Raw genomic sequence first — 133573 nt, 5'->3', positions numbered from 1 at the left:
CCATTTAACCATAGGTAAGATTATCATAAAACTTTTATGACCCTTTATACTTTTCTGTTAAAGAGCAGAACAATGCTCTAAGAAAACTATGTTATGCTTTTTTAAAAATTAAAAAAAATTTTTTTTGTGACAGAGTCTCACTCTGTCGCCCAGGCTGGAGCGCAGTGGCCAGATCTCAGCTCATTGCAAACTCCGCCTCCCAGGTTTACACCATTCTCCTACCTCAGCCTCCCGAGTAGCTGGGACTACAGGCGCCTGCCACCTCACCCGGCTAGGTTTTTTTGTATTTTTTAGTAGAGACAGGGTTTCACCATGTTAGCCAGGATGGTCTCAATCTCCTGACCTGGTGATCTGCCCATCTCGGCCTCCCAAAGTGCTGAGATTACAGGCTTGAGCCACCGCACCTGGCCTATGCTTTTATTCCAAATGTTCAATTTATGGGTAAACTGAATAATATACCCCTTTAATTTTAGCCAATATGTTCACATACAGATTAATCTTTTGCAACCCTTCCACGACTTGCTCAAACCTTCAGCTTTATTTCAACTTAAAACTATCCTTTAACCCTCTAAATGAGGCAAAAAAAAAAAAAAAATCCACATTTCATGCCTTCTTTTTTTTTTTTTTGTTACTTATTTTGTTTTGTTTTACTTTGCTTTTTTGAGGCAGGGTCTTGCTCTGTTGCCCAGGCTGGAGTGCAGTGGCATGATCTCGGCTCACTACAACCTCTGCTTCCCAAGTTCAAGTGATTCTCCTTCCTCAGCTTCCCGAGTAGCTGGAATTAAAGGTGTGCACCACCATACCTGGCTAATTTTTTGTATTTTTAGTAGAGATGAGGTTTTACCATCTGGCCCAGTTGGTCTTGAACTCCTGACCTCAAGTGATCCAACTGCCTTGGCCTCCCAAAAGGCTAGGATTGCAGGCGTGAGCCACTGCACCTGGCTCCGTGCCTTCTTATAATCTTTTACCAAAAGCACATTCTACTTTTCTTATACATCTTGCATGAAAAACTGTTTTCTCCAGTAGTCTCAAGTGAATGTTACACAGTTAACTCTTTTTTATTCTTTTATTTTTGAGACAGAGTCTTGCTCCATCACCCAAGCTGGAGTGCCATGGCATGATCTCAGCTCATTGCAACCTCTGCTTCCCAGGTTCAAGCGATTCTCCTGCCTCAGTCTCCTGAGTAGCTGGGGCTACAGGCTCATGCCACCAGGCCCAGCTAATTTTTGTATTTTTAGTAGAAACTGGGTTTCATCATATTGGCCTACACTGTTAACTCCTAGCAATATTTACTTTTTCTGAAAAACCTGGTAAGAAAACAATTCTAATTATGTACTAGATTTGGCGCCTAGGACACTAAACGGAAGTGCAGATAAGATCGGACTTTTTCCAGCATAGTCAGGGGACATGACTAACTCTGTATGTGCTCAGGCCTTACCTAGAATTTAATGACTTTTTTTCTTTTCTTTTTTTTTTTTTTTTTTTTTGAGACAGAGTCTTACACTGTCACCCAGGTTGGAGTGCAGTAGCACAATCTCAGCTAACTGCAACTGCCGTCTCCAGCACTCAAGTGATTCTCCTGCCTTAGCCTCCCAAGTAGCTGGGATTACAGGTGCCCACCACGACACTCAGCTAATTTTTTGTATTTTTAGAAGAGACAGAGTTTCACTATGTTGGCCAGGCTGGTCTCAAACTCCTGACCTTGTGATCCACCCGCCCCAGCCTCCCAGAGTGCTGGGATTACAGGCATGAGCCACTTCACCCGGCCGAAGTTAATGGCTTTAAAGAAGGCAAGTTGTAAATTCCTTTCACAAATCTTTTCATAGCTTACACAGACCATCTATGACATGCTTGGGCTTTCTGACTTGTCCTAAATATCTGTCTTTTTAAACAACCAGTTATTTTATTTTAGGACAAGAATTTACCATACAAGATCCTTTTTCATACAAAACCTCTTTTCTTGTAACACTCTTTACCAAAAATACCTCTTTACTTTTATAAATTTTGAATTAGACAAAAGTCATTTTCTTTCTGTTAGGAATTTATGGTTTGTTGCTGTGCAAGTCCTGTGAAGTGGGAGCAGATAAGGAGGTTACCTATATATGGTAGAAGTTATCCCCCACTAAAGTAATTGCTCCGTTAGATTTCTTGTTTGGGCTTGTTTGAGTAAGTGTGGGCCATTTTTAAACTCCGAAGGTAGAACTGACAAGGTTAAAGTTATTGGTTAAAGATTTAGGTAGTTTTTCCATGAGACATAGGGCTATTAAAGAGAAAGATGAATTCAGAAGTTGGGTAAATATTAAGTAGGCACCCATCTTGCTCCAAATAAATGTGAATCTTTTCTTTTGGAGGGGATGTGCCATTTGTCCCCGTTACCTGACAGAATTTGGAGAGTTGCTCAGAGAAGGAGGTTAGCATAGAGTAGGAAGCTCTTGAACCCAAAAGAGAAATTTGTAATTTCACTTGCCACCTCTGGGGTTTCCTTTGGCTTTCTCCTATTGATGACGATGTCTGATTTGTTCCTAGAAGTGTTCTTAGAGGAAGGTCATATACTAGTTAAATTCCACCATTTTGCCTCTGGGTGCATGTGGGCACATGCTTGAGCCCACTCACCCAACTCCCAAAGTCTTATTGGGAAGCTGATGATCACCAGTTTCAGGTGTTGCTATCTATCCAGAGACTACCTTTCCCTGGGCTGGCTCTGACCCATTATTATTTTAGAGAGACAGTTAACAACTGCCTGACCAACATCTGATGGTCTCCTGACATTACTGGTTGGTAGAAGCCCTCTCCTGCCCTGTTCATGTCTGACCAATTACCTACTGTAACAACCATAGTTATGAAACAATTGAGAAATAAGACACAGGCTTTAATTACAACTAAAAGAGAGAGAGAGAGAGAGAAATAAAACAAAAGGGTCAGCATATGCAGAGCTAAAGTGCACAGCTGAATTCATGGGCATGGGACCTGTGTGAGTTGCATAGGGCCCTGCACTTGGTTTAATGCTCTGTTGCTGCCATCTTGAAATTCTTCGTAATTTTTATTTTGCACTGGATTCCACAAATTAAGTGCAGACAAAAATGTCACCTGATAAAATGTCATCTTTATTATGGGTATAAGTGATCTGGGAGAAGGTGGTTTGAGTGTGAGGTTAATTTCTGATCTCCAGACTAGACCTTGATGAAGCACATCTAAAAGAAAATTTGAAACCTAGCAAGTGCATATGCTGCTCTCCCACTTGTCCTGGTAGAAAAGAAGTAAGAGACCAGATCCTCCAATCCAGGATCATTGATAGATCATTCTTATCCAGTGGAGGAACATGTCCCACACCAACCAGGCACCCCACCCACCTCTCTGGTGAGAAGAAAGGCACTGGGCAGAGGTCAAGAGTGATTAGGTGAGCCTGAGAAACATGGAAAGAGGGAATTCTCTCTTTTTTTTGGAGACAGTCTCACTATATCACATAGGCTGGAGTGCAGTGATGTGATCTTGGCCCACTGCAACCTCTCCTTCCTGGGTTCAAGCGATTCTCCTGCCTCAGCCTCCCGAGTAGCTGGAATTACAGGCACCCACCACCATGCCCAGCTGCTTTTTGTATTTTTAGTAAAGATAGGGTTTCACTGTTTTGGCCAGGCTGGTCTTGGACTCCTAACCTCAAGTGATCCACCTGCCTTGGCCTCTCATAAAGTGCTGTGTTTACAGGTGTGAGCCACAGTGCCTGGCTGAGTCATTTCTCTTTAACAGGAATCCTTAGTCAAAATTCTTTTGGTTAAAAGTGACAAGTATAAGTAAACTAGCTTAAATGGAACAGAAAGTTTTGGAAAGGTGTGGCAGATACTGTTTTCTATGTAACACCTCTCCCCTCCCCCTTCCCCTCTCCCCTCTTTCCCTGCTGATTTTGTTCAGGGACAGGGAGGAAAGTCACTGATTTCAGAGAAGCAGATGTCCTGCCAGCCCCATGACTCATAATTGGTCTAAGGTAATCATGGAAACCCAATTTTCCTTTGCCAGGCACTTACTCTTCCAACCTCCCTTGCAGGTAATGTAGATAAGTGACACAGTTCTATCCAGTGAGATAAGGAAGTCTGTGGGGTCTCTGAAAATGAGGGATTTTTCTTTAGCAAAAATTGAGCCCTTTTACTCCTGCTCCTTTCCCAATGACTTGATGCTATGAATGGAGGACATGATGTCTGGAACCATGGCAGCTATTTTTAGACCATGAGGCAACAAGCAAAAGAAGGAAGAGTCAACATGCTGAGTGACCAAAAGATGGAAAGAGCCTGGGTCTTTGATGACATAGCTGAGCTGAAGAAACCCTGGCACTACCTAACTCCAGACTTTTTTCTTTGAGATGGGATCTTGCTCTGTTGCCCCGGCTGGAGTGCAGTGGTGCAATCAAGGTGCAATCACAGCTCACCGCAGCCTTGACTTCCTGGGCTCAAGTAATCCTCCTGCCTCAGCCTCCCTTGTAGATGGGACTACAAGTGCCCACCACTGTGCCTGGCTATTACTATTATTATTATTTTTTTGTAGAGACAGGTTCTTTCTATGTTGCCTAGGCTGGTCTTGAACTCCTAGGCTCAAGTAAGCCTCCTGCTTTGGCCTCCCCACATGCTGGGATTACAGGTGTGAGCCACTGTGCCCAGCCCAGACTTCGAAGGAAATAACATATGCTAGTGGTTCAAGTCACTATCATTTAGATTTTCTTATTTCCAGGCAAGTACACCTTAATTCATACAGACTATAACACATTCACTGTGAGTCTCAAGGAACCCAAGGGCAGCTCTTCCTGAAGATCAGGAAGCAGGAACTAGAAAGCAGTCATACCCCTAAGGAATTCCTCTTTACTCCAGCCTCATCTCTGCTTCTGGGAATCTGGATCCTTTGCACTTTCTACAGACCAGTTTTCACCAATCCAAATTCACATGGCAAAGCCCTCCCTATTTACGTTTCCTGCATCCAAGAGACCAAACAACTCAGGCTGCAGCCAGCTTCTCAAGCCTAATTCTAAATTCCACAAAAGAGAATATGCTTGACCCAGTTGTGAGTCATGTATACTCTGTCACAGTTAATGTCATAGGGGTGAACTCACACGCCCAAACATAGCTGCCCGGAGCCCATCCCATGCAGGATATGCATCTGTGTGTAGGAAATTCTCAGAGAAAAGGCACGCATGGTCTAAAACATAACCCTAAAGTGTCTACTATATTTCATGAGGCAGAGAGGAAGGGAGATGAGTCAGGTTAGGAATGCTAGGGAGTGGGTGAGAAGGGGACATTAAGCTTGAGAAGAAGGAACAGATTCTTTTCTCTTTTTTGAGATGGAGTCTTGCCCTGTCATCCAGGCTGGAGTGCAGTGGCATGATCTTGGCTCACTGCAACCTCCACCTCCCTGGCTCAAGCGATTCTCTTGCCTCAGCCTCACAAGTAGCTAGGATTATAGGCGCATGCCACCATGCCCAACTAATTTTTCTGTTTTTAGTAGAGACGGGTTTCATCATGTTGGACAGGCTGGTCTTGAACTCCTAACCTCAAGTGATCCACCTGCCTCGGCCTCCCAAAATGCTGGGATTATAGGCGTAAACCACTGCCCCCGGCAAGAAGAAACCGATTCTAACAGCAGATGGAAAGCTGAGAGAGGTAAGAGGTAGGAAGGAGGTAGCTGAGAAATTCCTCAATTAAGAAGTCAAGATTCTGGCCGGGCACAGAGGCTCATGCCTGTAATTCCAGCACTTTGGGAGGCCGAGGCAGGCGGTTCACAAGGTCAGATCACGAGGTCAGGAGATCGAGACCATCCTGGCTAACATGGTGAAACCCAGTCTCTACAAAAAACACAAAAAATTAGCCAAGCGTGGTGGCAGGCGCCTGTAGTCCCAGCTACTCTAGAAGCTGAGGCAGGAGAAACACTTGAACAGGGAGGCAGAGGTTGCAGTGAGCACAGTGAGCTGAGATGGCGCTACTGCACTCCAGCCTGGGCGACAGAGCAAGACTCCCATCTCAAAAAAAAAAAAAAAGAAAAAAAGAAAAAAAAAAAAAAGAAGTCAAGATTCTGGAGGATGTGGTGGCTCAAGCCTGTAATTCCACCATTTGGGAGGCCAAGGTGGGCAGATTGCTTTGTTCAGGAGTTCGGGACCAGTCTAGGCAACATGGTGAGACCCTGTCTCTACAAAAAATAAAATACAAAAACCATAGCTGCCGGGCACAGTGGCTCATGCCTGAAATCCCAGTGCTTCAGGAGGCAGAGGCAGGTGGATCACCTGTTATGAGTTCGAGACCAGCCTGGCCAACATGATGAAACCCGTCTCTACTAAAACTACAAAATTAGCTGGATGTGATGGTGCACGCCTGTAGTCCCAGATACTTGGGAGGCTGAGACAGGAGAATCGCTTGAACCTGGGGGGTGGAGGCTGCAGTGAGCGGAGACTCCGCCACTGCTCTCCAGCCTGGGCTAGACAGAGCGAGATTACATCTCAAAAACAAAACCGAAAACAGTAGCCATAGGCTGGGCACGTGGCTCACACCTGTAATCCCGGCACTTTGGGAGACTGAGGTGGGTGGATCACTTGAGCTCAGGAGTTTGAGACCAGCCTGGGCAACAGCAGAACCCCATCTCTACAAAAAATACCTAAGTTAGCCGGGTGCAGTGGCACATATTGTGGTCCCAGCTCCCCAGAGGCTGAGGTAGGAGGATTGCTTGAGCCCGGGAAGTGGAGGTTGCAGTGAGCCAAGACCGCACTGAAACTGCCTTTGCAAAATCATGACTGAGACAGTGAAAGAGATCTAGCTTAACCAACTCCACCTTGCTTCTAACATCCAAGCTGTCCTTGTTCATTCGTGGGCAAACTAACTTTGGGAGAAACTTAGTTTATAGTTTAAACAAAGATAATAACAGCCCTTTCCCAAAGCAGACCTCCTTCTTGCCTGGGGACTAGATTGCCCTTTTAGGACTAACATTAGCCACAAGATTAGCCGGGCATGGTTTAGGCTGGGCATGGTGGCTCATGCCTGTAATCCCAGCATTTTGAGAGTCCAAGGTAGATGGATCACCTGCAGTCAGGAGTTCAAGACCAGCCTGGCCAACATGGTGAAACCCGTTTTTACTAAAAATACCAAAAAAAAAAAAAAGTTAGCCAAGAGTGGTGACTCATACCTGTAATACCAGCTACTCGGGAGGGTGAGGCAGGAGAATCGCCTGAACCTAGAAGTCACAGTTTGCAGTGAGCTGAGATGGCAGCACTGCACTCCAGCCTGGGCGACAAAAGCGAAACTCCATCTCAAAAAAAAGACAAATTGTGGTTTAGGAGTCATGCAGCTGAAAGCTACAGGATTCTGACCCTCCCTAAACTGCTCCTAAGATCAGTACTTGAGATATTTTGCAGACCCTGCACTTAATGGATCAGCTGGCACCACCCAGATCAATAAACTGGCTCATCTCATCTTGTGGCCCCCCCACCTAGGAACTGACTCAGTCCAAGAAGACAGCTTCCAGTCCCTATGATTTCATCCCTGACCAGTCAGCACTCCTGGCTCACTGACTTCCCGCTCCAAACCGCCCCCAACACCACCAAGATATCCTTAAAAACTCTGCTCCCCGAATGCTCCAGGAGACTGATTTGAGTAATAATAAAACTCTGGTCTCCTGCACAGCCTGCGCAGCATGAATTACTCTTTCTCTATTGCAATTCCCTTGTCTTGATGAATCCGCTCTGTTGTAGGCAGCGGGCAAGGTAAACCCTTGGACAGTTACAGCAGCACTGCACTCCAACCTGAGTGACAGAGTGAGACCCTGTCTCAAAAAACAAAACAAACTAATAAACAAAACAGTAGCCAGGCGTGGTGGTATGCGCCTGTGCTCCTTGGGAGGCTAAAGTGGGTGGATCGTCTGAGCCCGGGAGTTCTAGGCTGCAGTGAGCCGAGATCGTGCGCCTGCACTCCAGCCTGGCAACAAGAGTGAGGCCCTAACTCATTACAAAAAAAAAAAAAAGAAAAAAAAGTAAAGTCAATCTCCTAAGGCTTTTTCTTGAATGAGGAATGAGGAAGTGGTGAGAAGAGAAATAAGGAAGGAAAGGAGTGGCCCTAGAGAAGAAAAGCTGTCACTGAGGAAACACTGGGCAGGATTAGACCATCCCCCATTCCCTCCTCTCCCCGCCCAAAGAGTGAAAATCAGGCCGTCTGCTTATTTTAGGCTGAAGTCCCAAAGAGAACTGTGTTGGTGTGTGTTCCCGGCAATCGCTGGCCACAATCTTTTTCTCTAGAAAAAGGTCACTGAAACAGATTGGGGTCGGCCTCGATCCTTGTTCCCCACGGGGATCAGAAAACTACTGGAGGCCAGAACGTCGCCCTGAGGATGGCCGGGTTTCCATGCGGCCGACCCGGATAAGGATCGCAGGAGGATCGCAGGGCGCTGAGGGTGTGGGCACGGAGCCATTCCGAGAAGGGCGAGCGGGAGCCGGGGTAAGCACGGGAAGGGCGTGATTTCCACCCTCTTTCCCCGCTCCGCGTGTGCTGGGAAGAGCCAAGGGCAGGGAGGATGCGCTGGTGAGAGGCTAGCCCGAGAAAGTGAAGGATGTGTTTGCAGAAAGCGCCGGAAGGAAGTCGGAAGCAAGATAGCGGGGGCTTTTGAGGAATAGCCGGACAATTCTGGGAACCCAGGAGCTGGGGTCTGTCTGGATCCAGCTTTCCTCCCCCCCGCCCTCCCTCTTTCCCCGAGCTCCTGGGTGGTTCAGGCCGCGGCGCTCGGGGCGGGCATCTTCAGCCACTCCTGCGCCTGAGCCGTCCGCAGCAGAACATCCAGTCCCGGCCCCGCGCACTGGAGGCGCTCAGCAAACGTTTCCATCATGAATAAGCGAGTGAAACTTGGAGCTGACAGGACCCAAGACACAAACAAATGCATTGACGGTCAGGAAGCGGTTGCTCCAGGAAGACAGTAACTTTTACACCTGTTTCACCTCTGCCCCATGAAATGTTACTGATGGAGGCAGGAAAAACGGTTGAACCCCCGGACCGATTGGCAATTTTCCAAAAGTATTTGTAGGAAGGGTACTTTTTGTTTGAATGGAATTTTAAGGCTGGGAGCGGTGGCTCACGCTTGTAATCGCAGCACTTTGGGAGGCCAAGGCAGGAGAATTGCTGGAGCCCGGAGTTGGAGACCAGCCTGGGTGACAAAGGGAGACCTCATCTCTAGAAAAAAAATTAAAAATTAGCCATGTGTGATGGTGTGCACCTGTAGTCCCAGCTACTCGGGAGGCTAAGGCAGGAGGATCACTTGATCCCAGGAACTTGAGGCTATAGTGAGCTGTGATTGTGACACTGCACTCCAGCCTGGACAACAGAGTGAGACCCTGTCTCAAATAAATAAATAAATAAATAAATAAATAAATAAATCTGTGTGTGTGTGTGTGTGTGTGTGTGTGTGTAAGAATGGAATTTTGGGCCCAGTGTGGTGGCTAACGCCTGTAATTCCAACACTTTGGGAGGCCGAGGTGGACAGATCACCTAAGGTCAGGAGTTTGAGACCAGCCTGGCCAACCTGGTGAAACCCCATCTCTACCAAAAATACAAAAATTAGCCAGGCGTGGTGGTGGGTGCCTGTAATCCCAGCTACTCAGGAGGCTGAGGCAGGAGAATCGCTTGAACCCTGGAAACAGTTGCAGCGAGCCGAGATCACACCACTGCACTCCGGCCTGGGCAAAAGAAAAAAAAAAGAACAGAATTTTACCTGTAAGCCTAAACAGATAAAAGAGATGAAAAACAATAAAACTACAAAACCAACAGTTTCCCTCCTGTTCCTCTCTCCATCCCATTCTTACTGATGATCTGGTTTTGAAAAACACTCATCTACTGCCACTCCAGAGTTACTGGCAGAGAACTGAGGCCCAGAGAGGCTAAGTAACTTAGTGTCACACAGCAAAGAAGGAAAGAAAGAGGGGAACAAAAAGAAGACAGGGACTTGAGCAAAAGCCAACCGAAAACTATGACCTGCCAGCCAAATCCTGCTTGCTGCCTGTTTTCATACAGCCTGAGAGCTAAGAATGGTGTTTATACTTTTGAATGGTTAAAGAGAAGTCAAAAGAATAGTAATAGTCCATGAAGTGTGAAAATTATATAAAATTCAAATGTCAGTGTCCAGCAATAAAGTGTCATTGGTACACGACCACGTTCATGCATGAATGGCTGCTTCACACTGCAAAGGCAGAGTTGAGTAGTTACAAGAGAAACTATAAGTGGCCTGCAAAACCCAAAATCTTTACTATCTGGCCCTCTACAGAAAAAGTTTGCTGATTTCTGGTCTGGAGTTCTCAGCAGTTCTTTTGGTTTTAAACCTGGGGTCTGAGTCGGGTATGTGAGGGATGAGTGAGGACAGGAGACAGGACTCTGCAGATACTGGAGTCTTTTGGTTAAAGGCCCAGAAACTGGCAGGTGCGGTGGGATTACACACTTGTAATCCCAGCGCTTTGGGAGGCTGAGGCGGGCGGATCACTTGAGGTCAGGAGTTTGAGACCAGCCTGGCCAAAATGGTGAAACCCCATCTCTATTAAAAATACAAAAATTAGCTGGGTGTGGTGGTGCACACTTGTAATCCGAGCTACTTAGGAGGCTGAGGCGGGAGGATCACTTGAACATGGGAGGCAGAGGTTGCAGTGAGCCACAATTGTGCCACTGCACTCCAGCCTGGGTGACAGAGCGAGACTCTGTCTCAAAAACAAAGGCCCAGGCCGGGTGCGGTGGCTCAAGCCTGGCTAACACGGTGAAACCCCGTCTCTACTAGAAAATACAAAAAAACTAGCCGGGCAAGGTGGCGGGGGCCTGTAGTCCCAGCTACTCGGGAGGCTGAGGCAGGAGAATGGCGTAAACCCGGGAGACGGAGCTTGCAGTGAGCTGAGATCCGGCCACTGCACTCCAGCCTGGGCGACAGAGTGAGACTCCGTCTCAAAAAAACAAACAAACAAACAAACAAAAAAAACAAAGGCCCAGAAACTAAGGAAAAGATCAGGGCCAGCTTTAAGCAGTATAGAAAAAGGGGAGGCCTAATGTAAGGTGTTCTGTGGTAATTACAAAATCAAGAACAAGCCAACTTTCTGAGTCTCTCCTATGTTCTAATCACTGTTCTGGGCATGGTGGGGGATTATAAACAAGTTTCTAGGATGCTACACAAGAGCTTACAATGCTGTACGATACACACACCATCAATTATGAGAACAGTCCAGGAATTATGGTTGACACTGTCAGCTTCTCACAAGCCTCTGATCTTCCTCGTGTTACATGAGCTAACACTGAACACTTACTCTGTGTCAAGCACTATGCTAAGTACGTTTCAAGCACTATTTCCCCTACGGGGTAGATTTTAGTATTATTCTGATTTTTCAGATGAGGAAACTGAGGCTTAGAAAGACTAATGTCACACAGCTAGGAAATGGTTGGAGTCAGGATTCAAACTCCAGTCAGCCTACTTTTAGAATGCGTTTCATATGCAGCACACTGTATTACCAGTGACTATAGCTAGATATATCATAGTGCATGTAATGTCTACAAGAATGATATAGAGAATCATTCAGGGGTCAACCAGGAAAGGGGAAACCACTTTGAGCACTTGAAACAGAGGACATTTAATACAGAGAATTAGTAATAGAAAAGTTGAGAAGGGCCAGGTGTGGTGGCTTATGCCTGTAATCCCAGCACTTTGGGAGGCCGAGGCGGGAGGATCACTTGAGCCCAGGAGTTCAAGACCAGCCTGGGCAACATAGTTAAACTCCATCTGTACAAAAAATACAAAAATTAGCTGGGCATGGTGGTGTGCACCTGTGGTTCCAGCTACTCTTGAGGCTGAGGTGGGCGGATCCCTTGAGCCTGAGAGGTCAAGGCTATAGTGAGCCATGATTGTGCCACTGCACTCCAGCCTGGACAAGAAAGTGAGACTCTGTCTCAAACAAACAAACAAAAAATAAGCTCTCCAGCTCGATAAGTGACACCCATAGCTCAGGCTGTCATAACTCACAGGCTATGTGGATTTTCTACCAAGCACTCACAATGAGTTAAATTATGAATTCAACATCTGTATGATGAAAACATTTCTAAAATTGGCTGGGCGCAGTGGCTCATGCCCGTAATCCCAGCGTTTTGGGAGGCCAAGGCAGGCAGATCACCTGGGGTCAGGAGTTTGAGACCAGCCTGGCCAACATGGTGAAACTCCGTCTCTATTAAAAATACAAAAATTAGCCGGACATGGTGGCAGGCACCTGTAATCCCAGCTACTTGGGAGGCTGAGGCAGGAGAATCCCTTGAACCTGGGAGGTGGAGTTTGCAGCGAGCCGAGATCACAAGATCATGTCATTGCACTCCAGCCTGGGCGACAAGAGTGAGACTCCATCTCAAAAAAAAAAAAAAAAAAAAAAAAAATTCAAGATGGTTATGGCAGAGCATTAAATGAAGTGTGCATGGTCCTTCTGAGTGGGGCGCCTGTATGACTGTATCGGTAACACTCTCGTGAAACTGGCCCTGATAAGAAATTCCTCACATAATTACTTCTGAGAAGTGGCACTGCAGGTTAGGGAAGGGAGAGATAATTTACTTATCACGTATCTCTGGTATGCCTTTTTTGCTATGTACATGTATTACTGCAATAATTTTAAAATATTTCACTCATAGTGGATTTGAGCAGAGATACACATCTATGTTTAAGAGGTAGAATGGCTTCCAGGTTTGCAGTGCTTGACATGGTAGGGGAATCAACGCTATGGACCTTCTTCAAGAAAGAAGTTCATTGGCAAGGGGTTGACTGGCAACAAATGCTTAGAAAAGGAGATACCAAAAAAGCCAACAGTGACAACTCTCATCTGAGCTTTGTCTTGGGGGTGATCTGCCCCATAAACACCAGAATTTTGTCCTGAGAATTTTATGATTTTTACAAGCAGAACTTTTTTTCAAAAATTTACAGAGACTGGCTGGGTGCAGTGGCTCATGCTGTAATCCCAGTACTTTGGGAGGCTGAGGAGGGCGGATCATCTGAGGTCAGGAGTTGGAGATCAGCCTGGCCATCAGGGTGAAACCCCTTTTCTACTAAAAATACAAAACAAACAAACAAACAAACAAAATTAGCTGTATGCAGCGGCACATGCCTATAGTCCCAGCTACTCGGAAGGCTGAGGCTGGAGAATCTCTTGAACCTGGGAGGTGGAGGTTGCAGTGAGCTGAGATCGTGCCACTGCACTCCAGCCTGGGCGACAGAGTGAGACTCCATCGCAAAAAAAAAAAAAAAAAAAAAAAAATTTACAGAGACTGTATATATGTATATGTGTGTATACAGTAGTCCTTCCCATATCTCCTGGGGCTACATTCCAAGACCCCCAGAGGATGCCTCATACTGCTTATTACCAAACTCTATATACACTATGTTTTTTCCTATACATACATAGCTCTGATGATGTTTAATTTTGACATTAGATATAGTGAGAGATTAACAACAATAACTAATAATAAAATAGAACAATTATGACAATATACTATAGTGAATGTGAAGTGAATGTGGTCTCTCTCCATCTCTCTCTCTCATCTCTCTCTCAAAGTATCTTACTATACTGTACCATGAGTAACTGAAACCATGGAAAGCAAAACTGTAAGGGGGGACTACTATATATGTATATAGGTATGAATATATTATGTATCATATTGTATATATAATTTTGTTAGTCTATAATTATTTCATAAGTTTAAATTTACAACACTTACTTCTCAATCAATGAGAACAATTAGATCATGTTAATGAGTAGGGAAAAATGAAACTGGGTTTATTGCAATCTCCTGTCCTGTCAGCTTCAGCATCACCGTTAATAGTTTTGGTTTGCTTGTATACATCTTGGTCAGGATAGGTGAGGTTATGCTGCTATAACAAATGGTCCCAACATTTCAGTGCCATGTAACAACAAAGGTTTATTTCTCACTCATGCCCTGTGTCCATGTGGGGCAGCTGCAGCTCTGCTACAGGTCACCCTCCTGCCAGGGCCTGGCTGTCCTTGCTGTGCCAGAGGGAAGAGAGAACCATGTAAAACCACTGCTGGCTCTTAGAGCTCTGGCTCTAACATTAACACACATCACTCTGCTCACATTTTTTGGCCCAAACAAATCACATGGTCAAAGCCTGATGTCAACAAGCAAGGAAATATGATCCTATTCAAGAAAGCAGATGAGAGGGCTGGGCATGGTGGCTGATGCTTAAATCCCAACACTTTGGGAGGCCAAGGCAGGAGGATCACTTGAGGTCAAGTGTTCGAGACAAGCCTGGCCAACACAGCACAACCCCATCCCTACTAAAAATACAAAAATTGGCTGGGCGTGGTGGGGGCATGCCTGTAGTCCCAACTACTCAGGAGGCTGAGGCAGGAGAATTGCTTGAACTCAGGTGGCAGAGGTTGCAGTGAGTCAAGATTGTGCCACTGCACTATAGCCTAGGCAACACAATAAGACTTCGTATCAAAAAAGAAAGGAGAAGGAAGGAAGGAAGGGAAGGAAGGAAAGAAAGAAAGAAAGAAAAGAATACTCATAAACAACAATAGAGTCCACCACAGCAAAATACCATAGAAATCTGCAGTAAGAGAAAAGCTGTTGGAAATGATAAAAGCTAACCTTGCAATCTTAAGAAGTCTCTATGTAAATGAATTCCCAAGCTCAAAAGGAAAAGGAGAACGTTTGTTTCAAAGTTGAATCCCTAAGCCCTGAGATTCTTACTTATCATAAGTTAGACTACAATCATCCAATCTTAAAATGAGTATTAAAACAACCTGTATTATTTATCACCATGCGATATGATAGGCATTCATTTTTATTGCACAACTGACTCTTAATCTGTGATAAGAGTGGGTCCCTAGATGATACGCCTGAACTTTGATCAGCATTCAATTGAGGGCAGGGTGCATACACTTCACTGTGCACCCACTTGGGTAATTTCATATGAGCAGATGTGCCCAGGCCTGGAATTTTTTAAACAAACCAGAGCTACAGTCTTCCTAATCAGTGACACATTTCCAAGGTGTCCAAATACACTCATAGACATGGCAGACAAATCCATCCCAAGGTCTCTCCAAAGTCTAGCTGCGCTGGTTACCATGTTGTGGTTACAAATAAAAAAGTAGAGGCCGGGTGCGGTGGCTTATACCTGTAATCCCAGCACTTTGGGAGACTGAGACAGGCAGATTGCTGGAGCTCAGGAGTTCAAGACCAGCCTGGGCAACATGGTGAGACACCATCTCTACTAAAAATACAAAAATTAGCTGGGTGTGGTGGCATGCACCTGTAGTCCCAGCTACTCGGAGACTGAGGTGGGAGAATCGCTTGAACCTGGGGGGTGGAGGTTGCAGTGAGCTGAGACTGTACCACTGCACTCCAGCCTGGGTGACAGAGTGAGGCCATGTCTCGAAAGAAATAAAGAGAGAGAGAGAGAAATAAGAAAGAAAGAAAAGAAGAAAGAAAGAAAGAAAGAAAGAGAGAGAGAGAGAAAGAAAGAAAGAAAGAGAGAAAGAAAGAAAGGGAAAGAAAGAAAAGAGGCCGGGCACGGTGGCTCACGCCTGTAATCCCAGCACTTTGGGAGGCCAAGGCGGGCGGATCACGAGGTCAGGAGATTGAGACCATCCTGGCTAACACGGTGAAACCCCGTCTCTACTAAAAATGCAAAAAATTAGTTGGGCATGGTGGAGGACGCTTGTAGTTCCAGTTACTCGGGAGGCTGAGGCAGGAGAAAGGCATGAACCCGGGAGGCGGAGCTTGCAGTGAGCCAAGATTGAACAACTGCACTCCAGGCTGAGTGACAGAGTGAGACTCCGTCTCAAAAAAAAAAGCAAGCAAGCAAGCAAGCAAGCAGGCAGGAAAAGAAAGAAAGAAAGAAAGAAAGAGAAAAAGAAAGGAAGAAAGGAAGAAAGAAAAGAAAAGAGGAAGAAAAAGGGCTTGGGCTTGGAAATCCAAGGGGTCAGGCCAATATTTGGAAATCCGAGATCCGAGAGGTCAAGCCAATTACTTACATGGGTTAGGAGGATGACGAAGAGCAAGTGACCCTCAGACACACAGTCCACAGGCTATAGGGAAGGGAGGACAGTGATCCAGTGATTAACTGAAGCACCTGCCCCACTTCCAAGAGCAGTAACAGTCAAACAAAACACTTTTGTGGGCTGTGTTTGGAGTTATCAGTCTGTAATCTCTGAGATAGTAACGAGGGTAAAATTCTGGAGGAGGGAGAAGTCTCAGATGCAGCAGAGGAAGAGTTCAAAAGGAAGGAATGGGCCAGGTGCAGTGACCCACACCTATAATACCAGCACACTGGGAAGCCGAGGCGGGAGCATCACAGGAGGCCAGGAGTTCTAGACCAGCCTGGGTGACACGATGAAATCTTGTCTCTACTAAAAATACAAAAATTAGCCAGGCGTGGTGTCACATGCCTGTAGTCCCAGCTACTCAGGAGGCTGAGGTGGGAGGATTGCTTGAGCCGAGGAGTTTGAGGGTGCAGTAAGCTAGGATCACACCACTGTACTCCAGCCTGGGTGACAGAGCTAGATCTTGTCTTAAAAAAAAAAAAAGAGTAGGAATGAGTGGGATGAAGTACAGAGAAGTAGAGGAAGGGCTTGTGGACAGCTGCTAGACGCAGGAGGACTTTGGGGGAAAACATGTTGAAACGAAATGCTTAGGATGTTTTGTGGTGTGTAACCTCTTGACTCTTTCATAAAATCTTTGGGAAAATAGGCTTTTGGCACAGAGGCTTTGGGAGTCAGATTTGTGCTTTGTTTGTTGTACATTGTTGTGTTGAGATTGGCTCCAAAAAGGCTCAGTTACATCTGAGTTGTGTTCAAGAATCTCCACCTAATTTAATGTCCCTTCTTCCAAGTCCAGATTACAATCTGGTTTCCCAGAAGGGAAGAGAGTTACAATAAGTGAGCAGTTCAGAGCTTGGGTCTTGGTGGCAGGCAGAACTGAGTTTGAATTCTGGATCTCGACTTATTTGCCTTAAACATTTCTGAACCCCATCTGCAAAGTGGGGAAGAAACGGTACCCACCAAGCCTGGCCAACACAGTGAAACCCTATCTCTACCAAAAAATACAAAAATTTGCTGGGCATGGTGGTGCACACCTGCAGTCCCAGCTACTTGGGAGGCTGAGGTAGGAGAATTGCTTGAACCTGGGAGACGGAGGTTGCAGTGAGCCGAGATTGTGCCACTGCACTCCAGCCTGGGTGACAGAGTGAGACCCTATCTCAAAAATAAATAAATAAACAAATATTAAAAAGAAAAGAAAAGAAAAAAAAGAAACAGTACCCACCACATAGTGTTGTAGAGAGACTTGGATGAGAAAATTAAGATAACAGGCTCAGCCCAGTACCTAGCACATAGTGTGCACTCAATGAAGAGTAACTCTTATTATCACTATATTATATACATTCTTATTCTCATTTGTAATTATAAACCTACGGGAGAGAATATGATCAGTAAACAAAAGCAGCCAATCTTTTTTTTATTTTTTGAGACAAGGTCTCATTCTGTCATCTGGGCCAGAGTGCAGTGGTGCAATCATAGCTCACTGTATCCTGGAGCCCCTGGGCTCAAGTGATCCTCCCAATCCAGTTTCCCAAGTCGCTGGGACTACAGGCACGCACCACCATGCCCAGCCAATTTTTAAATTTTTTGTAGAGTTGGGATCTCACTATGTTGCCCAGGCTGGCCCACCACCGGCCTCAAGCGGTCCTCCTGCCTTGCCCTCCCGAAATGCTGGAATTCCAGGTGTGAGGCACCATGCCTGGCCCATTTATAAAGTTGTATCTCCAGGCCAGACATGGTGCCTCACACCTGTAATCCCAGGACTTTGGGAGGCCAAGGGGGGTGGATCACGAGGACAAGAGATGGAGACCATCCTGGCCAACATAGTGAAACCCCATCTCTACTAAAAATACAAAAATTAGGCCGAGTGCGGTGGCTCACGCTTGTAATCCCAGCACTTTGGGAGGCCAAGGTGGGCGGATCACGAGGTCAGGAGATCGAGACCATCCTGGCTAACATGGTGAAACCCCGTCTCTACTAAAAATACAAAAAAATTAGCCAGGCGTGGTGGTGGGTGCCTGTAGTCCCAGCTCCTCGGGAGGCTGAGGCAGGAGAATAGCGTGAACCCGGGAGGCAGAGCCTGCAGTGAGCTCAGATCGCGCCACTGCACTCCAGCCTGGGCGACAGAGCAAGACTCCGTCTCAAAAAAAAAAAAAACAAAACTTAGCTGGACGTGGTGGCAGACACCTGTGATCCTAGCTGCTCGGAAGGCTGAGGCAGGAGAATCACTTGAACCCAGGAGGCAGAGGTTGCAGTGAGCCGAGACTGTGCCACTGTACTCCAGGCCTGGTGACAGAGCGAGACTACAATCTCGAAAAAAAAAAACAAAAAAAAAGTTGTATCTCATATGAGTAAACCATGTAATTGCTCTCCTGGTTTTTATGCATCAAGCTCTCATGAGTCTAGAAGTGTGTCGCAGTAATCATCGCTTTACCCATGTCTGGCATTTTACTCTCTATTGAGTACTTTACCCTTGATGCTGCCAGCACTCTGTGGAGAAGACGGATTATTCCCATAGCCTGTGAGCAGGAACCGCGCTTTACCCAGGTCTGGCATTTTACTCTCTATTGAGTACTTTACCCTTGATGCTGCCAGCACTCTGTGGAGAAGACGGATTATTCCCATAGCCTGTGAGCAGGAACCGCGCATTATCATTGTTTCCTCAGCCAGTGCTTGTGGAATGAATAAATGAATGTCTGTGAAAGTGAGTTCCCGCTGCCTCCCTGCTGTCCTCTGCTTCGTCCTGAAGGGAAGCCAGCAAATCACCTGAGTGTGGTGATATTTCATTATTACAGGGGGAAACGTGATGCCAACGGATCTCTTAGTTTTGGTAAATATGAGTAAGTAGAAGTTTTGTTCTGGGGAAATGGTGTAAAAAGACTTTCCCATGGGTTAGTAAAGGCCATTTTATAAGTAGAGTTTTTTTTTTTTTTTTTTTGAGACAGAGTCTTGCTCTGTCTCACAGGCTGGAGTGCAGTGGCACGATCTTGGCTCACTGCAACCTCCGACTCCCTGGTCAAGCGATTCTTGTGCCTCAGCCTCCTGAGTAGCTGGGATTACAGGCACCTGCCACCATGCCTGGCTAATTTTTGTATTTTTAGTAGAGATGGGGTTTCACCATGTTGGTCAGGCTGGTCTCAAAGTCCTGATCTCAGGTGATCCACCCACCTTGGCCTCCCAAAGTGCTGGGATTACAGGCGTGAGCCACCGCGCCTGGCCTATATGTAGAGCTTTTATGACTAGTTGCTCTAAGGACCTTAGGAGCCCTCTGGAAGGAAAGGTTCCAATACTCCCTTATCTTTTTCCTCCCCAGCTGAAGCCAGAGTGTTCTGTCAGAATGAATCTGGGTGGCTTTTGACCAAGACCTTGTAGCTACATTGTGATTTCAATCTAGGACTGCTGGAATAAAATTACCTTGAGAGAGAGAAAAAAAGAGAGAGAGAGAGAGACAGATCTTCATTTATGATTCAAATTAAAGTAAAACAAAAAACTAGGCTGGGCACAGTGGCTTATACCTGTAATCCCAGCAGTTTGGGAGGCTGAGGTAGATGGCTCACTTGAGGTCAAGAGTTGGAGACCAGCCCGGCCAATGTGGCAAAACCCGTCTCTACCAAAATACAAAAATTAGCCAGGCCTGGTGATACATGACTGTAGTTCCAGCTACTCGGGAGGCTGAGGCAGGAGAATTGCGTGAACCTGGGAGGCGAAGGTTGCAGTGACCTAAGATCCTGAAACCACACTCCAGCCTGGGCAACAGTGCAAGACTCTGTCTCCAACAACAACAACAACAACAAAAACAACAATGACAACAACAACAACAACAAAAAACCCGTAAAATGACAAACTCATGCACACACATGCTAATCTGCAATGCTATAAACCAAAGCGAAAACACTGGTTATCTTGTAGTGGGAGGGCTGGCCACTTTCACTTTCTACTTTAAACATTTGTGGGATTTTGTTTTGTTTGTTTGTTTTGAGACGGAGCTTCACTCTTGTTGCCCAAGCTGGAGTGCAATGGTGCAATTTCGGTTGACTGCAATCTCCGCCTCCCAGGTTGAAGTGATTCTCCTGCCTCAGCCTCCTGAGTAGCTGGGATTACAGGCATGTGCCACCATGCCCTGCTAATTTTATATTTTTAGTAGAGATGGGGTTTCTCCATGTTGGTCAGGCTGGTCTCAAACTCCTGACCTCAGGTGATCCGCCCGCCTCGACTTCCCAAAGTGCTGGGATTATAAGCGTGAGCCACTGCACCTGGCCTGTGTTTCGATTTTTTAAAAAATATGTTAATTGTTTCTTTATCAAGAGAAACTATTTCCTAGCCCACACATTCATGTTTCTAGTTCAAGAACACAAGTCAGTGACAAACTTCTAGGTAATTCAACCCAAATAAATTATATTTCCAAATCACTTCACACCCTCAAAGATACCAGGCTTCCTCATCTCCTCAAAATCTTTCACTGAACTTACAATTACTGTAGAAATCTGTGTATGACTTTTTTCTTGGTTCAGTCACAGCAAACTTACAGAGAGCTGCAACCCCCACAGATACAATGAGTTCTCAAACAAGATGAAAGCACAGGTGCTTGGCCAGAAGGCCATGCATCTGGGGTTTTGTCAAAGCACGAGAAGCTGTGGTAGTTACTGTCTTTGATAGGTACGCCAGCCTCAACAACAGCGCCTTGATAGGTAAGCCAGCCTCAATAACAACAACGTCCTTCCTGGCTGATGGGAGAATGGACGGCTGTGTTTGCATTTTTTACAAGTAGACCATAGTACTTTCATAATCAGGAAGAGCAAAGAGACCTCATATTTTCACTTTGAAGAAAAGGAAGAAATGGGCTGGGTGCAGTGGCTCATGACTGTAATGTCAGCACTTTGAAGGCTGAGGCAGGTGGATCACCTGAGGTCGGGAGTTCAAGACCAGCTTGGCCAACATGATGAAACCCCATCTCTACCAGAAAAACAAAAATTAGCCAGGCGTGGTGGTGGATGCCTCTAGTCCCAGCTACTCAGGAGGCTGAGGCAGGAGAATTGCCATGCCGAGATCACACCACTGCACTCCAGCCTGGGCGACACAGCAAGACTCCATCTCAAAAATAAATAAATAAATAAATACATACATACATACATACATACATACATTAAAAGAAAAGGAGGAAACAGATGCAACTTAGCAAATGAGCACTCCAGGTGGGCCAAAAAGGAGTTTATTTAATGCGTGTTGCCTAAGTTAAAGGAAAGTGAGTGAAGACAGAAGACAGGAAAGCAGCGACAAAGGAAGTAAGGACGGGGGATGAAGGTAGGCTGCCCCCCAGTGGCAGGAGGAAGGGCAGCAGGGACCAGGGACCTGGGTCAGGAAGGCAGCCCTCTGGGACACGCTGGAGTCCTGAGGGAGCACCTGGGGATGAGCACCACCTCCGATGGTCCTGGCAGGTTTGGGGTGCATGAGGTTAGAGGTGGGGAACGGAGGATCAGCTGTTTTGATAACTGGCCTCAACTTATACCCCGTCCTTACACTGCAAACTGTGCCCACATCTTCTGCCTTCATTTGCTAAGTATATCTGACTGGCTCTGTGCAGGGAAACAAGATTTTTTGCCGTTGGTGGGAGATTTAGAATCAGGGTTCAGACCTAAAGGGCCTGAGAAAGATGGTAGTAGGCAGAGCTAGCCCTTCCTGCCTGCCATTCAGTTCAGGAAATGCGTGGTGGGTCTAGTAAGCTCCAAGCACAGGGCTATGATGCTTCATGCTGGGCATTCAGAGGCAGGAGAACAGGCCTCTCTCTGAAGGGGCTCTCAGTGGGTAGGAAGCAAAGGCGCCTGCTGAAGAGCCCTGGCCCAGGGAGCACATGGGCACCACACAGCTCTTGCTCTCCGGGTCACCTCGGGCCCATGACTTAGCCCCTCTCTTCTCCTTTGCCACGTCTGTGAAACGAGGATGACAGCCGTGCTTGGCGTTGAGGGTTACAGAGACCCCATGAAGTAATCCCTGTGGAGCCTTCAGCTGGCGTTAAGGGCTCAAAAGATGTTAGCGATTGTTTTGCACAAAAGTGCTTCAGGAACCAGCAAGGAGCCGCTGTTAACTCTCACAGAGGCTGGAGCAAGCCACAAGGAAGCTGTGACGTGAGTCTTTATGGAGGAGTCAAGGTTTGTTTGATTGACGGACAAAGGTGGGTGGTTTATTGTCAGCAAAAGAGAGGCACAAGAATTGCTTGAACCCAAGAGGCGGAGGTTACAGTGAGCCAAGATCATGCCATTATACTCCAGCCTGGGTGACATAGCAAGGCTCTGTCTCAAAAAACAAACAAACAAACAAAAAACAAAAACAAAAACAAGAAAGAGGCAGGGAATCCATGGTGTGTTCGCTACGGCAAGCAGTGTGGCAGTTGAGGATGGCAGTGTGTGTGTGTGTAGCAGAGCAGGTGAGAGAGGGGCTGGAGAATTCAAACGTATGTGCGTGCACTTGTATGTAACAGAGATGATGCGTATGTGTGTGTAACAGGTTGTGGAGGGAGGTGTGGGGTGTGTGTGTGTAACAGGTGGTGGAGGGAGGTGTGTGCACGTGTGTATATCTGTGTAACAGGTGGGGGGGAGGAGTGTATGTGTTTAACAGCTGGTGGAGGGAGGGGTGTGTGTGTATGTGTGTGTGTGTGTGTGTGTGTGTGTGTGCTGGAAGCTGGCTCTGAGCTGGAGATATAGACTGGCTTAAACCTGGTAGGGCCTCCTGGCTGACCTTGGGATAACATAAAGCAGGCTGAGGGGCTTGAAGGCATGTGGGAACTCAGGGAGCTTGGGAGATTTCGCTCTTTGCTTTTGAGGTTTCTAAGCCAGGAACAACAGGATCAGATCTGTGTTCTGGAAAGCAGGTTCTGGAAGAGGTGCAGGAGAGTAGCAAAGACCCTCTGGCTGTTGTCTCCCAACTGGTCACTAGAGGGAGGCCTGGGCTCGGAAGTGGCGCCACACTTGCCTATTGTTGAGGGGCTGCTACTGTTGGACTGTGAAGGAGCATGCAGCGCCTCACAGCAGGCTGTGCACACCTGCTAGATTACAGATGAGAGGAGGAAGGAAAGGAACACCCCAATGTACTGTGGAGACCTAGACCTCCATGCGGCATCTCCTTTCCGGGAGTTGAGGCCTCCTCCTTCTCCTGCCCTGCCTCAGTCCCACACCATGAGTATGTACACTCCACAGCCCAGCCTGCAGGGCCAAGCTTTGGCCAGTTCCCACCAAGAGCTGCCCTGGGCTTAGGGGTGTGTACACGGGTAGGAAGGTGAACCTGAGGATGAGGCTGCAGAGGCTGAGAAGCAGGCTTGGGGCCACTCGGGAAGAGGATGTTGGGGTCCTGGGTCCTCAGAGCACAAGGGGGCCAAGGTCTCTGGGCAGGCACTTCCCTTGTGTGGATAGGGAGGGCTAGAGAAAAGGAAAGTGTCTCTCAAGGATGTGCTCTCTTGCTTACACCTCAAGCAAACGAATCTTGTAGTATTTCTGCCTTCATAGGCAACGTCCCACTCAAAGCTGAGCAGTTAGTGGCTTTTCAGTAAGAGCTGTTTGAATGAATGGCTTCTCTTTCTCCAACTCTGGACCGGCTTCTTGTATGAGAGCCCAGTTACTTTTCCTTTATCGAGGTCTCTGTGGTTTTAAGAAAGATGTGCAAGTTCTTTGCTGCTCTCCTGAAGACGGGGAGCCTAATTCCTCTCCTGGGGTGGACTCAGAGACTGGCTTCTAAAAACAAAGCGAAAGTGATGGTGTGCAACTGTAGAAACCAGGTCACAAAAGGCACTGGCACTTCCTCTTCTTTCTCACTTGGATCATTGCTCAGGGAAGACCTCTGCCATGTCATGAGGACACGCAGCAGCTCTGTGGAGATGCCCATGTGTGTGGAACTGAGGCCTTCTGCCCTCAGCCAGGTTGGAAGCCGATGCCCCAGCCGCATCAAGCTTCAGACGACTGTAGCCTGGACCGATGTCCTGCCTGCAACCTCCTGAGCCTCCCTGAGCCTCACCAACCACTCAGGCAAACTGCTCCCGGAGACACTGTGTGAGAACATAAAGATTTACCGTTTTAAGTAAATTTGGCCATATTTCCAGCAATAAACAACTGATACAGGCTTCAAGAGGACACGCTCTTATTTTCTTCCTGGGTTTTGCAGCCAAGAAATAAAACAAGAAGTAAATGTGGAAGGTGAAATGCCACTTTCATTAGTGATAAGAGACCAAATTGCAGGATGTGGCTTAAGTCAATTGAGCCTGACAATCCCAAACCCCAGCATTTAGGTAGACACCCACACAGACCCAAAGAACACTGGGTGGAGCAGAGACCTCCCCTTGCAGAGTAGAAGCATGAAGAAGGGGAAAAAACTTCTACTCAGCAGGTGGAATCATGCCCAACCGAGACAAGAGTATGGATCTGAGCCAAAGATACCCAGGTATTCTTCTCAAAATTAACAGTGCGAACAGGCTGGGTGTGGTGGTTCACACCTGTAATCCCAGCACTTTGGGAGGCTGACGTGGGCAGATTGCTTGAGCCCAGGAGTATGAGACCAGCCTGGGTAACATGATGAAACTCCATCACTACAATAAATAGAAAAATTAACTGGGTGTGGTGGTGCATGCCTGTGGTCCCAGCTACTCGGGAGGCTGAGGTGGGAGCATTGCTTGAGCCCAGGAGGCAGAGGCTGCAGTGAGCCATGATGGTGCTACTGCATTGCAGCCTGGGCAACAAAGCAAGACCCTGTCTCAAACAAACAAACAAACAAAAAATCTTCCTCCCCTCCCCACCAAAAAACCAGTGGGAACAGTCACTGCTCCCCCCACATCCACTGGGGGGGAGGGAACAGTGGGGCAGAGACAGTTCCAGAAGTTCCACTCATTAAGCTTCCTTTGCAGGAAGGAAACATCAGAAATGAGGAAGACAGTTCCCCCGTCATATCTTTCCTTACATCGGTGGTCCTGTCCTCTGCCCGCGACATCTTTCTTCCCTGTGGGATCAGTGCCCAGATGACTTCTGCATCCCCGGTGTTTTTCTGATCGTCTTATTCTTCTACCTGTCCCTACTGTGTCCTGGGAACTCTCTGTGAACTTGGGGCTTTCCATGGTGCTGCATGTAGACGAGGCCCTCACTCAGGACACAGGGAGAATCACGATGCTTCCAACGAACTTGCTATTTTGAGAATAAGGTTTCATTTTCTTTTTTCCTGACCATCTTTGTCCAAGTCTTTGAGGTACTGTTTTGTTAAATCATCCATGCCAATGAAACAAACCAACTTTGCAAGAATATTGTATAAATGTGAATTCTTCACTTAAAAAAAAACCAAATACTTTCTAAGGGAAGATGCTTTCATTTTATGGGTGGGAACATGGTTCTGGAATTTACTTAATGTCCAGTAAGCAGAGGCAGTGAGCCAGCACAAAATGAAAAACCTGCCATCCATTTTGATAGCCTGGTGATAATATACACATCTTCTGCATATGTACAGCTATTTCAAAGGCTGATTACATTTATTTCCTGTAAAATGGAAATCCAGTGAAATAGCTATACTCTCTTCTTCTGCTCTTTAAAATTCATGCTTCTCACACACTGAATCCCTAGTCAATGTTGTCACATCTCCAGCCTTGGATATTCCAATCTTCTCTTCTTCACAGTTGATTTAAAAAACAAAAAGCTTGCTATGAGTTAGTATTCCAGACTGGTAGCCTTTAGGTCATCTTTGATATTTCTGTCTAAATTATGTGTCTACAAAGTCCTCATCATTCTTCCTTCTCTCTCTTAGATTCACTCTTCCACTGATTTTTGTTTCTTCAAATTTACACAAGGAAAACCTGAACACAAAGTACAGAATTGCACAGAGTCAAAAGTGAGAGGTGCTCGCAATGGCGGTTTGTTCCATGGCTACAGATTTTCCCTATTCCAATCCATAGGCCCTTTGGCAACGTACCTGTGCCATGCATGTCACCAAGAGGTACCGTCTGTTTCCTCATCCCTTGAAACCGGGCTAACTTCTGACTTGCCTTGACCAGCAGAGCATGACAGACTATTGTTGAGTCCTAGCGCCTCGGCCTTCAGGACTCTTGCTGCTTCTGCTTTGGTGATCTCAGAAGGAATGCTGTCTTGGGACACCACGGAAGCCACTCTAGCCTCCTGGGTGATGAGAGGCCATGCGGGCACCTGGGGAAGCCCAGCTGGCAGCCAGCACTAGGTGAACGCAGCTGCATCTGTGAGTTCGGGGGAAGCCATTCGAGGAGTGACCAAGCCAACCCACAGAATCAGGAAAAATAACAAGTTATTGTTGTTCTGAGCCTCTAAGTTTGTCATGCAGCAAAGGACAACTGAAATTGTCACCATCACCCATCTCTCGATCCCACTCTTCTTAGACCTTTTTCTTTTTTAAAATTTAATTAATTTTTTTTGAGATAGGGTCTTGCTCTGTTGCCCAGGCTGGAGAGCAGTGGCACGATCATAGTTCACTGTAGCCTCAACCTCCCAGGCTCAAGCAATCCTCCCACCTCAGCCTCCCAAGTAGCTGGGACTACAGGTGTGTGCCACCACACCTGGCTAATTTATTATTATTATTTTTTTTTTGTAGAGACAGGGTCTTGCTATGTTGTCCAGACTGGTCTCAAACTCCTGGGCTCAAGCGATCCTCCCACCTGGGCCTCCCAAAGTGTTGGGATTACAGGTATGAGCCACTCACTGTGTCCAGCCTTCTCAGACCTTTTTCTTCACATTATCAATATCCATGTGTATATACTAAAGTTAAAAAAATCTTGGGAGACCGAGGTGGGAGGATTGCCTGATCTCAGGATTCTGCGACCAGCCTGGGCAATATGGTGAAACCCTGTCTCTAGTAAAATACAAAAAATTAGCCGGGCTAATGGCAGCGTGTGCCTGTAGTCCCAGCTACTTGGGAGGCTGAGGCAGGAGAATTGCTTGAACCCAGGAGGTGGAGGTTACAGTGAGCTGAGATCGTGCCACTGCACTCGAGCCTGGGCGACAGAATGAAACTCCATCTCAGAAAAATAAATAAATAAATAAATAAATAATCAGTGGGGATCACACTTTACATGCTGACATATTTTCACATGATATACATGGATTGCATAATTCTTTTAAACCCCATAGGGTCCATCATTATACAGATGCGCCATACTGTATTTAGTTAGTTCCTGTTAATGGACATTCAGGCAATTTCTATTTTTTCACTACTATAAATAGCGTTGTAATAAACGATCTTGTGCTTTCAAGTCTCTCTGCTCTAATCCATCCTGTTTATCCCTGCCTGGGTTAAGGGAGGGGCAGAAACAGAATATCAGTAGGCTCTTGGGGGCTTCTGGGTAATTACTGCAGGGATTTGATCCTTGTACCTGACCCCTAGAGGCTAACCTCTGCTCTCAAGAAAACAGAGATTTGTGCACCACTGGCCACCATTGCTCCTCTCCCTCGTTACCATCCTCTTGGGCATTATTAAAGGACTGGAGATGACACACAACGATTTATAAAGGAAGACGGAGCTACAGCTGCATGTTATGGATGCTGAAGAAGAACATGGACCCCAGCAGCCTCCGTGGTGTGGGCCTGTTTAAGAGGGTTTGCACTCATGGAGCACTCTAAATTCCCTGGAGTGGCCGGGCCTGGTGGCTCACACCTGTAATCCCAGCACTTTGGAAGGCTGAGGTGGGTGGATCGCCTGAGGTCAGGAGTTCGAGACCAGCCTAGCCAACATGGTGAAACTCCGTCTCTACTAAAAAATACAAAAAAATTAGCCAGCATGGTGGCAGGTGCCTGTAATCCCAGCTACTTGGGAGGCTGAGGCAGGAGAATCGCTTGAACCGGGGAGGCGGAGGTTGTGGTGAGCTGAGATCCCACCATTGCACTCCAGCCTGGGCAACAAGAGCAAAACTCCATCTCAGAAAAACAAAACAAAATGAAACAAAACAAAATTTCCTGGAGCGTTCTGTGCTGTCTGGAAGTGTTTTTGGAATCTACCTGAGTGGCCAAGGTGTTGTAGGAAAGGATATGAGGGAGTGTGGGTGTCTATGATGAGAGGAGGATGCAGGGAATGGGCTTTGCATCTTGCAGAGGGATTTCTGCCAGAGGTGAGTGTGTGCACATCACAGAGGCTGCTGACAGGGTGCTATATGTGCCTGAGTGTGGATGTGACCAAACTCGGGGATACGCTGCTGTTAAATGAAGCGAGGCATTGCCATGGCAACATAGCTCTCTGCTCCCAGCCGGATGCCAAGCCCTTAAATTATATTTTTCTGGCTGAAAGCACCTCAATTGCCTCTGGTCTCCGAAGCAATGGGACCGTGGGGGCACCAGATGCCTCACCCTTGTCTCCAACCTTTCGACAAAGCCCAAGAGGCGATAAGCAGGGGAGATGGCATGGGGGGCACCGGTGAATTTTGTTTGTTGGGGGTGGGGTGGGACCTGAGGGTAGTGTCTGGTGAAGGGGGCTGGAGAGAGCCACCGACACACTCCACTTTTATCATCTCCTGGTCCAGTGACCTAGCACTTCATTCCAGAAGGAAAATGTGTATAATAATGCCATTAGAGTTGCCAGTCCTTTCTTCCACTAATTCCTTCCTTTCCATCCATCCATTTTTTTTTGTTTGGTTTTGAAGAGTTAAGTCCCCTGTATCATCAGGGCCACAGGTAACTGATCTGGGGTAGACAACTGATCCAAAAAATGCCAAGCTGATTTTCTTCCAGCAATCTGGATTTAGGTCATCTATACGCAAGCAACAGGGAAAACTGGGGACTGAAGTTTAGGGGCAGCCCTGTGCAAGTAAAATTAACAAAGAGGGTTGCAATAAGAAGGAAGCAGACAGGCAGAAAAAAACTAAGACCAAGGCCGGGCGCGGTGGCTCAAGCCTGTAATCCCAGCACTTTGGGAGGCCGAGACGGGCGGATCACGAGGTCAGGAGATCAAGACCATCCTGGCTAACCCGGTGAAACCCTGTCTCTACTAAAAATACAAAAAACTAGCTGGGCGAGGTGGCGGGCGCCTGTAGTCCCAGCTACTCGGGAGGCTGAGGCAGGAGAATGGCGTAAACCCGGGAGGTGGAGTTTGCAGTGAGCTAAGATCCGGCCACTGCGCTCCAGCCTGGGCGACAGAGCAAGACTCCGTCTCAAAAAAAAAAAAAAAAAAAAAAAAAAAAAAAAAACTAAGACCGAGAGGGAGGAAGAGTGGGGGAGAGTGGGGGAGAATGGAATATGGCAGCTGCTGTGGGTCCTGATGTTTTTACCAATTCCGGTTCCCAGTGAGGCTTGGCTGCACTTCCTGCCCTTGGTTGTTTTTTGTAATTTAGTGAGTCTGTGTCTTGTAGTGGAATGATCCCTGATTAAGGCATTACGAGTATTTGGGTTAGGTTTGGCTGGTGATGCTAGCAGTGCCTTTCGGAGCCACATTCCCACTCAGGATAAACAGTGAATCCCTAGAAAAAAAGCCTGCTTAGATATGTGCAAATGCTTAAAATGATGCTGTCCCCCTTCTCCAGCCAATTATTTGCAAAGGACTTCTGTGATATATGTCACATTAAGAGTATGACGAAATGTTTTTCATTCAACAATATTTAATTGGGCAGCTACTATGTACCAAGAACAATTTTAAGTGTCGGGGAAATAGCCCAGAACAAGATAGAAAAGAAAAAAGAAAAAAGGAAAAAGCCTGCCTTTCTTTGGAGGACACAAATAATAAAGAGTAAACAAAAGATATAATAGCAGATAGCGCTAAGGGCTATGAACAAAATAAATGATTTTTATCATGTGAGTCATACAGAATCATAAACTATTAAGGCTAAAAAGGTCTTCACAATTTTGCAGATGCTCTTTTTCCCACAAGACCAATGAAACAATAGAGGAGATAATAAACGGCCTTTAGCCAAATAGGAGGGTAGTGAAGCTAAGTCTAGCTCCTTCTTCGTCCGCTTTTATGTCACTTCCTACACGAAGCTTGTCATTGCCAGATCTGGGTTAAATGCCCCTCCCACTGCACCTTGTACTTGGCCCATGGGAGCATACTTTTATGGCAACCCTACTTACGTAGGTGTTTTTTCCACTCATGGAAGGACCCGAGGGCAGAAACAATGCCTGTTACATTCACCTAACACAGTGACTCACTTCGGAGATGCTCAGTAGTTGCTGGATGAATAACAAGGGCTTGATATCTCACTGACAGCAGCAATACTGATGTGTATTTCCCTCCTTTAGGCAATTCTTACACTATGTGACCTTCCAAAGGCAAGAAGAGTTGGTTAATAACACAGACTTAAAAGACAGAGAAAAATCTTCCATAGCCAGAAACGCAGTTTGTTCATGCTTTTCCTGTTGTTGAGCTTGGAGCCCTTCTGCTGAGCACCTGTTAAAAATGAAGATGTAAAGCCTGTAGGTCCAGTATCCAGTGGCTCTCAGGAAGTGCTCGATTATTGTGGATGAGAGCAGACAGAAGCAGACAGCCACTGGTGACCACACTTGTAGGCCTACGCTCACTTTGGGGGATAGGACAATTAATACCTAATAAGAAAAGGGAATACACAGTGTACATCTGCACAAACACCTCTCAGTGTGCCAAAACCAGCAGATTCCACCACTCCTGCCTTGTGCCATCGCCACAGAGAAAACAGAAATAATATACCATAGGGCCCTGTGGATATCAGTGCTATCTGCTCAGCTATGTCCCTAGGAGAATACAGTAATCTTTTTCAGAGGGCTATAGCCCTCACAAGTGGTTCAACCTTAAGGTTGATTGTCTATTGCCTTAGCAACAAAGGCCTCCTATTTTTATTAGGGTTTCTGAGCACAGCAATGTATGTGAATTTAGGATATAGAAAAACAAGGTAAGGGGCTGCTTCTCTTGCCTGGAGAGGTACAGTCAAACATTCTCTGGCCAGTCCATGGTAAATCCAACTCAGAGACCAAAACTAGTGTTTATGATCACAGCCAAAATCAGCTGCTTTTCCCACGATTTAAGCCACTATCAGATCTTATTTATAACAACACAAAAACTTTAAGAGTTTGGAGAAAGATAAATTTCCTCAATTTTTTATTACTGCACATGATTCTTTAAAGTTTGCTACATATAACTTAAATAATTTAAAAATATATAAGTAACATGTGAATAATTCTCATAAAAAAATAAACACCAGGCTGGGCACGGTGGCTCACGCTTGTAATCATAGCACTTTGGGAAGCTGAGACAGGAGGATTGCTTGAGCCCGGGAGTTTGAGACCAGCCTGGGCAATGAGGTGAAACCCCGTCTCTACTAAAAACACAAAAACTGGTTGGGCATGGTAGTGTGCACCTGTAATCCCAGCTACTCGGGAGGCTGAGGCAAGAGAACTGCTGCAGTGAGCCGAGATCATACCACCACTGCATTCCAGCCTGGGCAAAAGAGTGAGACCCTGTCTCATAAATAATAAATAAATGTAAATTTAAAAAATTTTTAAAAATCAAAGGTCAAAAATCACATAGTAGAAAGTAGCTTCTACAATCTTCTAATCTCTCTCCTCCTCACTCTTACCCTTGGACATATCCTTTCCCCCCATGCATTTACAAACATATGTGCATCTATAGATAAGACTTGTTTAGGCCGGGCACGGTGGCTCACGCCTGTAATCCCAGCACTTTGGGAGGCCGAGGCGGGTGGATCACTTGAGGTCAGGAGTTCGAGACCAATCTGGCCAACATGGTGAAACCCTGTCTCTACTAAAAATACAAAAATTAGCTGGGCATGGTGGCTGGTGCCTGTAATCCCAGCTACTTGGGAGGCTGAGGCAGGAGAATCGCTTGAACCTGGGAGGTGGAGGTTGCAGTGAGCCGAGACTGTGCCATTGCACTCCAGCCTGGGTGATATGTGTGAAACTCCATCTCAAAAAAAAAAAAAAGACTTGTTTAGTTTTTACATATTAGTTTATATATATATATTTACATATATAATAGTTTTACATGATTTTACACTGTATTTATAATTTGCAACTTGTTTTTACCAACCAAAATATCCTGGAGTCCTGTTGATGTCTGTCAGTACATTCTTGTGAAGGAATACATATTCATAATATTTCATAGTGCGTATGAACCATAATTTAATATTTTTAGTACTGATTAACATTTGGGTTGTTTCCAGTTTTTCACTGTTATGAACAACACTGTGATAAATATCTTTTTACACATATTGTGTCCATGTATTTCTATAGGGAAGTTACTAAGAAAGTAGGATTGCTAGGTCGAAATTCATGTGAACACTGATAATTAGCCTCCAAAGAGCTTTACTAATTTACATTCCCACGGTAGTACATGAGTGCCCATTTCCACACATCCACACCTACAGTGAATATCCATTCATTCAACATATACTGAGTAACTACTATGTGCCAGAAACTGTACTAGACACCAGGACACGGCTCTCCCTTGTGGCACTTACAGTCTAGTGGAGGGGGACAATAATTATTTATCATTATTTCCTTAAAAGGATTATTTCCTTATTTAGTAAATTATCTAGAATGTTATATCAGAAATGCTATGAAAAAACAGAGTATTTACCATACTCTGTAAAGAAAACTAGGAAATTCGGCAGCGGAATTGAAACTTTCAGTGAGGGTAGTCAAGGAAGGTCTCACCAAGGTGATATTTGAGCAAAGACTGGAAGGCAGTGAGGGTGCAGATCTCTGGGAGAAGAGCATTCCAGGCAAAGGAAAGAGTTCAGTGTGAAGGTCTCAAGGTAGGGATGTGCTTGGCATCTTCAGAAGTGAAACAAGACAGAGTTTCACTCTGTGGCTGAGACAGAGTGGGTGAGAGGACCAAGAGGAAAATGGGGGACCAGATGGGTAGGGGTTTGTAGGCAATTGACAGAACTTTGGCTTGTACTTAGAGTGAGGAGCAATATAAGAGTTTTGAGCACAAGAGTGACATGATCTGTCTCAGGTGTTAATAGCCTCACTCTGGCTGCTATGTTGATGATAAAATATGGGGGAAGAGAGGGGGGCCAAGCATGAAAGGAGGAGCTATTAGGACGCTATTGTAATAACCCAGTTGAGAGATGATAGTGGCTTGGGCCAGGGCAGTAACAGTGAGGTAAACACAAGTGGTTAGACTCTGGATACTTGAAAGGTAGAGCCAACATTTCCTGTGGGATTAGAAGTAGGATGTGAGTGGACCGGGCATGGTGGCTCACACCTGTAATCCCAGCACTTTGGGAGGCCGAGGTAGGTGGGTCACTTGAGATCAGGAGTTCGAGACCAGCCTGGCCATCATGGTGAAACCCCATCTCTACTAAAAATTAGCTTGGTGTGGTGGCACATGCCTGTAATCCAGCTACTTGAGGTGAAGGCAGGAGAACTGCTTGAACTTGGAAGGCAGAGGATGCAGTGACCAGAGATAGCACCACTGCACTCCAGCCTGGGTGACGGAGCGAGAGTCAAAAAAAAAAAAAAAAGAAGTAGAATGTGAGTGAAAGAGAGTCAAGAGATAATGTAATTAATTTTGCCAAATAAATGGGAACAAATGTACATCTATTGCTGTAATTTGCATTTCTATCTGCTAGTGAGGTTAGCATTGTTTTAGATGTTTATTGGCTATTTGTATTGTTTTCTTCAGAAAACTTCCAGTTTTGCTTTGTTCTCCTTTAGTTTTACTAGGTTAACCCTTCATTTCCGGCCGGGCACGGTAGCTCAAGCCTGTAATCCCAGCACTTTGGGAGGCCGAGACGGGCGGATCACAAGGTCAGGAGATTGAGACCATCCTGGTGAATACGGTGAAACCCCGTCTCTACTAAAAAAAATACAAAACATCAGCTGGGCGAGGTGGCAGGCGCCTGTAGTCCCAGTTACTTTGGAGGCTGAGGCAGGAGAATGGCGTAAACCTGGGAGGCGGAGGTTGCAGTGAGCTGAGATCCAGTCCCTGCACTCCAGCCTGGGTGACAGTGAGACTCCGTCTCAAAAAAAAAAAAAAAAAAAACACTTAATTTCCTTACCAAAAATCTTGCTGCCCATAGGGTAACTTTTGTTTGCTGTTTATCCAACCTCTGTGAGATTAACTTCTCATTTTAGAAATACAGCATTGCAGAGGTGGTAGGTAACAAGAATTACTTGGCGAGCTCCTTATAGATGAGATAACTGGGGTTCAAAAAGTTTCACTGAGGCTCAGCTGAAGATTTAGTTAAGGTCACAAAGCTAAGTGTTGGAATTTTTACTGGAATTAGCTTTTCTGGTAACCACTCAATGTTACTTTCCATCTACTGTACCATCTTAATCAGAAGTCTTTTTTTTTAAGATGGAGTTTCACTCTTGTTGCCCAGGCTGGAGTGCAGTGGCCCGATCTTGGCTCACTGCAACCTCCGCCTCCCGGGTTCAAGCGATTCTCCTGCCTCAGCCTCCTGAATAACTGGGATTACAGGCACCAGCCACCATGCCTGGCTAATTTTTGTATTTTCAGTAGAGACGGGGTTTCACCATCTTGGCCACACTGGTCTTGAACTCCTGACCTCGTGATCCACCCGCTTCGAACTCCCAAAGTGCTGAGATTACAGCATGAGCCACTGCACCCGGCCAGAAATCTGTATCACCAATAAAATTAGAGCCAACAAACCCATCTCCAGGAGGGCTCAAATTTGTATAGGTAGCTGATCAAAAGGAAAATCAGTAGAAATTTACCATTCAGGCTAAGGCATTAGATTTGCATCGTTTCTACTGTGACCTTGAAAACAGGAGAAAACGGGTGAGGTGTCTTTCCGTCTAGGTCCTCCTGTCAATCATGTTGAGATCAAGTCACCCCAAGGGCTCCCTTCTGCCTCATTACCATTCTAATCTGCCTTATTGGATCCACCTAGGGTAGGCTCTTTTTTTTTTTTTTACTCTAATAAATAAAGATTTTACATTAAGGAAAAGAGAAATGGGGTAAGACCAGCTTATCTTAGTGACCAAAGAACTGAGAAACACTGGAAAGCCAAGTCTCGTTGAGTCTGTCCTGTTCAGCAGGACATCTATGTCTGAGGCCCTGGCACCCTTCTAGGAAAAACCAGACATGGGGTGCAAAAAATAGGCAACAGGCAAGAGGCTCTACCGAAATAGTAAGTAGAGAGTAGTGAGTGGATCTACCTTAACCAGACATATTTTAAAATAAGAGGAAGTGCAGAGAAACTTCTTCTTCCAGCCTGGCCAACATGGTGAAATCCCATCTCTACTAGAATACAAAATAATTAGCCAGGCATCATGGCACATGCCTGTAGTCCCAGCTACTCAGGAGGCTGAGGCAGGAGAATCACTTGAACCCGGGAAGCGGAGGTTGCAGTGAGCCAAGATCGCGCCACTGCACTCCAGTCTGGACGACAAGAGCGACACTTCGTCTCAAAAAAAAAAAAAAAAAAAAGTTTTTTTTTTTTTTTTTTGGCTGGATGCAGTGGCTCACACCTGTAATCCCAGCACTTTGAGAGGCCGACATGGGCGGATCACAAGGTCAGGAGTTTAAGACTAGCCTGGTCAACATGGTGAAACCCTGTCTCTACTAAAAATACAAAAATTAGCCAGGTGTGGTGGCGGGTGCCTGTAATCCCAGCTACTTGGGAGGCTGAGGCAGGAGAATCGCTTGAACCTGGGAGGTGGAGGATGCAGTGAGCTGAGATTGTGCCATTGCACTTCAGCCTGGGCGACAAGAGCAAAAGTCTTGTCTCAAAAACAAAACATGTTTTTTTGTTTTTTTTTTGAGACGTAGCCTCACTCTGTCACCCAAGCTGGAGTGGAGTGCAGTGGCATGGTCTCTGCTCACTGCAACCTCCACCTCCCAGGTTCAAGCAATTCTCCTGCCTCAGCCTCCCGAGTACCTGGGATTACAGGCACGTCCCATGATGCCTGGCTAATTATTTTGTATTCTAGTAGAGATGGGGTTTCACCATGTTGGCCAGGCTGGTCTTGAACTCCTGAGCTCAGACAATCCGCCTGCCTCGGCCTCCTAAAGTGCTAGGATTATAGGCACGAGCCACTGTGCCCAGCCTTAAAAAAATGTTTTAAAAAGATTTTTAATGTCAAAAATATCAGACAAGCTGGGCACGGTGGCTCATGCCTGTAATTGCAGAGCTTTGGGAGGCTCAGGCAGGTGGATCACTTGAGCTCAGGAGTTCAAGACCAGCCTGGGAAACATGGTGAAATCCTGTCGTTACAAAAAAAATCAGAAAAGTTAGCCAGGCAGGCCCTGGTGGTGCCGGTAGTCCCAGCTACTTGGGAGGCTGAGGTGGGAGGGTTGTTTGAGCCCAGGAGATTGAGGCTGCAGTGAGCCGTCGTTGTACACTGCACTCCAGCCTGGGCAACAGAGTCAGAGCCTGTCTCAAAAAAACAAAACAAAAAAATCAAATAACTCTGGTGCCCAGTAGATGGGGTGGGGGAGGGGGGCATGCAGAAAGAGAAACAAAAATTAAAAATCAGAAATATAGAAAAGCACAAATAAGTATCAACTGTAATTCACCATCATTCACGTTTTGGTATTCATATGATTCCAGTTTATTTATTTATTTATTTATTTTTTGAGACAGAGTCTTGCTCTGTCGCCCAGGCTGGAGTGCAGTGGCGAGATCTTTGCTCACTGCAAGCTCTGCCTCCCGGGTTCACGCCAGTCTCCTGCCTCAGCCTCCTGAGTAGCTGGGACTACAGGCACCCGCCACCTCGCCTGGCTAATTTTTGTATTTTTAGTAGAGACAGGGTTTTACCGTGTTAGCCAGGATGGTCTCGATCTCCTGACCTTGTGATCCGCCCGCCTCGGCCTCCCAAAGTCCTGGGATTACAGGCGTGAGCCACCGGACTTGGCAATTCCAGGTTAAAAAAAAATGTAAACATTTCACCCGAGAGGTCTGAGCAAAAAATACAAAATAAAAATGTCAACATTCTATACAAAATTAGGTTACTAAGGACAGTTTTATAATTGGATTTCTCACCTAAATACAGTATAAACATTTCCCCTTATCTCTATTCTAACTAAAACATGGCCTTTAAAGGCTACATAGGGTTACGGCATATCCAGTATACAAGCTCCACAAAGGCAAGTACTTGTGCAGCTAAAGAACAGTGCTTAGTAGCCATGTGCTGAAAAAGTACATGAATTTAACTAACTCCCTGTTGCTGGATATTGAGCACATTTCAAATTTTCTCTATTATAAATATTCTCACACAAAAATATTTCTGGACAGCTCTGATTACTTTCCACAGACTCAATTCCTAGAAGTGAAATTTACTGTGACAAAGGGTATACATTTGAAAACACTATTAGGATGACCACATAAATTATCATTGAACGAGAGACCACTTCTGAGTGGAAAATGAGATCCAGGACTACCCTGGTCAAAGTAGGAAAAAAAGTCACACATTAATTACATGATGCCAAGTTGTGCCTTAGGGGCTATAGCAATTTACATCCCTACTAACAGAGTATTAGAGAACCAGTTTCTCAGGGCCTAAAATCTGTGACTTTACTTTTTTTTTTTTGAGATGGAGTTTTGCTCGTTGCACAGGCTGGAGTGCAATGTCGTGACTTGGCTCACTGCAACCTCCACCTCTCAGGTTCAAGTGATTCTCCTGCCTCAGCCTCCCAAGTAGCAGGGACTACAGGTGCCCGCCACCACGTCCAGCTAATTATAATTATACATTTTTTTTTTTTTTTTTGAGATGGAGTCTTGCTGTTGTCACCCAGGCTAAAGTGCAATGGCAGAATCTCAGTTCACTGCAACCTCTGCCTCCCAGTTTCAAGCGATTCTCCTGCACCAGCCTCCTGAGTAACTGGAATTGCAGGTGCCGGCCACCATGCCTGGCTAATTTTTGTATTTTTGGTAGAGATGGTGTTTCACCATGTTGGCCAGGCTGGTCTCAAACTCCTGACCTCAAGTGATCCGCCAACCTCGGCCTCCCAAAGTGCTGGGATTACAGGTGCGAGCCACCACGCCCGGCCAATTTTGTATTTTTAGTAGAGACTGAGTTTTGCCGTGTTGGTGAGATCAGTCTCGAACTCATGACCTCAGGTGATCCACCCGCCTTGGCCTCCTAAAGTGCTCGGATTACAGGCATGAGTCACAGCGCCCAGCTCTGTTTTTAGAGGCAGGTTTTTGCTGTTGCCCAGGCTGGAGTGCAGTAGCACAATCGTACCTCACTGTAACCTTGAACTTCTGGGCTCAAGTGATCCTCCCGTCTTAGCCTCCTAAAGTGCTGGGATTACAAGCATGAGCCACTGCGCCTGGCCTACTTTTTTTTTGTTTTTTTTGAGACAGAGTCTTGCTCTGTCACCCAGGCTGGAGTGCAGTGGTGCAATCTTGGCTCACTGCAAGCTCCACCTCCCGGGTTCACGCCATTCTCCTGCCTCAGACTCCCAAGTAGCTGGGACTACAGGCGCCTGCCACCACGCCCAGCTAGTTTTTTTGTTATTTTTTAGTAGAGACGGGGGTTTCACCGTGTTAGCCAGGATGGTCTTGATCTCCTGACCTCGTGATCCGCCCGCCTTGGCCTCGCAAAGTGCTGGGATTACAGGTGTGAGCCACCGCGCCCGGGCAAGCCTGGCCTACTCTTGACGCTATATATATATACGTCCTAGATCAAACCTAACATTTTTTCTTCCTTTAGTATAAAATAATAAGGCCTGGCACAGTAGCTCATGCCTGTAATCCAAACACGGGAGGCTGAGGTGGGTGGATCGCTCAAGTTCAGGAGTTTGAGACCAGCCTGGGCAATGTGGCAAAACCCCATCTCTACAAAAAATACAGAACTTAGCTGTGTGTGTGGTGCACGCCTGTAGTCCCAGACACTTGGGAGGCTGAGGCAGGAAGACTGCTTCAGCCTGGGAGGCAGAGGTTGCAGTGAGCCATGATCATGCCACTGCTCTACAGCCTGGGTGACAGAGCAACATCGTCTCAAAAAAAAAAAAAAAAAAAAGGAAAAGGCTGGGTGCAGAGTGGCTTATGCTTATGCCTGTAATTCCAACATTTTGGGAGGCCAAGGCCAGCATAGTGGTGCTCGCCTGTAGTCCCAGCTGCTACTCATGAGGCTGAGGTGGAAGGATCTTTTGAGCCCAGGTCAAGGCTACAGTGAGCTGTGATTGCGCCTCGGCACTCCAGCCTGGGTGACAGGGTGAGACCCCGTCTCAACGGGGGTGGGACAGGGGGAAGAAAATCTTTCCCTTGGTCCCAGTTCTTGGCTTCAGGTTCTTTTCTAGAGTCCTTTCTAAGGGTCTAGGTTCCTTTCTAGGTGCCCACAGCCTTTTCCCATAAAGGGCTAGATCATGTCTTTAGGCTTTGTGGGCTATACGTCTCTGTTGCAACTACTCAGCTCTGCTATTACAGCATGAAAACAGCCACAGATATGGAAATCAATTAATGCAGCTGTGTTCTAATAAAATTTATCGGCACTGAAATTTAAATTTTATGATTTTCATGTGTCACAAAATATCCTTTTGATTTCTCCACAACAGTTCAGAAGTGTAAAAACTATTCTTAGCCCACCGGCAGTACAAAAATGGGAGGTGGGTCATAGTTTGATGACCTCTAACTTAGAAAATGTATTTTAGACAATTAACCCTAAGCAATCACGCTCCTGTAAAAAAAACAACCAATTTTTCCTTTTTACTGGATTATATAATTTTCTGTTTACTGCCAGAGACTGAGTTACATTATATACATCTTCAATCATATGTGCTTCATAAAAATATGCAAATAAGGGCCGGGCGCGGTGGCTCAAGCCTGTAATCCCAGCACTTTGGGAGGCCGAGACGGGCGGATCACGAGGTCAGGAGATCGAGACCATCCTGGCTAACACGGTGAAAACCCCGTCTCTACTAAAAAAAAAACAAAAACAAAAAAACTACCCGGGCGAGGTGGCGGGCTCCTGTAGTCCCAGTTACTCGGGAGGCTGAGGCAGGAGAATGGCGTAAACCCGGGAGGCGAAGCTTGCAGTGAGCCGAGATCGCGCCACTGCACTCCAGCCTGGGTGACAGAGCGAGACTCCGTCTCCAAAAAAAAAAAAAAAGCAAATAAAAGTAAAGAGAGAGCCAGAGGAAGTGGGGACGGCTTGAGGGAGGAGAGAGATGGGGCGGGAGAGAGCGAGCGTGAATATTTAATTGTGCAAATGATCTGTTCACCATCCCAGGAGACAGGAATGTGCTATTCTCTTGGCTGGCCTGTTTCTACCTGCTTCTCATGGCATAAACGTCTCACTTCATCAAGTGTGAGTCTACAATTTGGATATGTGTTTTTTGCACAACATGGTTCCTATACACAGACCAATGCCTTTATCTGACAAGCAACTGAAGAAAGAATAATTTGTCTTAATGCTAGACTGTCTGTTGATTTACTTAATGACAGTATGTTGGTTTCTGTAGGTCACATTTAACATACATTGTAGAAAATTTAAGGTTAACAGTGGTAATCTTACCCAGCGGTATTTTTTAATTATATAAGATTTCTATTATACATTAAATTTAGAACCTAGGCTGGCACGGTGGCTCACGCCTGTAATCCCAGCACTTTGGGAGGCCAAGGCGGGCGGATCACCTGAGGTCAGGAGTTCAAGACCAGCCTGACCAACATGGAGAACCCCCATATCTACCAAAAATACAAAATTAGCCAGGTGTGGTGGTGCATGCCCGTAATCCCAGCTACTCAGGAGGCTGAGGCAGGAGAATCGCTTGAACCCAGAAGGTGGAGGTTGCAGTGAGCTGAGATTGTGCCATTGCACTGCACTCCAGCCTGGGCAACAAGAGTGAAACTCTGAAAAAAAAAGAACCTAGCTTACACATAAGAGATCAATCCATAATTTTCACTCATTTAAAAAACCCTATTACTATATGAACTCAATATTCAATGCCAGTAATTTAAAAAGGGGGCAGGACAGAGGAGACATGTAAACTTAATAATACGCATTGCAAACAGTAGGTACCAAACTGACTTCCAGCCAGTCCTCCACACAAGGAAGTTAGGATGTTTCAAAAAGCCCATATAATAAAACAATTTTGGCACATCATGTTTCTAGAAAGGAGCACTTAATTCTCTTTTAAATACCAATATCCCTTTAGGAAGATGGTAGTCAATAGTATCTTCATTTTGTGAATGAGGAAACCGAGGTCCAGAGAACTGTAAAGTAACCTGGACCACAATATAGTGAGTCAAATTGTTGGGGATACAAAGATTAAAACTTGGCTTTGCCTACATTTTCCAAGCCGCCTACCCTCAGACAAAACAGCAGTGACTGGAATATCAAGAAATGTTCTCTCTTCTGTGAGACAGCCACAAAGAATACTCAGGGCAGAGCAGGGTGGTGTAGGGCAGAAACAGTCAGAGGGCTTCAATAGCATGAACAATACAGCAAAGAAAAACAGAAAAAAAAACCTAATCCCAGATACACTAAACCCCAAAGACAGATACAGATCTTTAATTTAAAATCAAGTGAGTTTATTCATGGAGAAAACAGTAACAAAACACCCTTGGGACTTTTTTATTTCAACAATTAAAATTGCATTAAAAAGCCAACAGGGAGTTTGGAGACCGAAATGACATGTGGAGAAACTAAATTCCCTTTTCCTTGGGTTTACATACATTTATCTTTTAGGCAAGAGAGATAGTTGTGATTAATTTCTTTTCTGAGACAAGATTTTCCAGTTCCATTGTTTTCATGTGTAAAGGATTTTTCTGTGAGAGCCAGAGAAGATCAAAGAATCTGATGACTGAGGGAGTTAAGAAGATGAGACTAATAGCTGGTTCACGGAACCACAATTTTACCATAAATTACCAGATGCAGTGGAGGGAGGGGTACTGTATTTCCCATTAATAAAATCTGAGGTATTTAAAGACTGCAGACATGGAAATTCGCTTCTACCTTCCTCAAAGGAAATGGCAGAGGCTGAGAAGGCTGTTGTGGAAGAACATACCTCCTTGGACTGACTTCTCAACAGTACAGCCAACATGTAACTAGGATCAGACCATGTCAAACACTTCTCTCAGCAAAGTGGCTAATGAGTTTACTTCTGCATGGGTTCCAAGGCAACAGTGTGATCATCAATGAGTTCTTCCCTGTCTCTGTTTTTGGCTTGTCTGGGTGCTGAAGTCCATGGCAATACACAATAACATGGTCATTTATGGTAAGCAGGTGCCTGAGTAAAAGGATAGGATCTCCAGGTCTCAGCTGTCAGGGTTTATCCTGGCCCGTTTTACTTGGCTATTCTGGTCATCCAGATGGCAGAAACCTTCTGTACTGATGTCTCTTTTCTTATCCTCGATGGGTTCTAGAGGGAAATTCTGGTCTGTGGCCAGGACCTGTCGGACAGTCATGTTAACACGAGCAGTCTTCAAGTAGCTGGCACACACCTGCCAGTCCTCCATAGAACAGGGCTCTATCATTGAATCTCTGGGGAGGACAGCAGGGAGAGGTACCTCTAGGCAGTGAGGCAGGCCTTCCCCGTCTGGATTTGGAAGGACACGAGGGACTGCGTGGTTCAACAGGCGGCTGAAACCCGACATTATCATGATGTCACCACTGTGCATAAACATGGCCGTGGGGGCCTCATCCCTTTGAAGACCACCCAGGAGAAAGATGGCAGACTGTCCAAAGCTACAAAAAATAAATAAAAACAACACGCAAGAGTAAGTTTTGTTTATTAACTATGTTTAGTAACTATGTTACTGCCAACTGTGTTATTTCTAATTTCAACTTGATATTTTGAAATACTGCTCCCAAATCCTCCTTTTAAAACTGTGCTAAGATCCTTCTCTTCTGGCTTGTGTCTATGAGTGACCAACTCATGACCTTCTACCTATACTTATGACAGCCCACAGAACTGCTGCAAAATAAAATCTGATGCAGTTAAATAAGCAAATGAAGAACTTAGCTTTAACATTATCCATTTAAGTTTTATTGATGCTTTTTTTTAAAAGATAGAGTCTTATTTCGTCACCCAGGCTGGAGTGCCAAGTGGCGTGATCTCGGCTCACTGCAACCTCAGCCTCCTGGGTTCAAGTGATTCTTGTGCCTCAGCTTCTGGAGTAGCTGGGATTACAGGCGTGAGCCACCATGCCTAATTTCTGTATTTCAGTAGAGACGGGGTTTTACCATGTTGGCCAGGCTGGTCTCAAACTCCTGACCTCAAGTGATCCACTGGCCTCGGCCTCCCAAAGTACTGGGATTACAGGCGTGAGCCACCATGCCCAGCCTACTGATGTGTCTTTGAGTCTTTCAATAAAATCATTTCAGTTCTTTACTATGTTTACCATTCTTCATTTTAAAGATAAGGCAATTAATAAAAGGCACTTTGCCGAGATACAGGTGCAAAACTTGGCACAAATTTAAACTTACTTTTAGGGAGACAAGGAGAATAAACCACTCAGGCTTTTGTGCTTTGCTCTATATTTTGCTCTTCTATTCCAAAGGTCATTCACTTTGCTTTTATGGCCTTCCACTTGTCTATTCCACAGAGCACTGACAATACCTTTTATTATAAAAGGTAGGCTACGGCCAGGTGCGGTGGCTCACACCTGTAATCTCAGCACTTTGGGAGGCCAAAGTGGGTGGATTGCCTGAGTTCAGGAGTTCACGACCAGCCTGGGCAACACAGTGAAACTCCATCTCTACTAAAATACAAAAAAAAAAAAAAATTAGCTGGACATGGTGGTGTGCACCTGTAGTCCCAGCTATTTGGGAGGCTAAGGCAGGAGAATCGCTTGAACCCGGGAGGCGGAGGTTGCAGTGAGCCGAGACCACGCCATTGTACTCCAGCTTGGGTGGCAGAATGAGACTCCGTCTCAAAAAAAAAATAATAAAAAATAAAAATAAAACAAAAGGTAGGTTCCATGGTCTTAAACAGAGAAAGTAACTATAATTCGTTAAAATTCCCAGAAGTGGAAGATTATAGTCCAGCCATTTTTTAAAAAGTTAAATACCTGTATTTATTTTAGAGTAAAATGCCTTAGAAAAAAGAATTAAATGATAAAAAGTAATCCCAAATCCCTGGAACTAACTCACCTGAATGACAGCAAGGGTTTGGAGTGATCTAGCTCAGATCTGTCTACGTGGATTCCCAGTGTGGAGTCCAGGCGGTAGTAATTCAGGATCCCTGCTTCGGCTCGGAAACCCTGAAATCCACAGGCAGCGGCTACTTGCTCTGAGAGGAAAGCCAGGTCAGAAGGGAAAGGTGTGTAATGATCTGCTGAGTATTTCTTTGGTAAATGTAGAGAGAATAAGAAAAATAAACAATGATCTCAGGAATATAGGAAACTGTGGCATAAGATTTATTACCACTTTAATCTTACTTATAAAGTCACATTAACATATTAACACAGCATTATCTGTCCATCCTTTTTTTTTTTTTTTCTTTTTTTAAAGACAGGGTCTCATTCTGTTGCCCAGGCTAAAGTCCAGTGGTGTGATCATGGCTCACTGTAGCCTAGACCTCCTGGGCTCAGTGATCCTCCTACCTCAGTCTCCCGAGTAGGTAGGACCACAGGTGTGTGCCACCATGCCTGGCTAATTTTTTTTTTTTTTGGCAGAGGCGGGGTCTCCCTATGTTGCCTAGACTGGTCTCAAACGATCCTCCTGCCTCAGTCTCCCAAAGCATTGTGATTACAGACATGAGCAAAGCATGTGATTACAGACCATGCCCGGTCTATCCATCCATTCTTGAGGTATCCAATGATCTAATAATGAATCATTCAAAAATCCAAGCACCTGTTATATAACAGGCACTGTGCTATATATGGTATTGAGTCTACACATGAAGCAATTACTCCACCACCCTCTAGTTAGTATAGTATACTCTATCTGTAAATGAGATAGTTCTGTTAGCGTAAAAAGGCAACTCAAAATGTCACTGCCAAGAGGTGCCCAAGGAAACACAATGACTAAATATAATGTAGTATCCTGGTAAGATGCTGGATATTGGAAAATTAGATATAAGAACAAAGATATTAGCTAAAAACTAAGGAAATCTAAATGAAGTACAAATGCTGCTATTACAGTAATGTATTACTATTGGTTAACTATTTGAGACAAAGGTAAAATCTAAAACTATCCTAAACTAAAAAGTTAATTTATAAAAAGGCAACTCAAATACTATAGCCAGTTCGGTTTTGGATCTCTCAGCTTGCAACATGGCTTAGTGGCTATTTGACTGGTCAATCTGATGGGATGACATGCTTAAACCATCAGAACTAACTCTCATTTATAGCACGGTCAAGGCAGGCCTTTAAATTGGAAGTAATTTCCTGAACTTACTTCCCTAACTGTCTCTGTTTTTACACCTAAGGATCACAAATATATTTTTCCACTTAAACAAAATATATCAAAGGCCATAATACTTTTTTTTTTTTTTTTTGAGACTGAGTCTTGTTCTGTCGCCCAGGCTGGAGTGCAGTGGTACGACCTTGGCTCACTGCAACCTCCGCCTCCCAGGTTCGAGTGATTCTCCTGCCTCAGCCTCCTGAGCAGCTGGGATTACAGGCGCCCGCCACCATGCCTGGCTTATTTTTGTATTTTTAGTAGAGACAGGGTTTCACGATGTTGGCCAGGGTGGTCTTGAACTTCTGGCCTCAAGTGATCCGCCTGCCTCGACCTCCCAAAGTGCTGGAGTACAGGTGTGAGCCATCATGCCTGGCCTGGCCATAATATTCTCTGTAACATCTTTCTGCACGAGTGACATGGCTGCAGTTATGATTAAGACTTACATTTACAGTTTCCTATATGGATGAATCTCAGGGCTATTTGGGCTACATGTACCTGACAGACTCTTCTTTTGTCTTGATGCTCCTCTGCTCTCACTTCTTTCTTTGCTAAATTAACCTCAAATCTGATCAGAAAATACACTTTTGCCTCATGTCTCTCCTAGAGTCTGGATGTATTGTAGCTGAAGCAGCAGAGTCACAGGTCTGGACAGAAAGTATTTACTTTGGCCAGAAGTGACTTTTAACTTCAGGTGTTAAGGAAGACTTTTGATGAATGGCCTTGTCTCTTCAGGTGGAACTTTTCCGTTTTTTATTTTTTCTCCTTTCACTGAACTGCAAATTAGAAGAGTTCCTATTTAATTTCTCAAAATTCCAACTGTGGTTAGAGAACTTTAAGTTTTCCTCTATCATTTTAAGCTTTAGTCCTTCAGATAATCAACCAGTCAAGGCTGTCATTCTAGCTGTAGATAGCCTCTGCTATAATGAAATAATCACCCTTTTGGGCTTTCAACCCTGTCAAAACTGTCTTTGCATTACTCACTACTTTTTCTTTTAAAATTCTCTTTCACTTTTCTCTGACTGCTCAATCAATTTTTGGTAATTTTTACTCCCTATTTTTCTTAGTCAGTGAGGTTAACTTTGAGGTCTTTGGGAAAAACAAAGTCAACAAAAATATTATCACCAAAAAAAAAAAAAAAGCTAACATTTATTGTGATAATGCATTTAATGGCTTAGAATAGCCAGACACCATTGAGATCACTTTACAGGCTTTGATCCCTTAATTTTCACAACTGCCTTATGAGGTAGGTACTATCATTACTGGAGGAAGGATTCAAACTCAGGCTGTCTAATCCAAAGAAAATCACATGGCATTTCCCCCAAACACAAATATCTAGCTTCCTACTGAGTCTGTATCGCAGAAAATAAGAATTATATCACAAATATTTATTTATTTATTTATTTTGAGACGGAGTCTTGCTCTGTCGCCCGGGCTGGAGTGCAGTGGCCGGATCTCAGCTCACTGCAAGCTCCGCCTCCCGGGTTTATGCCATTCTCCTGCCTCAGCCTCCCGAGTAGCTGGGACTACAGGCGCCCGCCACCTCGCCCGGCTAGTTTTTTGTATTTCTTAGTAGAGATGTGGTTTCACCGTGTTAGCCAGGATGGTCTCGATCTCCTGACCTCGTGATTCGCCCATCTCGGCCTCCCAAAGTGCTGTGATTACAGGCTTGAGCCACCGCGCCCGGCCCACAAATATTTTTAGAACAAATCTGTCATTATTTGGAGCAGTTAATGTATCTGTTAATAAGTTGGGTTGGCTGAAACTCTGGAGCTTTTAGAAAGTAACTGGTTACTGCGAGGTTGAGGTGTGAGGATCACCTGAGTCTGGGGAGGTCGAGGCTACAGTGACTGCGCCACTGCACTCCAGCCTAGGTGACAGTATAAGACCATTACAAAAAGAAAAAACAGACAAAGAAAGTAACTGGTTAGCAGGCAAAGAAAATGGTCTATACCAGTATGTTTTATTCATTCAATCAGTATATTCACTTGGTGGCAAATGTCTAATTGAGACAAGAGGCACTGCACTGCTAGTGACAAGGCATTTTCTAAAGCATAGATGATAGGAAAGAAGAAATCGCAGCTCAAGAAAACATGAAACTGTCAACTCTAGGAAATTCTTACCCACCTCCCTCCTTCCCAGACATTACAGGGCAGGCAAAGGTATCCATTTGTTTCCTTTTTTTTGAGACAGGGTCTTGCTCTGTCACCTAGTTGGACTGCAGTGCTGTGAACCTGGCTCACTGCAACCTCTGCTTCCCAGGCTCTCCTCACTCCCCAGTCTCGTGAGTAGCTGGAACCACAGGCATGTGTCACCACACTTGGCTAATTTTTCTATTTTTTGTAGAGATGAGGTTTCGCTATGTTGCCCCAGGCTGGTCTGGAACTCCTGAGCTCCAGCGATCTTCCCACCTCAGCCTCCCAAAGTGCTGGGATTACAGGCGTGAGCCACTGCGTGCGATCGGTATCTGTATGTTGAAAGTTCTTTTGTGAGGTGATAAATTAGAACAACGGAAACACATGGAGCTTCTTTTACTCCATGCAGATATTACGTAGAAAAATAAATGCTCTTGAATGTGGCTTTTGTTGCAGAATAAAAATTAAAAAAAAAAAAAAAGGAAAAATATATGCTCAACAAACTCTCACCAATAATGGAAATAAAGATGGTGAGAACTGCTCTTGAAAACAGTTGTATATTCCTGGAACTTACTGTGAGAAAGCACTGGTGACTTCTGATATAATAAAATTCATTCCTCTTGAGATACTTATAGAGAGATTTTCTTTTTCTTTTTTGAGACAGAGTCTTGCTCTCTCGCCCAGGCTGGAGTGCAGTGGTGCGATCTTGGCTCATTGCAACCTCCACCTCCTGGGTCCAAGTAATCCTCCCACCTCAGCCCCTTAAGTAGCTGGGACTGTAGGCGTGTGCCACCAGGCCCGGCAAACTTTTGTATTTTTTGCAGAGACAGGGTTGTGCCACGTTGCCCAAGCTGGCAGCAAACTCCTGACCTTAAGTGATCCGCCCACCTCAGCTTCCCAAAGCGCTGGCATTACAGATGTGAGCCACGGCACCTGGCCCAGTTGAGACTTTTTTTAAGGAAATAAAAGAAAGGGATCCTCCCACAAATGTATAATCTTGATATCTTAAGCATGGCCAGGAAGAAATACAACTCTGTGGGCTAAAGAAGCCTATAAACAGAAAACAAAAGAATTAAGAAAACCTGAATACCTTACTGTCCCAGTTATAATGGTAGCCTAGGGTCACCCAACGCAGTTTCTCCAGCAAACTTCGGGGTCTCCGTTTGGTCACTTCTTTATACCTGCAAAGATTGGTGACAAAAGAGCATTTATTCATGTAAAATTGCAGCAATAGCCGTTTGTATGGACTCTGGAGTTAAATTTAGTATTACATGATATAAGCTGTTAGCCAAGACTCAGTAGGAAAATTTAGAAGAGATAAATGAGTAGACCACAAATACATTAACAGAGAAAAACATGTTAGCACTTCTAATTTATACTCCTTCGTTCTAAATCCGCTGCTGAATGGGGTCAACTTTAAATCACAAGCCTCCAGCATCTCGGTAACGATAAATTAAGAATGACAATGACAATAGAAATGTCTTTACCAGTCCATGGGAAATGGTACCAAGAGCACTATGGGCAACCAAAAATATGACTTACGGAACGTTTTCAGTTTGGTTTTCTAAAAGTAGGGTATGGTTAATCACAATGATTTCTATGTTTCTATAATGATGGTGGCTTCCCAGAATTGCAGGTTGGGAAAAAAAAGTTTAGCAAAATATAGTGTATAGTACAATAAAAAATAACTGGTTTAACATGACTTCTTTAACTCTGTATAACATAGCTTAGATAACCGAGGCTTAGCTAACAATTAAGGCAACACTGTAACTGACTGCGTTTCTGACATACCCTTGTTCAAACCACAGTAGGTTTCTGTAAAAATGAGAGGTGCTCCTTCTGCAATTACATCTTGTCTGATCGAATCTATGTGATTAACTACTCTTTTTTTTTTTCTTTCTTTTGTTTTTTTTTTTTAGAGACGGAATTTCACTCTTGTTGCCCAGGTTGGATGGAGTGCAATGGTGCGATCTTGGCTCACCACAACCTCTGCCTCCCAGGTTCAGGCAATTCTCCTGCCTCAGCCTCCTGAGTAGCTGGGATTACAGGCATGCACCACCACACCCGGCTAATTTTGTATTTTTAGTAGAGACGGGGTTTCTCCATGTGAGGCTGGTCTCAAACTCCTGACCTCAGGTGATCCGCCTGCCTTGGCCTCCCAAAGTGCTGGGATTACAGGCGTGAGCCACTGTGCCCGGCCCACTACTCTCTTTCTAAGGAGGAAGCTTGTTTGGCTCACCTCCAAATATCTAAAAATATGAGAATGGTAGGTCTAATGATTTAATTTTTCTCTATGTTATTTACATCACTGATCAATCAAAAATTTTTTTTGTCCAAAAACTATGGCTGTTTAGAAAAGAAAAAATTCCTTAAAGGAATCTGATTGTGACAAGAAATGACAAATGTAAGAATAGAAAGTCTAAGGAGAAATTAGAGGGAAACTGAACGCAGTATAAAGTCTAGTACTAAAGTAAATAGCAGACTTTAAGGGGCACGAGAATTAAGAAAAAGGAGAACTCAAAGTCAGCTGTCGAATCAGTTGGGGCTTCTTGGCAGAGTTGGGAGTTGAGCACGGCACTGAACAATGGGCAGCATTTAAGTAGGAGTGATGCAGCAGGCAATATGGGCACACAGCACAAGCAAAAGCAAAGGATTTATTGAGGCCCACACTGTTAAGTGGCACTCATCTTGATGTTTGACAAAGAGTAATAGACGCTATCTGTCCTCACAGAGTTTACATTCTAAGGACATCACGACACATACATACATCAAGACCAGCAGATAAAAAGGAATGGACAAACACTGATTTATTTAGGACAGGTGTGCAGAAAAGAGACATAGCAGACTCGACTGATGGTCTGCTTACAAAGATGGTCCTTGGCAAGGTTCACACAATTCTCTGGAACCGTTAAGAGTGGCTTACTGCACCTAACCTGTGCAAACAATATGGCTCATGGTCAACACCTGCTTTGCTTCTAGGAGTTTGTGACTTTGGCATGTGTCAGGCAGAGGCTGCCTACACGACACGCTCCTAGTAAAAACCTAGGCACTGAGCTTCTTTGGTAGACATTTCACAGATTTTGTTACAATCCATTGTCATATCCTGTGTGACTTCCTTGGGAGAGGACTTTTGGATGCACGCACCTGGCTTTTCCTGGACTTTGCTCCAGGCCCCTTTCCCTTTGCTGATCTTGCTTTGCATGCTTTCACTGTGATCAGTCTCATCTGTGAGTATGACCATATGCTGAGTCCTGTGAGTCCTCCTGACAAATCATCAGATTTGGGTGTGGTTTCGGGGACCCCCTGACACAACAGGAGACAGACAACTAATAATTTAGGGAAAAATATAAGGCTTGGCCACTGACAGCAACTAGCTGATTTGAACAATTACAATATGGATAACAATCACACATTATTTGATATTTGTGCATAAAAACTGAAAAATGAAAAAATGTAATGTAGTTATTAACACAACTTGAGGTCTACCAATGTTTATTCAGCTAAAGGTACAAATCAAAGAATTCCCTGATGTTCTCCTCTAGAGAACATGTTCTATTTCAGTAGCCTGAGACAGAAAAATAAGTATGACTCATGTGGACTTTGTGGTTAATGGAAATATAGATGTAGTTCCAGAGTTACATAAGCACCCTACAGAGGTGATCCATTCTATTTCTCTTTCCAAGATACTACTTTGTAGCCAATTCCTTATTTTAAGGTAATCTCTAGGATACAAGAAAATGATGTTGAAGAAAAGGATGATGATGATCATATGAATACTGAATCTATGTGTTTTTGAGGAAAGGGAAAAAGAGAGATGGTAGAAGTGGTAGAAAAAGATGAAAGAAGTTGGTCATCTGAGACTGGAATCCAGAACTCAAAAGAGATGGCACCCTGAGTATCTAAATGGCAAAGAGTCTTTTCAAAAATTTTATTTTTTGGAGACGGCTTCTTGCTTTGTTACCCAGCCTGGAGGGCAGTGGCATGATCTTGGCTCACTGCAACCTCCGCCTCCCAGACTGAAGTGATTCTCCTGTCTAAGCCACCTAAGTAGCTGTGATTACAGGCATGCACTACCACACCTAGCTAATTTTTGTATTTTTAGTAGAGACAGGGTTTCACCTTGTTGGCCAGACTCGTCTCGAACTCCTGACCTCAGGTGATCCACCCGCCTCAGCCTCCCAAAGTGCTGGGATTACAGGCACGAGCCACTGCGCCTGGCCTATTTTTATTGTTTAATTAAAACAAAAAAGAAAAATATAGAGATGTGGTCTCACTATGTTGTCCAGGATGATCTTGAACTCCTTACCTCAAGCAATCCTTCTGCCCTGACCTCCCAGGGTGCCAAGTGAGCCACCACACCAAGCTGCAGTGTTTTTTTTTTTTTTTTTAAAAAAAAAAAAAACAGTCCAGGCGTATTTTATTTTAACATCTATTATGCCATGAATCCACAGAAAATAGGTTCCAGCAGCTCAGGCTCCTTCCCACTAGTTCTCACAAAGTGTGCTTCTCTGGGTGGAGGAGGCTGGCGCTTCAGTTGAACTCAGGTACCTTTCTCTTTGGCTTCTTTTTCTGATCATTTTCCTTCACGTGCTTCAGGAAGCTATCTCAGCTCTTAGAGTGCTTAATGTGCTCAACACGCACATTAATTTTCTTGACAAGAATCTTGCCCTCAACTTATTTGTTCACAACAGTGCAAACAGCATGCTGGGGAACACTGTAGACTCTTCCAGTTTTGCCATGGCAACACTAGTGGACCATTTTTGAATAGTACCCATTCCCATTCCCTTAATGTCAACAATATCATCCTCCTTTTTTTTTTTTTTGAGATGGAGTCTTGCTCTGTTGCCTAGGCTGGAGTGCAGTGGTGCAATCTCAGCTCGCCGCAGCCTCCACCTCCCAAGTTCCAGCGATTTTCCTGCTTCAGCCTCCCGAGTAGCTGGGATTACAGGTATGCACCATCACACCCAGCTAATTTTTGTATTTTTAGTAGAGACAGGGTTTCACCATGTTGCCCAGGCTGGTATTGAACTCCTGACCTCAGGTGATCCAACCGCCTCAGCCTCCCTAAGTGCTGGGATTACAGGCATGAGCCACTGCATCCAGCCAACAATATCATCTTTCTTATATATATGCATATACATGGCCAAAGGAACAACTCTGTTTTTTAAAAGGCCTAAAAAACATCAATCAGGTACCTTTCCTCTTTCCCTTTGTGTTTGTCATTTTGGCAAATGACTGGAAGACGGCAGTTCCAGATGAAAGGCGCAAAGAGTCTTAAGAGCTCTACAGAAAGCCTTTAACAGAACCTCTCTGTATCCCACTTAATTTTTGCCCATTGTTTTTCAAACTTTAATGTACATCAGAATCATCTAGAAGGCTTGTTGAAACTCACATGGCTGGGTCCAGGCCTACAAATTCTTATTCAGCAGGTCTGGGGTGGGGCCTAAGAGCTGCATTACTAATAAGTTCCCAAATGATACTTATGCTGCTGCCAGGAACTACACTTTGAAAAACACTATTCTAGCCCAAACTAAAAAACAAAACACAATCCCTTCCATTTCTTTCTAGCTCAATAACAGATTGTTTTATTCTTTTTCTTTTTTTTTTTTTTTGAGACGGAGTTTTGCTTTGGTTGCCCAAGCTGGAGTGCAATGGCGCGATCTCAGCTCACTGCAACCTCCGCCTCCCAGGTTCATGTGATTCTCCTGCCTCAGCCTCCCAAGGAGCTGGGAATACAGGCATGCACCACCTGTATTTTTAATAGAGATGGGGTTTCACCATGTTGGCCAGGCTGGTTTTGAACTCTTGACCTCAGGTGATCCACCCACCTCGGCCTCCTAACAGTCATAGCTTGCTGCAGGCTCATGCAATCCTCCCCACCTCAGCCTACTGAGTAGCTAGAACTACAGGTGTATGCTACCATGCCCAGCTAATTTTTAATTTTTTTGTAGAGATGGGGTCTCTCTATGTTGCCCAGGCTGGTCTTGAACTTCTAGTTTCAATCAGTCCTTCGGCGCTGGCCTCCCAAAGTATCGGGATTACAGACATGAGCCACCATGCCCAGCCTCATTTTATGAAGAATCCATATTATCGTATCAATGTCGGATTGATCTGAAACAATAAACCTAACAATAACGCAGCTTTGGAAATAATTCAAAAGGTGACAGTATTTTAGACATCTGATATGGCCGCAATAAACTGCTTTTCCACCAAAAGATTTAGTCTAATATTCAAGAACAGAGGATATATTATTATAATTAACACAGGTTTATGTTATTAACAATAAAAATTATCAAAATTATAGTGACAGCATGAACAGAATCATCCTGTAATACACCTTTTCTAATTTAGTTCCTTTTCTAAGAAGCCAAAATCATATCTCTCACTGGGCACGGTGGCTCACGCCTGTAATTCCAGCACTTTGGGAGGCTGAGGTGGGCGGATCACTTAAGGTTAGGAGTTCAATACCAGCCTGGCCAACATGGTGACACCCTGTATCTACTAAAAAACCAAAAACTAGCCAGGCATGGTGGGGGGTGCCTGTAATCCCAGCTACTCAGGAAGCTGAGGTACGAGAATTGCTTGAACCCAGGAGGTTGCAGTGGGCCAAGATCATGCCACTGTACTCTGGCCTGGGTGACAGAGTGAGACTCCGTCTTAAAAAAAACAAAGGACTCCAACTGTGTGATTACAAGAAAGGCTTTGAGCTGGGCATGGTGGCTCACGCTTGTAACCCTAGCACTTTGGGATGCTGAGGTGGGTGAACTGCCTGAGCTCAGGAGTTGGAGACCAGCCTGGGCAACATGGTGAAACCTCATCTCTACTAAAAACACAAAAAATTAGCCAGGCATGGTGGTGCACGCCTGTAGTCCCAGCTACTTGGGAGGCTGAGGCAGCAGCCTGGGAGGAGAAAGTTGCAGTAGGCCAAGACTGTGCCACGGCACTCCAGCCTGGGCGATAGAGTGAGACCCTGTCTAAGAAAAAAAAAAAAAAGGCTTTTAGGTTTTTGAGTTATATTATGGAGGAGGACTGGTCCAAGGATGTAAAATAAGCCAGAGTTGAGTCTTACTTTGAAAAGCATTAAGTTCAGTCCTCATAACAAAAAAAAAAAAGAATAGCTTAAAAACTTGCTTACTGCAAGAAAAATTGTCACCTTTGAGTGTCTATGCCATTTTGGGGAAAATGACATATATATTTTTGTAATGTATTAGACCCATGTAAGTGCATTAGACCCTCATTTTATATCCTCTTCTGAAAACTTGATTTCAATTCTTGCCTTTGTATTTTCTGAAAGGAAAGTAGCAACAACTGTTAATATCTGCCTTCGATACGTGACAGCAGGACTGGCCAGCACGAAGCATTTCTTGTCTTAGTACTATTTAGGGACCTCTCTGGTTAACCATGGGCCTCTTGGGTAATGAAAATTCCAAGATTTATTCTTGAACACTGTGAACAACAAGGCCAAAACCATTTAACATGCTTCCGGATCATTTTTAAGCATAAAATACTGAGAGAATCACTGAAGGGGGTGGATTGTTCTCTTTTTAAACCTGACTTGTCCAAAAGGAGGTCAAGAAGGATCAGTACCAATATAACTCTCACCCTGAAGAATGCAGGAAATATGTTGGCACCTAATACATCTTTATCCAATTATCCAAAAGAATGTTTTCAAGCAACCATGACCCTAATTATTGGGTCTCACTAAAAAAGAAACATGCTATGCTCCCTGCTGCCTTCTCCAGGCACTAGCAGAAGGATGATGGATGGGTGGGCTGGCCACCTTCTCCCCTGGTGAATGTGCTCATACAGCAGTTTGCTTGGTTTCTGTCACGGGTAAGCGCCTTATGTAAGTGTTGGCAATTTTCTTAGCAATTGTTTTTTCTTTTTTGAGACGGAGTCTCGTTTTGTCGCCAGGTTGGAGTGCAGTGTTTGTGATCTCGGCTCACTGCAACCTCCACCCCCTGGGTTCAAGTGATTCTCCTGCCTGGGCCTCTCTAGTAGCTGGGACTACAAGTGCGTGTCTCCACGCCCAGCTAATTTTTGTATTTTTAGTAGAGAAGGGGTTTCACCCTGTTGGCCAGGATGGTCTCAATTTCTTGACCTTGTGATCCACCTGCCTTGGCCTCCCAAAGTGCTAGGATTACAGGCGTAAGCCACTGTGGCCTGCCACCCCACTCTTTCAGTGTTTGAGTGCTTTCAGTTTTCTCTCCCTTCTCAACCTGACACTCCCAGTCACTCACTGCAAATGGGCATCCAATGCCACCGTAACTGCTAACATCCTTTTGCTATCTTGCAAATACTCAGTCTTCTCTAACCATCTAAACTGTCTTATCTAACCATCTTCTGTTCTAAACCTTCACCATTCATCTCAAGTCCTTAGTTTTGTTCTTATTTCCTTCTACGTCAGTGAGAAAACAGAAGCCTGCTCAAATGATCCAGTGAACAATTTCAACTTTCCTCTCCCACACCACTAAACTTCTCTAAATTTTCACCTGATCCTTCCTCCTGGTTACAGAAGTGGTCCTACTTCTTTCTTCCAAAGCTAATTCGCTACCTATACTATATCCTATTTCCCTGACACAGCCTCTGAGGCCTTTCTCCATTAATAGAATGTTTCTTCTCATACTTTCAAGTCCTCTTCTGAACTTGTTTTTTCCCTCTTGGCCTTCAAACATGTTTAATACTCCTACATACTTAAGAACAAACAACAAAAACATTTTCTCTGCCATTTATGCAAGCTACCTTGCTTATACCTCACCTCCTTCTACCCCTTACCCATCTTTCCTTCCCTTTATAATTAAACTTTTAAATAATTCAACATTTGCCTTCCTCACTCTCTCCCTTCACCGTAATCTGACTCTTGTTTATATCACTACTGAATCTAGTTTTTCAGTTTTCATTACACCAATTAACTGTCAAATCCTAGACCTATTTGACGTGGCTGGCTCTTCTCTTCTTGAAACATTTTCCTGTCTTAGCCTCTAACAGCATTTCTTCTGTTTTTCCTCATATCCTTCTGGCTGCTTGGTGTCTTTTCCTGCTCTATTTTCTTCACCCTGTGCTGATGCTTCCTGGGGCCAATAGCCTTCTTTTCTATAGATGAGAAAGAAAAGTGAAAAGAAAGGAAGAAAGAAAATCACATCTATTTTCAGCGCTTCACTATGGCCTTCATGTGTAACTCCCTCATCTCATCTCTTTCTCTCCGCATCCCTCTCATCCTTACATTACTCCTAAGCTCAGTTCTGTATTTCCAAAATCATGCTGGACATCTCCACCTGGATACCCTATAGGCATTTCAAAGACAGTATGGCCCCAACTACACGAAGGATAGTCTCTGCTCATTCTTCTCTTCTTTCAATACTTATTTCCATTACAAGCCTTAGTATTACCCTCACTGCCATGTAGAAATCTGTAGATAATTTTTAACTTTTTCTTTTCTCTCACTTTTTTTATTATTATTATTATTATTTATTTATATATTTATTTTGAGACAGAGTCTCGCTCTGCCGCCCAGGCTGGAGTGCTGTGGCCGGATCTCAGCTCACTGCAAGCTCCGCCTCCCGGGTTCACGCCATTCTCCTGCCTCAGCCTCCCGACTAGCTGGGACTACAGGCGCCCACCACCTCGCCCGGCTAGTTTTTTTGTATTTTTTAGTAGAGTTGGGGTTTCACCGTGTTAGCCTGGATGGTCTCGATCTCCTGACCTCGTGATCCGCCCATCTCGGCCTCCCAAAGTGCTAGGATTACAGGCTTGAGCCACCGCGCCCGGCCTCTTTTCTCTCACTTTTTATAATTGCTTGGTAACTAAGCTCTGTAGACAACATCTTTTTGAGGCCTTTACCATCTTTTGTATGGATTAAACTCAATTCTTTTTTTTTCCCTTTTTGAGACAGAGTCTTGCCCTGTCGCCAGAATGGAGTGCAGTGGCGTAATCTCAGTTCATTGCAACCTCTGCCTCCCAGGTTCAAGGGATTCTCCTGCCTCAGCCTCCTCAGTAGCTAGGACTACAGGTGCATGCCGCCATGTCTGGATAATTTTTTGTAGTTTTAGTAGAGACAGAGTTTCACCATGTTGGCCAGGATGGTCTTGATCTCTTGACCTCGTGATCCGTCCACCTCAGCCTCCCAGAGTGCTGGGATTACAGGTGTGAGCCACAGCACCCAGCCTAATTCTTTTTTTTTTTGGAGACGGAGTCTCATTTTGTCGCCCAGGCTGGAGTGCAGCGGTGCGATCTTGGCTCACTGCAACTTCCACCTGCCGGGTTCAAGCGATTCTCTCACCTCAGCTTCCCTAGTAGCTGGGATTACAGGTGCCTGCCACCATGCCTGGCTATTTTTTGTATTTTTAGTAGAGATGGGGTTTCACCATGTTGGCCAGGCTGGTCTTGAACTCCCAACCTCAGGTGATCCCCCCCGCCTTGACCTCCCAAAGTGCTGGAATTATAGGCGTGAACCACCGTGCCTGGCCTAAATTCTTTTTATTTTATTTTTTTATTTTTATTTTTTTGGAGACGGAGTCTCGCTCTGTCGCCCGGGCTGGAGTGCAGTGGCCGGATCTCAGCTCACTGCAAGCTCTGCCTCCCGGATTTACGCCATTCTCCTGCCTCAGCCTCCTGAGTAGCTGGGACTACAGGCACCTGCCACCTTGCCCGGCTAGTTTTTTGTATTTTTTAGTAGAGATGGGGTTTCACCGTGTTAGCCACGATGGTCCGATCTCCTGACTTCGTGATCCGTCCGTGTCGGCCTCCCAAAGTGCTGGGATTACAGGCTTGAGCCATCGCGCCCAGCCTGGCCTAAATTCTTAATTGTGCTTTTTGCAACCACTGTATTTTCAGTCCATTTCCTCCACTACCACAGAGTTATTTTTCTGAAGTGAATAATCTGTTATTAATCCTGATAAATACCCACTGTTAATAGGACAAAGTCCACACTCTTATATGGCATGCAGAGCCATTTATATTCTGGCTCCAACTAACCTTTCTAGTCTCATCTCCAAGCATTTCCCACAAGGTATGCTATTCTCCCTGTTTTTCATGGCCGTACCTCTGACTACACAGTTTTTTCTACTGAAATGCTCTACTCCACTCTCAGCCTAGCAGATTTTTCCAATTTGTTTTTTCATACACAGTGTACACTCACTTCTTCTGCGAAGCCTTTCTCCTAGCCAATTCCTATATTGTTCCCCCAAAGCACCCTGCAACTTCTATTCAAGTATACATGCTTTGGTATTGTAAATTCCTTATTTAAGTACCTGGGTTCCTCCTTTAACAGTCCCTCCCTCACTGGCTTTTATTCTTCTTCATAGCTATCCTAGCATCACATATTTTCTAAGACACAAATGTACATTATTTAATAAATTAGTGAAAATAAGAAAACTATATAGTCTTTAAATGATCCTTCTCAAATTTAGCAATGTTCTTATTAGACTAATAAAGAGGGAATATGAATTTAATTGAAATAATATTTACTGAGCACCTTCTAATATATACAAAGAACTGTGGTAAGAATCAAGGCTACAAAATTTTCAAGATGGGAGAGGAAGGCAATGGAAGGAAATAGGGATAGATGACTCAATTCACTAGAATAAATGCTATACTAGCATTATCAACAGTCTTAAAGAAGTAGAAAGAGGAGAGGATTAATTCTGCTTCCACAATGAGGTTATCAGTGGGAAAAAACCTGTCACACACATAAAAATAGATAGAGTATTTCATAAGCTAATTTACAAAACAAATAAAGCTAAGTTGTTATTTGGCAACTATGTTGCACTGAATTAAAAAAAAAATCAAGCAAAATAATTTAGAAAACAAAAAATAAGACAGGAAATTGTAGTTCCGGCTATTCAGGAGGCTGAGGTGGGAGAACTGCTTGAGCCCAGAAGTTCAAGGCAGCCTGGGCAACATAGCAAGACGCCATCTCTAAAAAAAGTAGCAATAAACAAACAAACAAACCAAAGCAAGAGGATAAAGAATGATGGGAAGTAGGAGATTCTTGTTGACTGAATGATAAGGGAAGACTTTCTTCTAAGATGACAGTAGAACAAAGACTTAAAGGAAGCAAGACACTGTTGATCTAAAGGAAGAGCTTACTAGGTAGAACAGCCTGTACAAAAAAAAAATCTGAGCATGCCTAATGTGTTTAAGGGTAGCACTGGAGGTCAACGTGGTGGAAGAGAACAAATGAAAAGGAAATGAGGTAGGAATGGTAGGAAACGAGAGTAGAGAGGTAGCTGGGGGCCAGGTCTTCTTGGCCTTACAGCCATGGTTAAGAATTCCGGATTTTTTCTAAATGTGATGACGTTATGTAACAAAGAATTTGACTGGTCTTTGTCCCTGGCTCCTGCTAGGGAGATTCTAAACCCTTGAAATTTCCTGAGTGATAAAAGTGTCACTGTTAATTAAGGTGGGCCCTTGGAACCACACTTGAGTTTGTGCTAAGAAGGAAGGCTGGTTAGGCTACTGCAGCGCTCTAGGTAAGAGATGATGGCAGCTTAGACCAAGGCAATTGTGATGGAGATGGTGAGAAATGACTGAATTTATTCTGGCTTTGAAGTCTGGGATATATACTAGAGGGTTGCATTTAAAGTTTTTTTAATCCTTGCACAGTGGCTGCATTCTACGTCTGGGATATGTCATATTAGATTTATGTCACGTTAGATTTATCTGGTCTGCTGATGAACTCTTAGGCTGTATCACATTTTTTTTTTTCTGTTATAAACAATGTCACAATGAAGATGTTTATACATAACTTTTTTTTTTTGAGACGGAGTTTCACTCTTGTTGCCCAGGCTGGAGGGCAATGGTGTGATCTTGGCTCACCACAACCTCCGCCTCCCAGGTTCAAGCGATTCTCTGGCCTCAGCCTACTGAGTAGCTGGGATTATAGGCATGCGCCACCATGCCCAGCTATTTTTGTAGTTTTAGTAGAGCCGGGGTTTCACCATGTTGGTCAGGCTGGTCTCGAACTCCTGACCTCAGGTGATCTGCCCGACCCGGCCTCCCGAAGTGCTGGGATTACAGGCGTGAGCCACCGTGCCCAGCCTGCACGTAACTCTTGTACACTTGTACAACAATCTCTAGCTACACTATTCTCTTTGAAAAAACCATAGAATTGAGGTACTCTAATTTTTTGAACAGTTCTTAAGTTCAAGTATTTTTTAAAATAATTTTTGCTTTTGCTTAAGTTCAAGTATTTCTTCTTCATTTCCTATTTAAAGTTTTTTCGGCCGGGCACGGTGGCTCAAGCCTGTAATCCCAGCACTTTGGGAGGCCGAGACGGGCGGATCACGAGGTCAGGAGATCGAGACCATCCAGGATAACACGGTGAAACCCCGTCTCTACTAAAAAATACAAAAAACTAGCCGGGCGAGGTGGTGGGCGCCTGTAGTCCCAGCTACTCAGGAGGCTGAGGCAGGAGAATGGTGTAAACCCGGGAGGCGGAGCTTGTAGTGAGCTGAGATCTGGCCGCTGCACTCCAGCCTGGGCCACAGAGCGAGACTCCGTCTCAAAAAAAATAAATAAATAAAATAAAGTTTTTTCTTCCCTGACCACAGAATTCTTGAAAATTAAAACCAAAAGGATTTTAGAGGTCCTTTACTTCAGTGGTTCTCAATGTCAGAGGATGTTATGAAACCTAATCAAAATCTCCAGGGGATCTCTTTTGAATAACAGACTCTCTCCCGTTCTGAGAGACTGGCAAAGTTGGGAGAGCTGCCACGCACTGTCCACATGACCCTGACTGCCCATGATTCAATTACCTTGAATGGCTTATCCAGTCCAATACCTTCATTTCTCACATGAGGAAACTGAAGCACGTATCACATAGTGACACAACGAAAACTTGGCCTTAATCGATTTTCAATACTGCCAGTACAATGTCTGAGCATATCAATTTCTTCCAACCCTTGACAACATAAGGTATGACCATCAAATATTTTATTTTTGCTAATTTATTAGACCAAAAAAAGGTATCTCACCATTGTTTACAGGATGATTTATTACAGAGATTCATCTGAGCTATCTTAAAAGACAGCTGTGATTTCTGCAGAGTCATATATCAGAAGGAAAAAAATCAATTACTTGAAAACACAGGCTGGTTTAATAGCAGTAGGTTCTCTTGGACTAATTTCACTCAACCATGATCTTCCTTTTCCTTGCTCTCAGTTGTGAAGAAGACACTACTAAAAGCTTATGGACAGGTTTTTCCTCACTGCTCCTGTCAATACCATAACCTACAGACCAAGGTTTAAAGAAAAACCACGGAATTTTACTTCTTTCCCCTTAAGAAAATCTTCTCTTTACTCTGTTAGAATCGGCATGACAGTTTCTGAAAACTACAACATGAGGCCACGTAACATCAAACAGGACACAAAGTTGGTAAAATGGTTTTAACAGGCACTTTTAAGGACTTCTCACGTATTATCTTGTTTAATTCTCATACTATTCAATAAGGAAAGGACTGTTATGAGACACAGAAAGGTGAAGGAACTTGCTCAAGGTTACACAGCTATTAAGTGGTGGAGTTGGGATCTGAACACAGTCAGTCTGACTCCAGAACTGGTGTTCTACATTAGTGGTTCCTAACCTTTTTGGCACCAGGGACCAGTTTCATGGAAGACAATTTGTCCACGGATGGAGTGGGGATGGGGGATGGTTTGGGGATGAAACTGTTCCATCTCAGATCATCAGGCGTTAGATTCTCAATAAGGAGTGCGCAACCTAGATCCCTTGCATGTACAATTCACAACAGCGTTCGCGCTCCTATGAGAATCTAATGCTGCTGCTGATCTGACAGGAGGCAAAGCTCAGGCATTAATGCTCAGCTGTCTAGGTCTGCGGCCCTGTGGTTGGGCACTGTTGGGTCACGTGGTTGGGTCTGTTGGCCCCTGCTCTATATCACTAAACCCTTTACCATCTGGCCCAAATCCACCTCTCCTCCTTCATATTTTACCAATTCTGCCTACCCATGGCTTCCAGGAAGTATTTTCTATAATCTACCTCCAACCTAGCTACTTAAGTGACCATTCCCATTATATCCTATAATGTCTATCCCCGCATGTACCAAATTGTACGTATGTATGTATTTATTTATTATAGAGACAGTCTCTCCTCAGCCTGCAGAGTAGCTAGGACTACAGGCGCACATCACTATGCCCAGCTAATTAAAAAAAATTGTTTTTGAGCCAGGCGCAGTGCCTCACACCTGTAATCCCAGCACTTTGGTATGCCGAGGCGGGAGGATCACCTGAGGTCAGGAGTTTGAGACCAGTTTGACCAACATGGAGAAACCCCTATCTCTACTAAAAATACAAAATTAGCTGGGTGTGGTGGCGCATACCTGTAATCCCAGCTACTCTGGAGGCTGAGGCAGGAGAATTGCTTGAACCTGGGAGGTGGAGGTTGCAGTGAGCCAAGATCATGCCATTGTACTCCAGCCTGGGCAACAAGAGTGAAACTCCGTCTCAAAAAAAAATTTTTTTTTTTCCATAGAGGTGGGGTCTTGCTATGTTGCCCAGGCTGGTAACTCCAGGCCTCAAGTGATCTTCTCACCTTGGCATCCCAAAGTGTTGTGATTACAGGCATGAGCCAACAAGCCCAGACCCAAATTGTATCTAATTACCTGTTTCTATGTTTTTGTCCATAACTAAAGTACAAATTTCTTGAAGACAGGAACTGTTTTTTTTATCTGCCTTTGAATCTCTTAACACTCAAGCAGTGTCTGACACATAGTAGAAACTCAATAGATATCTATTGAATACCCCTAAGAAAGTACGCATCCTATGCTCTTGTCTCACAGGACAATTTATTCTGTCTTAAATATTGTATCTTTGCTCAGGCTGCTTTCTCTACTCAGTAGAGACTTCTTACTTTTCCGACTGGTAAACCCCTACTCATTTTTGAAGATCAGTTCAAATAGACAGTGAAAAGAGGATAACCCAATTAAAAAATCACTTTTTCAGGCTGGGCTTGGTGGCTCACGCCTGTAGTCCAGCACTGTGGAAGTCCGAAGCTGGGGGATCACTTGAGGTCAGGAGTTTGAGACCAGCTGGGCCAACATGGCGAAACCCCATCTCTACTAAAAATACAAAAAGTGGTGGGGCGTGGTGGCGGGTGCCTGTAATCCCAGCTACTCGGGAGACTGAGGCAGGAGAATCGTTTTAATCCAGGAGGCAGAGGTTGCAGTGAACTGAGATCACGCCACTGCACTCCAGCCTGGGCAACAGAGTGAGACTGTCTCAAAAAACAAAAACAAACAAACAAAAAATCATTTTTTCTTCTTTCACATTTCTACCCTGCCTGGAATAATTATTTCCTCCTCTATGCTCCCACAGTATTTTTCTAAACCCCATCATAACACTTTCTGAGCTCTACAACAATTATTCCCACAGGTAACGCATTCTTGCCAGAGACTATGCACTGTTGAGTGCAGGGAGGGTGCCTTTATCTTTGTGTGCCCAATGCCTAGCATCATGCCTGACACACTTCTGACCCTCACTAAGTATTTGTGGAATGAATGAATGAATGTTGAAGCATGAAGGTGAAAATATTAGTTCTTCTCATGAGGAACAACTGACCTATCATAAAACGGCTAGTACCACTGAACCCATCTAGGAGGGTAGAAGCAAAGAGCTTTCAATGTTACTTTTCCTAGGATACCACAAGCCTTCAAAGGAACTCACTTTAAGTAGAAAACAAAGGCTGAAGCTAACGGAAATGGATCATGCGATGATTAATGAGGATGAACTCAATTATCTAAGCTATGATAAGCAAGTCTTTAAAATGGATCTCAATTTACTGTAACTGTCAAAGCATCTGTCCAAATGTTCCTGGGGAAAGAATACAATTGTGCTGTTTTTGCTTGGAAACAATGAGGGGAAAAAAAACCCAGCCAGTCACTTTTACTGCATTGTTACAGAACAGTTCCTGCAAAGACCTGTGATGATCTGAGCTAAGTATTAACACTTCATTCTGATGGACAAGACTTACCTTAGGAACTCTTTGCTCTGTTCCCACAGATCTTGGGTCTCTTCTTTAGTCATGTGTTTGTCCAGGTTACATACATTAGGTTTCTGGGAATATAACTTAAGGCACTGTTTCACCCAGTGCCACTGGTAACCTGGGAGGAAGGGGTTTGGGATAAAAATGAACCCTATACAAAAGATGAGTGGGAAAAAAAGAAGAGGGGGAAATTCTCCATCAGTTATTCAAATAATTTCGACATCTTTATACTCACTATTTTGTTATTTACTCCCCTTACGTTTTTGGTCATGCTTCAAGTTAACGAACAGGTAGGTTTTGATGAACATTAGACATCTACCACTATGCAAATGTGTCTGGCTTTCTGGGTATTCTCAAGAGAAACGCATATTCCACAAGGTTAACTGTGTTATCCCAAAGGAAACTTTAGAATTGGAAGTGGCAAAAGTACACTTCTAATTTTTATCAGGTCTTGCTACTTAGAGTCATCCAAGACCTTCTTTACCTGCCTATTTCCTTTATTACAGGCATGATTATATGAAATCTTATAATGAATTTTAGCTAAAACATAGATTTGAAAGTCATCATCTAATGAATGGCGTGCTGATTACTGGTCTATTTTCTCTCAGTTTCAAATCCACTCTTCTATACTTAGCTTCATAATATGGGGCTGAGACCCTGCCAACTACATTTCTTATTTGCCAGCTGGCTCTCTGCTAACCTGTGCCTATAAGGGTCACTAATGGAAGACTGGAGGGCAGAAGTTGGTTCTAATGTAGTTTTTCCACATCACTAGAATCAGCCTCATTATGTCCTCTCCTCAGAAGTCTAAGCACCAGGTTCCATGTAGTCCCTTTTCCAAGCTTCTCACCGTAGTAATCCCAAGCTCTTTTGTTCTTCCTCCCAGCTGTAGGGGTGATAGTTGCTTCCTGCAGTTACTATCTCTGTAATATCTCAGTGTTTGCAAAATCCTGCAGTTAGTGTCTCTGCAATATCTCAGTGTTTGTAAACAACTACAGCATGTGTGTTAAAGATCTTTGTGACCTTGACAGCAATCTAACCTCATTTTTCTCTGTAAAAGATTAATAACAGGCCAGGCGTGGTGGCTCACACCTGTAATCCCAGCACTTTGGGAGGCCGAGGCAGGAGGATCACATAAGGTCAGGAGTTTGAGACCAGTCTGGCCAACATGGTGAAACCATCTCTACTAAAATACAAAAATTAGCCAGGCATGGTGGCAGGCACCTGTAATCCCAGCTACTCAGGAGGCTTAGGCAGGAGAATCACTTGAACCCAGGAGACGGAGGTTGCAGTGAGCCAAGATCACGCCACTGCACTCCAGCCTCGGCGACAGAGCCAGGCTCCATCTCAAAAACAAAAGGTTAATAATATTTAACTGGAATCCTATGCATGGCAAAGATTCATTCATTCATCAAACACACAATATGTACCTGGCACTTTCTTTCCTGTTTTTTTCTTTTTGAGATGGGAGTCTCACCCGGTTTCCCAGGCTGGAGAACAGTGGTGTGATCCTGGTTCTCTGCAACCTCCGCCTCCTGGGTTCAAGGGATTCTCCTGCCTCAGTCTCCCAAGTAGCTGTGATTATAGGTGCCTGCCACTGTACCCAGATAATTTTTAAATTTTCAGTAGAGACGTGGTTTCACCATGTTGGCCAGGCTGGTCTGTACCAGGCACTGCCTTGAGAATTGGAGGTCACTGCATGGCAGGTCTGGCAGACACAAGGTGAGCTGGGCCCAGTCTTGTCCTACCGGGAGCCTGCCTGGCCTGACCCTAGCCCTGGCCTTTCCCCAGCACCCGTCTCCCATGGGAGTGGCACTGCTGGCTGAAAGCATAGGCCTGGCCATGAGTGACTTCAAATTGGACATCACACAGCTCAGCTCAGTGGCTGGGAGGGAGCCACTTGTGTAGCTGCACTAGCCAGGGACTTTACCCTCGATGAGAGCTCCGTTCCTGTCACCAGTGGTTGCAGCTTCTGGTGGGAGAGAGTAGTGGAGGCAGTATGCAGTCAGATAAAGACCGAATACACTGACAGATAAGCAAAGATATCCTGCTGGTGGAGAGGTACTCCTCTGAGGCCCAAATGGAAGTAGATGCAGATGGAAATGGTACTAAGATATTCAGGTATGCTTTTGACAAGCACTGAGGAAGAGGATTGGGAAGACTCCTTCATGAGTTGCTGTGGGAGCACAGAAGAGGAATGACCCCTGGGTTCCAGGTGGTACATCTCAATGCCCTCACTGAGGACAATTACCCGGACAACCTGTAGCTGGTGCTGTGGGGCTGGTGGCCCAAAGCCAAAGAAACCTACAGAAGAGAGAGCAAAGCTTGCATTGGCTTGCAATTCAGCAGCTTCCCACGGACCCCAAAGAAGAGCAGTGACCCGTCCTAACTGTGACCTGGTACTATAACACCAATGGAGATGTGGGGAAGAGTTGAATTCTTACACCTACTCTAGTAGCATTACCCTTCCTGCACAGTGATTGAGAAGTAGCTCCAGGAGTTCAACATCTGTGGGTGCTGCCAGGTGGCCCGGTACTGAGGCTCTGAGTGCCAGCAGGAGCGGGCTGGCCACCATGAAGCACTGTCAGGAGAGGAAGCATCCCTTCTAGCATGAGCTCAGCTGGAACAATGATGGGCAATGGAGCTGCACATGCTCGCAGTCCCTGGGCTCTACCTTGGGCACAGCACACAGACTGGTGGTTGAACCTGGAGGTGTTGAAAAAGCCAGCTGTGGGCCCAAAACAGCCACCAAGAGACTCTCGATGTCACTGGAAGTCTGTGTGAAGATAGCGCCCTCTCCAGTCTTAATCTCCAGCAGAGACAACCAGGAGACCCTGGTCAGGATGTTTCTCATTATTTATATGTTAATATGTTTGTAAATTCATGTGCAGGTTTTTTGGGAGGAGGCACTGAGGGGGTAGAAATCACAAATAAAATCATTTGCTGTAATTAAAAAAAAAAAAAAAAGAATTAGAAGCCGGGCATGGTACCTTGGCTGACACCTGTAATCCTAGCACTTGAAAGGCTAAGGCAGGCAGATCACTTGAGCTCAGGAGTTTGAGACCAGCCTGGGCAGCACGACAAAACCCTGTCTCTAGAAAAAATACAAAAATTAGCCAGGCGTGGTGGCACACACAGGTAGTCCCAGCTACTTGGGAGGCTAAGCTGGGAGGATCGCTTGAACCCCGGAGGCATAGGTTGCAGTGAGCCAAGGTTGCACCACTATACTTCAGCCTGGGTGACAAAAACAGACTGTTTCAAAAGAAAAAAAAAAAAGAATTAGAGATAAAGAGATAAAAAACCTTGTCTGGAGAGGGGGCAATAAAGACAAGTTAAACTCCTTTTTGTAAGACCAGCTATGAAAGAAAATAAAAGCTTAGGCAGTCATAGAAAAACAAAGAGTTAAGAAGGCAGTTTTTGGTTTTTAAGGACTGGCAAGACCTAAGTATGCTTACAGATTGTGAAGAAAGAGTCAACAGGGAAGAGCCAGTTGGAAACAAAAGAGAGGAAAGAAATAGAGCAAGGTCTTAAAAGCTGGAAGAGGTTTAAGAAGGTGAGATGGATCAAGAAGGTAGAGATTGGCTTTGAACTAAAAGAGATTGGATGGTAGAAATGAGAACATTTGCTTGTAAGTGTGGGGGCCATTGAAAGCTGAAAGGGTTTGTGCCTGAAGGACTCAGTTTTCCCAATAACATAAATAGCAAGGTCATCTCAGCAAGAGTAAGCATGGTTGGACAAGTCCTGAGGAACAAGAAGGAATCCAAGCAATTATATAAAAGCCAAGCATCGCCGGGCGCGGTGGCTCAAGCCTGTAATCCCAGCACTTTGGGAGGCCGAGATGGGAGGATTACGAGGTCAGCAGATCAAGACCATCCTGGCTAACACGGTGAAACCCTGTCTCTACTAAAAACTACAAAAAAGTAGCCGGGCGACGCGGGAGGCGCCTGTAGTCCCAGCTACTCGGGAGGCTGAGGCAGGAGAATGGCGCAAACCCGGGAGGCGGAGCTTGCAGTGAGCTGAGATCCAGCCACTGCACTCCAGCCTGGGCAGCAGAGTGAGACTCCGTCTCAAAAAAAAAAAAAAAAAAAAAAAAAGCCAAGCATCATATATTGGTGTAATCTTCCCCTTGCAAAAGGATTTTAAAAACAGATGAACAGACTAAAACTTAAGGATTTCTGAATTAAATGCTGGCAATAATTTGAAGGTCTTCAGTTCCTGGTTGAACTCCAGATCTAGTCTATACCATAGGTCAGCAAACGTTTTCTGTCAAGAACTAGATAGTAAAGACTTTAGGCTACGACGACTATTTGGTCTCTTTATTTTTTATTTTTTTGGGACAGAGTCTCACTCTGTCACCCAGGCACAATCTGGACTCACTGCAACCTCCACCTCCCGGGTTCAAGTGATTCTTCTGCCTCAGCCTCCTCAGTAGCTGAGATTACAGGCTTGGACTACAACACCTGGCTAATTTTTGTATTTTAATTTATTTTTTATTTTTTAGTAGAGACGGCGTTTCGCCATGTTGGCCAGGCTGCTCTTGAACTCCTGGCCTCAAGTGATCTGCCTGCCTTGGCCTCCCAAAGTGCTGGGATTACAGGCGTGAGCCCTTATTTGGTCTCTTTAGCACTCAATTCTGTCACTGTAGCCAGAAAGTAGCCATACACAGTAAGTAAAGGAAAAGGTGTGGCTGTATTCCAATAAACTGTGTTTATAATGAAACTAGTTTGCCAATTCCTGGTGTGGACTATTAGCAATAACAACACATTTTATGGAAATTTCCTTAGGGAGAATTACTATGAAAGCAGACAGTAAAGACACTGGGCTGAGAGCCTAAAACAGAAACAACTTTGTTATTATTTAACTAGTCTTCCTCTCTTCTCATTGGCATATAATTTAGACATAGAATAATGATAAAGTTTAATAACAGCAATTCACAATAAATAAGTTTATTCCTAAGTCATTAATTATAGTAGCTGCTAAAAATAGCTAGATGCCTACAAGTGTCAGACACTGTGCTAGCAATCTTATGCGATCTCATTAATCTTCAGTAACTCCATGAGGAAATTAATAATCCAGTTTTGCAGGTAAGAGAACAGAAGTTCAGAGGGGTAACATGACTTCACTGATTCATCCCTCTCTCCTGGCCCATCACAAGGCTAGCACACATTTGGGATAAGACAAACCAACAATCTGGGGTACAACAAACAAAGCCGGATTTGTGGCCATGGAATAAGCAAAACCAGTAAGCCCATCCAAGCAACAAACCTATGCTCTTTGCATTATAAATACTAGGTTCTAACCAATGAATCTCTGAACAGTATCATCAATGGTCCACTATCAGAATTTCAAAGAGATTTAAAACCACATGTGGTTCAGTTGAAAGGAGGTTATGCCATCATAGAAATACATAGAAAATAACCTGAAGATTCCTCTACCATACTAAATCTTACTAAAAGCACTGAAAATTCTATGTCTAGATTCTTGCAGATATAGAAAAAAAACTAGACTGCTTAGAGATATTCAATATGAACAGGTTCCTCATTATAGTTGATTAATCCTGTTCCACCTTTAATATTATCAATAGCATATACTCAAAACTAAACCTAATGATCAAAGTCAATGGGTTTTTGGTATCAAGGAAACCTCATACAGACAAAGATTTTTACCAGTAATCTGATTTTTCATGTCCTCTAAAGCAGCTCCAAAATACATTTGGATTTTGTGTTTCATTTATCTGTACAATTCTCCAAATAATTTGGGAGAATGATAGGATCATCAACATTTTGGAAAAAGATAGGAATCCCTCACCTCCACAACCTACCATCTGCTATCATCACAATTTCATGAAATAAAGAATATTATAATACTCCCAAACATATCAGACTAAAGGAATAATACTTCTGGTTTAGTCCAAGCTTGAATGGTGACAGGAAATTTAATATCTCTTTAGGCAGTCCACTTCAGACAACGGTTGTTTTCTTTTTATTGGGTTAAAATCTGCCTCCCAGCCAGGCACAGTGGGTCAGGTCTGTAATTCCAGCACTTTGGGAGGCTGAGGCAGGGGGATCACTTGAGTCCAGGAGTTCCGGACTAGCCTGAGCAACATAGTGAGACCCCCATCTCTACAAAAAATTAAAAAAAAAAAAATTAGCTGGGCATGGTGGTGCAAGCCAACGGTCCCAGCTATGAGGCAGGCTGAGGTGGGAGGAACGTTTGAGCTTGGGAGGCCAAGGCTGCAGTGAACCGTGATTGTGCTACTGCACCCCACTGGGTGACAGAAGGAGACCTTGTCTCAAGAAAACAAACAAAACCAAAATCTGCCTATCTTGCATCTCTGCATGTTTTCCAGGTTAAAAACAAACAAACAACAACAACAAAAAAAACCCAAAAAAACCCTGCCTCTCCATAATTTTCATTCACTGGTCTTGGGTTCTGACACCTAGAGCAACCCCAAATCATTTTTAAGTGCTTGATAAATGCACTGACCTAAGCAGTTAACATATACATTAACATTTAATCCTCATAAGAACCTTATAAAGTAGGTACTATTTTTATATACATTTTACATATGATGAAACTGAGGGCAAGAGAATTAAAAAACTTGCCCAAAGTTTTACAGTTAGTAGATGGCAGAGCCAGGATATGAACCCAGGTAGCCTGGCACCAGAACCTATGCCTTAACCACTGGTGTGCACTGCTTCCCACCACTTCTTGTGCAGGATTTTTCAATGATTAATGCTGTGATGTTCCCCCATAAGTCTTTCCTTCCTTAGATTCTGCTTCTGGTTTCCAGGCCTATTATCCTCTTGTTCAAGAGGATAATGTGTCCTCACACAAGAGTGTGAAGACAGGTTGTGGTATATTCAGCTTCCTTCAGATTAAGTCAGATCCAGAAATAAACAAAATCCTTTTGATCAACTCAGAGTAAGAAGAGACTGTTCTCTCCCATATTTTGGACATTATATTTCTATTAAATACAGCTTCTGAGGGAAAGTAAGTAAAAAAAAATAAATAAATAAACAAACACAGCTTACAACGGCAGAAGAGACAGAATAAACTCTCCAAGGATATGAGACATCCACCCAAAAGATGTGGCTTAATTAAGCAGTAAATCCTAGAAAGCCTCAGAAAGTAAGTACAGCACTTTAGACAATTTAAAACTCAAGTGGGGTTAAGTTTGTGGCATGAACAATCTGTTAAGGGGAGAAAGCCTAGAGCAACAGAGAATCATGGCCTTAAAAACAGGTACTAGAGGCTGGGCATGGTGGCTCACGCCTGTAATCCCAGTACTCTGGGAGGTCAAGGCAGGTGGATCACCTGAGGTTAGGAGTTTGAGATCAGGCTGACCAACATGGTGAAACACTGTCTCTACTAAAAACACAGGCAGGCAGCTGTAGTCCCAGCTACTTGGGAGGCTGAGACAGCAGAATTGTTTGAACCTGGGAGACGGAGGCTGCAGTGAGCAGAGATTGCACCACGGCACTCCAGCCTAGGCGACAGAGCAAAGACTGTCTCAAAAAAAAAAAAAGTGCTAGAGCTGAAAGGTGAAGAGTGGCCTCCAAGACCAAGACTATTGGTGATGCATGCTCTACATTTACCCAAGCTCAAGAGGAGCCAAGTTGTTACATCTTCCCATGCTATTAACAAGTATTTCAGTGGTTGTAATGTACCAAGAGCTGTACCACAGAGTCCTGACCATTGGCACAATGAAAACTAACATTTCTTTTTAAAGATTTCTCTTACTTTTAACCTATATTTGAAATCACAAGTGCAATGTTAAGTTTTACAATGGCCCCAGGAGCCTAGAAAATATTCTTCATTATTTTCTGAATTTCATTCTCTGTAAAACCAGCTACCCAACATTACTAAATTAAAAATTGCAGACAAGTCTATTAGAATTGTTTGAGACGGGTCTCATTTTGTCACCCAGGCTGGAGGGCAGTGGCATGATCTCGGCTCACTGCACCCCAAGCAATCCTCCTACCTCAGTCTCCTGAGTAGCTGAGACTACAGAGGCATGCCACCACACTTGGCTAATTAAAAACATTTTTTTTGGCCAGGTGAGGTGGCTCACGCCTGTAATCCCAGCACTTTGGGAAACTGAGGCGGGCGGATCACTTGATGTCAGCAGTTCGAAACCAGCTTGGCCAACATGAGACAGTGTCTCTACTAAAAATACAAAAATTAGCTGGGCATGGTGATGTATACCTGTAGTCTCAGCTACTCGGGAGGCAGGAGAATCACTTGAACCTGGGAGGTGGAGGTTGCAGTGAGCTGAGATTGTGCCACTGTATTCCAGCCTGGGTGACAGAGTGGGAATTTTTTTTTTTTTTTTTTTTTTTGTAGAGACAGGGTCTTACTATGTTACCCAGGCTAGTCACAAATTCCTGGGCTCAAGTGATCCTCCCACCTTGGCCTTCTAAAATGTTGGGATTATAGGTGTGAGCCACCTCACTTGTCCCCTCTTAGGACTTTCTTTTTTTTTTTCTTGAGATGGAGTCTCGCTCTGTCGCCCAGACTGGAGTACAGTGGCACCATCTCGGCTCAACAAGCTCTGCCTCCCAGGTTCATGCCATTCTCCCGCCTCAGCCTCCCGAGTAGCTGGGACTACAGGGGCCCGCCACCATGCCCAGCTAATTTTGTTTTTGTATTTTCAGTAGAGACGGGGTTTCACCTTATTAGCTAGGATGGTCTCAATCTCCTGACCTCGTGATCCGCCCACCTGCACCTCCCAAAGTGTTGGGATTACAGGTGTGAGCCACAGCGCCTGGCCTTTCTTTTTGAGACAGAGTTTCCCTCTTATTGCCTAGGCTAGAGTGCAATGGCGCGATCCTGGCTTACTGCAACCTCCACCTCCCAGGTTCAAGTGATTCTCCTGTCTCAGCCTCCCATGTAGCTGAGATTACAGGCATGCATTACCACGCCTGGCTAATTTTTGTGTTTTTAGTAGAGATGAGATTTCACCATGTTGGTCAGGCTGGTCTTGACCTCCTGACCTCAGGTGATCCACCCACCTTGGCATCCCAAAGTGCTGGGATTACAGGTGTGAGCTACCGCACTCAGCGAGGACTTTTGATGTCATTAATTGTAATTCTTTATTAAATATGTTCAGCCTTGATAGCAACAAGTTTTAAGTTGTTATGCCATTTGAGAATGTGACTAGAGGGACAATTATGAATTATTCATAACTATTATATGACATTTATTACAATGATAATGATAAATTATTCTTTACAGCATTTCTGCCAAATCATATGTTCAGAGTTGTGGCAGGGAGCCCAGAGGCAATGTCCTTATTTTTTCAATGGTCATGCCACTTTCAGCCACTGCTGACTCCTGTTCTCTCCTTTGGAAACGGACATCTTAGACAAGGTACAGTATAGAATCGGTTTGGAAATGAAACACTTATCTGTTTATTATGTGTATCCTTTTTCTATTTACTTGCTCACAGTACCTTCTTTGAAGACATGAAGATACAAATGATTGAGTGATATTGCCTTCTCTGAAGTCAATTACACTCACCAGGATAGCCTTTGAGTCCATAGGCTTGCCACTTGCTGACGGGCTGAAGACCTGCTCTATATGCATTGTGCTCACTGACAGAAGACACATTTAGCTGAGATTTGACCACCTGAAAGGAAGGAAATAGAAGTTAAATCTATTTTGCAGGTCAACCCTGGGAACCTCAAACCTTCAAAGACATTTCTTGTATGAAGCAAAGTTAGGATTCTTGTGTTTTTTTAAGATACAGAACCTTGCTCTATTGCTCAAGCTAGAGTGCAGTGGCATGATCATAGTTCACTGTAGCCTCAAGCTCCTGAGCTCAAGTGATCCTCCTGTGTTGGCCTCCCAAAGCAATGGGATTACAGGTGTAAGCCACTGTGCCTGGCCAAAGCAAAGAGTATTAAGTCTGGGGTTAATCTTAGTTGTACTGCTTACTTGATCTAGGCATTTTAGATGAGTAACTTAATGTCTTGGAGCCTCAGTTTCTCATCTATATAGTAATAGGAGAGTTACCCAAAATTGAGGCAAGATATAATAAGAAAATTTAAGCAGGCTAATATTGGCTTTCAGAACTACTTTTTCCTATGATATCATACCTTTGCAACTTCTTATGGGACTGAATCATGAAACGTGCTTGGTGTACTGAAATATCCTGAGTCACAAAGCTATTTACTTCAGTTAGGGCTAACAGTAATGCTTCTGAGACACTTGTATAGAGCTGGTATTTAAACAGAGCTATAAGGAACACCAAGCTGGGCAGCGTGAGAGAATGAAAAGAGAAGGCCAGTCCCAGTGGCTCACGCCTGTAATTCCAGCATTTTGGGAAGCTGAGGCAGGCGGATCATGAGGTCAGGAGTTCCAGACCAGCCTGGCCAACATGGTGAAACTCCCTCTCTACTAAAAATACAAAAATTAGCTGGGTGTGGTGGCGGGTGCCTGAAATCCCAGTTACTTGAGAGGCTGGGGCACCAGAATTGCTTGAATCCAGGAGGTGGAGGTTGCAGTGAGCTGAGATCGCGCCACTGCACTCCAGCCTGGGAACAGACCAAGACTCTGTCTCAAAAAAAAAAAAAAAAAAAAGAACGAGAGTGCTGTAAACAGAAAGAAAAAATGTTTCAATGAGACACTGGGAATCCTGTTTGCTAAAAGTAAAAGCTAAAAAATCCTGTTTGCCCTCTTCTAGATGAAATGTCCAACTGATACTACAACTTCTGCTTCTGTTAATTACTTAGAAATGAATTTAGTATTTCGGGGCTGAAGTTTTCTTTGTACATGAGTATCTAATGGATGGCTCATTACATTGGTTAAGAGACCCACTATGCAGTCACTGACGTCAAAACATTAACGGAAAAAACCTTTATTCTTCCCTGAATAATAAACCTAGGGTCTGCCTTGCCTTAAAACATATGAAACAGGCTGGGTGCGGTGGTTCAAGCCTATAATTCCAACACTTTGGGAGGCCAAAGCAGGTAGATCACCTGAGGTCAGGAGTTTGGGGCCAGCCTGGCCAACACGGCGAAACCCCATCTCTACTAAAAATACAAAAATTAGCCAGGCATGGTGGTGCATGCCTGTAGTCCCAGCTACTGGGAAGGCTGAGGCAGAAGAACTGCTTGAACCTAGGAGACGGAGGTTGCAGTGAGCCGAGATCGCGCCACTGCACTTCAGCCTGGGTGACACAGTGAAACATTGTCTCAACCACAACAACAACAAAATGTATATATATCATACACATGCATACACACACACACACACACACACGTATACATAATATGAAACATTCTCTTTCAAAGAGAATGATATTTTATTAACTTCTCCAAGTGTGGAGATTCCTGGACAAAATACCAAAAGTTGGCTGATGTATAACCAGTCTCAAACCCTCTGAGAGTACTGATCAGCTGAGTTTTCCAGGTACCTAGGTGCTGATAAAACATTTTCAAGCATTTTGTCTTGATTTCTTAAATAGGCCATACTTAATACTGCACTATAATTTAACACACTCTTGGAGGTGATGTTAGTGGACCTATTCTATCATATGCTAAACTGAATCACACCACTTTTTATATAAGGTTTTTATAAAAGGTTTTCTGCTTCCTCCCTTGCCAGACTGTTAACCACCACTTTCCCCACTAGTCTCATCAGCTGGCTTGTAATAGTTAAACTCTCTTAATTACTACTTTAATGTGCTTTGAGCTGGGGAACAAAACACCCAAGCTTTCATGTACTCAACACATACTGTACTTACTCAGTACTGTTTTAGGTCCTGTACTAGACACATAATGGTTCATTCTCTGATGGCTGACATTCTAAAAAGCATGTACATATTATGGTAAAATGCGGGTAAAAGGAGCTGAATGAGAGTCTGAAGGGCTCTGGAAAGAAAAGTATATTATTCTTGGGGTGTGGACTTTCTGTATTTTGACAACTCTAAGACCACTGTTTTCCTAACAAATGAAGATGCTGAAAAGCTGAGCTCAAATATGCAATCATTAATACTTAATACTGTAGCATCCCAATTTTATCAGAGCTGTTAGGAAGCTTGGAAAGAATGCCTCATCTAGACATCTGTGGACAACACCAAGAGCAAATTAAGGGGCTGCATACCCTCAACGTTAAAGTGGATTGTAAAGAAAGAAAATGTATACTGAACTACAGTTTTGGTTCCCAGTTTTCCCTCTTGTCTATTACGTTCCCTAAAAAAAAAATTTTTTTTAAATCTATTTACTTGAGACCAGGTTATGAGACTGGCTAATTTTTTGTATTTTTGGTGGAGACGGGAGTCTTGCCATGTTGCCCAGGCTGGTCTCGAACCCCTGGGTTCAAGCGATCCACCCGCCTTGGCCTCCAAAGTGCTGGGATTACAGGCATTAGACACCGCTCCCGGGCTGTGTTCCCTTTCTTAATCTCCATGGGGGAAAAGTAGAGAGAAATAACGGTGCCTGTATTCCATATATACTTGTTTGCCATTTATTTTTAACACGGAGGGATTCTCAGAATCCTTCAATGACCTCCTTCTAAAAGGCCCAGAGGAGAAGACAGGGACTAGTTTTACCCACAGCGGCTTAACAAACAGCGCCGCATCTGTCAGTTCTGGGATTCCTCGGGAGTCATTTTTTCAAGCTGCAGAACGCTACCCTACCGTCTACGAAGACTTTCTATGGGGTTTTACAAAGACCCAAACAGAAATGTGAGGAGACAGTTACAGTAAGAAACAAATACGGATTCCCAGGCTCTTCTGACCGAGCCCCCCTGCCAGTAAAGGCCGCCTAAAGAAACGAGCATCTCAACGCGTTATTGCTAGTGTGACAGTGGGGAGTTCGACTCTGCCGCCAAAGGAGAACAGGAATCGTTCAACAACAACCGGTCTGGAGGTGAAAAGAAGCGAGGAAGGCACGGAAGTCCCTCCAAGAAGCGGCGCAAGCGATGGAGAGACGCGTGCCGCTCCTCTTTCTGTACCTTTTGCCCACCAGGACCCGTGCCACGGGCTGCATGGGCCGCTGAGAAGTCGATGACCCCTTCCAGGTCTGCGGTCCCGGGCCGGCTCTGACGGTAGAAGCGGAAAAGTTTCCGAAAGGCATCCTCCCCGGGCTCAGTCGCCAGAGTCGCTACAGAGCCCATGGCCGCTGCCATCTTCCCCATCTCGCGGCCTGTACTCTCTGATCCGGAAGCAGATTCTCTCGTGTTCCGGATCCGGAAATTTTTTCCGGGGCCGCGGCCTCGCTTCAAGGAGGTCCTTTAGTCTAAAGATGGCGGCCTCAGCAGCGAGGGGTGCTGTGGCGCTGCGTAGAAATATGGATCGGTCGGTTGCTTTTGTGAGAAAAATTCCTTGGACTGCGGCGTCGAGTGAGTGATAGAGATGTGGGAGTAGCGGAATTTTTAGATCCAAGCGATCCTCAAAGCTTCTGCTTTTTGCGGGGTACTTAAGTCAGCGTGGTGGCTGAATTAGGAGACTGCTCCTGAGCATGCAAGTGAGCAGAAAGAAATTTTGTTTGCAGTTAACCGTTTAGGGATGTCACTTGAGCTTTTGGGGTCACGAATGCACCAGCTCTTGCCTTTAGGAGTGATTTGGTGTAAAGATTTATTACTTGGTAACCAAGATTTACTGTTTAGAAGGGATAATTTTGACTGTAGTGTGGAGGATGGATTCAAGGTGGCAAGCTTCTAGGCATGGAGAGGAGCTAAAAAGCAGTATCATTAATTTACTTAAAAGGTGAGGACCTGAATTAGGGCGATGGAAGAAGGATGGTGGTAAGATCCATTCATGTTTTAAAAGCAAATTAGATGCCGTTTCGTGATGGTTTAAATGGGGGAAGTGTACGGAATAAAGGAAAGGGAGGAATGATTTCTGGGTTTTTAGCATTGGTGAATTGCTTGTTTAGAAGCTAGGAGCAAGCCAAGAGAAGGTGAGTAAAGTTTGAATGTGTTGAGTTTGAGAAACTTGTGAAGTTTCCGTCAGGCAATTGGACAGAGGTTGTCTATCATTGTGGCTGAGAAGTGGACTCCGAAGCTAGACCGTTGAGGTTAAAATTCCAGCTTGGCCATTTAATCGTTGTATCACCTGACTAACTGAAGTTAGTATGGGAAAAGGACTCACAACTGGGCCTCAGTTTACTCACCGATAAAATGTAGTCAATAATACCCAACTCATAGGATTGTTGAGAGGAGTGAGTTTATATGCAAACTTCTTAGACTTGCGTTAGATACAGTGTAAGTACTCAGCAAATGATAGTTATTTTCACGATAACTAAAATGGAAACTTACGGGAGGGGCCTAGTCTTGAGATAAAGGTTGGAATAATTAGTTCTGAAATCTTTCACCACCTTCAATTTTTGTCAGTTGCAGTTTTGAGATGAGGTTTTTATATTTGCTTACCAACATGTAAACATTCGTGGTCACTTTTTTTGTAGATATTCATGTTTCAGGTCAGCCCTTTTAAACAAAATGGAGCAAGATTTAGTTTCTTCTTAGTTTTTTGTGGCTCAGATGTGAGTAGTAGAATGGAAACTAGGTTGGTTTGTGCCTCATCTTTTAAACATGTGGTTGGTGAAGACCAAGCCCAGTAAAGTGTCCCGTAGGCCCTGTGAAACTTTATGGAAAGGCTGAGGAGTTTCATTAGCATCTTGAGGATGTAAGTTTCCAGACAATAAAGGGCTAGTTTAAAACCCTTAAAAAGAGTGAGCATTATGTACAACCTCGAAACAGTTTCTCTTGGTTGTTCCATTGATTCAGCAAATATTTATTTGAGTATCTATTCTGTGGTAGGCATTCTTCTTGGTGCTTGCAGCTGTTTTTCCTTCACCATTTTAGGCAATTTAGGAAGAGGGTTACCTTCCAGAGCTGGTTTGTTTTGAAATCAGTGTCTTCTAGGACTTTAATTATCTGGTATAAAACATATGTTTAACATCATTTTGTTCTCCAGTATCATATTCTGTGAGACCTTGATCTTGCCAGTTGGTTTGACTTAAACATTAGATCCCTTCAAAATTTAGTCTCTGGATTGTTGGAAGGATTAGTGGACATTTACTTATTCATTCAGCCAATATTGAGGCCCTACTGTTTATTGGTCATGGTAAACATGGTGGTTTATATGCTGAGGGTGCTTACAGTGTAGTAGTGGTGGGGATGAAGAGACTTAGAACAAATATAGGCAGTTGTTGAACCAGTGAGGTTTTGGTGAACTAGGAGAACTAAATAGGTATTATAAAAAGTAATTCAGTGAAGTACAGGCACTGTAGTTCACAAGAGAAACAGATCATGTAGTTTTTAGTCTTTATTTTTTTTTAATTTTTTAATTTTTATTTTTTATTATACTTTAAGTTCTAGGGTACATGTGCATAACGTGCAGGTTTGTTACATATGTATACTTGTGCCATGTTGGTGTGCTGCACCCATCAACTCGTCAGCACCCATCAATTCATCATTTATATCAGGTATAACTCCCAATGCAATCCCTCCCCACTCCCCCCTCCCCCCTCCCCATGATAGGCCCCGATGTGTGATGTTCCCCTTCCCGAGTCCAAGTGATCTCATTGTTCAGTTCCCACCTATGAGTGAGAACATGCGGTGTTTGGTTTTCTCTTCTTGTGATAGTTTGCTAAGAATGATGGTTTCCAGCTGCATCCATGTCCCTACAAAGGACGCAAACTCATCCTTTTTTATGGCTGCATATATTCCATGGTGTATATGTGCCACATTTTCTTAATCCAGTCTGTCACAGATGGACATTTGGTTGATTCCAAGTCTTTGCTATTGTGAATAGTGCCACAATAAACATACGTGTGCATGTGTCTTTATAGCAGCATGAGTTCTAATCCTTTGGGTATATACCCAGTAGTGGGATGGCTGGGTCATATGGTACATCTAGTTCTAGATCCTTGAGGAATTGCCATACTGTTTTCCATAATGGTTGAACTAGTTTACAATCCCACCAACAGTGTAAAAGTGTTCCTATTTCTCCACATCCTCTCCAGCACCTGTTGTTTCCTGACTTCTTAATGATTGCCATTCTAACTGGTGTGAGATGGTATCTCCTTGTGGTTTTGATTTGCATTTCTCTGATGGCGAGTGATGCTGAGCATTTTTTCATGTGTCTGTTGGCTGTATGAATGTCTTCTTTTGAGAAATGTCTGTTCATATCCTTTGCCCACTTTTTGATTTAGTCTTTATATACTCCAAATCTTTGAAGTCCTACAGGGCTAGTACATTGTCTTGTATTGTGATAGGAGCCCAATAAAATAATACTCAGTGGATGTATTTGGTTTGGGTCTTGAAGAATAGTTATAGTTGTAAGTTAGGCAGGGGGAGATAGGATTACCACCATACGGAGGGGAGAGAACAACATATGCAAAGAGGGTAATCCGCAGGACAGATACAGATAATTCAATTTGTTGTACTAGAGAGTAACTAGGGACCAGCAGTGGGAAATAAGGCAGGAAGGGTAGGTGAGGTCAACTCATTTTACTAAATTGTGAAGGACCAGTAAGTTGGGATTTTATTTGGAAATCTTCAGTATACCTGGAAACACACTGGACTGTAATTGGTCTTTTTCTTCTTTGTGATCCGCTCACAGGGATCATAGTCCACATAGCACAGTAACTGATATGATGAAAACACTTGATGTTTGCTGAGGATGGAGACTGCAGCCAACGCAACAACTTGTCTGTCCATCTCCCCTCCTCACCACGAAGTCTGGTACATTGTGACTTTATAGTCAGTACCATAGCTGCTTCCTAAATCTTAAGCCTTTAGGGAAATGCAAAGTAGTTCCTGTCCACAAGAAGTCTGGTGACCCTGGGACCACTGTTAGTTTCTTTCTGCAATCTAAGAGAATCCAAAATATAGTAACTGCTTTTAATATGTTTTCTTCTGCCACACAGGTCAGCTGAAAGAATACTTTGCACAGTTTGGCCATGTAAAAAGGTGTATTGTACCTTTTGTAAGTATTAAGAAAAAGTAGGGGGAGGTGGGAGTGGCTAATGGGTACAAAAAAAAAAATAGAATGAATAAGACCTATTTGATAGCACAACAGGGTGACTATGGTCAATAATAATTTTACATTTTAAAATAACTCAAAGAGTGTAATTGGATTATTTGTAACTCAGGATAAATGCCTGAGGGTTTGGATACCCCGTAAGTCAAATGGTAAATGCTTGAGGGGATAGATACCACATTCTCCATGATGTGCTTATTTTACATTGCATGCCTATATCAAAATATCTCATGTGCTCCATAAATATATACACCTACTATACACTGACAAAAATTGTTAAAAAAGAAAAAAAGCTTAAAGTGTTTAAAAAAAACTCTTATTTATCTATCTTGTGACAGGGTCTTGGTCTGTCCCCCTGCAGGAGTGCAGTGGCCTGATCTCACTGCAGCCTCTGCCTCCCAGGCTTAAGTGATCCTCCCACCTCAGCCCCCTGAGTAGCTGGGACTACAGACATGTGCCACCATGCCCAGCTAACTTTTTTGGTATTAGTGGAGACAGGGTTTTTGCCATACTGCCCAGGCTGGAAAAATTTTTTCATTTTCTTTTTTTTAAGAGACAGGGTCTTGCTCTATAACCCCAGGTGGAGTGCAGTGATGCGATCATGGCTCACTGCAACCTCTGCCTCCCAGGCTCAGGTGATCCTCCCACCTCAGCCTCCTGAGTAGCTGGGACTACAGGCATGCGCCACCACACCTGGGTAATTTTTGTATTTTTTGTAGAGATGGGGTTTGGCCATGTTGCTTATGCTGGTCTCGTCAAACTCCTGGGCTCAAGCTATCTGCCCACCACCTTGGCCTCCCAAAGTGTTCAGATTACAGATGTGAGCCACTGTACTGGCTTATTTTTATGGAGATGGGGGTCTTGCCATGTTGCCCAGGCTGATCTTGAACTCCTGGCTTCAGGCAGTCATCCTGCATTGGCCTCCCAAAGTGCTGGGATTACAGGCGTGAGCCACTGTGCCTGTCCTACAGTCCATTGATAACATTTTGAGTGATACTGATTAAAAAGTGAAAAGGCTTTATCATAGGTATTTGTGTTAGTTTTTTTATTGTATAACAAAATACCACAAGCATAATGGCTCAAAACAGCACATATCTCACAGCTGAGCACAGTTTAGCTGGGTCCTCTCCTTAGGGTCTCACATAGCTATATATTCCACGTGTCAGCTGGGGCTGTAGTGCATCTCATCAAAGGGTCTACTGGGGGAAAAGACTGACTTCCAAGCTCCCTCATGTGGGTGACAAAATTTTTTTTTTTTTTTTTTTGAGATGGAGTCTTGCTCTGTTGCCCAAGCTGGATTGCAGTAGCGCAATCTCGGCTTACTGCAACGTCTGCTGCCTGGGTTCAAGCGATTCTCCTGCCTCAGCCTCCTGAGTAACTGGTACTACAGCACGCCCTACCACACCCAGCTAATTTTTGTATTTTTAGTAGAGATGGAGTGTCCCTCTGTTGGGCAGGCTGGTCTTGAACTTCTGACCTCAAGTGACCTGCCCGCTGGGCTTCCCAAAATGCTGGCATTACAGGTGTGAGCCACCGCGCCCGGCCAGAATTCATCTTTAACTGTAGGACTGAGGTCTGTTTTCTTGCCGACCTTTGGCTCTGAGTTGGGAGCTGCTCTCACCTAGGAACTCCCTGCAGTTCCTTGTTACCTGGTTTATCTGTAGGCTGTCTTACAACATGGCAGCTTGCTTCTTTAAAGCCAGCAAGGGCTTCTCCAGTATGCTAAGATGGCATCTTACATTGAACGTAATCACAGGAGTGACATCCCATTACTTTCGCTGTATTCTTTTGGTTAGAGGCAAGTCAGGTCTTGCCTACGCTCAAGGGGAGGGGATTATATAGGGTGTGACATGGGGAATGCATGGAGATCATAGGGCCTATCTTAGAATTCTGCCTACTACAGTATTCTAATAAGGACTTGAGATTTCTAATAATTGGCAGAGGATATTTTAAGTTTTATCTTCATTGAGTACCATTTTCTTTTTTAGATTTATAACTAATAAAACAGTATTTTTATATTACATTTCCTTTGCTTTCTTGGGAGGGTCTAGAAATCAGCCTATAAATTTATCCTGGACTGTATTTTTCTGTGGGCTTTTTTAGGGTGTGATGTGAGTACAAGTTTACACACACTTGACTGAAACCTTTTTTTCCTTGCAGCACTGTAAGGGCTGTGGTAAAATAACAACATAAAGGAACTTAAATTCTTAATTCTTGGTTTAATGTTACTTGACTCCCAAAGACTAACAGATTAGTTATATATAGTGCCAGTGAAGGTGTACGGAATCTGGCACTCAAGTTGTTGAGAAGTTCAACTGATACCTTCAGTTCTGATGTGTAGTTGGCAAAATACCAAAGTTAAGAATTTATATTTGCTTTGATCTAGCAGTTACTTTTCTAAGAATTTATCCTACAGAAATGTGTGGTCAAGAATATTCCAAAGCAGCACTGCTTAATGTCAAGTAAGAAGAAAAAACCTAAATGTTCATCACTGGGATTGATTAGATATTAAGTCACTGATGCAATGGAATTTTATATAGTTGAATAGAAAAGTTGGGCACGTGTATTATGGAGATGAAATGTTATCTATAAGCATGAAAACTTCAATTTTTTCAAGAGCATTTAAATTAAAAGTTCCTTGCAAAAAAAATTAATAGGTTTTTCTTGGTCCATAAATAAAATAGGACCTGGAAAGAATAGATCTTAGATTTAAATAAAAGGCAGCTTTGATGTTGGTAAAACAAAATAAAATATGACTAAAAATAATTTTTTGTTAAATTCATTGTACTCAAGTTGGAAATCCTGGTTCCTTATTTTGAGACAGGGTCTCACTCTGTCATCAGGCTGGAGTGCAGTGGCACAATCACGTTCACTGCAGTCTTGACCTCCTGGGTTCAAGGGATCCTTCCTGCCTCTGCCTCCTGAGTAGCTGGGACTACAGTCATGTGCTACCACACCCGGCTAGTTTTTGTATTCCTTGTAGAAATTGGGCTTCACCATATTGCAACTCCTGGACTCGAGCAGTCTACCCACCTTAGCTCCCAACGTGCTGTGATTACCGGCATGAGCCACTGCACCTGGACTGAGGTTTTTTTTTTTTTTTTTTTTTTTGAGACAGCCTTGCTCTGTCTCCCAGGCTGGAGTGCGGAGGCGCCATCTCAGCTCACTGCAATCTCTGCCTCCCGGGTTCAAGTGATCCCCCTTCCTCAGTCACCCAGGTAGCTGGGACTACAGGCATGTGCCACCACACCTGGCTAATTTCTGTATTTTTAGTAGAGATGGAGTTGCACCATGTTGGCCAAGCTGGTCTCGAACTCCTGACTTCAAGCCATCCACCCACCCCAGCCTCCCAAAGTGTTGGGATTGAGCCACTGCACCTGGCCTGTTTTATAAACTTAATGCCTTTGACTGTGGAAGTGGTCACATGACAGTAAAGGAATGCTTTAGAAATTGTCTTATCTACAATGAATGGATCATTGGGACATCACCAGAAACTTCTCTTGTATTCTAGGTTATTCCTTATAAAGTTATCCTTGACGTATAGGAGCAATTGTAAGATTTTGATTTTTTTTTTTTTTTTTTTTTTTGAGACGGAGTCTGGCTGTCGTCCAGGCTGGAGTGCAGTGGCTGGATCTCAGCTCACTGCAAGCTCCGCCTCCTGGGTTCACGCCATTCTCCTGCCTCAGCCTCCTGAGTAGCTGGGACTACAGGTGCCCGCCACCTCGCTCGGCTAGTTTTTTGTATTTTTTAAAATAGAGACGGGGTTTCACCGTGTTAGCCAGGATGGTCTCGATCTCCTGACCTTGTGATCCGCCCGTCTCGGCCTCCCAAAGTGCTGGGATTACAGGCTTGAGCCACCGCGCCCGGCCAAGATTTTGTTTTTTGGCAAAGCACAGCATAACTTGAATGAGACTAATGAGGACCAGTTTGTCATCTACAGGGACTAGACATCTTAATACCTGTTTTCTGTTGAAGGGCTGGAGGGGCAGGGTACATCCAAGCACTCTAGAATCTGTTTTCTGTATGTGATATATAGGTTGAAACTTTTGCACAAGGGAAAGTAGCAAAATTGTTTAAATTAACCAGAAGTCTATAACTAGGTTAAGTAAGGGCTAAATATAATCTTTTCTTGTTTTTCATTAGGAACATATGATAGTCGTGGTGGTGATGAGGGTGACTGGATTCAGAAATGAGTGCAACAAGCCTTTGAGGCTTAATTTTCTAGTTTCCAGAAACGAGGCTTAGAACAAAAGTACTGATCAAAATTTCCCTTAGCTAATAGTTAGTATGGTTTGCATCTAGAATGACACAGAAAGCTCATGACCCATATCTTCTCTAATGGCAGCAAGGAAAACAGGAAGTTTAACAACAGGGATTTAGCTTTGGGTAATCGGGAAGGGTGTAAAGCAAGGTTACTGACACTTACGTCTGTGATCGATTTTTGGCTGGGCGTACTGGCGTACGCCTGTAATTCTAGCACTTTGAGAGGCCCGAATGGGAAGACTGCTTGAGCCCAGGAGTTTGAGACCGGCCTGGGTAAGATGGCAAGACTTTGTCTCTACAAAAAAATATAAAAAATGAGCCAGACATGGTGGTATGTACCTGTGATCCCAGCTACTGAAGAGGCTGAGGTGGGAGGATTGCTTGAACCCAGGAAGTTGAGGCTGCAGTGAGTCCGGCTCATACCACTGCACTCCAGCCTCAGTGACAGAGCAAGACCCTGCCTCAAAAAAAAAAAAAAAAAATCTGATTTTTGGCAGATGAAAAAGTTGGTAGTTTGATTTGGAGCTCATGGAAACTTTCTCAAGTTCATGATTAATCTTTTCCTATATTTTGAATTTTTAGGACAAGGAGACTGGCTTTCACAGAGGTTTGGGCTGGGTTCAGTTTTCTTCAGAAGAAGAACTTCAGACTGCACTACAACAGGAATATCATATTATAGATGGAGTAAAGGTAAATTTGTTTTTCTATACCAGATACATATATACATGTAGGTACTATTTAATTATGTATCAATTAAATAGGTCATAAATGTGGAATGATGGGGACTTTTGAGAGATTTGTAACTGAAGCTACCTTAATGCTTGTTAGAATGGTGGGGTGGTAGGCCAGGTGCGGTGGCTCACGCCTGTAATCCCAGCACTTTGGGAGGCTGAGGTGGGGGGGATCACCAGAGGTCGGGAGTTTGATACCAGCCTGACCAACATGGAGAAACCCCGTCTCTACTAAAAATACAAAAAAAATTAGCTGGGCATGGTGGTACATGCTTGTAGTCTCAGCTCCTCAGGACACTGAGGCAGAAGAACCCGGAAGACAGGTTGCACACTGAGGCAGAAGAACCCGGGAGACAGATCGCGCCATTGCACTCCAGCTTGGGCAATGAGCGGAATCCATCTCAAAAAAAAAAAAAGAAAAAGAATGGGGGGTGGTAGAGTGACCAGTTTATAAAACACAGTGGACATAGCAGTCTACTTTTTTCTTTTTGTTTGTTTGAGACAGTCTCGCTCTTGTTGCCCAGGCTAGAGTGCAATGGTGCGATCTCGGCTCACTGCAACCTCCGCCTCCTGGGTTCAAGTGATTCTCCTGCCTCAGCCTCCCGAGTAGCTGGGATTATAGGCATGTGCCACCACACACAGCCAATTTTTTTGTATTTTTAGTAGAGATTGGGTTTCACCATGTTGGTCAGGCTGGTCTCGAACTCCTGACCTCAGGCGATCCACCCGCCTCGGCCTCCCAAAGTGCTGGGATTACAGGCATGAGCCACCACGCCCAGCCTGCAGTCTACTTTTCAAGTCAGGCAAGCTGGGGCTGAAATCTTGGCTTTCCCACCATGTGATCTTGGGCCAAATTGATTTACTATTTTATTTTTAAATTTATTTTTAATGAGACAGGGCCTTGCTATGTTGCAGGGTGGTCTTGAACTCCTGGCCTCAAGCAATCCTCTTGCCTCAGCCTGCCAAAATGCTGGGATTACAGGCCTGAGCCACTGCTCCTGGCCTGATTTACAATTTTTAATTGAGGGTTAGGGAGTCATAGTATCAAGAAAGATGGTAAAAGGAATTTGAGGAGAAAACAAAAGAACAAGGTACAAATAAAAACTGCCTGAGTTATTCATACTGATTCCCTAATAAGCGATTTTCAGTTTGAATGTTTTTGCAGACATTGCCTTTCCTTCCTTACAGTGCTTATTTTTTTCAGGTCCAGGTTCAAGCTAAAAGGCCAAAAGTTCTGCAAACATCTGATGATGAAGAGAAAGATTTTTGAGACCGCAGCCTATTAATAAAGTTAACATAACTGAGAATTTTGTCTAAATGTTTTTATTTGAAACAAATAGTTGCACCAAGCAAGAGGTTACTTTGCCCACTCCAAGAGCATAACAGGGGCAAAATTTATTTGGCAGGACAGTTCCAGTATGTGAACATCCTCCTCACTGTGGTTGGGTTAACTTTACTCATATGCAGCTGTTCTTACACAAAATATTAACCCCAAACTACTAGTGTCACACAAAAGGAAGTGGTCTTGACTTTGTATGTGGGGCAGCATGTTCTATAAATGCTGAAAGGTAGGAGAAGCACAAACACAACCCACTCTTTAAAAAAACTAAATAATTCAAAGTAGAATTTTCTATCCCCCCCCATTCTCCGGTAATAAAAAGTAGTCCTGGGATTCGGCACCCAGATTTGTTTTTTATCCTGACCATTTACAAAGTGTTCCCCCATGTGACTTGCATCATTAGGGTAATGGGTAATAGTTCATTCACTATGAAAAGACCTGTGTCTACTCCTTCCTCCTCTTCTTGCCTTCATGCTCATGTTCCTTGGGGCGGCTGCTATCTGAGGGTCTTTTAGAGCCACCATGCTGTTTGGCTTCTTCCAAAAACTTGTCCAAACCAAAAGGATCTTCCTCAAACTGAACTGGTCCTTCTCGGCCTCTCTGTCTACGGTCTGAACCAGAAAACTCCTTGTCGGGAACAAATCTAGGGAAAAAGAGAAAAGACTATGAACTACTTTGTTTTCACCAGTGTAAACACTGAAATTGAGTTGTATGGAATGGTACCTGTTGGTCTTTATTCTGGCTTCTAGATCATCACCATACATGTCCTTGTCCAGATTTTTACTGGGCCTATAAATACTCTGGGCCATATCTTTACCACCTCTCCAGGCTTGATCATAAACATTGTAAATTTCATCTTCTCCACCTGCAAATCCACTGTCCATACCCTGTGGGAAAATGGATGACATTAAATAAGAGGGTAAACACTTTATCAAAAGCTGAATCATAACATGTTTACAGTAAACCCTTGCTAAACTAGCTCACATTTTCAATAATCTGAACTGCAAATTAAAAAAAGGTCTTCATTGGCCGGGCGCGGTGGCTCAAGCCTGTAATCCCAGCACTTTGGGAGGCCGAGATGGGCGGATCACGAGGTCAGGAGATAGAGACCATCCTGGCTAACACGGTGAAACCCCGTCTCTACTAAAAAAAATACAAAAAACTAGCCGGGCGACTTGGCGGCGCCTGTAGTCCCAGCTACTCGGGAGGCTGAGGCAGGAGAATGGCGTGAACCCGGGAGGCGGAGCTTGCAGTGAGCTGAGATCTGGCCACTGCACTCCAGCCTGGGTGACAGAGCGAGACTCCTTCTCAAAAAAAAAAAAAAAAAAAAAGGTCTTCATTAAAAAACTGCTAGCATATAAACTGTTCATAACAACTTTGGATTCTTTTTTTCTTCTTCTTCAGACGGAGTCTCGCTTTGTCACCCAGGTTGGAGTGCGGTGGTGTGATCTTGGCTCACTGCAGCCACTGCCTCCCAGTTCCAATGATTCTCCTGTCTCGGCCTCCCAGGTAGCTGGGATTCCAGGCACGTGCCACCACACCGGCTACTTTTTATATTTTTAGTAGAGACAAGGTTTTACCATGTTGGCCAGGATGGTCCTGAACTGACCTCAGGTGATTGCCTGCCTTGGTCTCACAAAACGCCATATAGCTCATTGGAGCTGCAACCTCCCTGTGCTCAAGTGTTCCTCCCACCTCAGCCTCCCAAGTAGCTAGGAGTACAGGTGTGTGCCGACATGTCCAGCTAATTTTTTGTACACAGGATTTTGCCATATTGCCCAGGCTGGTCTTACACTGGGTTCGAGCAATCTGCCTGCCTAGGTCTCACAAAGTGCTAGGATTACAGGTGTGAGCCACAGTGCCCAGCCAGAAATATTTTCATCACAATTTTTAAATGTTTTAAGCTTAAGCTTCTAACAGGTGATTATTTTGAAAAATTTACTTACGTGAAATTTCACCCTTACATCCCTTTGCGCAGCTGGTAAGCTGCCATTGTATAGTGGTTAAGAAAGCTTTGAAATGCGCTGGGCGCAGTGGCCCACGCCTGTAATCCCAGCACTTCGGGAGGCCAAGGCGGGAGGATCACAAGATCAGGAGTTCGAGACCAGCCTGACCCAACATGATGAAACCCTGTCTCTACTAAAGATACAAAACTTAGCCGGGCGTGGTGGCATGTGCCTGTGATAATCCTAGCTATTCAGGAGGCTGAGGCAGGAGAATCCCTTGAACCTGGGAGGTGGAGATTGCAGTGAGCCAAGATGGCGCCACAGCACTCCAGCCTGGGAGACAGAGTGAGACTCCATCTCAAAAAAAAAAAAAAGCTTTGAAATCAAGACTTGAATCAATTCCATCAGTCACAAGGTAAACCTATGTTTCAATTTCCTCATCTATAACATAAGAGATAATAGTATTATTTCAAAGGATTTTTGTAAGAATTGAGATAATAACAAGACTTAGAACAATGCCAAGAATATAAAATGCACCTAATAAATTATCACTTAGAAGAGCTTAATTAAAACCTCCAAGTCATAAAGTTTCCCACTCCACTTTCCAGTAGAATTTACACCTCTGTATTCTTACTTTGTGTGTGTGTGTGCACGCGCCCGCACTGTGTTTTCCCAGGCTTAAAGTGTCCTAGTTAGCTAATGGCAATTGGTACTAGAAATCAGATTTCCTGACAGCCAGCCTAGTACTTTAATCCAGTTTTACAGCTTCATTTTTAAAAGATTCCCAAATTGACATATTTCTATAGCATTAAAAAAAAGAGCCCAAAAATCAACAACAAAAAACCCAAGAGGCACTTTTGTAGGATACTGGCTCTATTTTATTTTTTTGAGATACAGTCTTAGTCACCCAGGCTAGAGTGCAGTGGCACAATCTTGGCTCACCACAAGCTGAAGCAATTCTCGTGCCTCAGCCTCCCAAGTAGTGGGGATTACAGGCATGTACCACCACACCTGGCTAATTTTCGTATTTTTAGTAGAGCTGGGGTTTCACCACAATTGGCCAGGCTGGTCTCAAACTCCCGACCTCAGGTGATCTGCCTGCTTTGGCCTCCAAATGTGTTGGGATTATAGGCAAAAGACACCGTGCCGGGCCTCCCTGGTTCTATTTTAAAAACAAAAGATTGACATACCACAGCACCAAGTTTTTAATCACCTAATTTCTTTCTTCTTCTAGTGTCTCAAATTTCAGTCCACTGTAAGAAGTTAAAATCAGAACTGTTTCATCTTTCTTGTCTCAAGTTTCAACATACAACTTCCAATTTTTTTGTCGTTATGCTGGCATTTACATCCAAATATGAAGTATGGTAATTTTCATTTCCCTGAGGATAGGTATTCACATCAACACAACAATACGCTGTTCCTAAACTTGTACCTTGGATTGGTTGAAGAGCCTTTGGTCGTACTGAACTTCATTGGAAGTCCGAGGATTAGGAACACCGAGAGCAATGACTTCACTGATATCCCGATTTTCATTTCTCTGAAGTTTCGACCTATTTTGAAACACGACATCACTAACTGAAAACTCTTTATAGACAAACTGAGTATGTTCAATAGAAATACAACCAATCTCAGAAGCAAAGGACATGAATATGTCACATTCACATCTTGTGAATGTATATTCCTTGATAATACATAATCAAGTTGGCAGCCCTTATAAAGCATTTCAGATTAGAGGGAGAGTTTTACAATTAGGACATTCTGTTAGCTCAAAAGAACATCTAACAGATTCGTTGACATGGAATTCTTTAATATAAGCAATCACCTTACAACCATGCTGAGATATAAAATTGCTATGGTCTATATTTACTATCATATGATGGTTTGGGGGTTGGGGAAGTGGATACAATTTAGATGTAGCACAGGAATCATTTTAAATAAGCTAGAAACAGCTCTTTTATCTAACTACATTTAGTAATTTTATCCCACTAGAATTTTCAGGGAAACATGTCAATGACTGAATTAGTTAGTATGATTTTTGACATTCAAATTAATTTGGTTTCCTGGCTGTTTCATTATACATGCAATCTATATCCCAATGAAACCATGGTAACTGTCATTACTTATTTTACTAAAAACTCTGGTCACAAAATGATTTCTACAGGCTATTTCATTTTCATCCAGTTACAATTTTACAGCTTTTCTGTGTTGTCAATTCTGATAGCCACTTTAGGGGGTTTCACCATGTTGGCCAGGCTGGTCTTGAACTCCTGACCTCAAGTGATTCGCCCGCCTTGGCCTGCCAAAGTGCTGGGATTACAGGTGTGAGCCACTGTGCCCAGCCTCTTTTTTGTGTTTAAAATATGACTTGAAAAATGTATTAGGCTCATGGGATGATCAGAGCATAGAAAACTGTTCATTTGGGAAGAAAATATTTTATATTTGCATTTAACCCTCACTCAGATTTCCACCTTTGTATTGCAGCATTTTCTCTACTTTTCAGAACTTTAAGTCCTCAGCCTTTGGTGAGCCATAAACTTCCCCAATCCCTACTTTACTCTATGCCCTCGTATATGTATTTAGTTTGTTCCATACATTTATATTTACTAAAAGTGCTTTGCAAATTTTCTCAAATTATTTTATGGATAGCTCTGTCTTTCTGAACTGTAAGTTAAACTTCTGCTAAGAATGAGCTGATTTTCACTTCTTTCAAAACTGCTCTTCTCCTCAATTGTACTAGATGCAGTACTATGCATACAAAATTATCTCAGTAAAAGCATGACAGCTTATTTCCTGTCTAAAGGGCACATAATCCATTTGTCTCACCATTTAAGGTAGGAAAAGAACCGACTATAACAGTCCAAATTTACTACTACATCCTTTTCAAAAATCTGATCTCAATTCTGTTTTCCATATTCCCATCATTCTCAATTCTGAGTTAAGTGATGGAAGAAAAGATTAATTCCAAAGACAGTTAACTAGAGCTAAGACAAAGTTAAGTATAAGAAAATTAAGTGCTAATGTATTAAGTTATCAAACTGAAGAAGAAAGGGAGAGAAGCAAAACTGATCTTAGTGGACTAAAACTCTGCTCTAAAAGGTACAAAAAGGCCACTCTTCATGATTGGTACCTATCATTTTTTTTGTGAGACGGAATCTCGCTCTGCCCAGGCTGGAGTGCAGTGACACCATCTCAGCTCACTGCAAGCTCCGCCTCCCGGGTTCACACCATTCTTCTGCCTCAGTCTCCCAAGTAGCTGGGACTACAGGCACCCACCATGACCACGCCTGGCTAATTTTTTGTACTTTTAGTAGACATGGGGTTTCACCATGTTAGCCAGGATGGTCCCGATCTCCTGCCCACATCGGCCTCCCAAAGTGCTGGGATTACAGGGGTGAGCCACCATGCCCAGCCTCCATGATTGGTACGTATCTTAAATAACACCTACCTCTTATCAGGAGCTGCCCTGGAAAGATTCCGGTCATGCTGTCTCTCTTTTCGCCTGTCATGCCGGATTTCATCCCTCTCACGTGCCTCCCCATCCTCTGTTGTGAACAGTTGAAAAGTACTTCACTGTAATATCTATTATATGTGTGCATATGTGTACGTGTGTGTATATATATAATTTTTTAAAGAGACAGGGTCTCACTCTGTCACCCAGGCTGGAATGCAGTAGCATGAACATGGGTTCACTGCAGCCTCTACCTCCTGGATTCAAGTGATCCTCCTGCCTCATCCTCCCAAGTACCTGGGACCACAGGTGTGTGCCACCATGCCTGGCTAATTTTTTAATATTTTGTAAAGATGAGGTCCCTCTACGTTGTCGATGCTGGTCTCAAACTCCAGGCTCTAGTGATCTTCCCACCTAGGCCTCCCAAAGTGCTGGAGTCGCAGGTGTGAGCCACTGCACTCAGCCCCATTAATTTTCTTTTTTTTTGAAATGGAATTTCGCTCTTATTGCCCAGGCTGGAGCACAATGGTGTGATCTCGGCTCACTGCAACCTCCGCCTCCCGGGTTCAAGTGATTCTCCTGCCTCAGCCTCCCAAGTAGCTGGGATTACAGGCATGCGCCACCACGCCCAGCTAATTTTGTGTTTTTAGTAGAGACAGGGTTTCTCCATGTTGGTCAGGCTGGTCTCAAACTCCCAACCTCAGGTGATGTGCCCACCTTGGCCTCCCAAAGTGCTAGGATTACAAGCGTGAGCCACCGCGCCCAGACTGTTTGGGTTTTTTTTGTTTTTGTTTTTGTGAGAAGGAGTCTCACTCTGTTGCCCAGGCTGGAGTGCAGTGGAGTGATCTCAGCTCACTGCAACCTCTGCTTCTCGGCCGCCTCAACCTCCCAAGTAGCTGGGACTATATGCGCGCACCACCATGCAGGCTAATTTTTTATTTTTAGTAGAGATGGAGTTTCACCAAGCTAGTCTCAAACTCCTGACCTCAAGTGATCCGCCACGCCCAGCCAATATTTTGAACAAGAGAATATTCTTTAACCTTAGACAGAAAATTTCAAACTTCTTTGTAGTCACATTCAGCCTTTTAAACCTTACTTGCAATTAATTTGTCTAATAAATAATATTAGTTTAATTTTTGAATGTGAATTCTAGAATCAAGCATGCAGCTAAAATATTTAAGGTAAAATGTACTGCCGTCTTCAACTTACGTTGAAATGCAATGCAGTAAATCGGACGGATAGATGGACAGATGGGCAAATATGTGATAAAGCAAATGTATCAATGTTAATTGCTTTTAAAATTTATTTTTATTGATATATAATTATACATATTTATGGGGTATATATATTTGATACATCAATAAAATGTGTAATAATCAAATCAGGGTAATTAGGATATCCATCACCTCAAACATTTATTTGAGTTGGGAACATTATAAATCTTCTAGCTATTTTGCAATATACAATAAATTATCATTAACTACTCTTCTAGCTATTTTGCAATATACAATAAATTATCATTAACTATTCACCCCATTGTATAAGGAACATTAGAACTTACTCTTTCTAACTGTATTTTTGTACCATCAACCAATCTCTCTTCACTCCCTATCCCCAACATCCTTCCCAACCACTGGTAACCACCATTCTACTCTCTACTTTCCTGAGACCAACTTGTTTAGCTCCCACATACAAGTGGGAAGATTCAGTATCTGTCTTTCTGTGCCAGGCTTATTCACTTAATAATCTTCAGTTCCATCCATATTGTTGCAAATTACTTTTCATTCTTTTTTAAGGCAGAGTAACATCCCATTGTGTATATAGACCACATTTTCTTTATCCACTCACCCACTGGACATATTCTGTATCTTGGTTATTGTAAAGAGCACTGCAATGAACATGGAGTGCAGATATCCCTTTTTGATTTGATAGACTGATTTTCTTTTGGATATATAACCAGCAGTGGATTGCTGGATCGTGTAGCGGTTCTATTTTCAGTTTTTTGAAGAACTGCCATATTGTTTTCCACAGTGGCTGTACTAATTTACATTCTTACTAATAATGTACTAGTGGAAGATCTCCCCGCTTCTGTATCCTCACCAGCATTGTTATTGTCCTTTTGGTGATAGCCATTTTAACTGGGGTGACATAGTATTTCACCATGGTTTTGATTTGAAGTTTCCTGATGATTGGTGATGCTGAACATTTTTTCATACACCTGTTGGCTGTTAAGTATGTCTTCTTTTGAGACTGTCTATTCAGATCATTTGCCCATTTTAAAATCAGATTATCTGGTTTCTTTGCTATTGAGTTCTTGTACATTCTGATTGTTAATTCTTTCTAAAATGCAGTTTGCAACCATTTTCTCCCGTTCTGTAGGTGGCCTCTTCAGTCTGTTGACTGTTTGCTGTGCAGAAGCTTTTCAGCTTGACGCAATCCCATTTGTCTATATTTGCTTTTGCTGTCTATGCTTTTGAGATTTTACCCAAAAAATCTTTGCCCAAACCAATGTCCTGAAGCATGTCCCCAATGTTTTCATCTAGTAGTTTCATAGTTCAGGCCTTATGTTTCAGTCTTTAATGCATTTTGATTTGATTCTTGTATGTGGTAAGAAATAGAGGTCTATTTTCATTCTTTTGCATGTGAATATTCGGTTTTTACAGCATTATTTATTGAAGAGACTATCCTTTCCCCAATGTATGCTTTGGGCATCAGTGTTGAAAATCCACGCATTGGCTGGGCATGGTGGTGGTTCATGCCTGTAACGCACTTTGGAAGGCCAAGACGAGTGGATCACTTGAGGCCAGGAGGCTGAGACCACCCTGGGTGTAACGGCAAAACCCTGTCTCTACAAATAATACAAAAATTAGCCAGGCGTGGTGGTGCATGCCTTAGTCCCAGTTACTTGGGAGGCCAAGGCAGGAGGACAGCTTGAGCCTGAGAGGCAGAGGTTGCAGTGAGCTAAGATTATACCACTGCACTCCAGGCTGGATGACAGAGTGAGACCTTGTCTCCAAACAATCAAAAACTCCATGCATTTACAGCCAATCCATTTATTTCTGGGTTCTCTACTCTGTTCCACTGGTCTATGTGTCTGTTTTTATGGCAGTACCATGCTGCTTTGGTTACTATAGCCTTGTAGTATACTTTGAAGCCAGGCAGTGTGATGCCTCCAGTTTTTTTTTTTCATTCAGGACTGCTTTGGTTGTTTGGGTTTTTTGTGGTTCTAATACAAATTTTAGTATTTTTTTTTCTATTTCTGTGAAGAATGTCATTGGTATTTTGACAGGGATTGCATTGTGTCTATAGCTAGCTTTGGGTAGTATGAACATTTTAACAATACTAATTTTTCCAATTCATGAGCATGGGCTATCTTTCCATTTTTTGTGTGTCTTCTACAATTTCTGTTCTTAACATTTAATTTTATTTTTCTAAAAAAGAGATTGGGTCTCACTATGCTGCCCAGGGTGGTCTTGAACCCCTGACCTCAAGTAATCCTTCTGCCTTGGCCTCCCAAAGTGTTGGGATTACAGATGTGAGCCACCATGCTCAGCCTCCTCTTCAGTTACTTTCATCAGTCTTTTATCATTTTCTTTGTGGTGATCTTTCACTTCTTTGGTTAAGTTTATTCCTAGGAGGCCACATGCAGTGACTCATGCCTGTAATACCAGCACTTTGGGAGGCCAAGGCAGGCAGATCACCTGAGGTCTGAGACCAGCCTGGCCAACATGGTGAAATCCCATCTCTACTAAAAATAAAAAAAAAATTAGCCGGGCGTGGTGGTGTGTGCCTGTTGTCCCAGCTACTCGGGAGGCGGAGACACAAGGATTGGTTGGGCCCGGGAAGCGGAGGTTGCAGTGTGCTGAGATCACGCCACTGCATTCCAGCCTGGACGACAGAGTGAGACTCCGTATCAAAAAAACCAAAAAACAACAACAACAACAAAAACTTTATTCCTAGGTAGTTTTTTGTAGCTACTATAAACGGGACTGTCTTCTTGTTTTTCAGCTTGGGTATGCTATTTGTATATAGAAATGCTACAGATATTTGTATGTTGGTTTTGCATCTTGTAATGTTACTGAATTTATTTATCGGTTTTAAGTTTTTTGGTGGTATCATTAGGTTTTTCTAAATATAGGATTCATACTGTCTTTGACAAAGTTGAATTTGATGTCTTCCTTGTTTTTTTTGGTTTGAGATGGAGTCTTGCTTTGTTGCCTAGGCTGGAGTACAGTGGCGTGATCTCAGCTCGCTGTAACCTCTGCCTCCTGGGCTCAAGCAATTCTTGTGACTCAGCGTCCTGAGTAGCTGGGATTACAGGTGAACGCCACCATACCCAGCTAATTTTTGTATTTTTAGTAGAGACAGGGTTTCACCATGTTGGCCAGGGTGGTCTTGAACCCCTGACCTCAAGTGATTTGCCCATCTCAGCCTCCCAAAATGCTGGGATTACAGGTGTGAGCCACCGTGTCCAACCTTCCTTTCCAATCTGGATGCCCTTTATTTCTTTCTCTTGCCTAAATTCCTCCAGCAAGGACTTCCAGTCCCATGCTGAATTACAGTGGTGAAAATGGGCATCCTTGCCTTGTTCCAGATCTCCGAGTAAAGACTTTCAATGTTTCTCCATTCAGTATAATGTCAGCTGTGGGTTTGTCATATATAGCCTTAAATATTTTTAGCTTTGTTCCTTCTAAGCTCACTTTGTTGAGAGTTTTTATTGTGAAGGGATGTTGACTTTTTTCTAATGCTTTTTCAGTTTCTATTGAAATGATGCTATGGTTCTCATTTTTGGTTCTATTATTGTGATGTATCACACTTACTGATTTGCATATACTGAACCATCCTTGCATCCTTGGGATGAAGGATAGTTCAGCTGATTATGAAGAATGATCTTTTTTAATATGTTGTTAAATCTTTTTTAATGTGTTCTATTTGTTAGAATTTTGTTAAGGATTTTTGCATCTATGACTATCAGGGATGTTAGCCTGTGGTTTTCTTTTTTGTTGTATATTTGTCTAGTTTTGATGTCAGGATAATAATGACCTTGCAGAATGAATTTGGAAGCATTCCCTTCTCTTCAATTTTTTGGAATAGCTTGAGTAGAACTGCTATTTAGTTCTTTAAATGTTTGGAAGAATTCAGCAGTGAAGCTGTCAAGTCCTAAGCTTTTCTTTCATAGGAGCAATGTTAATTGCTTAAAAAAAAAAAAAAAGTGTATAATCTAGGTGGCAGGAGATATGGGTGTTCATCATATAATTCTTTCAGCTTTTCTGTATGTTTGAAAATTTTCATAATAAAATGTCAGGAAAGCCTGGGTACGGTGGCTCATGCCTGTAATCCCAGCACTTTGAGAGGCTGAGGCAGGTGGATCACCTGAGGTCAGGAGTTTGAGACCAGCCTGGCCAATATGGTGAAACCCCATCTCTACTAATAATAGAAAAAATTAGCTGGGCATGGTGATGGGTACCTTTAATCCCAGCTACTCAGAAGGCTTAGGCAGGAGAATCGCTTGAACCCGGGAGGCAGAGGTTGCAGTGAGCTGAGATTGCATCATTGCACTTCAGCCTGGGCAACATGAGCGAAACTCCGTCTCAAAATAATAATAATAATTAAAAAATCAGAAAAAAAGAATTATGCATAATATTTCCCTTGTATTTTCAAAGATTCTATTGAATAAAGAACTGTCTGCTTATTTCCCTTAGGGGCTGGCTGGATCTTGATTTCCACTGCATTTATATCTATCTTCATTTTTTTCTACCCTCGTCTGTCTGAGGGAATGGAGTACAGTTAACAGCATAAGATTTGGAGCAAGCCTGTCTGGATTCAAATCCTGGTTCTATAGCCAATTAACTGTGGGACCTGGGCAGATTACTTAATCACTATGAGCCTTGGTTTCCTGCTCTGTAAAACAGTCACAATAATAGTACCACTACATAGGGTTACCCCAGGGATTAAGAAATAATACAAATAAAGTACTCAGAGTGGTGCCCACCATAATAAGCACCTGATAAATGTTAGTTTTTACTACTATCCGGCAAGAGATTCATTAAAATTTTTAATTTCTTGAGAACCATTCTGTTGTCTTTTTCTTATTAGAGAACTCAGATGCAGTAAGTTTTACTTCTAATTATCTTCCATGGTTAGGTATACAACCAGGCAGGTATTTATATCTCACCTTATTAAGTCATTCATATATAACCAAGGGAAGTAGATCACTGCTTAAAACTCTGGTTATTTCCCTGATTGAACTCTAGACTCCTGTAACCAATTATCTGGCACCTCCATCTTAAACTTAACATATCCTTAACTGTATTAAATTCTTCATCATTCCCTCCCAAACATGTTCCTCCTGCAGTCTTCCCAGTATTAGTAAACAAAAGTAACATTTACTTTTATCCTGAGAAGTTGGCAATTTAATCCCTCCCAACTGCTTAGGATAAAAGTTCTGGAGTCATCCTTAACTCCTACTTCTTTCTCGTATCTCCACCTAATCCATAAGCAAATTTTGTCAACTCTACTAACAAAATACGTCCAATATGGGACCATGTTTTTGCTACCTCTTGTTACCATCTCTCTTACAGTTTATTTGGAAGGCATTAGCCCATGCTCATTCCACAGTATTCTATTTTTAACACAGCAGCCAGGGAGGTCTTTTAAAAATCTATGTTGGGGAAATGGTCATATGGTACGAAATCTCATTTATGCAGGATGAGTAACTTCTGGAGATCTAAAATGCTGTATGGTAACTATAGTTAACAGTACTACATTGTATATTTGAAATTTGCTAAGAGAGTAGATCTTAAATGTTCTCACCAAAAAATTTAAAAAGTAACTATAAGAGATGACTGGTAAGTTAATTAGCTTGACAGTGGTGAATATTTCACAGTGTATATTAAAACATCATGTTGTATATTTTATACAATTTTTGTCAATTATACCTCAATAAAGATGGAAAACAATATGTCAGGTCACATCACTATGCTCAAAACCCTGCAACTGCTTCCCTTTTCACTTGTCATAAAAGCTTTAACATTAGGTTAAAAGGCCATACATGATCTGGCCACTACTCTTCCCACCTGCCCTAAATATTCTGACACCTCATCTCCTACTTATCCCCTTCTTTCTCATACAATCCAGTCATATTGGCCTGCCTGCTCTTCCTTGAGCCACACTAGGCATACTCCCACCTCAGTCGTGTACTTGCTGGCCCTTCTGTGTGGGATGCTCTTCCCCCAGAAATCTACATAGTTTGCTTCCTTACTGCCTTCAAGTATTTCTGCTAACAGTACCATCTCAGAAGTGAGGGCTATTTGACCACTCTCACCTTCCGGCAATTTTATATCCTCCTTCCCTGTATTATTTTTCCTCCATATCAATTATTACCTTTTACTATACTACATCATTAACTTTTGTCTGTCTACACTCACTAGAATGTTGACTGTTATATCCCATCCCCCTACCCACTGTCTAGCAAAAACACCTTGTGTCTAAAAGAGAACCTTGCACACAGCAGATGCTCAATATGAACTAAATAGATGAAAGAATGAATAAATGTACCAGGTAAGAATTCAGTAATGAAAAAAACCACCCTCACAGAATTTCTTGAATTATAATTAGGACTCGACTTCCCACTCTAATTGAATTAATACACCAATGTAGACCACTAAGTAAAGTCAGAGAGAAAATACTGGCAGATTTAATGATGAGAAATGCATTAAAGCCTACAAGGTAGAAAAACTCCAGATTATTTCACCGTATGAGGGAGCTGAATTATTCAGTTAGATATCTAATTTAAGTTTTGAGATTAAAATAAGAGAAAATCAAGCCTATCATTTGAGTAATAATGCAATTTTTAAAAGTACATTGCTCAGAAGTTTAAAAACTTCTGGTACAGTCCTAAACTGAAGACCCACTTTTTTATTATCTCCTGTTGCTTCAGCTTACTAAGGCAGAGATTACTCTCCATTTCTATACTATATCTGAAGTATCTAAATTTTGCTTATATGTACCTAACTTTATATGCAGTAGGAAAAAAAAGATTTTCTAAAATAGATGTATTTTGTTCACCAAGTAAAATTCAATTCAGTAATGAGAATGTCATACCTTTTTCCACGTGAGTTTTGATCCCGGCTCTTCTCTCCCTGGCTTTCTGAGCCATTTCTCTAAGTTTCTCTTCGTGTTTTTCCTTTTCTTTCTGAGCCATTTTTCTCTCTACTTGGGCACGCATTTCCACAGCTTCGCGAGCCTGTTAGTAAAGTCACATGTTAAACAGGGCAGTATCGTGGGATAAATATTTATGGCTATCATCCAACTCCCTAAAATCTGGCTAGTAAGAGTAATCATACAGAATTCAGATTTGTTACTGCTAATTAAAGAATCTTGTCCACTAAAAGATACCCTGCCTGGAAGACACTGCAAGGTCAGCTTTCCTCTCTGGGAATATTTTAGTGATTGAAACTATAGTGACCCCAATTAATCTTGTAAATCAAGTGTTTCACTAATGCTTTCTCAGAAACAATCTAAAAAACAAAAGTAAAGCCAGGCATAGTGCCTCTCTCCTGTAATCCTAGCACTTTGGTAAGCCAGGGTGGAAGGACTGCTTGAGCTCAGGAGCTTGGGACCAGCCTAGGCAACATAGTGAGATACAGCTCAAAAAAAAAAATAAATAAAAAGGGACTGGTTACATTTTCAAAATGAATCAAGTCAACTCAAGATAAAATCTTAACTTACATCTGCTAGATAATTTTTATAAGAGTACTCACTGTGATACAGAAGACTTTTTTTATGTTCTAAACACATGCTATGATGCGTGTGAACTTCAATATCATGTATTAATTCCATAATATTTATATTTATATATATTTTTTGAGATGAAGTGTCTTACTCTGCTGCCCAGCCTGGAGTGCAGTGGTGTGATCTTGGCTTACTGCAACTTCCACCTCCTGGGTTCAAGAGATTCTCCTGCCTCAGCCTCCCAAGTAGCTGGGATTACAGGTGCACATCAGCTAATGTTTGTATTTTTAGTAGAGATGGAGTGTCACCACATTGGCCAGGCTGGTCTTGAACTCTCGATCTCAAGGAATCCACCAGCCTTGGCCTCCCAAAGTGCTGGGATTATATGCATGAGCCATTGTGCCTGGCCTAATTCCATAATATTTAATACATTATGTAATATTAATAGACAGCCAATGCTATGAACGCCATTTTATATAGCATTCAATTCATTAGAATGTTTATCTGTCTTTGCCTGCAACTGTCTTTTTGTGGGACATCGACATCTAAAATACAGGAAAATTTGAAATCAAGAATTACGAAACCTAGCAATCTTCATAAAATGGGATCATCCCAGCAAACCATTATTCTGGCATGTTGTGAGGGAGCTGGATCACTACTGTGGGGTGTATGTACACATCTACAAAGGCTGGGAGCATGCAGAGAGCTGCCAACTAGCAGCTGCCATTTCTGACACACGTACCATGGGTGAGACTCTCTGTGGGTGCTTGGTACTATAGTTAAATTATCAGCACCTTAGGTAACCAAGAATGGATTTTAAAAGTAACAAGAGCATTAAACAAATTATAATAAACCAACCTTCCGATCAGCAATGTAGAGGGCTTCTGCCAGTTTGGCGAAATTTTCATTTATGTGTACTGTCTGTAGTCCTCTTCCATCAGCAGCCAGACGTTTGTCTAACGGAATTGTATAACCCTAGGGTGAAAGTAGACAGAAAACCCAGTCACAGAAGTGCTTCAATTAATTATTTGAAGTTAAATTAATTTAATTTTTTTCGAGCTGGAGTCTTGGCTCTGTCACCCTGGCTGGAGTGCAGGGGTGCCATCTTGGCTCACTGCAAGTTCTGTCTCCTGGGTTCAAGTGAGTCTCCCACCTCAGCCTCCCAACTAGTTGGGACTACAGGCGTGCGCCACTACACTCAGCTAGTTTTTGTATTTTTAGTAGAGATGGAGTTTCACCATGTTGGCCAGGGTGGTTTTGAATTCTTGACCTCAGGTGATCCACCCTCGGCCTCCCAAAGTGCTGGGATTACAGGCATGAGCCATCAAGCCTGGCTAAAATAAAATTAAAATATGCTCACATTTTAAGACCCACTTAACTGGGGTTCTTTTTCCTTATATCTTTCTTCACAATGATGCAAAATTAACAGCAGCTATCAATGAGTGCTTTATGCAGAAGATCAAACACATCTATGGTCTCATTTAACCTTCATAATAACTCTATAAAGCTTCTAACATTATTGTGTCCATTTCACTGATGCTTTGGTAACATCCCCAAGGTCATACAGTTAATAAGTGGACAACTAGGCTCTGGAAAAATAGATACTTGTGCTGATAATTGTGGATTTTAATAAAAGGAAATCAGTGTCAAACAGTTCAACAGTTGCTCCTCAAATAAATGTAACAGTCAAACAAAGGCAGAATAAATCACTATAATCTTAGTATCTATAGGAAGTTAAATCTGCTGTAGTGTTTTAATGATCTGTTATATTCTTAAAACCCTGAAGTTTTAGTAAATAGAAAAAAAAAGGCTGGGTGCAGTAGCTCAAGCCTGTAATCTCAACACTTTGGGAGGCCAAGGCAGGTAGATTGCTTGAGCCCAGGAGTTCAAGACCAGCCTGGCAACATGGTGAAACCCTGTCTCTACCAAAAATACAAAAAAGTAGCCAGGCATGGTGGGGCACACTTGTGGTCCCAACTACTTGGGAGGTTGAGGTAGGAGGAATGCCTGAGCCTGGGAGGTTGAGGCTGCAGTGAGCCATGATCACACCACTATACTCCAGCCTGGGCAACAGAGCGAGACCCTGTCTCAAAAAAAAAAAAAAAAAAAAGTTTGCTAAACCACTGATATTCTACATTCTAAAACTTTGCATCCCATTTCAATAACTCAAGAACTATACTTGAATATCTATGTAACTTTCAGGCTTAGTTTTATTTTCCAGGTAACTGACTAATCTCTCAAATGTTGACCTTTAAGTCCATGGTCTCATAAAAATGAAGCGTTACAGAACCAGCTCAAGATACCATCCAGTTACATAATATTCACCAACTTGAATCAGACCAGCCAACAACCTCTTTGTTTAGGGTGAGTACATAAATTCTCTTAAGAAACCTGAAATGGCCTTCTTTATCCATCAAAAGTAAAACCATGAACTATGATTCAGGGAAGAGGAAAGAATAATTAGGGAATCTATCCCACAATCAACAGATTTCTTAACAACTCCTAGAAACTTTGGCGATTATTAGAGACATATAGCTTAAGCCTTCACTACTACAGAGCCAAGTAGTTGAATATAAAAGCACTTAAAGTATCCAAACATTTACTCTGTTCTTGTCATATAATCTCTTATACCAGTTTACTTTCTTTTGGAAACAATTTTTAGACATAAATTTGAGTTTTCTAAATACCATCTTGTATTTATATGGCACTTTATTATACTTGTTCCTTCTCTATGTGTTTCTGCTAGCTACAATTCACTAAAAGAACTGATATGGGGCCAGGTGCAGTGGCTCACACCTGCAATCCCAGCCCTTTGGTTGGCCAAGGCCAGCGGATCACAAGGTCAGGAGATTAAGACCATCCTGGCCAACAGAGTGAAACTCCATTTCTACTAAAATACAAAAAATTAGCCGGGCATGGTGGCATGCGCCTGTAGTCCCAGCTACTCAGGAGGCTGGGGCAGGGCAATCGCTACAATCTGGGAGGCGGAGGTTGCAGTGAGCTGAGATCATGCCACTGTACTCCAGCCCAGTGACAAAGCGAGACTCCATCTCAAAAAAAAAAAAAAAAAAAAAAACTGACATGGTATTCATGTGCCTGGCATACTAACATTTCTATTACATTAAAAAAGTCACCAAATTGGGCATTCCTTTTTGAAAATACTCAGTTAAGCCATGTGTTGTTTCAACTAGAGTTACGCAGGCTGTAGTTGTTTTATTGGTGTTTTCCAGTAGGTTATAATACTAACAGAGACTGATTTGACAACTTAATTACCTTTGCATTTTTCCAGTTAGAAATACAAGGAGGAATCTTCCACTCTTGTTGTTCCTTTACAGTCATCTGAGAGAAGAGTGAAAGAAGAGACAGGTTTAGATTTATAGTCTACAAAGTAAATCTTAAGTATAATCTTTATCTTCAAAGATAGCTCCATATACACTGACATATGCACAGACATAGTAAAAGGCCAACGGTCCATTTGTTTGCTAGCATTAGCTTACCATATAATTCCAGTAATAACTTTGAACTAGTGGGAAAAATGGAAAATAATCTAGAAATTATTCTTGACAGTTGTAAATGTTGGCTAGTATTTTTCCATATTTAAAGCGATGCGACTTCTTTTTTCTTTTTTTTTTAATTGAGACGGAGTTTCGCTTTTGTTGCCCAGGCTGGAGTGCAATGGTGCGATCTCAGCTCACCACAACCTCCACCTCCTGGGTTCAAGTGATTCTCCTGCCTCAGCCTCCCAAGTAGCTGGGATTATAGGCATGCGCCACCAGGCCTGGCTATTTTTTTTTTTTTTTTTTTTTAAGTAGAGACGGGGTTTCTCCATGTTGGTCAGGCTGGTCTTGAGCTCCTGACCTCAGGTGATCCGTCCGCCTCGGCCTCCCAAAGTGCTGGGATTACAGGCGTGAGCCACCATGCCTGGCCAATGTGACTTCTTTTGGATGAAAAATTGTTCTTTTGATTAACAAAACATATCTTAAAAAGTCACTCAAATTATCAGGGACCTAATAAACCCATATATTCATTTCCAATAACATCCTTTAACTGAAACAGCAGACCCTGTCCATTCCATTAAAAGTAGGGTTTGGGTTACTAATAACAAAACGTATAGCTAACATGTTATATACATTCTCATAAGCATTCTTGAAACTTCATCTTGAAAAATAAAAAAAGAAACTACAAGTCAATGTGGTGACATGCACCTGTACAGGCATAGGGAGGTTATCTATAAAATTAATAACTGTAAGTAGAAAAAAAGATTTTGGACTACAGCAAAGAATACCTTTCGGCTAGGAGAATGCATGACAGGTGCAGGAGGAGAAGGTGGTCCCCGGGGAATTTTCTTATTAATCCTGAAGTATAAATCAAAACACAACCACAGAGTGATATAGTTTCCTCCCTTTTAGTCATCATACCAAGTCTCCCCTCCTTCTTCTTGCATAAAAGTTTCAAACACAGACAAAAAACAGAGATTGTATAATGATATACACTTACCACTCCACTTCGACAATGAATAAAACTTGGCCAACTTTGAAACTGTTACTCATCCCACCTCCACAACATTACTGTCATTTTGCAGAGTAATATACTTTTTTCCATTTTAAAAAGCAGCTTGAGGCTGGGTGCGGTGGCTCACACCTGTAATTACAGCACTTACGGAGGCCGAGGTGGGCAGATCGCCTGAGGTCAGGAGATCGAGACTATCCTGGCTAACATGGTGAAACCCCGTCTCTACTAAATATATAAAAAATTAGCTGGGCATTGTGACAGGCGCCTGTAGTCCCAGCTATTCAGAAGGCCAAGGCAGGAGAATGGCATGAACCCAGGAGGTGGAGCTTGCAGTGAGCTGAGATGGTGCCACTGCACTCTAGCCTGGGTGACAGAGTAAGACTCTGTCTCAAAAAAAAAAGGGCAGGTTTATTAAGATAATTGACATTTACTAGCTATATATATTTAAAGTATATAATTTGATTAAATTTTGACACAAATATGCACCTGTGAAATCATCATCACAAGCAAGATAGTGAACATGTCTATCATCCCTAAAAGTTTCTGCTTGCCCCTTGCCTATTCTCTTGTCCCTCTCATCTCCTCTCTTTCCCTACCTCCTACCCCAGAGGCAACCACCGATCTTTCTGTAACTACAGGTTAGTTTGCATTTCCTGGAGTTTTATATAAATGGAATCATACTGTATGTACTTGTTTTCGTCTGGCTTCTTTCACTCAGCATAATCGTTTTGAGATTCATCCATATTATTGTGTGTATTAGTAGCCTATTCCTTTTTACTTACTTGAACCTTGGAGGCTCCATTGGATCTTTCTGCATTTCTACCATCCGAATAACCCTCTGTTTAGCTCCAGAGTTGAATGCCACTCCTTGCTGAGATGGTGTATATCTGAAGAAAGCAGATAAAAACTACAGGTGTAATTAGTTCAAGCTTTCAGTAGGTACTTTCCTTCTATTACAATCTTAAGCTAGACTACATTTTCAATTCCTTTCGCAAAGTATTAACAGAAAATTAACACAATATTTAGACAAAGCAGACAGCAAGAGGGATAAAAGAACATAAATTACGAGTTACAGTAAAAAACTTGAGTGGTATTAGTTTGCAAATAACCCATCCTCATACGTTTTCCAACATGGAAGGTGCAGTGTTCAGTTTCACAGACAAGCAGTCTAGAAAATAGTACCTATTTGGTATGCCTGCATCTGAGGAAAAAACACTCATAATAATCCCAGCAGGCAACTTACAGTTAGCAGTTTTTAATTAATTATAGGTTATAAAACAGAGAAAAAAATAATGACAGCAGCCCTACCAACTCTGAATTTTCCCTTAATATCTGTATGTGATTCATCTCTCTATGCAGATTTAGTCAAGTGAAACGTCTCAAAATTTACAAGTATTATAAAGATATCTATTACCTATAAATAATAATTGTGATTTAGGTCATACACCACAAGTAATTGTTAATTTCTAAAAATAAAAAATATAATTTGAAAATAGCATAGGGCCAGGCTGGGTGGCTCATGCCTGTAATCTCAGCACTTTGTGAGGGCGAGGTGGGCGGATCATCTGAGGTCAGGAGTTTGAGACCAGCCTGGCCAATGTAGTGAAACCCTGTCTCTACTAAAAATACAAAAATTAGCTGAGCATGGTGGTGCAAGCCTGTAATCCCAGCTACTCAGGAGGCTGAGGCAGGAGACTCGCTTGAACCCAGGAAGCAGAGGTTACAGTGAACCAAGATCGTGTCATTGCATTCCAGCCTGCGTAACAGAGCAAGACTGCATGACAGAGCGAAACTCCATCTCAAAAAAAAAAAAAAAAAAAGCAAGCAAGCAAGCAAGAAAAGAGCATAGGCTGGGCACAGTGGCTCACGCCCATAATCCCGGCACTTTGGGAGGTTGAGGAGGATGGATTATTTGAGGTCAGAAATTCGAGACCAGCCTGGCCAACGTGGTGAAACCGTGTCTCTACTAAAAAAAAATACAAAAATTAGCCAGGTATGGTGATGGTTACCTGTAATCTCAGCTACTCGGGAGGCTGAGGCAGAAGACTCTCTTGGGAAGCAGAGGTTACAGTGAGCCAAGATCACACCACTGCACTCCAGCTGGGGCAACAGAGCAAGACTCTGTCTCAAAAAAAAAAAAAAAAGCATAGAAAGAGGCCAAGTGTGGTTGCTCAAGTCTGTAATCTCAGCACTTTGGGATGACAAGGCAGGAGGACTGCTTGAGCCCATGAGTTTGAGAACAGTCTGAGCATCACAGCAAGACCCTGTCTCTACAAAAAATTAAAATATTAGCCAGGCATGGTGGCATCAAGGCATGAGGATCACTTGAGCCCAGGAGGTGGGTGCTAAAGTGAGCCATGTTGGTATCACTGTACTCCAGCCTGGGCAAAGGAGAGACCTTATCTCAGAAAACAAACAAAAACCAAAGTGGACACCTTAAAAGATTCTGCTTTCAACTGTCTGCAAAGAGAGTACACACGCTTCAAATCATTATTCAAAACAATGCATTCATAATGGTTGCTAAGTGGGTTAGTGAAAGAATACCATGACCCCTCAAGCTGAATCAAGTTCAAAATGAAACTAAGTCTTTTAGGCATGATTCATACCGGATATACTGAGCAGGAGCCAGTTTGTCAGCTGCCCGAACTGGCATGGCTGCGGCGACCTTCTGTGATACAGATTTTTCTAAGGCTACTCTTGTCTTTTCTGTTATCTGAAATAGGAAATATCACATTGAGAGTCTGGAAGTTAATCAGGATGTAAACATTGAATATATCATTGAATATATCAATTCCCAGTTACCTCTTTAATAGCTTCTTCATCGGGCCTTTGCAGGTCTGGATCATCTGCATTCATAACCTCCTTTGGAACCAGGTCAGTGTATTTGCTATAAATGACCTAAAATGTTCAAACACAAGCAGGCTTAAAAAAAGCAAACAATGAAAAGAAACCTCATTAGCCATTTCAGATATGTTTTCTCAGCACACTCAAAAATTTAGGACACTCAGATATTATCTTTGAGATTTTAAAACCAAGGAAGTTTAAAATATATACACAAATTGCTACCTTGGCTGTAAGTCAATAATTTTTCCTTGACCTCATGCATTTAAATTATTTGAGATCTTCTAATCAAGTCAGTATCCAAATAAACCATGTCAACAAAATCGTGCATCGATGATTACTAGAACTTGAAATTAATGATAATATAAATTACCTATAGCATCATTATCTTGGATTACAAACTCATCAGAATTTAAGTCAGGTTACCAAATAATTTCCAAATTCACTGGGCCTGGAAAATTTTATTGACCTCATCCTACTTATAATGCTTCTCTTTTTTGTCATCAACTCTATTAGACTAAGAAAATAAGCATGTGGCATAGTTAAAAAACCCAGAACGCTTTCTTCCATGAAAAGATAAAAGAAAAAAAAAAAATATATATATATTCTATATATACAACTTATTTTATATCCATTATCCAAATTGAGGCCTGTTACATGACTTCTACTAGGCCCAACATTGTTTTTATTAGGCTGACACTGATGTGGCAGGCTCTTAACAAATAGGGTATTGGTTACTTTCAGGTCCATCTATACTTCTTAAATATTTTCATAAAAAGTTACATGGCATATTTTAAAGTAAAAAAGAGATACAGAGGAGCCGGGTGTGGTGGCTCATGCCTGTAATCCCAGCACTTTGGGAGGCTGAGGCGGGTGGATCATGAGGTCAGGAGATTGAAACCATCCTAGCTAACATGGTGAAACTGGGTCTCTACTAAAAATACAAAAAATTAGCCAGGTGTGGTGGTGGGCACCTGTAGTCCCAGCTACTTGGGAGGCTGAGGCAGGAGAATGGCTTTAACCCGGGAGGTGGAGCTTGCAGTGAGCCAAGAGTGTACCACTCCACTCCAGCCTGGGTGACAGAGGAAGAAACCGTCTCAAAAAAAAAAAAAAAAAAAAGAGAGAGATACAGAAAATTTAATAAAAAATAGGCATTCTACCTTTAATACTTTCATCAGAAATTCTATGAGGTACATAAAAAGAAAGGACAACTTATGAATATCAATGAAAATGACATTCCTAGGCACTTGAGATTTTCAACAAATTTTTTTTTGTAGAATTGTTTACCACTGCCAAAGTCTTACATTAATAAGTCTATCATACATCATTCTTTAAAACAATTTAAAGGAAATGCATGTATTTCTAATTTTCTACTCCAAACAACAGAGCAAAAAAGTGTGAGCCACTTTTTGGTTTATGTAACTTGACCTGACTTTGCCTATGCCTTCAATCTCCCCTTACAACTAACTCTCATTTTCTCACTAATTATGCTTCAGTCACACTAGCTCACCTTCTGTTTCTTGAACATAACATACTTTTCTCCAGTTCCAGGCCTTTACAGAGTTCTGTTTATCATTCTTCAAGTAAGCTCTCAATCTGTCCGTCTCAGATCAAAGAAGGTCCTCCTTTACCGAGGCTTCTTCTGATTGCCTTGGTAGCAACCCCTCCCGACCCAACCATTTGCTCCATAGCACTGTTTACTGTGATCAAGACTGTTCACAGCATGAAATTATCTACTTGTTTATTATCTGTCTCCCCGATTAAAATAATAAAAACAGGGCTGGGCGCGGGGGCTCACGCCTGTAATCCCAGCACTTTGGGAGGCCAAAGCGGGTGGATTACCTAAGGTCAGGATTTCAAGACCAGCCTGAACAACATGGTGAAACTCTGTCTCTCCTAAAAATGGCAAAATTAGCTGGGCATGGTGGTGGGTGCCTGTAATCCCAGCTACATGGGAGGCTGAGGCAGGAGAATCGCTCGAACCCAGGCGGCGGAGGTTGCAGTGAGCCGAGATCATGCCATTACACTCCAGCCTGAGCAACAAGAGCAAAACTCTGTCTCAAAAAAAAAAAGTCTCTCCTGTGCTTATAATGATGACTGGTCCACAGGAGATATTTGATCAATATTTTTTGTACAAGTGAATAAATAAATGAATTTTAGAGATATTCTGTTACACGCTAAAGGTGTTTATAGGTCGGGAACAGTGACTCACGCCCATAATCACAGCATTTTGGAAGGCCAAGGTTGGAGGATAGCTTGCGCCCAGGAATTCGAGACCAGCCAGGGCAACACGGCAAGACCCAACTCTATTTTAAAGAATGGATAGATGAATGAATAAATAAATAAGTTTGTATTTTAGGCCCTACAGAACTTTCTATAAGCTACTGATTTCCCAGAAAAAACTATCTCATGGCTATACACTAAAATCTCCAGCTTGTTTTTCTCAGGAATGAGAAAAGGGATCAAGTAAGAAAGCCTAAGATGATTTAGCAAAAAACATGTACTACTGATATGTGAGTTATTAGTGTCACCATACTCTAAGAGTGTTGATTTTGGAAGGCACCATAAAAGCTCACTCTACTGAAAAGAGTGAGGTTCAGTACATTAAGATCATACAGCTACTAACTGCCTCAAAAGTCTTATTTCCTCTCAGCATGGAAAAACCTATACAATCATAAGCTGAAAATTATATAACAATACTAGAAAAAAATACCAATTCTATGAAGAGTTAATCATGAAGAGTTTATCACTTCTCCACAGCAATCGTTATAGGAAAGGATTCTAAGTAAACGGCTCCCTGGTAGTCATGTGTGTTCAACATAAAGTGTCAATACTAATTTAGCATACAAGAGTCATTTGCTGCTCCTTATTTGGGCATTCCAAGTTAATAACCCTTCAAATGAACATCAATAAGATTCTAGCATCTCACAAGGCTCAGTGAAGGACATCTGAAGAGCAAGATTCCTCCATAGTAATTAATTATAAAACCCACCCCCCATTTTTTTTTCTCTTTTTTTTTTTTCTTTTTGAGACGGAGTCTGGCTCAGCCCAGCCTGGAGTGCAGTGGCCGGATCTCAGCTCACTGCAAGCTCCGCCTCCCGGGTTTACGCCATTCTCCTGCCTCAGCCTCCCTACTAGCTGGGACTACAGGAGCCCACCACCTCGCCCAGCTACTTTTTTATATTTTTTAGTAGAGACGGGGTTTCACCGGGTTAGCCAGGATGGTCTCGATCTCCTGACCTCGTGATCTGCCCGTCTCAGCCTTCCAAAGTGCTGAGATTACAAGCTTGAGCCACCGCGCCCAGCCTCCAATTTTTTTTTTTTTTGAGACAAAGTCTTGCTTTTGTTGCCCAGGCTGGAGTGCAAAGGCGTGATCTCGGCTCATTGCAACCTCCGCCTCCTGGGTTAAAGCCATTCTTCTGCCTCAGCCTCCCAAGTTGCTGGGATTACAGGCGCATGCCACCATGTCCGGCTAATTTTTGTATTTTTAGTAGAGATGGGGTTTCGCCATGTTGGCCAGGCTGGTCTCGAACTCCTGACCTCAGGAGATCCACCCGCCTCAGCCTCCCAAAGTGCTGGGATTACAGGTGTGAGCCACGGCACCTGGCTGAAACCCCACATTTTATAGTCTGAGAATTAAATGTGCTGAGGAAACTGAGTACATTCCAGGAGGCAAATGGGCTGGGGAGCATTATCTGAAAAATACAACATACTCTTGAAAGTATCAGAAGCACAAATAAGCTTTGTGAACAAGATAAAGTAGTAACTCATCTGTAAAACAGATATTACAGAAGACAGGCAAATAACTAGACTAAAAGGATAAGCCTGTCAAAACATTCACTATGTGAGGTAGAAAGAAAACGCTATCTAGCTTAGCTACTGTGTGAAATCATACAAACAACATATAATTTATCATGGGGTCAGTTTAAAGTTGTTACAGTTTTTTAGGGGTAATACGTTAGAGGCATTCTTTTGGGTATAGTATATGTGTAAACATTTCTTTTCTTTAAGAGACAGGGTTTCATTATATTGCCCAGGCTAGTCTCAAACTCCTGGCCTCAAATGATCCTCCCACCTCAAGCTTCCCAAAATCCTGGGATTACAGGCATGAGCCAACGCACTTGTCCTGTATGTAATATTTCTTACATAACTATTTCAGAAGGAAAAATACATACACCAAGCCCTTATTTCAAGATTTATCACTTGGCCGGGTGCGGTGGCTCACACCTGTAATCCCAGCACTTTGGGAGGCCAAGATGGGCGGATCACCTGAGGTCGGGAATTGGAGACCAGCCTGACCAACATGGAGAACCCCGTCTCTACCAAAAATACAAAATTAGTCAGGCGTGGTGGTGCAGGCCTGTAATTCCAGCTACTCGGGAGGCTGAGGCAGGAGAATCACTTGAACCCAGGAGGCAGAGGTTGCGGTGAGCTGAGATCACGCCACTGCACCCCGGCCTGGGCAACAAGAGCAAAACTCCATTTCAAAAAAAAAAAAAAGAAAAAGATTTATCACTCAAATCATAATGAGGAAAAAAAGCATTTGGTTGTATCAAGCTTTACACTAAAAAAACTTTTTCATTCCCAATTTTGCATTACTAATAAGTCGTATACACAGTACTCATTTCACATGTAGAGGGATCAATTGCCTTAGACTTGTCCTAAAATATTATGTCTTAGAATCCTCACTGATTCTTCTCACCTCTTATACCTACCACCTAGCATTTTCCATTCTTTCTCATTCACTGTTAATATTTCAGTGAGAACTCCCTGGTTTCTGAAGAATACCAGACTTCTTGGAAGTAAATCAGAAATCTTGGTCCAAATTCAGAAATTCAATAACCTGTTCAGTCTCAGGAATAACAAATTTTTTAAATCCTATTTTATATATTATGCAGCCCATTTCTATTTCTTCTAAAACAGGAAAATCAGTGATTGTCAAACAGGGCATCACTGCCACCTCTAACTCCTCTCTCCCAGTGCCTTTGTAAATGTGTGAGGTGTTTCTAGTTAAGACAATGGGGGTAGGATGAGGACACTACTAGGATTTATAGGTAGTGCCACTTAGGCTAAACATTGTACAATGCTAAAAAGACGGTCCCAAACAATCAAGAAGTGCTCCCCCAATGCCAATGGTGTGTAATAATTACTCAATTAATGTTGAATTATTCAATGCATTCCAAACTTCATGCATGAATCTATCCACTTCTAGAAAACAAACAAACAAAAAGATATAAACCTGAAAGTGGTCCCAGTTTGGGGTTCTAGTGGCTGCATTACAGACAAAAGGAATGATCTGGCCGGGCACAGTGGCTCATGCCTGTAATCCCAACACTTTGGGAGGCCAAGGTGAGTGGATCACCTGAGGTTAAGAGTTCAAGACCAGCCCAGCCAACATGGTGAAACGCTGCCTCTACTAAAAATACAAAAAAATTTGCTGGGCATGGTGGTATGCGCCTGTAATCCCAGCTATGTGGGATGGTGAGTCAGGAGAATCACTTAAACCTGGCAGGCAGAGGTTGCAGTAAGCCAAGATTGCACCATTGCACTCCAGCCTGGGCAACAACAGCAAGCCTCCATCTCAAAAAAATAACAAAATAAATAAATTAAAAAAAAAAAAAGAAAGAAAGAAAAAAAAGGAACAATGCTTTGGAGACCTTATTTGGCCAAGACACTAAACTCCAAAAATAAATAGTTCAGTCTGAACAGTTCTACTCTATTTTGAATACAAAATAATCACCAATACAGACAGTGATTTAAACATCATTCCCTAGAAATCAGATAAAACTCTTGGTTTCTAGTCTTGAAATATAATGCAAAATGGACCAAAGCTGTATTTCATTCAAAATAACACAACCTGCCAATGCCAAATTGTTGCCCTTAGATGTTGCTTTTTGCTACCAAATGGGACTGGAGAGGTAGCACATACCAATAAAGAAGAGTGATTACTCCCAAGGAGAGATGCACCAAAACAAAGGCAACTGAAGTGAAGGCCTCCATGATATAGGGTAAATTTCCAGTATATGTTCTCCATGTATAGGGGCCTAATTTTCCTTTTGCAGGAGGGGACTATACTTCCTCACTGGCTTCAGGAGAAGTGGTTTTGTGTTATACAATGAAAACCACTATTATTCGCTGAACAAACACTGGTGGATGCCTTATGTGTCAAACTTTCAGGCAGTAAGGCATCAAAGAGGGAAATACAAATATATAATCCCTGCCTTTAAAAACATTATAGTTAAATGATATAGATTATGAGTGAACATATAATTACAACAAAAGGTGATGACTGCTATGATAAACATTGGGAGTAGAGAAGAGGGACACTCAGTCTAGCCAGGGAAGGTCCAAGACAACACCCTGGAATAGTGAAGAGTGAGTTGAGAACGGAAAGCAATAGAATTAAGTCAGAGAATGAATAAGGGTAGAACTTTCTAGGAAAAAGAATATCCATGGGAAGTCTCAAGAGAGAATGTGTCATATTATGGGAGCTACGAGTAGTTCCTCATGGCAAATATTTATAGGGAATGCCTGAACATTTTTTCTTCTTGGTTGGGCATAGTGTCTCACACCTGTAATCCCAGCACTTTGGGAGGCTGAGGCAGGTGGAGTGCTTGAGGTCAGGAGTTCAAGACCAGCCTAACCAACATGGTGAAACCCATCTCTACTAAAAATACAAAAACGAGCTGGGCCTGGTGGCAGGTGCCTATAATCCCAGCTACTCAGAAGGCTGAGGCAGAAGAACTGCTTGAGCCGGACAGGCTGAGGTCGCAGTGAGCTGAGATTGCCCTACTGCACGCCAGTCTGGGTGACAAAGCAAGATTCAGTCTCAGAAAAAAAAGTTTTTTTCTTCTTAACCACCTTGACTGGGTGCAGTGGCACACAACTGTAATCCCAACACTGTGGGAGGCCAAAGCAGGCAGATCACTTGAGCTCAGGAGTTTGAGACCAGCCTGGGCAACAAGGTGAAAGAAACCCTGTCACTACAAAAAATACAAAAATTAGCCAGGTGTGGTGGTGTGCATCTGTAGTTCCAACTACTCAGAAGGCTTGGGTGGGAGGATCACTTGAGCTCAGGAGCTCAAGGCTGCAGTGAGCCGTTATTGCGCCACTGCACTCTAGCCTGGGTGACAGAGCAAGACTGTGTCTCGAAAACAAACAAGAACACCTATAATAGTATTTATTTTATAGTGAAAACAAACAGAATGGCTAAAACTGAACTGTTTATTTTTGGATTTCAGTATTCTGATGAGAGTCAAAGCTAGGCCAGAAAAGTGAGTAAGGGGTCAAGCATGCCACAGCAGCATAGTCCTTACCCATGGAAGCCATAGAAAGATTTTAATTGTGCACACTTGCGTGTATGTGTATATACATGATGAGAGAAAGAAACAGACATAGATGAATTTGTTTGTTCACGCCAGCAAGACAAATGGCAATGAGATGGTTCCAGGCTGCAGTAATCAAGCAAGAAATGAAAACGGCCTGAACTAACTAGCAGAGAGGGGAATATACTTGAGAAGTGTTAAGAAAATAAGATAGTTTACAAAGACTAAATAGATGGAAGGTCTGAGGGAAACAAGAACCAGAATGATTGCTAAGCAGAGAAAACATATGGGCAGTATGTGTCACATGTGAAATTTGAATAGCCTTTGAGCCAGTAAGTCCACATCTAAGAATTTATTTTAAACAAATAATCACGTTCGATAAGATGTTTGTACGTGGATCTTGAATATATTTGTCTGTAAAACTAAAAACCACCAATGCTTAACAAAACTAGCAGATAACCACATGATGGAATCCTATACAGATTAATAAAAAAAAAAAAATGAAGTAGACCTATATGTACTAATAAAAATTGTCAAATATGTTAAGCAAAAAAACAAAACAAAACAAAACAAAACAAACCAAGTCAAAGGAAGTTATGGGCATTAGAATTCCATTCACGTAAACAAAAGTTTCTAAGTGTGTATGTATATGTAAAATGAGGATATAAACATCTAAATCCATAACAAAAATGTGGAATTATATGCATCACTGTAGTAACAGCAGTTACCTCTGGGAAGTAAAATAGGAGAAAAGTGGGCAGTACTGTATGTACTTGTGACATATACTTATCGTATCTTTTATCATAATATATTATTTGCATAATTTTTTTTTTTTTGAGACAGAGTCTTGCTCTGTCACCCAGGCTGGAGTGCAGTCGTGCCATCTCAGCTCACTGCAAGCTCTGCCTCCTGGGTTCGTGCCATTCTCCTGCCTCAGCCTCCCAAGTACCTGGGACTACAGGCGCCCGCCACCACGCCGGCTAATTTTTTGTATTTTTAGTAGAGACTGGGTTTTGCCGTGTTAGCCAGGATGGTGTCGATCTCCTGACCTGGTGATCCACCGCCTCAGCCTCCCAAAGTGCTGGGGTTACAGGCGTGAGTCACTGCGTCTGGCCTATTTGTATAATTTTTTTTTTAATCAATATAGTAGTAAGAAAAAATGACTCCCAGGCTTTCAGCATAAACAATTACGAAAATACCACTACCATTTACTGAGTTAGAGAAATAGCAAGTAGATTAAGTGGAAAATTATGCATTTAAGTTTGGATTTGATTAGGTAGCACTTTAGGGAAATCTAGATACACTTGCCCTTGTAGACAGTAAGATATAAGGACCTACAGCCCAGCAGAGAATACTGGACTGGACACAGATTGAACAGTCTATCAGCATGTGAGTGGCAAATAAATTACATCAGTTACAGAGAATGTGCTGTGTTTTTTGGTTAGAGTCACAGAATGATTAAAAGAAAAAAATATATATAAAGAGAATGGGCTGTAAAAAAATGTGTTAAGAGACTTTTGCCAGAGAGTACCTCATCAAACTGGTTTAGGTGAGGCCATTTTGTAGTGAATTGAAGAGTGAAAGGGAAGTGAAGAATAGGGCAAAAACAACTCCTGAAAGAAATCTGAAAAAAGTGAAGAAAATTAGGTGGTAGTTAGAGGGAACACTGAGAGTAGGTACTCAGGGAAAAGCCTATCTTTCAAAAGATAAGAAAGGCCAGGCAGCCTCACGCCTGTAATCTCAGCACTTTGGGAGGCCAAGATGGGCGGATCACAAGGTCAGGAGACTGAGACCATCCTGGCTAACACAGTGAAACTCCATCTCTACTAAAAATACAAAAAATTAGCTGGGCATGGTGGTGGGCGCCTGTAGTACCAGCTACTTGGGATGCTGAGGCCGCAGAATGGCGTGAACCTGGGAGGTGGAGCTTGCAATGAGCTGAGATTGCACCACTGCACTCCAGCCTCGGTGACAGAGCAAGACTCCGTCTCCAAAAAAAAAAAAAAAAAAAGTAGCCAGGTGTGGTGTGTGCCTGTAGTCCCAGTTATTTGGGAGGCAGAGGTGAAAGGATCACTTGAGCCCTGGAGGTCAAGGTTTCAGCGAGCCATGATCACACCACTGTACTCTAGCTTGGGAGACAGAGGAAGATCCAATCTCAAATAAATAAAATTAAATTAAAGCCATGATCATGTGTTTAGCAAAGTTATGGCTTTACTGAAGTGGTTGTTATGAAGCAAAAATAAAGCAGAAAACAAAGGCCAGGTATGGTGGCTCACACCTATAATCCCAGTGCTTTGGGATTTAGGAGGCTAAGGAGGGAGGATTGTTTGAGCCCAGGAGTTCACGACCAGCCTGGGCAAAATAGTGAGCCCTCTGCTCTACTAAAAATAAAAAAATTAGCTGGGCATGGTGGTGCGTGTCTGTAGTCCCAGCTACTCAGGAGGCTGAGGTAGGATGATCGCCTGAGCCTGAGAGTTCAAGGTTGCAATGAGCTATGAGGGTGCCATGGTACTACAATCTAAAAAAGAACAAACAAATGACAAGAAAAACAAGCACATTCAAATGCTAACAGGAAAGAGCCATTAGAAGAGGAGAAGTGAAGAACTGTTGAGATTAACTAGTAGGTAAGGTTCCTAAAGGAAGAGGGAAGGGATTGAGATCCAGAACACATATGGCAAGATTAGGTATAGATCGAGGTGCAGTGGCTCATGCCTGTGATCCCAGCACTTTGGGTGGTAGAGGCAGGATTGCTTGAGCCCAAAAGTTCAAGACCAGCTTGAGCAACATAGGGATATCCCACCTCTACAAAAAAATAATAAATTAGCCGGGCATGGTGGTGCACATCTGGGGTCTCAGCCACTCGAGAGGCTGAGGTGGGAGGATTGCTTGAGCCCAGGAAGTTGAGGCTTCAGTGAGCCAGGATCATGATCACTGCACTCCAGCCTGGGCAACTGAAGAAGACCCTGTCTCAAAAAAACAAATAAAAAATAAAATAAAAAAAAGATTAGATTTAGACAGAAGAAGGCATTTCATGCAAAAAACGAAAGTAAAAGTCAAGGAAAAAACACAAGTGCAGGATGAAGAAAATTGACAATTTTCTTCCAACAGTCTTTATATTCAAATAGATGGGGGAGTCACCTGCTAAGAATGAGATGGGATGAGAGGAGTAGGAATTAAAGTTTGGCAGGAGTACCAAGGGAGCTGAGCTGAAACAGTAGATATAAATCTGCATGACTGCATAATTGTCTTCCCTCAAAGCTCAGCAGCCATGATGCAGAAGAAAAGGATGGGTTGTTAGTGTTATTTTAAAGGGTAAATTGAAAAAGTTTGCGGGGGACAGAGAGGCGAACGATAGGTACTGAAAACTCTCAAGTATTTTTCCAAACATCATCAGTTCTAAAGAAATCTTTCACTTCTATCTTGAGTATTTATTTACAAGAAAAAAAAAAAAAAAAAAAACTAGGTCTTCTTAAAAATAGTTCCTTGGCCCTGAGTGTGGCTGTTCTGTGATGAGATTATTTTAAGCATTTTATTTTTGGCCTATGGATTACTTCGTAGCAGGGCCATCCTAAATCTGGATAGCAAATGCTAGTTTTCTATTTAATCTAGGGCAAAAGAAGTTTGTGTAATTTATTATATTCAAATGAACTATTAAATATCTAAGTACTCTAAGTACATGGAGGAAATCAGTAAAGACTACAGGAAAAAACTAGAAGAAACTAGAGGAGAAATTAAAAGTTGATGGTAAGGCTCTGGGATTGCAGATTTTAAAAAATTTACTGGCAGTTTTAGAATGTTAGTAATATAAAGTAACTGTTTTAAAATGGACTTTTTTCCCCCTTTTAAAACAAGGTATTGCCACCCAAGCAAGAGTGCAGTGGCTCGTTGTATTCTCAAACTCTTGGGCTCAATCAAACCTCCTGCCTCTGCCGCCCAAGTAGCTGGGAATCTAGGTACAAACCACCATGTCCAGCCATTGCTACTTTTAACATATTTCAAACAGCAAGAGATTCATCATGTCCACAAAATTTAAAATGTTTCCTAAAATATTTATCATTGAGGGAAAACATGAGAGGATTACCTTGTCTTTTGACTGTCCTTGTCGAGCGATTGCATCATATTTAATTTTTCCTTCAGAATCCACCTGAATGGCCAGTGCATTCGACATTTTTTTCTTTCGTCCCATATCCAGTGGATACTGGGCCACATGGATCTCTGGGAAAGCACCTCCATCTCCAAAATCCTACACATTATAAGTAGTTAAATAAAATAGTTAATCATTTGACATTCAAGATATATTCATTCATTCAACAAGTAATTGTTGAGTCCTTAGTATGCTAGACGCTAGAGATACAGCAGAGGTCCCTGTCTCTTGCGGAGTTTACATTCTAGTAGGCAAAGATAGAAAAAAACACATTCTTTGGCTTGTGATAAGTACCATGAAGGTAACATAAAGATCAAGACTGGGAAAAGGGGCTACTTTTGTGAAGAAGTAACATGTGAGCTAAAGCCTGAATGATTAGAAAGCAGTCATGATGTGTGTGTACACACACACACACACACACACACACACACGGGAAGCATTTTCTAGACGGATCAAATAGCCAATGTGAAGGCCCTGCTGCAAGAATGAGCTTGGCATATTTTAGGAAATGAGAATTCAGTGGGGCTAACAGCTTAATAAGGACAGCAGAGCTTGAGGCACAAGTTACATGAGTAAAAAACACCAGATCATGAAGGGACTTACAGAATATACAGCAAGACAATGTGGATTTCATATATGCAGGACAAACTAAGCAAAATGGCTAGGACAAGGCAAAATACATATGCATATATTTTAGCATATATATACATATTTTAGTGAGGAACAGGTAAAGCTATACTTGGGGCAGAAATATAAAAGATTTTTTCTTGGAATCAGATTTTATTAACATATTATTTATTTATTGTTATGTGAGAAGCAAATGAATACAACAGGAAGGATCCAGAAATGAGTTTACTACATTTCTACTAGTGATTACTAGTGATTATACATAATTATTTAGGAGAGAACTGAGACTGCTAAAGTAGAACAAGCTAAATAAAGTTTGCTGATGAAATGCAATATTTTGAAAAGGTTTATCGAGTAAACATGAGGATCAAGTATAATTTTTAAGTAGTTTTAAAAAATTTAGTAGTATTTGCTTAGTACACTTTAAACATGATTCACACTTGTATTATCTCATTTTATCCTTGTAACTCTTTAACATCATTGTATTTTAAATGGAAACATTCAGGTTTAGAAAAATTAAGCAGTTTTCCTGAGACCTCGCAGGTATTATATGCAGCACCTGAACCAGATCATTTGAGACTCCGAAAAGCTTTGTATTTTCTACTACTATGAAATATCTTTCTTTTAGCTCAAAACAGCCAAACGAGTACTATTAAGAAATGATAGAAAACACAAATTAAATTTAATCATTTAGAGGGGGTTTGATGGAAAAAAAAGAAAGAAAATATTCACTTTTACAAGACCTCTTTAAGTAATACTCCATTAGTTCTAAGATATATGAGTTCCTAAGTACAATACGCTTATTTGCTAAGAAATGTTTGAAGTTTTTGAAAACCAAGAGAATAACGCTGAGAGACATTTTCTTGTAAATGAGAAAGAGTTAAAGCATTCCTAAGAAAAGTGCTTCCCGTACCCAGGCCATCAATCTGACACATGCTTGGATTTGCTAGAGTTTTTCAACTATAATAAGCACTTCAGAACTGTAGATGTAGCATTATGTGGTCATTAAGATTGCCAGAAAATCATAGCTTTTATTTTGAAAACTAGAATAAAACGCCTTTTTCCACAGAACATTCACTCCCCTCAAGCAGCATCCATAGCATTTCCAGATTAGCTGGCCATTTCAACTTGATTTTCAAATAAACTGTTTTGTTCCACCAGGATATATGAAACCACTAATAGTCCAGTAGGAAACTAAAAACCTAATAGCAACCAAGTATCGTAATGCTGAAACGCAAGGATGAGATTTCCATTCTATGTAAGGTGATGCCTGTCACCCTCATTGTGCAACCTATTGACAGACCAAACAATATTTATAATGCCTCAACAGAGACATTCAACTCCTCTATTAGATGATGCCAAGCACTACTTTTTTTCCCCAGGTAAGACTCCTTGATAATCTTTCATCTTGCTCTGCCTCCCACAAATTACACTATCAGAGAAAAAAAAGCAACAAAAATCCCTTAATAATTGCAATATGACTGGCCTTCACACACCAGCAGTCATAAGGACCAGAGGAAACCTGACAAAAAAGCAACAAAAAAACCTACATGTGGGTTTTTTGGAATACATAGGACAAGATATGATCTAGTTGGGTGTTCCTCTTATAAACTCTAATAAAGAGTATGGGCCGGGTGTGGTGGCTCACAACTGTAATCCCAGCACTTTGGGAGGCCGAGGCAGGTGGGTCATGAGGTCAGGAGTTCAAGACCAGCCTGGCCAAGATGGTGAAACCCCGTCTCTACTAAAAGTACAAAAAAATTAGCCAGGCGAGGTGGCGGACGCCTGTAATCCCAGCTACTTGGGAGGCTGAGGCAGAGAACTGCTTGAACCCAGGAGGCGAGGTTGCAGTGAGCTGAGATCGTGCCACTGTACTCCAGTCTGGTGACAGAGCAAGACTCTGTCTCAAAAAAAAAAAAAAGTCTGGTAGCCAGGGGACTGAGACATGGAAGAGATTGAGAATACAGATGGCTTCTGGTAGGACTCTAAGCTACAACTATCAATTCAATGAATACTACGATCACTACTTGAAGGCATGTGAAAAAAGGCATGAGCCCTTCATACTTGCGAAGTAAAAATCATAACCAGTAAGGACAGAACAAAGAAAAGTGATGGGGTGATGGCTGGGCTTGGTGGCTCACACCTGTAATCCCAGGACGTTGGGAGGCCAACGCAGGTGGATTGCTTGAGGTCAGGAGCTCGAGACCAGCCTGGCCAACATGGCAAAACTCTGCCTCTACTAAAAACACAAAAATTAGCCAGGTATGGTGATGCGCGCCTATAATCCCAGCTACTCGGGAGGCTGAGGCAGAGGTTGCAGTGAGCTGAGATCGCACTCCTACACTCTAGCCTGGGTGACAGGGTGAGATTTTTATCTTAAAAAAAGAAAGAAAGAAAGAAAGAAAAGTGATAAAACGAAAATAACTGGGAATGATATAGACACTTCAGATTTTTAATAGGGCAGATATATTCGTTGGGACATGAAGAAGCAAAATATGCAGGAATCAGAAGGAATACTGGGAGAGACGGAAAAGGCTTGATTAAAGTGGAGGGGGTCCTGAGGAGGAAATATGTATCTCAAATGTTTGCTTTTCTCCCTAGTGAAGACAGTGGTCAAGCATGGGAAGGCTGCCCTAGAATCAGGGAAAGGAATATGTATTAAATTAATGTAGGCCAGGCGCGGTGGCTCAGGCCTGTTATCCCAGCACTTTGGGAAGCTGAGGCAGGCAGATCACCTGAAGTCAGGAGTTCAAAACCAGCCTAGCCAACATGGTGAAACCCTGTCTTACTAAAAATACAGAAAATTAGCTGTGCATGGTGGCCTGTGCCTGTAATCCTGGCTACTTGGGAGGCTGAGGCAGGAGAATCACTTGAACCTGGGAGGCGGAGGTTGCAGTGAGCTGAGATCATACCATTGCACTCCAGCCTGGGAAACGGAGTCAGATTCCATCCCAAAAATAAAACTAATTAATTAATGTAAAGGATCCTGAGTAATTAGAATAGGTGCTGCCAACGAAGCTTGCTCTTTTTATTTTTATTTTTTATTGAGACGGAGTTTTGTTACTGTTGTCCAGGCTAGAGTGCAATGGTGCGATCTTGGCTCACTGCAACCTCTGCCTCCCAAGTTCAAGCAATTCTCCTGCCTCAGCCTCCAGAGTAGCTGGGATTACAGGCACAAGCCACCAAGCCTGGCTAATTTTGTATTTTTAGTAGAGATGGGGTTGCTCCATGTTGGTCAGGCTGGTCTCAAACTCCTGGCCTCAGATGATCTGCCCGCCTCGGCCTCCCAAAGTGCTGGGATTACAGGTGAGAATCGCTGCGCCCGACCGAAGGCTTGTTCTTTGGCAACAAGCTAGAGATAGAAAGGGCTATTCCAGATGGTTCCTTCTCCCTCATTTCCTTCAAATCAACCAAATTTCGTCTCTTATACCCGCAAAAACATATTTAATCTATATATCAGATATATATTAACACTCTCAAATTAAAGATAAGACGACAAGTGCTACTGGAGTTTTCCCTGAAGGAAAGTTGTCTCTTCAGGGTTATGTGGTATTACTGGAGGGGAGGAGGAGGAGCCCAAACATGAAATCCACTTTCAACTCTCTTACCTTTTACCTTCCCATTATTTTCCATATGCTATAATTCCTGGATTTACAAAATGTTAGTTTTCTTGTAAATATTTAATAGTTTGATATAGGAATAGACAAATGGTACAATTCTCTAGCGACCACAAAGCAGTGACAGATAATAAGCAAAAAGAAAATGACACATCTTCTGAGGGAAATACACATCTTGAGAGTGCATAACCAGAATTTCTATCACACTGACATTCATAATCAGAGGTTCTAACATTTAAATTTATGTTATAGTGTGCTATAAATTTCAGCACAACTTAATAAATCTAAACTTAAGATCCATATGTACCTCTAATAACCGAGGTATCCAGCCTTTCCGGTATCCGTACGGGGGAGGCTCTCTTCGGGAGGAGACCAATGAGGTCTGCCGTGATCTTTGGGATCTTGCCTTTTCTTCAGCCTCAAGCTGGTCCTGAGATAGCTGAGTAGGTGCAGGTAAAAAGCTATAAGCAAAGACAGTAAAAGTCAGAAATTTAAAAAACGCTTATGTTTAATTTGACCACTGCAACTTGGCCACAGAGACAAATTTTCCTACAATGCTTTTACTTTTCAACAAAACAGCTGATTTTTCAATGATTTATGGTAGTACTCAATATTAGTCATTTTATAATATGTGGAAGACAGAAGTACTCAAAGATACACAGTAAAAACATCTGACTAGGACAACAGCAAATGATGTCCAGAATAAAAAATTAACAGATATTTCACATAATAGACAAACTCTTAAGCATTTATGCTCTTGTCTGTATTTCCTTTTTTTTGAGAGTCTCACTCTGTTGCCCAGGCTGGAATACAGTGGTACCATCTCCACTCTGTGCAACCTCTGCCTCCTGGGTTCAAGTGATTCTCCTGCCTCAGCCTCCCAAGTAGCTGGGATTACAGGCATGTGTCACCAAACGAGGCTAATTTTTGCAATTTTAGTAGAGATGGGGTTTCCCCATGTTGGCCAGGCTGGTCTTAAACTTGACCTCAAGTAATCCGCTGACCTTGGCCTCTCAAAGTGCTGGAATTACAGGCGTGACCCACCACATTTGGCCACGCTTCCATATTTGTTCTTTTTTTTTCTTTTTGAGACAGAATCTCTCTGTGTCACCCAGGCTGGAGTGCAGTGGCACCATCTCGGCTCACTGCAGCCTCCACCTCTCGGGTTCAAGTAATTTTCCTGCCTCACCCTCCCAAGTAGCTGGGATTACAGATGTGCAGCATCACACCCGGCTAATTTTTGTATTTTCAGTAGAGACAGGGTTTCGCCATGTTGGCCAGGCTGGTCTCGAACTCTGACCGCAGATGACCTGCCTGCCTCGGCCTCCCAAAGTGCTAGGATTACAGGTGTGAGCCACCACACTCAGCCTGTTTCCATATTTCGTATAACAAGCAAGTAAACATTCCTAACAATCCAGGGATAAACTGTCCAGTATATACTTGATATACTTATATTCCTTTTATTTTTTTTGAGACAGAGTCTCGTTCTGTTGCCCAGCCTCGAGTGCAGTGGCGCAAACTCGGCTCACTGAAACCTCTGTCTCCTGGATTCATGTGATTCTCATGCCTCAGCCTCCAAAGTAGCTGGGATTACAGGTGTGTGCCACCACACCCCTAATTTTTGTATTTTTAGTAGAGACGGGTTTTTTCCATGTTAGCCCATGTTGGTCAGGCTGGTCTCAAACTCCTGACCTCAAGTGATCCATTAGCCTCACCCTCCCAAAGTATTAGCATTACTGGCATGAGCCACCATGCCTGGCTACTCCTTATTTTTAACATTTTTACCCTTATGCTCCTTAAACTACTTCAGTGTAAATACAAAAGAACTAGGATGAGAACAAAGAGGTGGATAAAATAAACACAAGTTGCATATTTAAGTGCCAAGGGAATCTAGAATGAAATTTAAAACTTAGCGGCCAGGCCAGCCATGGTGGCTCACACTTGTAATCCCAGCACTTTGGGAGGCCAAGGTGGGTGGATCACCTGAGGTCAGGAGTTCAAGACCAGCCTGACCAACATGGTGAAACCCTGTCTCTACTAAAAATACAAAATTAGCCGGGCGTGCTGGTGCGTGCCTGTAATCCCAGCCACTCAGGAGGCTGAGGCAGGAGAATCACTTGATCCCGGTAGGTGGAGGGTACAGTCAGCCAAGATTGCATCATTGCACTCCAGCCAGGGCAACAACAGCAAAACTCCATCTAAAACAAACAAACAACAAAAAACTTAGAGACCAAAGAATCAAAGCAGAAACCTGAAGATGCAGCTTATTCTTTAGTCAAGGTAACCTTTCTACTAAACTGTTCTTAACTTTTAAGTATTAAAGTATTATAGTGATACTCTAAAGTACTACAAAAGGATCCTGATGGCTGAATATGGAGAAAACAACCTTAGTTCCTTTGTGATTCTTGGATAGTAAGCATACCTAAGTAGCAGAGCTTATTAATTATTCAAAAATATTTATTATTTGGGTTCAAGCACTATGCTAGGCATGAGACTATAAATGGAGAAAGACAGCTTAGTCTTGCAGAGACAGAGACCAAAAAAAAAAAAAATCACAAAAATCTATAATTACACATATTAAGTTATGATGTAAAGATACAGATGCTATGAGTCTACATGATAGGGATCTAATCCAGTCTGGGGCGGTTTAAGTGATGGCTAGGCTTAGAATTCAGATCTGACCTATGCCACTTACTAACCTGGATAAGCTACTTACCTCTCTGAATCTGTTTTCTCATCTGTAATAATAGTTCATAAGAGTATCTACTTCATAAGGTTCTTATAAATATTAAATGAGAGGAATCCATGAACCAGTTGGCATAGTATCTAGGCACTTTCAATACAGGTTCCGTATGTTTGATAGTTTTAGGGCTGTTCCATGACTCTTCCAGTTTGGGTTAAAGGCCCATCTCTATGCTCCCCCACAACCCTCTATATACCACTTCTACAACATGATCTTACTGTACTGCAATCATCTACTCATTTATCTACTCTGTTTTCACAAGACTGTGAGCAGCTCTGCAGGAATTATGCCTTATACTTCTTTCATCCCTAACGCTCCAAGACTTTTAAGCTCACAGCTGGAGCTCCTTAAATGCTGTAGGAGAAATAAATACACTCTTCCCTGGCACTCACCATCTTCATTTCGTTATAGCCTTCTCATCTTTCCTTAAGCCATCTCAGGATCTTTACATTGGCTCTTCCTTCTGCCATAAAATCTGTCAGTCTGTCTGTCTGTCTCAATCAATCACAATTTTTCCGGCTGGGCGAGGTGGCTCACACCTGTAATCCCAACACTTTGGGAGGCCAAGGCAGGTGGATTACTTGAGGCCAGGAGTTCGAGACCAGCCATGTCAACATAGTGAAGCCCTGTCTCTACTAAAAATACAAAAATTAGCTGGGCATGGTGGCGGACGCCTGTAATACCAGCTGAGGCAGGAAAATCACTTGAACTTGGGAGGTGGAGTTTGCAGTGAGCTGAGATTGCTCCACTGCACTCCAGCCTGGGTGAGAGTGAGACTCCGCCTCAAAAAACAAAACAAAAAAAACCAAAACATAACAAACAAAACAAAAAAACACAGAACAAATTTTCGTATGCTTTTATAGCAAACTCTTCTCCAGATCTCTTCTTTTTTGACTGCTCCTTGAGGAGCAGGGCTATCCCATAGGCAGTATGCCTAGAGTAGCCCCAGACCTTTCAACAGCTTGCATCTTAGCACTCACGTCTCTGCTCAGTTACCTCTCTCTAGAGCTGTTTTCTGACCACCTTAGCCAAAACAGCCACTTCACCCCAAGCTTTGAGTCACTCTCTAACCCTCTTTTATTCCTAGCATGTATTACCTGAAATTGCATTATGATTTTACTCATAGTCTTTCTATCCCAGTAGAATGTAAGCTCCATGTGGATCGAGTATAAAATTAAAACAAATTCAGTTTCTCCTATTATTTCACTCAACAATCCACAACCCACAACACTTCTGATACCGGATACGTGATGGTTTTTCCCCACATATCAAGCAAGCTATCAATTGTTTATTGGACACCAGTAAAGTGTCCTCTAATTCAATTCATTTTTGATGTTATCTACCTGGAGATAGTGTCAGATGTCACAGGTTGAGGGCTCAGTCCCATAAGACTGCCCTTACTTCACATGCCAATAGTAGGTCCAGGCCACTGGCCAACTGACTACAAACCAGGGTTCCCACGACCTCATCCTCAGGTTCAACTAATTTGCTAGGGTAGCTCACAGAACTCAGAAAAATGCGTTTACTGGTTTAAAGGATATTACAAAGAATACTGAGGAACCCCAGATGGTAGGTATGGAAAGCTCTGGAGTCCCCAGGTCATTTGAATATTGCATTCTGCCATTGCAATTTTAAGCACACAATACCCATGACAGGCCAGACGATGTGGTGGCTGAGACGGGTGGATCAGTTAAGCCCAGTTCAAGAACAGGCTGGGCAACATGGCAAAACCCCACCTCTACTAAAAAACCAAAAATTAACTGGGCATCATGGCAAGTGTCTACAGTCCCAGCTACTCTGAGGCAGGAGGATCACCTGAGCCTTGGGAGGTTGAGGATGCAGTGGGCTGTGATTGGGTCACTGCACTCCAGCCTGGGCAAGAGTGAGACCCTATATCAAAAAATAAAATAAAATAAAAAAATACCCATCACATCTCTAGAAATTTTTCCTGTGTGTCCATTTCAAATTCCACCTTTTCCACAAAGTCTCCCCTCATAACTTTACTAGTCTATGACACAGTGTCTCACACTTGGAGGGTACTCAAATGTTTGCTGCCTGTAATATTTACTAAAGAAAAAACTCTTGGCTGGGCATGGTAGCTCATGCCTGCAATCCCAGCACTTTGGGAAGCCTAGGTGAGAAGATTGATGGAGGCTAAGAGTTGGAGACCACCCTGGCCAACGTAGTGACACCCCATTTCTAGCTTTTTATTAAAAAAAAAATTCAGATGCCGGGCATGGTGGCTCATGCCTGTAATCCTAGCACTTTTGGAGGCTGAGACAGGAGGACTGCTTGAGGCCAAGAGTTAAAGACCAACCTGGCCAACACAGCGAGACCCCATCTCAAAAAAAGTTTTTTTAAAAAAAAAGCAAAAAAATTTTTAGAAAGGAGAGGGGGAAGAAAACTCTCCAGCCCACACAACTTACTCCATCTAATTCTTTTTGCACTAAGGTTAGTATTACACAAATGTGCATTTGGTGTTCTGTGATTGTTTTATGTCTGGATACCTTGTACCCCATCTTCCCTGTTGCCAAAGACAGATTTTCTTCTGTGTACACAATCCCCAGGACAGAGCAAGGCACCAACAGTAATTCCCAAAGTAATTTTTTGGATTCATACTGTCATCGGCCAGGAAAACAAAACAAAACAAAACAAAACCATGCGTGAGGAGAATGAAGCGTGTTGAGAGCTCAAGTTGATGTCCTAAAAGGACTACTTTCTCTACAACCTTCCTGAACACTAGACTTTTCCTGTTCAGTTCGCATGGAAAGTTTTTCCACTTAAGATGGGGCAGCAAGGTTGCGGACTAGCAGGGGTAGCGTAACTTCTTTGACTCTCCCACTGAAAAGCATCTTTTTCTTAAAGGCGGGGAGCACTGTACAGACAGTTACTAAGGTAACCGGAAACAGCAAAACTCTGAGGTGGTTCTATCTACGGAAGAAATTCTAAGCTCCAAAGTTAAAGTGCGGAGCAGCGGCGCATATCAGCAGACAGCTGCCACTACTGTGGTTCATTTAAATCTCTGTTCAGCTCCGGGTCCCTTCATTCAGGAATCCTTGTTTCGGGACACAGGCAAACGGCCGGAAAGCCGCGCAGTCGCACCCCGTGCGCTTCACTCCGCCCAAATAAGCCACTACCGTCCCCAACCCCTTCTTGTTCGCCCGAGCCGCGGACGTGAGGGAGCGTTGTTCGCTCCCCGCCAGATGCTTAAACGAAAAATGCAGTCTTCAGTGTCTGAGGCCACCCCGCGGCTTTCGGCCTTGGTAGAGGGGTGAACTAAACCCGGGAAACCGCTGAAAGACCCCAGCTTCGACTAGGCCTAGTCGTAGCGGCGGCCAGCAGGAGGACGTAGCCGTAGTCTTGGCCCACGTCATTCTGTGCCCCGGGTCAGGTCACCGCCCCAAGAGTATGGGAAGAGAAATGAAAAAGATTGGTACTCCCAGACCCTTCCGTATCGAGGACCCCAATCAACAACCCACCTGGTGAGCGCCATCTTCTTCCGCTTCTTCCAGCGCGAGCGACAGCACCGCGGGGCGGGTCTTTCCAGATGATGAGGAGCGGAAAGGAAGGAGCGCGCGATGCGCAGGCGCTCTGGCCGAAAGGCCTTCTGGGATTTGTAGTTCTTGGAACACGAGTACCATTCGTTTCTATTCTGACCGGATCAAGCGGTTATCAAGGAATAATCTCTTCAGCTAGCAACAAATACATAACTCGATCGCTTATATGCGACATGATAGGGCGTTCCCTAGGCAAAATATCAAAGATAGAGGGAGATGCCGTTTAGGCCGCTTTATTACGTTCCTTACTCAGTCCCATTCCCCCAGAAAGGGTACAAAATACAAAAGCTTCCCCGGGACAGCTACTGTAAGTGAAAGGGTGATAGGGAGTTTAAAACGATAGGTAATAGTGAGACGGGCTAATGGAGAGCTCTTGGACTCTCTGAAAACATTCACACTCAAAACTTTTCTTTAAATCGTATCCTCTCACTACCCACACCACTCTCCTGGGGAGATATTTTGTAATCCTTGGTAATTTACCGAGCTTCTGGGTTCTCTGCCCAGAGTATGACAAGGCTGAAATCTCATAGGAGGCTCTGGAGAAAAATTCGTCTCCTAACTCATTCTTGTTTGCAGAAATCAGTTCCTGGCGGTTGTGGGATCGATTTCCCTGTTTTGTTGTGTGCTGCTAGTGGTGGCCACCCTCAGCTCCTAGGGGTCACTCTCAACTCCTTCCCACATGAACCCTATTTATTGGTAGTTCACAACATGGATGTTTGCTTGCTTCCGGGCCAGCTGAAGCACATCTTTCTGACTCCTCTTCTGCCACTGTTGGAGAAAAACGCTCTGCTTTTAAAGGGCTCGTGTGATTAGATCAGGCTCAGCTGGATAATCTCCCTGTTTTGAGATCAACTCTTGGCCGGGTGCGGTAGCTCACACCTGTAATCCTAGCACTTTGGGAAGCCGGGGCGGGCGGATTGCCTGAACTCAGGAGTTCCATACTAGCTTGGGCAACATGGTGAAACTCTGTCTCTACTAAAATTACAAAAATTATCTGGGTGTGGTGGTGTGCTCCTGTAGTCCCAGCTACTCGGGAGGCTGAGGCAGGAGAACCGTGTGAATCGGGAGACGGAGGTTGCAGTGAGCCGAGATCACGCCACTGCACTCCAGCCTGGCGACAGAGTGAGACTCCGTCTCAAAAAAAAAAAAAAAAAAAAGCTGGGTGTGGTGGTGTGCTCCTGTTTTCCCAGCTACTAGGGAGGCTGAGATACAAGAATTGCTTTAACCCAGGAGCTGGAGGTTGCAGTGAGCCGAGATTGCATCGTTGCACTCTAGCCTGCGTGACAGAGTAAAATTCTGCCTTCAAAAGAAAAAAAAAAAAAAAAAAGATCAACTCTGCCACACCGGGTAACAGAATCAGGGGAGTGATCTCTCTTCATAGTCACGGCCCCAGAGGTTATGTAGGTCAGGTACTGTGGGGGTGGGGTGAGGAGGAGATCTTGGAGGATATCCTAGAATTCTGCCTGCCACAGCATGTAAACCAAAAAAACTTTTGGTAAATACAGGATTACTCATCACATTGTGTAATATAACATGCATGGCCTGGGAGCCCGAAGATTAGAGTTTAAAATGTAGCTTTGGCCAGGTGTGGTGGCTTGTGCCTATAATCCCAGCCCTTTGGGAAGCTGAGGCGGGCAGATCACCTTAGGTCGGGAGTTCGAGACCAGCCTGACCAACATGGAGAAACTCCGTCTCTACTAAAAATACAAAATTAGCCGGGCATGGTGGTGCATGCCTGTAATCCCAGTACTCGGGAGGCAGAGGCAGAAGAATAGCTTGAACTTAGGAGGTGGAAGTTGTGGTGAGATGAGATCGCGCCATTGCACTCCAGCCTTGGCAACAAGAGCAAAACTCTGTCTCAAAAAAAAAAAAAAAAAGAAAGATGTAGCTTCAGCACCAATAAATTCTTATAGGGCAAGTCATTTAATTTATTTGGGCCCCAGTTTTATTGAACTTAAAATGCTGATCATGTTATCTGCTTTATATTTATATAAATGTAAAGTAATTATATATAATACAGCAGAGTATGAGCCTTAAATGAGGTAATGTAGGTGGATATGTTTTTACTTAATTCTTAAGTTCTATGTAAATATGTTAGTTATTACAGTTAATATTTTGGTTGACAGTGATCTACTTTAACCTCTGCTCCAGGAATGTATTATTTGTAAAAGGAGAAAAACAGATAAGCAAATTATAGAACGTCCTGGAAGCCAAGATCAAGGAGCTTAGATTTAATTCAGCAGGTGATTTGCAGCTGAAGAAGGACTTAAGTAGAGGGCCTGGGTCAAAGGAACCGACAAGAAAGACAATTCTTAAGGCAGAATGGGTCTCTATGG

At 43.1% G+C, this 133573-nt stretch overlaps 3 protein-coding genes and 1 pseudogene across 5 annotated transcripts; 2 read left to right on the top strand and 2 right to left on the bottom strand.

The window, feature by feature from the left end:
* Positions 1-40825: 40825 nt before the first annotated feature.
* On the bottom strand, positions 40826-77574 carry ALKBH1 (alkB homolog 1, histone H2A dioxygenase). The gene is made up of 6 exons (XM_033187267.1): positions 77379-77574; positions 73941-74049; positions 64407-64569; positions 48514-48604; positions 44038-44231; positions 40826-42630 (listed from the first exon to the last, which is right to left on the bottom strand). Exons 1-6 carry the CDS (start codon positions 77559-77561, stop codon positions 42201-42203), a joined length of 1170 nt encoding a protein of 389 aa, XP_033043158.1. The 5' UTR covers positions 77562-77574; the 3' UTR covers positions 40826-42200.
* LOC117069514 lies at positions 66261-67297 on the top strand (annotated as a pseudogene).
* Positions 77575-77616: 42 nt separating the features above from the next.
* Positions 77617-87712, top strand: SLIRP (SRA stem-loop interacting RNA binding protein). Its single transcript, XM_033187269.1, has 4 exons — positions 77617-77765; positions 81299-81357; positions 86257-86364; positions 87610-87712. Exons 1-4 carry the CDS (start codon positions 77669-77671, stop codon positions 87673-87675), a joined length of 330 nt encoding a protein of 109 aa, XP_033043160.1. The 5' UTR covers positions 77617-77668; the 3' UTR covers positions 87676-87712.
* Positions 87713-131262, bottom strand: SNW1 (SNW domain containing 1). Of its 3 annotated transcripts, XM_033187265.1 has the most exons (14): positions 131160-131262; positions 125245-125398; positions 120631-120792; positions 109186-109281; positions 108990-109096; positions 107166-107270; positions 106157-106226; positions 105145-105210; positions 102730-102846; positions 101242-101383; positions 93136-93232; positions 91123-91240; positions 88468-88631; positions 87713-88387 (listed from the first exon to the last, which is right to left on the bottom strand). In XM_033187265.1, exons 1-14 carry the CDS (start codon positions 131171-131173, stop codon positions 88189-88191), a joined length of 1611 nt encoding a protein of 536 aa, XP_033043156.1. In that variant the 5' UTR covers positions 131174-131262; the 3' UTR covers positions 87713-88188. The 3 variants fall into 3 exon arrangements, with proteins under 3 accessions (XP_033043156.1, XP_033043155.1, XP_033043157.1); XM_033187264.1 differs by having other exon boundaries at positions 87713-88631; XM_033187266.1 differs by lacking the exon at positions 93136-93232.
* Between the last annotated feature and the right edge of the window lie 2311 nt (positions 131263-133573).

This window comes from Trachypithecus francoisi, unplaced genomic scaffold (genome assembly GCF_009764315.1).
Source record: "Trachypithecus francoisi isolate TF-2019V2 unplaced genomic scaffold, Tfra_2.0 Lachesis_group3, whole genome shotgun sequence".
NCBI classification, from domain to species: domain Eukaryota; kingdom Metazoa; phylum Chordata; class Mammalia; order Primates; family Cercopithecidae; genus Trachypithecus; species Trachypithecus francoisi.
Note: the sequence above shows the minus strand (reverse complement) of the source record. Positions and strands in the feature narration are given on the sequence as shown.

Excerpts from the sequence above, each read along its gene's own strand:
- ALKBH1 (XM_033187267.1), bottom strand. The coding sequence starts at position 77,561 with ATGGGGAAGATGGCAGCGGCCATGGGCTCTGTAGCGACTCTGGCGACT. Across the intron at positions 74,050-77,378 it reads CGGGTCCTGGTGGGCAAAAG|GTGGTCAAATCTCAGCTAAA; the intron begins GTACAGAAAGAG and ends CCTTCCTTTCAG. Across the intron at positions 44,232-48,513 it reads ATTATAACTGGGACAGTAAG|AAATACTCAGCAGATCATTA; the intron begins GTATTCAGGTTT and ends CATTTACCAAAG.
- SLIRP (XM_033187269.1), top strand. The coding sequence starts at position 77,669 with ATGGCGGCCTCAGCAGCGAGGGGTGCTGTGGCGCTGCGTAGAAATATG. Across the intron at positions 81,358-86,256 it reads AAAGGTGTATTGTACCTTTT|GACAAGGAGACTGGCTTTCA; the intron begins GTAAGTATTAAG and ends TTGAATTTTTAG. Across the intron at positions 86,365-87,609 it reads ATATTATAGATGGAGTAAAG|GTCCAGGTTCAAGCTAAAAG; the intron begins GTAAATTTGTTT and ends TATTTTTTTCAG.
- SNW1 (XM_033187264.1), bottom strand. Across the intron at positions 109,282-120,630 it reads AAGGACAGTCAAAAGACAAG|GTCATTTATAGCAAATACAC; the intron begins GTAATCCTCTCA and ends TGAACATTTTAG. Across the intron at positions 107,271-108,989 it reads GCTCCTGCTCAGTATATCCG|ATATACACCATCTCAGCAAG; the intron begins GTATGAATCATG and ends TGCTTTCTTCAG.